Source organism: Magallana gigas, chromosome 10 (genome assembly GCF_963853765.1).
Source record: "Magallana gigas chromosome 10, xbMagGiga1.1, whole genome shotgun sequence".
In the NCBI taxonomy this organism is placed as follows: Eukaryota; Metazoa; Mollusca; class Bivalvia; order Ostreida; family Ostreidae; genus Magallana; species Magallana gigas.
The window spans coordinates 89149-214025 of record NC_088862.1 but is presented as its reverse complement, the minus strand read 5'-3'; the positions used below and the strand labels follow the sequence as shown (position 1 = coordinate 214025).

Here is a 124877-nt window from a genome sequence, read left to right as displayed (position 1 = left end):
CTGAAGATATATTTGCTTTAATTCAACCCTACCTTCATTTCTATTACATACCGTTTAGTCTGTATTACCGTTTAAGTCCTATAAGCTTTATATTTCGATGTGTTCACATGATCCTGTAATATCCCCTATTTATTTCGATTTCACCGCCATGTTGTCATTCTTCCCGAACGTATTATATTACCTGCAATTTCGTTGTTCGAGAATCTCAGCTTATAGGATTATAGAATTATTTATAGAGTTTTTATTGGTCCGCTAGGTATATATATAGGGCCACCCGGCAGATTTGAGTTCACTCTGCTAGGGTAAAGAACTTAGGTTCGTTTCCTTTCTCTCTCTTCACAAGAACTTCGTGTTCGTTTCCTATAGTATAGGGCATTCTTTAACAATGTTATTATTTGATACTGTAGCCTTGGTAGATTTACTTCGTTGATTCAGGGTCGAATTAGATATCCCTTACATATAGATAATCTGATCCAATGTTGTCTGTCGTATAGTTCAGTACGTGTTACTTTTTTTATGCTTGGTAATCCCCGTGCTCATTATTGACATTTTTCCTTCTCTGAAAAGTATGGCCAACCACTAGTGCAATAAATGCATATTTTTATTCCTCCCTCATAACTTATTTCTGTTATTAAATTTTTGCAATATAATTTTTTTTTCATATTTCTAGTAATTTATTTTGGGAATATTTACACTCCTCCTGTTATATCTTTTATATACTTGTTATTTGATTTCAATTATTTAAAGTCACATTTACTTTTGTTAAAATAAATTATTGAAACTTTTCAAATCTTTTAATTTATATAACGAGGTGTTGAACATCAATACAGAACCTAGGAGAACCTTTAAACAGTAAAAGTTTGGGCGTTATTATTTTTTTTTTTAATAAGAATTATTGAAAACTGAATCAGTTGGTAAAATTTGAACTTAGGAGAATAGTTTTTTACAGTCCCAGAATCCTCTGTTTCTGGTTACATTTTTGGTGCCGTGACCAGGAGTTCCAGACAGAAACCATGTCTTCACCATTACCTTTCTTTTATGCTTCCACGCCAACAGATAGTGGTGCTAGGCCGAAAACTAATGTCAAAGGTGACCATAACCAAACAGTAGATGACAATTTTGTTGCCCTTAAGAAGGAGCAAGATAGTGTGAATGAAAGAGAAATTGACAGAGAGTTTCAAGATCTAAATGCATGTTTTGAGAGAGTGAAGAGTGAATATGAAAAGAGACAGCAAGTCAGAAAAAGTGTGATAATTCAGTTGATGTTTCTGTTGATCAAGGTGCTAAGGTTGACAAGACGGTCAGTTTTATGGACCCGACTCAAAGTACTCCTGTAGGTGTAGGTGTATTCCCACATGAGAGGGAAACTGATTTAGAGGATTAAGGAGTTAGAGAAACAAGAATTGGAGTTGTCAATAGCACCACAAAGATCACAGACACATACAAGCACTTGACCAATACACCTACTCAAATAGGTACATCACAGACTGCTAAGACCATTCCTACAGGGTTAGGTACACAAAATACTCTTCAATCTGAAAAGTCTGATAGATCAATAGACACATCTCGGGTAAATAGTTCAAACAATAGTCACCCTATCAAAAAAGAAAAATAACCAGATAAGTTTGATGAAAGATCTGTAGAGTGGAAAGATTTTATAGTACATTTTGAACAAGTCTCTTCATGGAATAGGTGGACTTATGATGAACAAGGTCAACAACTGGTTATACGTTTGAGAGGAGAGGCTCAGTAGTTGTTAGGTGATCTTGCAATTGAGCAGAGATCTGATTATGAATCACTTACATCTTCTGACAAAAAGGTTCAATCAACAAGAGTTAGTGATAGCTCATAGGTGTGAGTTTAGGTCAAGTAGAAGGAAGTCTGGCGAGAGTCCTTCAGACTATGGCTATTCTCTAAGGAGACTAGGGTGTTTGGCATTTCCAGACATGACATATAAGGATAGAAAGAGCAATGTCCTCGAACAGTTTATCAATGGGATAGGCAACTCTGCTATTCATGACAGTATTATTTTCCATCATCCACAGTCATTAGATGCTGCTATATCATTAACTACTGAATTTGAGGCAGTTAAGGTTCTCAGTTACACGGCCAAAACCTGTTAGAGTATAAGATGTAAATTTGGTTCAATCTAAGTCAGAATGTGGTTCTAAAAATGCAGATTCCTTACATGTTGAACACCAACAAGAATCTACTTGAGCGTCGACGAGTTTGAGTGAACTGTTTAAGACATTAGAATCTTGTGTAGATAAATTGTCCAAATCAATTAACAAAGTAAATAGAGGAGGAAAAAGACATTCTGGAAAAATGTCACCTGTAGAATTTTACAATTGTCATCAGTTTGGACACAAAGCTAAAGGTTGATCTCAACCATGTCAAAGGGATTCAAGTTATTCTAGAAATACAAAGAAAGACAAGCAGACAAACCAGGAAAACATTTCGGGGTTATGTTAAAACACCGTAGTTGACCATAAGACGAAATATCTATAATTTAGAACAGTACATTTTGTCTTTCAATTTAATCTAACTTCAGATTTAGAGATAATTATTCATTGATAGAAACTATGGTATGGTATAGAAACATGGTGTTTGTGGTTCAGTAGATGAACATATTATGAATTATCTTTTCTGACTTAGATCTTCATATAATAAATTAGATATTTTGTTGATGTTTAATGAGCAAGAGATTAAAAACTGTCCATATCTAAATCTCAGTATATAGAGACTATCAGTTTAGATTAACGGTAGTCATGGAGTTAAAATCACAAATATCTTTAAGCAGTTTAATAAATTAATAACTTGTAGCATATGGAGTTAAAGGAAATGCATATTTTATGAATAAACAATTTATTTAATTTTTGTCTTTTAAATTATTTTGGTATTTATCAGCCATGAGGGACATTTTAGATCTTGAAGTCCCAGAGAAAGAAATGGAATTTATTGATGAGGAGGAGGGTGATAAGTTCCCGAAAGAAGGGATGGTTTGTTCCGCTCCGGGCTGTATCAACGGAAAACACCTCTTTTAAGAAGTACAATAATTACATTGCGCACTTCGACAGATTCCATAAGAGGAATATTTTCATTTATAGCTGTCCCATCTGCAAGGTGAAGGAGGCTAGGAAGTCCGAAATAATCAGACATTTCAAACGTATCCACCCTACACATGGAACACCTTCTTTAATCGGGAAGTTGACAGGAAACAACAAATTTATAGACCCGGGAACTATTAAGAAGCCCAGGAAGAGGATTCACCGAGAAGAGCGTGAACGAGCTCAGCTTCTTAGGAGACAAAGGGAACAGCACTGTAGCACACTGTACGCCAATGTACAGTCCTACTTACTCCACAGTAAACCACTGTACGCCACTGTGCAGTCACTGACCAGCATTATAACCAACTGTACGCTACTGTACCATTTATTTTAAGAAAAAAAATTAGGTTTTAAAAGTATATTATTTTCTTCAATATCTAATTGTTTTTGCTGTATATAGAATTAACATTATATATACAGATAACTGGACAGAAGAATGCAACAGGTCGATAAATTCATTTAATATGTCTGATTTATTTCCGTCATTTGTTACTGAATGTTACGATCACAAAATAATGATATGTTCTTTATGACATTTCCCTAGCTATAAGATGGAAGTTATGAATTTTACATGTTGAATCTGATTATTTAAACTGTGCATTCTGTCAGTCATTAGAAAATACCCCCCCCCCCCACCATGGTTGCATAAACATTTCTTATTGATGATATGACATGCCCTCGTTTAAATAATTACAATCAGGTTGTTAATTCTCTGTATCTCATGAGCTGTGTGTTAGCCACTAAACGAGTAAATGAACACAGAATCCACAAAAAAATATTCATGCTTGATCTTTGCGTACACATGTCTTAAACATGTCATATGTGGATTTCTTTTGATTTAAATATTTAAAAATAAATTGCAAAGGGTTTAGAATTTTATAAAAAAAAAAAAAAAAACACCTGATGCAAAATACATTATAAATTATTAATATAATTAGTGACCTATCAAGAGGTAAATTGTAATAAAGAAAGGATTTAAATCACGAAAGGTTGTTAGCTGTAAAGTTTTTTAAAAATATTGTTAATTCATTGATTTATATTTCAATGTTTTAGAAATAAGATATATAAAATGTCCTATGCTACACGAGAGAGAGAGTACATGTATAACTTTCCGACTATTATTGGTTCATTGTTGCCATTTGTAGTTGTAGAAAAGTTCACGGAAAAGTCTATGTGAACTGGCAGTTGTGATGCCGTAAGGGGATTTCAACGTGCTTACAATGTATACCTTTCTGACTCGGGGCCTCAAGTTTTAGCACTAGAAAATTCATGAGAGAGAGAGGGAGAGAGCGAGAAAGGGAGGAGAGAGATGAGAGAGAGATATATAATTATTTAAATGTAACTATATCAGGGCAACATTCTTAGCTGTGGGGTTATAAATATTTAATATCCGACTTGATTTTAAAAAAAAAATGCATTTAAAATTATGAATATGAAGATTATTTCATTAATTCATACATGTATTTTTTTTATTAACATATATTTCAACTGGAATTAAAAATCTAAAGACCTCAAATACCTATATAAGGGAATTACATAATATCTTGAAATATCTTAAACAAGGTGAGGACTGACATTTTACAAGGTTAAATATTGCGACATTCACACCTTTTTATCTACTGAAAGTATGTGTACTATACACATATACTGCTTTGCTGATCTCCCTATGAAGTAAAACTGTAAAGTGCAGACCAGTTATCTTTCTCTTTTGAAAAAAATCAATATGTTGAGCAATAAAGCGGATTTTTTTATTGATGAAAAAATTGTTCTTCCTCCACATTTATGTTACATTAAAGTTTTAAAATTCAGAGAATTTAAAACTATATATAAATTGTTACAGAGAGTTTTAAGTTCTCTGAATTTTAAACATTTAATGTAACATATATACTAATATTCATTTGTCAATATTGATAAAATTAAATTCATTGTACAAAAAATAAATATTTAGTCCCTAAAAAATTTATACTACTATATTTTCGGGCTTTTATACCGATAAATCAGAAGAGTGCTGTTTATATATATATAGATATATATATATATATTAAACATCATTGGTACTTTAAGATTACCAATTTGTTCTTATTTGTTCTCAATCAGCTTCGCTAATTAATATTTAACGAAAATTCCTCAAAAAATTCCGGATTTGTTCTGGATTTTCACAATAAATCACAATAGTCCACAATAGTCTATGTTTCCACAATATCTTTTTTGGATTAACTCAGAAACGATAATTCAAATACGTGTAGATTTTAACTATAATTATTCTGTTCATAAAAAAATACGGGAGATAACTCGATCACAATGCATTAACTAGGAAAAATCCCGAAAGTTCTAAACGTAAACATGGTGTGTAAATTCGAAGCGAGTAAGAAACTTTGGTGAAAAAGTGTTGAGTTCTTCAATAATATGAATTATTTTTTTTTTTGTGATGAAAGGTATTGCAAGCCTCAGAATGGTTTGTTATGAATAACTTGACTTTTTTTTTTAACTTCATTAATTTTCTCTAAGATCGTTTAGGGGCGATTTTGCAATTTTCTGCTACATTGCGGGTATATGGGAGGCATTTTAACTGTGGTGAAGGCCTGTCCCGAGACACAATACGATTTTATAAGCAATGTCAACCTGTGCACGCACGGGTCAAAGTCTATTTGATATTGATATATATATATAAATATTTCCCCCTTTTAATTGAATAAGTTGTTATAATTTGTATGCTAATTGGATTTTGATGTTTTAATACATGTGCGGATCGGGGGATGGGGGGGGGGGGGGGTAGGTCGGAGGAAAATTCATTTTTTAAAACTTTCATAGTACAACACTGATAAATAGGTCTTAGCTCCCCCAGAAAAACAATGATATCCCTGCTTTGTCTCTGGAAAAAAATCTGACCGCTCATGTACAAGTAATTATATACAAGCAAAATGAAAAAGAAATTCTCAAAATCAGGGAAATTCTAATCCGGGTGAGGAATGGTGAGTGCGTAGTATGCATTTAGCTCTTTAACTGCTCAATGGTATCTTTATTATCACATTTATTACATCCTCCCGGGGGTGGGGGATGGTCCAAAACCGGTTTTTTTTCATATGATCAGCAATTTTTTTTTATACGTAAATTATATTATTTTTTAAACGGGGGGGGGGGGGGGGGGGGGGCATTATGATAAGTCAATTGTTTATATGTAAGTCTACGAAAAATGTCTGCTGCAAGAAAAGAGAAAATAAACTGCAATAAACACTATGTTAAAATCTTTATTATTCAACAACTGATCTGAGATAAAGTATATTTAAATAAATAAACAATCTTATAAATTATGAATAATGAAAAGTTTCTAGAAAAAATAGGCATGTTTATATTTTATTTTGCATTAAAATTTATTTACGTTACGTTGATACTTTTATTTTTATTGATTTATCATAATTCATTATTTGATCACATGCTGGCTGCTGCGCTCGCCCCAACGGTCGCACCGTAAAACATATTATACATGTATGAACTTATAGTGATAGAAGCCCATTTTCTCTCTTGTAACCAATTGAAAAGAATCAAAACAAATCCAGATTTTGGTCTCAAATATGCATTTTAAAGGAAGTGTATATTCAATTCATTGTTTAAACATAATAACTTATAAAAACATAGGTACAGTGGGTTACAGTGTTTGTCAGTGTCCTGTACAGTCCTGTCCAGTGGAGTACATGTAGAGTGGAATACAGTGTCTCTGTACAGCGGGATACAGTGTGGTAGATCTAGAGTAGCTCTGTACAGTAGGAGCACAGTGGACTTGCAGTAGGGTACAGTGAATAAACAGTGGATATCAGACAACGTCAGTCAATGTTTGGGAATATCAATGGATTTTGAATTTAGTAGTGAGTAAATCTGGCAAATGATTTTTTTTCAAAACTATATTTTTGGTGATTTGAAAAACAAAGGCCACATTAACTTGACCTTGTCTCCATTTAACTGTGATTTTCATCATTCTTATCTTTGATATTCATAGGATAAGTGCATTGCTCACTAATAACACCAGCTGAAATGAAATCATCATCATATTTATCAGTAAGATTAACATGCAATCAAAATGATAGAGTTATTAAGATCTACCACAGTGTTTCGCAATAGTGGGAGGAGTTAAGGAGAGAACTTACTATACTTTTCTAGAGTTTGTTAAATGCACTACCGTAGTTTCCGAGGCATTCAAAGCCTTGATAACAGAGCTAGTCCAATACAAGCTAGACAGTGTTATCTATGATACAAGTTATTTATAGAATAGTTACTTGTGATAACTTGATTTATCTAATATCCCCTTTCAACGAGAGTCGTTGCTGCGCAATTCTTCGCACCCCAATGGCTATGGAAGATAAATACAGCTATGACTCGTAAACTGTTCTCTAAATATCACTTTAAATACACAAAGGTTTTATTATCTTTTTTCAGTATTGAAATGCAAAGAAAGCAAGTTGTATTTGGACCTTAAGAAATATAAAGAAATATGCTCATATATAACTTGACAAATTTATACACGTACATACATATATATATGTAAAGATATGAAAAGGTTTATCAAACACACTAAAAGAAAGTACATCAAATAAACAAAAGATTCGAAAGTTGTAGTCTGATATAGAATTTTTAAAATTAACAGAAAGAGTCAGCGTATATTTACTATATTGTCAATTTTCATAATCTAATTATTGTTGCAAATCTAGTCAAAAAATTGTAAAGCTAACGTCCTTTTTGTTACTATTTTGGAGATGATGACTCTCCATAATTTGCAACCGGTGCATATCGAAAGGACAAACACAGAATTAAAGATTTGGAAATTCCTCGTGACTTTACTTTTGCTTTGTCAGATCACGTAATGGAACTACATGCAGGATTATGTTTTGTTTTACTAGGAATATTACTTTTTTCAAATAGTTTTTACTCCAGTGCTGTAAGTATTAGAAATTATCATTGGCGCTTTTAAATCCCTACAAATGCATATCACAAACACAATAGGCACAAAATGACTCGATAAAAGGTCGCTGAGATAAATGCACAGATAAAGATCTGGATTTCTAAACCCCGGCAACTTTAACGTTGACTTTCAAAGTCAATTCATACATGTATGGCAAAAAAAAAAATCATGAAAGAAAGATTTTTACCTCTATTCTGTTAATCAAAACATCATCCAGTCTTAGAAAAATACGTCGATTTGCACATTGTTGTTTCATTAACAATCGTCTGTTTGCTGGATGAATTTGCTTTTGCATTTTTAAAGTATATTGTTATTGTCAATTGAATGTTCATTTTAAAGGTTTTATTATCCTGATTGATTTAAGAAAAAACATCAACAAATTTGCTTCATCTGGCGTATAGTAAAAACTCGTTTTCAAATTTTTAAAAACCAGTTTTATCAATAATGTCAAATACGTTGCATAATTAATTACCTAGTTACCATGGTTACAAAATCATCACAACAATTTTCAAAATTAGGTTTTGTTATTGATAAATCGTTTTAATCAATATTTCCCGCTGTCCTTAATTATTCATTTAACGCCATTTACTTTAAATATTCTAACTAGTTAATACAGACAACCTGTAATCGATATCGTGGCATTTACTATGCTGTATAAATCAAATATAAAAGAAACACATACCTTAATTATAATCTCTTCATTTTGCAAATACAATTTAAATCCCATGAACATATACAGACATGGTAACGGAGAACGTTTGTAGAGCGTAGTTAGAAAATATTAAACTTTAAATGGTATTTCCAAATACCTGTTCCTTTTTATTACCTCAGGAAAGTTTTATAATGTAAACGAGAAGCGAGTGGGACGATGTTTGCGTTATTTGAAGTAAAAATAAAGTGAAGTGAAGTGCTACTGTTTTTTTAAACAAGGAACATTCAACTACATTGAATCGAACACTTGGATAAATTAAAAATGTGAGCAACCTTAACCATGTAATATAGGAAGTAATTAGATATACGTGTTATGTGTTGTAAAGGATTATTTACAGGGAATTCAAATAGTTTCCTCCTATTTATATCATTTTCACTGGGAATATTTTAAGATGTTTCCAAGAAGACGTTTAAACTGTCCTTTTAACATTGATAAAATGTACATTAAAAAATAAATGGCAAAAAATTTCATCAATGCATATGTGCAATCCTGAAGTTGATATAGACCTTCGGGACAATTTTGTTATTGCTGTTTCATTTGTTAAATTCATTGTTGCATGTTTGGGTTTGCTTTGTTCTTTTTTTTAATGATCTTTCTTTTTTTCAAAATAAGCTTCGCATATTGCAATTCATAACTTATCGTCCGTCTATTTTTATTTTTTATTTTTAAGTTGTATGGTGTTTGTTGTTTGGTCAAAACATCTGCTTTGTTGTTATAGCTGTGCATTTTGAAAGGTGGTTTAAGCATCGATAGTTTGATTAGATGGGTCCACCTTCTGTAATAGGACCAATGACAAATCTTTTTTTACTGCTTGAATTAGAACTGTACAAAAATATTATGTCAGGGGTTAAATTTCATAAGGTGCACTCACGCTGACTAATATTCCAAAGTGATACATAAAAAAGTTCCTTCTCACGAATGCAGGACAATTAAAGCCCCATTATGCTTTCAAAGAGCATTAAAACGATATCGTTTTGTCTAAGCGTTGTTTTTTCTGCAAAATGATTGTTGATAATATATGTTTAACTGAGTAAATGGGCGGTGAATAAAGAAAGCGGGAATTCTCATGCCACGCTTTATTGGTACTCTGACACAGATAAGAACCAGGTTACAACAATATTTAGGATTTCAAATATAAGATTGCAAAGTTACAAAACAAAATCATCAACAATGATTTGTTTATTACTACATTTGTTGTGATTTGCAAAAACATAGGTCACCTTAACTTGACCATGTCTTCATTTGCACCCATGTCCATAAAGAATCCCCATATAGAGTAATCATTTTGCTTTTTTTAGATAGTACAATATGAATCAGTTACACATGAAACCAGCTGACCACCCCTACAAATTTTATTGTTATTTAAATGTAGACCACGTAGTTTTATTTGACCCTTTCAGTTTCGCAGTAAAAATCGTGACTCTTATTTATAGTCTATTTCTTAGATCTTGATACTTTTAGTCAAATATAAAATTTAGACGAGTTTTGATGTTTACCTTTATCTTTATTAAATGAATGTGGATGAACAAATGACAATGACAAACCATCAACCATCTCCAAAATCCATAAAACGAAATACAATTCAAAGCAGAGCAACATGGACCTAAAAAAAAGATAGAGGTAGGATCTGGTGGCTAGAAGGGGAGTGAGCATCCTCGCCGTGTGCTCTTTGTCGTAATCGGTAAAAAAAACCGGAAAAGTTCGTAGACAATTAGGTGAATAATTATGGTCTAACAATTAATATGAAAAACGTCAGTCAGCATGCGTCAAATGAGTTCTGGAAATAAATATGACAATAGAAAATGCAGTGTTTTTTCTGCTGTTGCAACCATTTACAAGCTTAGAAGCAATCCCTCCATAAGTATTCATTTTTGATCCGCGCCTGACCGAGTAATAGCATCGATAGTGAAAAAGACTATACTTTTTTAAGCAGAATGTTCCTTAAAATGACTCGATATACTTAGATGTTATACAAAACCGACCCATTCTCTTTTTAAAAGCACAATAACAATAACTCTTTTCTGTATATCATCGTTTAGTTAAAATATCCGATAGATGATGAGGTCCGTGTTGCTCTGCTATGAATTTGTATTTCCTTTTATGGATTTTTGAGATGATTGACGGTTTGTTTTTGTCATTTTGTCATGATAAAAGATAAGTACTTACGTATTTAGAAAATGTCATTCGAACACTTATACGTCCGCTCGAAACACAGGAACCGAACAAATCTCGGGGAAGTCTCGTGAACTTTCATTCGAGCACCTGGATTTATTACATACTTAGTCTTTGTGAGCTTCTTCCTGTTATATTGGCACTTTGTTTTTATGGTTTTGTAATGTTCCCAGTCATTTGAATTTTTCTTATTCTTTAGCTCTGCTGTAAGCTTTTCGTTTATACCTGGAGAGTTCATATAATAGGATAGGATTGTAAAAGATTTGAAAAAAAGAAAACATCAATCAACCAAACTTGTTGTTAATTTATTAAGACCCGACACTCTAGACCACATATTGAGTACATATTATACACTTCGGCGGGTTTTATTAGAGTTATCGTTTCGCTGATATTCTTGTGTTAACTGTTGGTGATTATAGGTTCCTTGATAAATAGTTCTTAGCATAGTTCATCGATTTGAAGGACATTCCAGTATTTCAGGATGCCCTTTTTGAGACTCTTCAAGTGTGGGTTGCACTAGGCTATCATGATATTTGGTTGCCGTTGTTTGCATTTTAGATCTTTTTTAACCAAGTACGTTTTTGTATTTGTTTTCCATTGAACGAATAATGGGATCAATTTCCTTATCAGAGTGACCTCTCTTTGATAAATGTGTCTTGAAATCCGTAAGAATTGTAAAAAGAATTCAAGGATCACTGGTATTCCGTGTATGTCTGATGCATTCACTTTTTATAAACCCTTTAAAGAGGTTCGATCCTCTGATTTGGGTAGCCATTTTGTGTCACTTCTAGACTGGAAATTCTGTGTCATATATGAATTCTACTTGTAAATTCCTTTTTTACAATGCCAAATAAACTCTATTGAATAAAATAGTAAACAAAAATTCCATATTTAGAGAGTGTAGTAAGGGACTATATTTTGTGGCGGAAGGCTTTTAAGAAGAAAATGAACATTTTTCATAACTTAGTTGTTTTAGAGTACCGTAATTTTAGCTTTCTTATTTTCCGTGCAGACCAAATTTTCAGATAGTTTATGCATTGGGATAACTTCGTATTTTTTCAAAAAACATATTTCTACAATATTTCAATATTTCTATTTACATATATTGGCATGTTTAAGTGATATTTCATAAAAGTAAAGAAAAAATCAACTCCAATTTTCCCTTAAAATTATTTCATGCCATATCTCAAAATTTACATTATAGACCCATACTTTTGGTTTTATTTTCTGAATATTGAAGTTTCTTTTGACAAGTCTGTTATAATTTGAGAAAAAGTTTGAGACTTTTAAATTATTTAATTGCATGTTGAATCATTTATGAATAAAAATAGTATTTTTTCAGTGCAAAAAGGTCAAAATATCAATAAGGTGAAGAAATTGCAAACTTTTTCATTATGATAATTTTATTTTTATTAATTCTAAATAATGTAAATTTGTATTTGATACCATGGTTCATTTTGATAAAAAATTATAGAGGGAAAAGTGATTTATGTGCAATTTGCACTTTCAGTGCAGAAAGGTCATCTTAAATACACCGTAGCACCGAAAGGAGCATATAGACCCCAACATTTTGTTTTGAATTTTGGTTTAGATATGTGTGTAGATATTTCAAAAATACTTTAGAAAAAAACTTAGAGACCTTTGATCGAAGGATCCAACGTCCTTAAAGACAGCAGGGCTGTGGGTGCTTTTTTGTGTCAATATTGAAAATTGTTGGTTGGTTTTACATATGACTTAATATCAAGTATGTTATTTGTCTGAAACCGCACGCCTTTGTATATAGTAGTGTCCAGAAAATTTACGCCCTTTTCTGAGATTTCATAGTTGAATTTCAGGTGTTCGTGACATGTATTGCCGATGTCAAACAATTCTAGAATTTCATTTTGTGTGCCATTGAAGGCCATAAAACCATCGTCCCGTGGTAAAGAACTTGATCGGCGAATTTGAATTTTGACATTATATAGTTGGTGATTTGATACATTCATTTATCTGAAATTTCTGAAGATAGTATTGCACCCATACTGCACCCTATGATTTGTTTAAAACTTTTTCTATTGAACTCAAAGTAATTGTTTTCTAGGACGCATTTTAATAAAGAAGACTGGTAAACTAATTGTTCTCGAGCAATTAAAGGTCTTTCCACCTTAATATTTTAAACAATTACTAGATTCCTCAAAACCTAACAATAGAAGAGCGTGTTTTAAAGGCTACCTATCTTTGTTCAATATGAATGGGTTGACTGTAAAAACAAGTTCCACTTGAGTAACCACATGACTTGATGTGATACCTGGCTGACCCAATTGAATATCTTATTGCGCAATCCAGCATTCGATTTATTATCATCTAAACTTGATACGCTTTATTCTATTTAGTAAAAATCACTTCCGGTTCGGACTTATCCGCCATTTTGTCATTTTTTAAAAAGTTCTTGTCCACACATTTTCTCAAAAACGAGCAAAGATAGGAAGCTGAAATTTTCAGGAATGATAGATAACATAAACATCTAGCCTCACGAGGAAAATCATTGTCCGGAAATTCCGAAAACGGAAGCTAGCTGGGGTCAAAATATAGGACACATTTTTGACGAATACTCCTTGTCCACACATTTCCTCAAAAACGAGCAAAGATAGGAAGCCGAAATTTTCAGGAATGATAGATAACATGAACATCTAGCCTCACGAGGAAAATCATTGTCCGGAAACTCCGAGTAGGGAAGCTACCTGGGGTCAAAATATAGGACACATTTTTGACGAATACTCCTTGTCCACACATTTCCTCAAAAACGAGAAAAGAAAGGAAGCTGACATTTTCAGAAATGATAGATGACATGAACATCTAGCCTCACGAGGAAAATTATTGTCCGGAAATTCCGAGTACGGAAGCTAGCTGGGGTCAAAATATAGAACACGTTTTTTACGAATTCTCCTTGTCCACGCATTTCCTCAAAAACAAGCAAAGATAAGAAGCTGATATTTTCATAAATGATAGATGACATGAACATCTAGCCTTACGAGGAAAATCATTGTCCGGAAATTCCGAGTACGGAAGCTAAATTTTAAAACTCAATGGATGTGTAATAATGACCTCAGACTAATTTTAAAACATATTATCTAAGTTGCACTTTAATTCTGCGTCTAATAAAATCGTTTTTCAAAATGATGGGATGAAATTTAATTTTTTTGAAAATTTTAAATTTAATTAAATCGTAATAAAATGACCTCAGACTAATTTTAAAACATAATATCTAAGTTACGCTTACAATTTTGTGTCCAATGAAGTCTTTCTCGAATAAATAAGATGAAATTTAATTTTTTTAAAAATTTTAAACTCATTTAAATCGCGTTAAAATGACCTCAGACTAATTTTAAAACATGATATCTAAGTTGTGCTTAGAATTCTGCGTCTAATGACATCCTTCTCGAATTGATTGGGTGAATTTAAAAATTTTCAAAAATTTTAATTTTATTTAAATCGCGTTAAAATGACCTCAGACTAGTTTTGAAACATGATTACTAAGTTGCGCTTACAATTCTGCGTCTAATGACATCTTTGTTGAATTGATTGGATGATTTTTAAATTTTTTGAAAAATTTAAATTTAATTAAATCGTGTTTAAATTACCTCTGACTAATTTTTAAACATAATATCTAAGTTGCGCTTAGAATTCGGCGTCTAATGACATCTTTGTCGAATTGATTGGATGATTTTTTAATTTTTTGAAAATTTTTAATTTAATTAAATCGTGTTTAAATGACATCAGACTAATTTTTAAACATAATATCTAAGTTGCGCTTTGAATTCTGCGTCTAATGACATCTTTCTCGAAATGATTGGATGAATTTTAAATTTTTAAATAAATTTAAATTTAATTAAATCGTGTTTAAATGACAGCAGAATAATTTTTAAACATAATATCTAAGTTGCGCTTAGAATTCTGCGTCTAACGACATCTTTCTCGAAATGATTGGATGAATTTTAAATTTTTTGAAAATTTAAAAAAAATTTAAATCCTGTGAAAATAAATTATTGAACGGAAGACCCACTCGTTGCTCGCAACGAGATCGAATCTAGTTATTATTCTTTTTTTTTCTTACGCATTATTGTGCACGCGAGTTCTCGGGAACGGCTTGGCTGATTTTAATGAAACTTTCCGAACTAACAGATGTTGATCTGAACCTTATTGGAAATTTTTTACATTGATGACGTCATTTCCGTTTTAGAGATATTGACGTTTTTACGATTTTTAGAGGGTCGGCTTGTCCGGTGTTTTTCTCCTAAACGAAAACAGATATTTGATTCAAATTTTCAGGGTTTGTAGACCTATGTTTGTGGATATGACAGAAGCATTTTCATTGTTCTGTGATGAAAAACACCGAGGCTCGTCTGCGCTTACAAATTGAGATAACAAGCGTTATGATTTTTTTTGTGGTTTTCTTTGAATATCTTTTTTCTCAAAAGTATTTTGTTAAGACTTATAGAACAAAAAAACTTTAAAAAGTCAAGAACTTTCATTTGACATTAGGGAAAAGGGGCTAGCCCTTTAAATTAAGGGCTGAAAGGGCTCTAAAGTATTCTAATTATATCTTTTTAATGTGAAATATTTTGTTATACTTTATAGAAGCAATTATGTTCATCGTAACGTTATGTACCTATACATGACAGTTGTTTACTCCTTTGTAACGTATTTAGGGATTTTAAGGGGCCAGCAGTCCGAAATTTTGATCTTATATATCTGAAAATGGAGAGAAATTTTGAAAAGCAATGTTGAACAAAAGATGCTCCAAATAATGTCGTTAACAATTTGCAACCATTCTTTTTTTGTTATCCGGTCCCTAAAAGGAGTTATAGGGTCGGCCCTTAAAACGATCTCTTCCAGACATCTCGAGAACGGTACATAATTTCTGCATACTTGTTGAACAAAATGTGTTTAAAATGACAAGAGCTTTCTTTTTATATCACGAAAAAGGGACTGGCTATTCAAATTAGGAGCCGATAGAGTTCTAAAGTCTTTTAATCATAACCTTTAATTGTGAAATATTTTGTAATACATTACGGAAGCAATTATGTTAATCGAAATGTTATGTACCTATACATGAAAATTGTTTACTCCTATGTTATGTAATAAGGGATTTTAAGGGGTCAAAAGTCCGAACTTATCATCAACGTCCCAAAATTAAAAAAAAGGAATTTTAAGGAGCAATATTGAACAAAATACGCTAAAAAATGTAATTAACAATCTGCAACCAAAACTTGTTTGTTATCAGTTCCCACGATCTCTTCCAGATAAATCAAGAACGGTTACAAAGAATTTTTTACACAAAATGTATCGAAATCAAGAGACCTCTTAATTGATATGAAATAAAATGTGGCTGGTCCCTAAATTGGGGATCCAACGGGGTGTATAATCCTTCATCCATCGCTCTTTTAGATCACATCTACATTTCCTGATATGTTTCGTTGATGAAAAAAAAGGCAAAGTCATTTCCTCTTCTAAAAATCGGACGGAAGACCTCCTCGTTGCTCGCAACGAGATCGTGTCTAGTTAATTTACTTATTAAAGAATTTAAACACTGTTCGTTATTGAGACATTTTAGTAGAAAAATTTTATCATCAAAATGTTAAATGTATTTTGAACATCAAACAGTACAAAAGAAAATAAAATATCTGTAAAAAAATAAATAAAAAATAAACAACGTCACTGACATTCAGGATTTTCTTACTGTGCAAAAGGAGATATGTGGTTAAAAATAAGAAAACTAATAGGAACTAACTTATGTTTTTTGAACATCTGTGAACAATATAGATGTAAAGTGATATAGTGACTATTTAGATTGTATGTTGTAAAGCACAAAAGACTCGGGGTGATATAAAGAGAGGATATTTTTATTAACTGTGCTTGCGTTATCTTGACGTTTTGTTTTTAACGTTATCCTGCGCCGTGGTGACAAAACATTTTGATTTTAAAATCGGGTACCAAAGATATCTTTTCATCATATGGAAAAAAAAACTTCATATATCAATAAAATAAGTTTTGCTGCATAAATTAATTTGTTAGTTATGACTTTATTGAAAAATATATGAATTATATATATAAATTTGTTAGTTATGACTTTAATGAAAAATATATGAATTATATATATAAATTTTATTTTTATTAACCCTCGTACCGAGAACAATTTAGAGAGTTTGAATTTTCTGGGTTTTATGGTGAAAACAACAACATTGCTCTTTTAAACGTTTTCATGAGTGTTGAATTCGATTTAAAGATTTTATAATTAAAATGAGTGCAATGAAATTTGAGCTTAAAGATAACAGAAAAAGAACAATGAGAATTTCAAAATATGCCTGTCATTCATTTCATTGATTTACCTGCAACGAGTCATAATCGTGTTCACGATACGTTATATATAATTGTTTGAAAACGTTATTCAGTTGAGATCTTTTTTTAATATTTTCATACTATTATCACACAAAGTTAGTATTTGTTTTGATCAGCTAACATACAATCACCAATATTTTTGTCAAACTTCTCAAAATTATTTATTTTCAGATATAAGTGAATTTTAAAGTACTGGAATTAGCCAATTCGAGAACTTCAATTTAGCACGTGAGTACATTTGAAAAAATGTAGGTGTCCTTTTTGATCTGTGCAAAGGTACGTGACGTTCAGTTCAGATTAACCACGGGGTCATTCTCAGGCACAGCGAGGTTCTCCTCAAGCAGCCTGCCATTTACCCGCTTCGACGCTCCGACCTGAAATGTTTTACTATCGCCGCCGGTCAGTTCCACATGAACATTGACGACGTGTTTCAGGGAGATATTCCGGAAAGCTTAGTAGTCGGTCTGGTTTCTTCCAGAGCCTACAGCGGGGACTACACCCTCAACCCTTATAATTTTCAACATTTTAATTGTTATTTCGCCGCTTTCTACGTGGATGGAAAATCGGTACCGACAAACCCGATAGAGCCCAATTACAGCAAAGGTACTTACATTTCAGCCTACCTGTCTCTGTTTTCCGGAAAAGGTACAAATACTACTGCGCATCCATTTTCTCTCAGTCGCGAAGACTACGCGAGGGGGTACTGTTTATACATGTTCGATGTCAATAGTACATATAATAGTGAAAATAATCTACCCCTTCTAAGGAAGTGACACATTAGATTACAATTCAAATTCGATACCGCTTTGCAAGAGGCAGTAACATGTATATGTTACGCGTATTTTCCATCAGTATTAAAGATTAATGCCGCGCGCAACGTTGAAGCGAAATAATGGAAGATAGACACTTACAGAAAGCGATGCTTCAGGACCCATTTGTTAAAGCCGGAGGAGTATTTCCGGCTGACGGCCTTTTACGCATTAGTAGTCCGCGAGGATTTTATATTTTGAACACCGATGAAACGGGCCAGCCTGGCAGTCACTGGTGTGTTTTTTATTTCAACGAGGAACATTCAGAATTCTTTGATTCTTTAGGTCAACCCCCCGAGTCTTATCATGCTTACTTTAGATACTACCTTATAGCTAGGGGTAAACCAATTGTTTACAATAAACAAAGAATTCAAAGTCGAGATTCGAGTGACTGCGGCCAAAATTGTCTCTATTACTGTTTTTTTCGAGCAAGAGGACTAAGCATGCGTGATGTTTTAACTAATTTCGACCCAGATTCCCTGCTTCAAAATGATAAGTTTGTTCACGACTTTACAGAAAGGATATTTCAATTATAAAACCCGGTTACTTATCCTCTCCTTACTTCATTTGTTATCAAACATGGAGACTGAAAGGTTCGTCGATTCCAGCTGTTCGCTCAAGAAAAAGTTCAACTCTTTCAAATTAAAAGGAATTCTCAGTCAACTGTCAATTACATGCATGGCTATAGTGATCGGGATGACAACCATATCTTCGTTACCCTCGCATAAGACAGAGAAAGAAACGAATATCACCACCGTGAATATGAATAATACTCTTTGTGACTTTATACAGTCTTTTTCGATTTCTGGGAATGTTCACGTGTCCATTTGTCTATACCAAGAAACTTTCAGAATTGATTTGAGATTTTTCATCAACAAGAAAGCTACAATTAAAGGTTTACACCTAACTACTGAACAGTGGAAAAGACTTATCAAGATAATTCCTATCATAAATAATGTACTCTCTAGACTTTCATATAAACAATAATGCTTGAGTTTGTAGATATTTTTTTATAAAATGTAGATATTTATTTCAATAAACATTTAAAAAAAAAAACATGATGCGTTTATGTTTGATATGTACGAAAGGTGGTTTTTGTACAGATTTAGATTCATGCAGGCCTTGAAATGGCACGGACTTTGGCGTATTACCTCCAGGCTGCCGTCTTCTCTTAGTTTGAATATGTTGACATTTATTTCAAAACACTCTTCAAGTCGATGCATGTCCTCCATTTCTAATCCCGGTTAGTCTTCAATCTGAATACTTGCATTCCCGATGTGTTGCATGAATGTCCTAAAGTTGGTTTTGGTGGTTTTTTCCATTTCTTTCCCCCCATTTAAATACATGCTTAGACACCTAAACGCGCATAAGTTGTCTCTGTAATAATTCCCCTTTGTGTTTTGGTCAGAGCTCTTATATTTTGATTGGCTAAAATGTAATCCGGTAGCCGAGTTTCAGCGGCTCCTAATAAATAAGACGTCTTAAAGACGGAAATCCGTAAATTCGTTAAATAAAACAGCCTCCATTTAGTGTTATCCCGTTGACCATGTAAAAAATCCTGCAAGGAAGTATCTTCCAACTTTTTCTTTAAACGACGAATGCTGGTCATGTTCTTGATTAAAAAGGGCCGTTCTAACAGAGTTAAATTTCGAGCGGGAATAAATTATCTAAATTCTCCGGTTTCGATGTGCCGAAGGATAAAGCCAAAAGAAAACTGTATTTTAAATGCTGTTTGTTGTTTGTTGAAAATCTGTTCTGCTTGGTTAACGATCTCCTGAATAGACACATCATTTTGAAGCGGAATATTGATGGTAGATTGTACATCATCCTCCGCGTTGTCTTCAAAAATAAATTTGCTATTGGTTTTAAATACATTTTGAAGTTTCTGATCGGTAATATTCGGAGGAATAAGACTCTTTCCATGTCCCGTTTGTCCGTGTTCGATATTTCTATGAATATAAAGTTCCCTTCGCGTCGGAAAGAGATTTTGACATATCTTACATCGGTATAACGAGGGGCCTGGGGAACTCGGGCTAGGACTTCTAACCTCCAATGACTACAATTTAAAAAAAAGAAAACCAAAATAATTAAATATCGGAAAGAGTTAAATTGAAAATTTAAAAAACTAACATTAATTATAATATTACCTTTTCCGGTGTTTTGTGATGATGTTTGGCATGGTCATTGATTTCTTTTTTCCCCTTCAGGATTATCTCACAATGCCTACACTTAATACCTTTATTTCTTTCTTCCTTCTTCTAAAACAAAACATATAATACAAACTGTAAAGTCTCTGAAGATTCAAAAGGGGGGGGGGGGGGGTTACTTGTAATTAAGAATCCAAATATCATACATCCGGCAGTTTCTCCGCTTTTTGAGTAGCAGGTGCCCGTTAACAATCCTTTTCATGCCTGATTTTATTTGATTGATAGGCAAAATTCTTCAAACATTTTGAACAGGAATAGGTTATTCTTTGATGAATGCTCTTTCCGTGTCTATTGAGTCCAAATTTTGTCTTGAATGTTTTTGAGCATTCACTACATCGATATGTCGAGTTGTTTATTACCTCCTCTCCATTCGTATTTCTGAATAATTAATTATACTGCATTACAAAGACATCATTTTATTCATTTATTTTCCCATCATATTTTTATTATATATATTTTAAATCTTGTAGCTTTTATAATAACTTACTGTATGTCTTCCCGCAGTTCAGTTGAACGAGCTATTACTTCTCTGTGAGTCTGAAGATTTAATCTATTAGCCCATATTTTCAACGCCTTGGTTTCAACAAGATTTGCTATTTCTTTCCGTATAACCTCTTCTTCAGCGTTAAATAAGAGCTGGTCTATATTCATCTTCGTATCACCGTTAAGTGACACTGGATCTAGCTATGTATATATATATACACCATTTATCAATCTCTTACGTGGTATATTTACATACTTTGTTAACCAATTTTCTCAGTGGACCACTCGTATAAATTACATGAAATTACATGTGTCGGTGTAAACGAACATCAAGACAATTCCTGTCTGTTTAATCATTTAACAGTTCTCCCGTGCTTATTCTTAGTTTCATTTATTATATAATAATTGTTGGTATACTTTAACCCCATTCATTAAGCGGGAGTGTTTTTATATAACTCGCAGACTAGTATTAATACATAAGATCTTCAAGACATGAAATTACATGTGAACGAACATCAAGACAATTCCTGCCTGTTTATTCTCCAGTGTTTATTCCTAATGTCATCTATTATGTAATAATTGTTCGTATACTTTAAGTCCATACATTTTGCGAGAGTGTTCTTATTTAACCCGTATACTAGTATTTACACATTTTTAATTGTTATATAATTATTAGCAAAGTTTAAAAGGTTTCAGACTTTTAATTGTTATATCATTATTAGCAAAGTTTTAAAGGTCATAGGGCTACTCATCGGGTCTATTTTTAGCTTGCTCATCATCTCATCATTTTAGGGTAGAACGGTTTGCTATACTATATACTACTGTTTCGTTGGTTTTCAGAAAATAATAACAACTAGAGCAAAGCTCGTTGCAAAGCAACGAGTGGGTCTTCCGTTAATGTCGGATGTAAAGCTGGAAGTTCCTGTAAGAAGCAGAGCAACGAGTGGGTCTTCCGTTAATGTTAGAAGTAAAGCTGGAAGTTCCTGTAAGAAGCAGAGCTCTTAAACCAATAACAAGAGTAACTAAAATAAAAAGATGAAAAAAATCGAATATTCCTGGTACGACTTAACAAAATACGAATGATTTTAAGTACGACTGAACAAAAACCTTTCCAATTTGAAGAACGACTGAACAAAAAAATTCCGAATGTGTTCAGGAACGACTTAACAATTATTTTTGGTACGAGTTAAATTTACTTTGAACATTACGCTATTTTTTAAACCAAGGATGCGGAATCGAAATTTCCGAAAAAAATCATTTTTTAAACCCCGATATCTCTGTAATGCATCGTCCGATTTTCAAACGAATTTCAGTTTCGTATTCAGCATAACCAATTCTACAAACCTCATACTATATACTACTGTTTCGTTGGTTTTCAGAAAATAATAACAACTAGAGCAAAGCTCGTTGCAAAGCAACGAGTGGGTCTTCCGTTAATGTCGGATGTAAAGCTGGAAGTTCCTGTAAGAAGCAGAGCTATTAAACCAATAACAAGAGTAACAAAAATAAAAAGATGAAAAAAAAATCAAATTATTCCTGGAACGACATAACAAAATCCGAATGATTTTAAGTACGACTTAACAAAATCCTTCCTGATTTCAAGAACGACTTAACAAAAAAATCAGAATGTGTTCAAGTACGACCTAACAATTATTTTTGGTAGGAATTAACTTTACTTTGAACATTACGCTACTTTTTAAACCAAGGACGCGGAATCAAAATTTCCGGAAAAATCAATTTTTAAACCCCGATATCTCTGTAATGCATCGTCCGATTTAAAAACGGATTTCAGTTTTGAACTCAGCATGAAAATTACTGTAAGATAGGTATGTGAAATTTTTAAAATTGAAAAACATGAAAAAACAAAAAAATTGGTTTTGCTTCCGGTTTTAACCGGAAGTGTCCGAATTGAGTTTCCAGTCTTATGTCATAAGTACAACGGTAGTTCTACCTATTCTGTAAATCTCATAGCTTTATCTTAAATCAAAAATGAGAAAAGCTCCGGACAAAATCACTTTTTAAAACTTGAAAAACGTCAATATCTGACGAATTTGATGACGTCATCAAATAATTTTTTCATATCATAGAGATCTTTGAAATACACATTAAAGCTGTAAATTTCAAAACAATCGATGCAAGCGTTTTTGAAATATTTGAGTTGGAAAAAAAATAAAAAGAATAATAATAATAAGAACTAGAGCAAAGCTCGTTGCAAAGCAACGAGTGGGTCTCCCGTTAATGTCGGAAGTAAATCTGGAAGTTCCTGTAAGAAGCAGAGCTCTTGAACCAATAAGAAGAGTAACTAAAATAAAAAGATGAAAAAATCGAATATTCCTGGTACGACTTCACAAAATACGAATGATTTTAGGTACGACTTAACAAAAACCTTTCCGATTTTAAGAACGACTGAACAAAATAAAATCCGAATGCGTTCAAGTACGACTGAGCAATTATTTTTGGTACGAGTTATTTTTACTTTGAACATTACGCTATTTTTTAAACCAAGGACGCGGAATCAAAGTTTCCGGAAAAATCAATTTTTAAACCCCGATATCTCTGTAATGCATCGTCCGATTTTCAAACGGATTTCAGTTTCGTATTCAGCATGACCAACTCTACAAATCGCATTAACATTTGAAATTAAAACGAAAAATTCGAAAATTCGAAAATTTTAAAACACTTCCGACTTGGACCGGAAGTGACAGAAATTAAAATCCAGCCTTATGTCCAAATAAAAACAATCAATACTTCAACACAGAAAATTTCAAGTCTCTATCTTCAAGCGTTATCTAAAAACGCCCTGGACAAAATCACTTTTTTAAAATTTAAAAATTGACGTAACGTCAAAACGGAAGTGACGTTGTACTTGCAAATTTAATATCATTGAGGGACATTGATGCTACATAATCCCTGAAAGTTTCATGTAAATCCGTTGAAAACTTTTTGAGATTTTGAGCTTTAAAAAAGTCAGAAAAATAAAGAAAAAGAATAATAACTAGAGCAAAGCTCGTTGCAAAGCAACGAGTGGGTTTTCCGCTAATGTCGAAAGCAACGCTAGAAGTACGTCTAAGAAGCAGAGTTCTTTATCTTAGATAAAAAAAAAAAATCAAATGATTCTTGGTACAACTTAACATAATCCGAATGTTTTTAAGTACGACTTAACCAAAAACCCTTAACCATTTCAAGAACGACTTAAAAAAAAAACAATATGTTTGAGTACGACTTAACAAATTTGACTTCATTTTAGGTACAAGTTTACTTTACCTTGAACTAACATCTTTTTTCTTAACCCAGAATGCAAAATTAAAATTTACGTAAAAAATCAATTTTGTTTAAAACATAATTCTGAGCAACTTTTTCTCTTCACTGCTTTTCAAAGGGTTGACCTTTCGTACTGTGTGCTCGTTGCGTCATTAATTGTCAGAAACTTATCGATGTAAAGTTTACTTTACTGTACCTCTGTGAATATTTTGTATTGTAAAATTACTATGAACCAGACAACATTGAAATGGTGAACATTTCAAAGGGCCCCGCTTATGTTATTTCAGAGAATTCTGCTTTGACCTTGACCTATAACTTGAAATTTTTCCAGCTGGCATAGAACTTTTAATTCAATTTCATTCCCCCTAACATACATGCATTTTTGTTCAATCTGACCAAGATTAAGCATATTTGGAAAATAATCTACTGTCTAAAACTAATTTTAAAAAGATCTGCTATGACCTTCCAGGGCTCTACATTAACTTTTTTTCCTACTTGTCCATTCGGACAAGTGACCAAAACATTTACTTGTCCGAAAATTTTTCAATATCAAAGATCGAATATTGTCAACTTGAAAACTACAGTACTCTATTACTAAAATAAAATCATTTATTGATTAATACTCTAGCTATAATTAATAACCTGACTTTTTAAATGGAAACTTAAAGTGTCTTTCCTAAAGTGTCTTTCCTATAATTATGTACATGTATTTGTTCTATATAACATTAAACATGATTTGTCAGCTGTAACTCAATTGCATTGCAATTTGATGTCGGGATCGAAATTCAAAATAACTAATCGATAAACTTATAACGAGACTATGGATAAACTTATCACAAAACTTTCTTTTCTTTTTTAAATGTTGGAGACTTCTTAATATAAAAAATGCACTTGTCCAGTCGGACAAGTGGCCAGCAATATTCACTTGTCCGCATATTTTTTTAACTGGTACCGGACAAGCGGACAAGCGTTAATGTCGAGCCCTGCCTTCACATTGACAGACTTGGTTCAAGGTCACTGCACGCCATTAACCAATAAACTCTGTAAAGGTAAAATATTAGCCAAATAGGGGCTAAAAGGAGAGTATATCTATGCTCTTAAAATATGGATTTTTGTGTGATCTGATATGACCTTGACTCTTCATCTACAAATATCATTCGAGGTCATTGCATATATTTTGATCAAAGGCATCATGTGGGTGAAGTATGAGGCTGAATGGAGCAAAGGGAGAGAAGATATGCTCCGGACAAGGATTTTTAAAAATATAATTCTGCTATGACCTTCACAGTTTCTTTTCACTGAAAATAGGTTCAAGGTCACTACACACCCTTTCACCCTTTACTCAAATGCTCTGCTTATGTGAAGTCTGAGCCAAATAGGGGTTAGTAGAAATTATATATGCTCTCAAAAAAGGATTTTTGCATGATCCGATATTATATTCACCCGTTACCTAGAAATTTCATGCAAGGTCACTGCACATCGTTTAACCATTGAGACACTCTGTGAGTATTAGCCAGATTGGACCAAAGGGGAAAAAGATATGCTCCAGACAAGGATTTTATATATATAATTCTGCTATGACCTTAACCTTATACCTAAAAACACGGTTCAAGGTCACTGCACATCCTTCAACCAAAGGAACCCTGTGGATGAGGTATGAGCCAGATTGGGCCAAGGGGAGAGAAGCTATGCTCCTGTCAAGCCATCTCGGATGGACAGACGGACAAATTGATCACTAGAAGGCGCCCGCATAAACATGCCTTTTTATCTAATTTAAAATAGTATCCATGCTATCTGCCCATGGTGAATAGTCATCAAAACCATTCATCAGCAAAATTTGATTTCCCTCCTGTTTAAGGTAGTATGGGACATCTGTCGATATTAATGTGGATTAAAGTACTATATAATTGAAAACTTTTCACCGGTTTAGAATTTTCAAATTTTACAATATTTAACCAAAAAATAGCTTTTAAAAATATTTGAAAAGGTAGAAATTGTAAAAACCCCAGCGGGATTCGAACTCATGACTTACAGGTTCCTAGTAACCCTCTAACCCACTGTGCTAAGGAGTTAGGTGACCATTTTTGAAAAGAAACTACATGTACTTATATAATTACACTTTATTTTATTGTTTATTTCGATAAACAATACGTCACAACATGGAAGTGTCCCATATCACCTTAAACTCGGAACACCTCTGACCTAATAAGATTACCGAATTAAATACAAAGTTTGATTTAACTCTAATTTGTTTATCATCAAGAAATTGTGCATCGCTGACAAATAAAGTTTTCTTCTGTATAATGAAATACCAATTAACTGACTATTCGGACAATAGCAAGTTTATTGTCCCACTCCACAGCAACTATTTCCCTTGGCTTTGCCTCATTAAATAGTTGCTGTCTTTGGGGACGATAAACTTGCTATTGTCCTCATACCCAGTAAATACTAAATAGGCATATAATATCCCATCCACCTACATTTCATGTTATATAACCTCCCGTTTGTAACCTTCAATTTCACTGTAAAGTCAACATATCTGTCATAGCCGCAAGTTTCACAATTTATTTCTGCTTCTCATGTACTTAAAATTAGGGGCCTTAATATTGCTTACCAATTCCAACAAGAGACATCCCTCTAACTATTGATAATCATTAAAATTCATTTCATGAATCTACCCAACAATGATAAACCTTCAAGTACAGTCACCCTCAATTTTACAAAAATATTGACGGTACTTTATCCGAAACTGTTCCTTGTACCTTTAACTTAGTACACTAACATTTTTATGAAAAGACTAAGAAAGCTAATGCAATTCTGAGAAAAAGAATACCGCATATTGCCAATTCCATTGAGGTTTAATAAAAATATGGCCATTTAAGTGAACCCACCATTTCCAAGTTCCTTTAGTAAACACAGATTTACAGGGTTCTCCATAGTATAACATCTTTACCTGACCTTTTAGAGGTCAACTTTTGTTCAACCACCTTTAAAAAGAAACCTTATTCAATACAACATACGCCTACATGATATAATCATGATAAAAGCTTCACATCACTTAGAAATACCCTTACATGTATACCCCGCACCCCCCAATCTTTTGATTTTCATAAAAAGTCATGGTTTGAAATGTTTTACCTAATTTTATGAAACGTGTGGCAATTTCCTTGAGTAATTTCTCACACATATTTGAAAACAATCATCAATGATTCTAAAATTTGATCTTTATTTGTTTATTGTATGATTTGTACCATTTTAATTAACAAATAGACAGCTGTCCTGCTTGTGATTTCTTGTTTTCATGAAAAAAGTAAGCTAACAATCATATTTAGTGAATATCTAATCTATTCTGATTTCTAGTCTCCTTCTAACCATGCTAAAACAGTAAGTTACAACCTACAAGTTAGACATCTGCCTTAAGGTAGCTCCATACTCGTAAAATTCTCTGAGGAAAGTTGAAAAACTGAACTGATTTCGACTTAATAGACTTAAATGTCATCAATTGTTAGAAAAAATATACATGTCATCACACTTTTTGAGATGCCAGATAAACATAAACTAAAGCATATCTTAGCATTAGAAAAAAGTTTTTTTTTTCTGTTAGAAGTAAAATCTTGTAGGCAGAAATTTGTTTTTCTTGTTTAATTTTAATGTCAACTTTATCAGAAAACTAAAATTACAAAAATATTTTAAAATTAATCGTTGGAATAAGAAAAACTATAGTATTTAGACATACAACTGAGAGAAAAGTCAGAAAAAGAGTTATTTCCCCTTTGCATAGATAAAATATATAAAAATTTGGAAATTTAGTATAAAATTAAGTGCGAAAATATCTTTAACCTACCAATAATTCTAATTACATCCATGTGATTATATTCACATAAAATAAATAAAACTATCTTGCACAATTTTTATAGAATTCAAAGTTTTACAAAAATGTGTGACGTCACAGAACACTGGATCTACTTTAAATTAAAATTAAATTCAAACAAACCCAGGTAGCTGGAGACAGATCGAGTTGATTTCCATGAAAAATTTTCAAATTTGACATGTTTTTCTACTTTTTTTATGCATATATACCTTAGAAAGGTAGAAATAGGTTGTTTCTTGTTCATTTCAAAAGTAATTATCATAGCAGATGTTCTTTCAAAGTCAAATGTACATTTACATATCCTACATGTAATCTTAATGCAGACAATTAAATGGGGGGGGGGGGGATTTTTCAATTATGTAAACACATCTAAATATCTTTATGAAATAAAAAATAAAGGAAACATAATTGCATACTTTTATTGAAAAACAAATTTTCACAGCAATTATGAATTTCTTTATAAACAGCCTTAATTTTGTTTTCATAATTTCTTATCAAACACAAACCACAACATGGCATGATGCTTTCTTCAAGTTCCATTATTGTTCATGCATTATCGGATTTAATTTGAATTACCGGTAAATAGTCTGTAGAACACAAGGAATATGCATGTGGATAGAGGTGACAGGTTAATCTCAGGAGCTGACCCACAAGAATCAACAGGTACCGGTAAAAGCCATGTGGTAACAAGAGTCTGTTTTGAGCTGAAATAAAAAAAAAATAATTAGCTGTGTTTACATACATGTACTAGTAATAGCTGTGTTTACATTAACATATGCATAGTATTTCTGGAAAAAATACACTGACCATGCAGTGTAATAGGTATGACATATCCCAATACATAACATAACATTTAGGCAGCACAAGATCAAAAATTTGCATATCAAGTCATAATATAATTTTAAAAAATGTTCATAGGTATAAACACTTATCAAATTGAGAGAGAGAGAGAGAGAGAGTTTGAGAGAGAGAGAGTTTATTACCGTACTTGTAGTGCAACAGTCAATATTTCAATTCGTAAATTACAAACGAATATTACCCACCGAACAGCGTCAAAGTACATGTACTGGTATTAGCTTCTGGTATACCATTTTTTATCAGTTCTACTGTGTTTTTTTTTTTTGGCAAATAAATTTAGCGAGGGTTTTTGCTTATTTTCTTATAAATTACATGTTTTAAAAACAATACTATGTGTAATAAACATAAAACATGTATGAGTAAACTTAATGAAGAATTTTTAATAGATTATTTTTCACAGAATGTGGTACATTACATGTATGTCAATCTTTATAAAACTAGCGTATATTTTGTGCGCCATAAATTGCAAGTTTTTTGTAAATATCATTTACTTGCATGATAGGTATATATGGTCTAACCAAAATTTTCTTCATAAAGCTACAGCTGTATGTACCACATATATGTTTTGTCACAAGTATACATTTAAAAAAAAAAAACCCAAATTCCAACAGTTGAAATAAACTCAACTCATTCTCTGATAAGTTCATTGTGTTTTGTGCGTGCATATCTTATTTGTCTGCTGCAACAGCAGCCAATCAGCGGTAAGCTGAATCCACAAAAAGAAAGTTTGTGTTTTAGGAGCGTGTAAATTGTTTATGCGACACTGTCAAGAAAACCACACCAAATAATTACAAGAAACATAAATATTAACTTATATGTATTGTGTTGTAAAGTAAAGGTTTTTAACACTTATTGCATCTTGCAAAACATGTGATGACCCTTAATCATCTGTCATATATCTGATATACATGTATATGTAAAAGATGGGAGAAATAACGACGGAACAATTGGGATTCGAACCTGGCCCTCTGAATCTCTAGTCAAGTGCTCTACCAACTGAGCTACATGTATCTGGCACCGGTATTCAAACCAGTCTGACCGTCACATTCCTTCCCCCTTAAATGATCTTCGCCCTCGAAGATCACCCCTGGCAGGAGTTAACCTGTTAGTTCCAGGGGTTGGTCACAACACCAATATTGTAATAGGATGGGAGAAATAATGAAGGACCAAACCGGGATTTGAACCTGGGCCCCCTGAATCTCTAGTCAGGTGCTCTACCAACTGAGCTATCTGGCACTGGTATTCAAACCGGTCTGATCATCACATATATAAAGAATTATTTTAAACAATGTTGTTCAATAAAAAATAACACGCGCAACCTTCAGTTTTTGTCTGTAATTAATTAATATTGGCGTGCGATCAGTTCTCGCCGAGTACCATTTCTCACCAGTGCATTGTTACGTCATTTTATCAACACATAAAATTATATACGAAAATATGATGTAACAGTGCACCAGCGAGAAATGGTCCTCGGCGAGAACTGCTCGCAGGCCAGTACTGCCAGTAGTCAGATTAAAAAAAGAGAATAAAAAATTACATTTAAAACATTAACAAGGACAATTTAAGTACACATCATAACTGCTAAACAAGAAAAATTATGTGAACTGGTAGAATAGTACGCATAGTTCTAACTTGTAACCTACATGTACAAGTACATGTACCGGGTACCCGTTGGTCTGCTAAACCTTTCTAATGATACAATGATTGGCATCATAAAGATATTAAAGTCATGTTTTAACTCTGAAGTCTGAAGTATACAATTTTATTTACTTGAAGTTATGTCTACAGGATATTCATGACTACATTTGGAGTCTTCTGCACAAGAATATATGATATGTTTCTAATTAGACCCTGCTTTGAATTTTGAGTTGAAAATTCACAATCTGTTATTTTTTTAAATAGATAAATTCAGGTACCCTTTCCAGTCCCCCATGAACCTCGAGCGAGTCTAAACATCCATGAAACATGTAAAAATTACACGTTAGTAAACAAACACCCACACCATAACAAAAACAAACAGTGTGCACGTACTTACATGTACATCTATACTATATACTAAATTTTAACTTTAACTTTTTTAAACTTTAAAAGGAGTAAAAGCCTCACCTTCTTCAGTAACATCCACATAAATCACACACTTTAATGTCCATCTTTTCTCATTTATTACTCGTAGCTTATCAACGGCTGATCGTCGACAGAAGTGTGGCTGTCAGAATTTCCTCGTAAACGATTCACACGAGAAAAATATCCTCCTTAAACAAATATGTAGTATTGTTCCCTGTGCATGTTCATATGTTTCACAGTAAATTGAAAATGCATTTGTACATCGAAAGAATACACAACTTCTCTTCTGCATTACGGCTCTCTCTTTTCTACAATGCCGTTCGATACTGTTTACATTCGGCGCGCGCGCGGGGGTTACAAACAGGGGCGCCCCGACAAATAGTTGCACATAGAACGTTAAAATAATTAAGAAATGAAGATAATAATTTTTCTATTGATCGACGTATCAAAGAAAAAATTGACCGGAAAACTTTTTCATCAATGCGCGTAGCGCATTGATGAAAAAGTTTTCCGGTCAATTTTTTCTTTGATACGTCGATCAATAGAAAAATTATTATCTTCATTTCTTATCATTTAATAAAACATTTTCAAATAAAAAAATGTGATGTGTCATTGATCAAAAATGTAAATAATGTAAATGAAGCGGCGCGTATGAATACAAAACAACAACAGCAACAATAGATTCAAAATGGATGCGCCTCCAGCTGATGCAGAGCTATTGAGCTGAATTTAATGGATTAAACACAAATAATGAGTTAAAATCTGAACCGGCCGAATTGAAAACGATAGGAAAATACATGCGATAGCTTGTGATATTATTCACTGTGCAGAAAAACTCGTAATAAAACTAGTTTTCATGTGAGATCGCTGGAATATGCAACTGGACATAACCATCCAAGGAGAGGCGATCGTGGACGAAAATAGTTGATATGTCGACAAAGAATAGTATGTATAAGCGACTTTTGTAAACGTTGTGGTAACTAGAAAGCCAGTGATGTACTTAAATGGTATATCTGCCGCTTGGGATGCGCCGAAGGAGTTGATGCATTGCCCATAGCTTTTCTTTACGATGCTTATTCTAATGACCGATCATGTAACGTTACGTGTTTAAATTACAAATTATCGTTACCAAATTTGAACAGCAGTGTTACCGTGAAAGTGTAGCCTATAGGCCTATATGTTCGTTATAATATTCCTGGAAAAGGAACTGCCAGCCTCGCTGTAAATATTGATTGATCTCAAGCAGACGAAATCGTGAGAAGACGCTTAATTTTCTATTTCGTGAATCAAATAGTGTTTTGTTTATTTTTGAAGGTTAAACATTCAAGTTTTTATGTTTATAAAGTTGTATTTTGTTTGCTGACAATAAAACAGACACAACTTTACATTTTGTTGACAGTGTTTATCTTGGAAATTCCCGTTCTATAAATAGTGTTAGATCAAAACAGTTGAGAAAAGTAGATCCGGCAAAAATTTTATTGATGCAGGTATCAAAGAAAATTTTCGACCAATCAGAAGCGCCGATATCTCATCAAACGAATAAATATTAAATGATTGTGTGTTCATTGAATTCATAAATGATATAGATGAAAAAAATGAAATTGAATCACAACTATTTATCTAAGACGCAACACAACGTAATGCAGTAAATGCCTGGGCCTTAAAATGACATTTGTTCGCTTGTGTGTCTATGTAGACAAATTAACTCGTTCATGTAACGTTACGATTCACACATATTTGTTTTATGAAATTTGAAAAAAATAGGGCACAGAACTTTTTAAATTTGATACCAAATGACATTATTTAATATATTAACAATAACTGAATTAATTTTTTTTCATAAAATGATAACGATTTTTGCTAGTAGAAAAATACGTGTATGAGCTGCTGACCCCTAATTACAGGGGCCAGCCCTTTTTTCTTAATTTTAAATGAAAGCTCTCGTTATTCTAAACAACTTTTGTTCTATATGTATTAACAAATTATTTTTAGTTTTAAGGTTATTATACAAAAAGCAACAAAATTTCAGACCCCCCAAAACCTTAAACTTTACCGGCAAATAGCTTAAAAACTAAAACACATTTTGCCAAAATTTTCATGCCAGCAAAACTATAAAATGTTACCAACAATCCTGCTAAATTTCATGCAACTATCTTTTGTAGTTCCCGAGATCAACTCTGGACAAAAGACCCCCAAATTTTCAATTAAAGGGCAATAACTCATAATCGGAAGTAAATTTTAAAAATTTGAAAAAAACGTCTCGAGATATTAACATTGTCTACATACCCTGAAAGTTTCATAACAATCAGACAACAAATGTACGAGAAATGGCCTACACAAAATTTGCGGATAAAAAAAAAAAATAATAATAAGAAACAGTAGAATAACAGAAGGGTTTTCCGTTGAAAAACGGAAAACCCTAATTAGAGCAAAGCTCGTTGCAAAGCAACGAGTGGGTCTTCCGTTAATGTTAGAAGTAAAGCTGGAAGTTCCTGTAAGAAGCAGAGCTCTTAAACCAATAACAAGAGTAACTAAAATAAAAAGATGAAAAAAATCGAATATTCCTGGTACGACTTAACAAAATACGAATGATTTTAAGTACGACTTAACAAAAACCTTTCCAATTTGAAGAACGACTGAACAAAAAAATTCCGAATGTGTTCAGGAACGACTTAACAATTATTTTTGGTACGAGTTAAATTTACTTTGAACATTACGCTATTTTTTAAACCAAGGATGCGGAATCGAAATTTCCGAAAAAAATCATTTTTTAAACCCCGATATCTCTGTAATGCATCGTCCGATTTTCAAACGAATTTCAGTTTCGTATTCAGCATAACCAATTCTACAAACCTCATAAACATTTGAAATTGAAACGAAAAATTCGAAAATTCAAAATTTTTAAAACGCTTCCGGTTTGGACCGGAAGTGACGGAAACTAAATTCCAGCCTTATGTCCAAATAAAAACGATCAATGCTTCAACACAGAAAATTCCTAGTCTCTATCTTATAGCGTTTTTGAAAAACGCCCTGGACAAAATCACTTTTTTAAAATTTAAAAATTGACGTAACGTAAAAACGGATATGACGTCGTAAGTAAAAATTTAACATCTTTGAGGCACAATATTGCTACATAATCCCTGAAAGTTTCATGTAAATCTGTTAAAAACTTTTTGAGATATTAAGCTTTAAAAAAGTCAGAAAAATAAAGAAAAAGAAAAAAAATAATAATAAAAAGAAACAATAGAATAACAAGAGGGTCTTCCGTTGGAAACGGAAGACCCTAATAATAATAATAAAAAGAAACCGAAGAATAACAAGAGGGTCTTCCGTTGGAAACGGAAGACCCTAATAAACTACATGTATGTGTTGTTATAAGCCTAAATATGATATTATCTGACTAAACAATAAGTGAACACTGAACGAACGGTGAGCGCAAGGCGAACGCTTTGTGAACGCACGGTGGACGCTTTGTGAACGATGAGCGGGAATGAAGGGGAGCGCAAGTGAACGCACAGTGAGCGCACATGAGCGTACGGTGAGCCCACGGGAAAATGGGAAAATAAAACGTTTCAAAGAACTGAATCCTGGCATCTAACTGCTGTAAAGCGCCAGGATTGGGTGAAAATATTGAAGCCTTGAAACAAGTAAAATAATCATGAAAATAATGTACACAGACTGTAATGCATCAAAATTTGAAATTACATATATCTCTATCAATTTCAATTACCGTATATCTGTCATATTTATATATTTATTTTTAATAACAATGATTTATCCTCAGCTGTACACTGCGCATTATCAGTATTACTTCATGCAGTTTCAAATTGCAGAAAAAAGAACTTTCAAGACACCGACATATTTAAATGTACTGCCGTTATATTGACCTTCAGCACTGGTCCCTATAATTTAAACTTTATTGTAAATAAGCTTGTCATGGTATTTTCATCAATAAAGAGGTATGTTATTTTCCCATTATTTCGCCTACACCTGTGTTTGGGCGGAAAGTACATGTTACTAAAACTAGCTTCAGGTACCTAGCTGTCGCAATATGATTTTCGAAACCTGGATACACTGTACTGATTTTATAATGGTGTCTGTAACAACTGATTTGTCATAGAAAGTAGTTGATATTCTATACCGTGATAAGTTCAAGCAAAATGCAACGGATCTAAGTGTAAATAGAGTACATGTATAGTGTTAATGAAGATATCAATATATGTTGGGTGTGCTCATACTTAGTCTGAATTAAACAAGATAATTAAAAAAAAAACCAGAGGAATAGATACATGTAACTTAACCTCTCTATTCTGTTCATGTTTCAATTTAGGTGAAAAAAAAATTACTACTTAGTGGATTCGATCCAGCGACAACAAAATAAAAAAGACCTCCGCGTTACCACTAGGCCACGCATTCTAACATTTTCAGCGGATGCATTTTTAATGTATATGGCTGTATACATGATTGTAATAGAAAAGACACTAATTGAAATATTTGTCAAATTGTCAGTACGAGGACCACGTTAAACCAAAACTAATTCAATTAAAACGTGTACTACAATACCTGTGGAACACACATTTAATCTGATGTTTTTGTTTTAGAGTGGTTCAAATAGTCAAATACCCAATTTTTATCGTAAACTAACTACTTTTCTATATATCCCACCAAAACCTGAATATTTTTAGGTTGTCGTGTAAGATAATTAAGATTCTTAGAGCATGGTGAATGTGTAATTTGCGTTTCTTTTAATATATTTAAACTAAATAATGAATGATATTGAAAATTTCCGATGTTTACAAAAGGCTATATTTGAGGCCAAATCGTATATTAAGTGCGCTATACCTCTTTATTTACATAAATTAATTATGATGTCTACAAGATAATTTTATTTTGTTTTTGTTTATTTTATTACATTCAAGTTTTACTTAGTTTTATCATTTAATGACGTTACTTAACAAAAATGACGTCTTTCTACATTTTTTTCATCAAAACAATGTCATATTGTAATCTCTGTTTATAAAAAAAGTATGATGGATATCGAAAAAAGAAAAATAGTAATGAAAAGCTAAGATTCTACCCTATGATGCATGTATTATGGCATCTCATAAACCGCTTTTTTCTCGCCATTTTTTCTGGATAATTCATGGCACTATATTAATACCAATTCTTTTTAAAAATAAATATATTTAAAAAAGGGGGACAAGCAAATCATAATTACATCTTAAAATTAAAAATCGACTTTTCTGTATAGACAATGGTAATTTTCCCACCATTACAATTTTAATACGCAAAGCAATACTTGCATGTCACAAACACCTTTTAAGATAATCACATAAAGGTTAAAATATCTCTATCAATTCAAAACATAATTCCTCCAGAAAACCTTGGCTAAATTAAAGAACCATTATTTAATATTTCAGAATCAGGCAGGTCTTTTAAGGAAGGGTCCTGTAAAGGAAACACGATGAAACTTCAACCAACCTTGTATATTTTAACTGCAACGGTCCTCGTTTTTTGTTTCATTCCTTACGAGTGCGTAAGTATCAATTTTTAATAATTACGTATGAGATTTTACAAATCAACTATTAAAATAATGATATTCATTGAACATATTGTTAAGACCGTAAAGACTTAAGCTATTTTTTCTTTTTTTAATAATCGAACATCAAGTTCATTAATTATAATATACTACTTTTAAAAGTAGTATTATTCTGCAATTAATATTTAACAGCACAATGATGAAAATGTTTTAAGTATTTACTAAAATGAAATATGTGTCAAAAGTAAATTTTTAACAACATCCATGATGCAAACTGAACAAAAATAATTACAATGTCGTAAAAATCTTATTCTTAGATGACATTGTGCTTACATTTCCCAAGTGTGAGACATGCTCTTATCCAAAACCCATTCGTTCAATTATTTTATCAAACAATCAACTGTGCATATTGATAATTTTAGAGAAAGTTAGACGGCTATGATTTTCCCGTTTATTCAACAAAATTCTGTCCTAGAAATCAGACAGAGTGGAACAATAGGTCGTCTGCCATCAACTGTACTGATGATAATGGATACATGTGTTTACCGAACGATGATTTCACAGAACTGTTAGAGTTTTGCTATAAATCTCCTTTTGTTTTGATACAGGAAGGTAAACACCATTACTACAGTAGTTATGACTTTTTTTTTGTTTTTTCATTCCAAATATAAAAAGAGTTAATAATTATGTTTCGGTTTTTTAAAAGAATGACACAGTTTTGATATTTAGTTAATATGTAACAAGCATTTGTTTTTACATGGATGAACAGCAGTTATTACTTCAGACACCCTTAAGCAGAGAAACGTGCCCGGTATATTCATATATGTTGATAGTTTCATTTTTTGGGAAGAAAAAAAATTGCAAAAAGTTTCCAAAATAACTATGGAACTATTGATAACCCAAAATGATCCATTTATACAAATAATTTATGTTAAAACGTTCTATTTGATTTATCCAAATGTCAAGTGAAAATATTATGCGAAACAATTTTTTTTTAATTTCAGGTATTTGTTTATTTTTATTCAAACAGTACTCATTAGTGGATTCATACAACTGCAGCCATTTTGAGTCTGGATGTCCTAATACGTCTTTTGTCTCTTATAAACTGTTTGAGCGTAAGTCGTGCAGGTCTGAAAACACCATTCTTTTCGAATATATCTGAGACAAAATAATTCCCAGATTCCCCTTCGTTTTAGGGGCTTTCTGTCAGCGACAGGTTCTTTATTCTTTATGAAATGAAAAAAATGCCTGATTTGTCCACTTTTATAAAAATACCAGCTCACTTGAATTTTTGATCTCAGCTTTTGAGGAAGGGGATTGATTTTCAAGCACTTGTGTAACGTTTTTGTAAACAAACGCTCGTGCCTAAAGCACTTCTCCCAAGCCAAAAAGAATTAACATCAAACATCCAAGAAAAATGCATTATTTTCAACGTAGAAAATATACGTAAAACAAGACATAAAAGCTCAAAATTGAAAACCACAACGCGTCGGTCATAAGTTTTAGGTGTGCAATCGGCTGTAATGATATCAAAGAGTTTATATATCTGTGTGAAGGTGCCTATTTTTGTACTTTGATCAGCTTAAACCAACTATTAGCAACTTGTTAGATAAATGGATAAATAAACTTATGGAATGTATATTTTTAATCCAAACCGTAGCAAAAAAGACATATTGACCATCGTACCAGATCTACTTATGTGCATCAGTATATTTAATTCAAATTAGACACGAGATAATGTACAGTATATCCCAAATGGGGTACGAAAGTTCACTTGAACGAAGATAGTATAGAAACCAATATCTCGGGTCGGTAATTCCCGGAGGGTTTGTTTTGAAATTTTTCTAGTAAATGAGTAGCAAGTGAACCTTTTATTTGTCATTTATTCCATGAAAAAGTCATGTAAATTCATACCATATAGAGACCTTCGCTTTTAAATTAATTGAATGCATTAAATTAAAAACAAAACATGTCTCTCGATATGGGTTTATGTAAACATTTATACATTTGTTTTACAAAAGTATATTAAGCATTTATGTAACTTTTTAAAATTGTATTATACAACCTTATACAATCATACTTTTTGTACAGATGCGAGCTGTACCTCTATTGAAAATGGATGCTTTCTTGCTGAGCAGCATTGTAGAAGGTAACCATCCAATAATAAACATTATTTGATAAACTTAAAAAATGATTTTCACTCTATCACATTGGTTTGCTGTCAGGATACGTAATGCACGATTATTTGCATAGACATCTCAATGGTATACCGGTATATTCAAGTTTATCAAGTTTCTGAAATTGATTTAGAGCAGCGCTGAATGTCTTCATATTTTAATCTGTTGGATTCAAGTGAAATAAATTCTAGCCAGAAACTTACTACATTTCAACATGCAGTGTAGAGACATTTAAAATGTTCCCAGTTTATCGCAAATCTAAGATAAAAAAATTCCTGGGGCCATCGGGCGCCATCAACTTCGTTGGTATATGAATTTATTTTACAGGTTCAATTGCAGCAGCAGCTTTTATTATAGATAGAACGTTCCCTTAATTTACATTCAAAATATCATTATGTTCTGCTAAGTCTTAAGAAGTGGATTTATATGGGTATAGTCCACTAATGCATTTCCATAGGCGGTAATGTTAACGTGAGGGTTCATAGCTCCATTCCTAATTTCCTTTTAGCAACGAGGGACCTCTTGAATGAAAGCTCATTAAATTGTCTCTTTCCTGTGAAAATTTCGTGGTTTGAAGTCAGATTCGTTTTCCGGCAAAATGCATCTGTATTTAAAACTGAAAATAAAAGTAGGGATTTCTCAGTTTTGGAAAGGGTGTACATCAAACAGTTTCAATTCTTTTCTTCAAATGATAATTCAATTTTGACACTTGCTTTTTAAAATTGCAAATCCTCTTTTCTGACATGTGTCAAGCATTCTAATTTAAAATGTCCCAATAAATGTACATACAATCTGCAAGTATAGGGATTTTTTTGCTTAAAGGCACTACCGATTCTAAAAATAGTGAAAGGTATAAACCCATATCGATTCTAAACATAGTTAGACGTATAAACCCATATACTAGATAGGCATCCCAATGTCAAACATATCGAGTTTGTACTTAAAACACTCTAAAAACATTGTACATGCTGTAAAAATTGATTACCCACGGGTCAAAATAACCATAATAATAAGATTTAAAGGTATAATAATTGTTTGCAGAATGTGCTACGTTTATCAATGAAATGCAGATTACCATGATCGATCCACCTCCCCTATTCATTAAATGTGTTAAATTTAAGAGAATGACATTAAATCGACAAGTGCATCGCGATCAGTCAGTTAATTATATTTCACTTTCTCTGACTTTTGTTATTACAATGTTGCGCGCAGAGATAATTTTGATGTAGTGTAATGTGTTCATACAGATAACAATCGCGAATTACTTTATTTGTAAGCATTATTGATGACTTATTTTTGTTGATGTCATATTAAAGATTTCCCGTATTTTCTGGTCGTCATTGTTCTTGTATTATTATCCATTGGTATGTTATTAATCATAATCAATGTAAATCTAAAGGAATATGGCTTTAAAAAGGCTTTAAATGATGGATTTGGAATTGAGGTTTTTTCTTTTGTTCTTTGTTTTCTAAGCAGAAAGATAAAAAATGGCAGATTTCCAAATCATCCTGTAACAACAACAAATAAATGGCATGACTGGATCTTACCTGTGACGCTTCTTGGAGTACTTATCATCATAATGTATATTTCCTGTCTTCTACTTATCGTGCGCAAAAGAGGTAAAAGCGTTTATGGGTATTTGAATTTTGTTTTTCAACAAAAAGCAGTTTTGTGTTCACGTTTATATTAATCACTCCCAAAAGTGATTTAAAGTGATATGGGACACCAATCAATATTAATGTTGTAATAAATTAAATCAATTAAACTCATCACTTGCAGATTTTTGCAGGTCTTTTTATCGAAAGTACTTCATAATATGAAAGTGTCCCATACTACCTTAATTGTGCTATGATGTAGACGTTGTCCATGTCAACAAACCTTCTCAAATTGGGGAATGAAATAAAGGTGCGCTTAAGCTGTTAAATATATAACAAGACCATTTCTTTTCAAATGCAAAAAATACATTTTTAGTATCTTGAAATAATATAACCCTGTTAATTAACACATTACGATGAATAATCATGAAAATAAGAATTTAATCATTTTTTTTCACACAACTGCAAAGTAAAATGAAAATATCAAGGATAAATGTAAATAATATTAAGAAATTTATAAACAGATGACTGTCTATAGAAAACCCTCTGCTTCTGAAAAAATGTAATTATCATTTGTTTGATTCCTATTGGAAAGATATATTCCACCGTTTGGAAAATTCATCACCATCTATATTCTCTACTTAATATTCCTGTCTCTTATTGTTTTTGTTTTTTTTTTAATTTTCCTTTTTTTTCTAAAAGGAAAACCATTCTAACCAGCACCACTACTTGTCCAAATTACAATGTAACTCTTCTGAAGAGTAATATGTATATGTATATATATACTTTATATCTAAATATTGGATGTAAGTATCAAACAAATATTATAAATGTAGTAATGTACATGTGTACATTGCAACCGGTCAGCAAAGGATGCTCACTCCTCCTAGGCACCTGATCCTACTTTTATCTTTTAAGAGGTCCGTGTTGCTCTGCTTTGAATGTTTATTTCGTTTTATGGATATTTTAGATGGTTCAAAGTTTGTTATTGTCATTTTTTCATCTATGTGTATCCGTAATTTTTATACTTTGGTATGTGAATATGTAAAAGTTTTACAATAAAAAAATACTAATAACTAGATCTGTTTTCAACAAAAAGTGAGAGCTTTTCGACAGCCCCATATTTCCTCTTTTATTTAAAATGTAACAAAATTCATCTCTCATCTATTTCCAAAGTTTTTGAACGCCTTGGTATATTCAGTTGCTTAAATAGGAACTTATGAGTAGTGCAATGTCAAAAGAAAGATAACTCCAGAACTTTGCATGTAGCTATACTTTTATTTTCCAGAAAAATATTTTTTTAAATCATTTTAAATACCTCGGACACAAAACTTCGTATGCCAACAGTATATATGCTCTCTTTTCTTTATGCAAAGCTAGATAACTCTTTTTTAATAAAATTTTGAAATATAAACAAATTTTCATTTTTAGGCCTTTCAAACCCCTATAAGGAGTCATAATTTTAAGATTGTACTCTTTATTCTTAACAATAAACTGAAAAAGTCTTAAAAATCGGAAGAAAAATAAAAATATACAGCTAAAGGGCTGTTTTGAACGTTGGCCCTTAACGGTAAGCAAGATATTGTGTTTCATTCAATTTTCTTGTAAAAACCGAAAGAAACGAAACCGGAAGTCCAAAACCTTACATACGCGTGTCATCAACAATTGCTCGATGACAGTTGCATAATTATTTCAATATTCTTTTCCGTTTTCAAAAAATCGCTGACACAAATCCTGTTGACAATAATAATAAAAAAAGACGAAAACAATAGGTCTTTTCGACCTAAAGTAGAAAAGCCCTAATAATAATTTATTTTTATTTTTTGAAAACTCAATGCTCAGCTTATGATATATGAAGAAAAAAATATAAATAATTTTAAACAAGATAGTCTACTATATTGTTTAGATATTTTGTATTTAATACTCTAAAGATGGGTTAAACCTTTAAGCTCACCGAGACGGGGGAAGGGGGGGGGGGGCTTATGCTATACCCCCCGGCGTCAGTGTCGGCATCCGAACCTGGTTAAGGTTGTTATCGCATGTCCTGTATCTAAGTTAATACTTGTCCTATCTTCATCAAACTTACATGAATGATGCATCTGGACTTACTTATGGACTTGAGAGACTTGAATGCTATTTTTAGGCCATGAATTTCATCTGCTGGAGTAGGTTTTTGAGCAGGTTAAAGATACTGGTGCTGGTGCCTTTTGAATGCCGTTTCTAAGTTAATGATGGTCCTAACATCACCAAACTTGCATGGATGGTGCGTCCTATGATACCGATACACTTGACAGGCTTCAATGCTGAATCTGAGTCATAGGTTTCAGATGTTGGAGGAGGTTAAAGTTTTAATAGCTGGTTAAAGTCTGAAACAAGTGCCCTCTGATGATTATATCGTAGTTATAACTGGTCTGAACTTCACCAAACTTGCATGGGTGATGCATCTAATGATGCTGATGCACTCCACAGACAAGATGATGAAGTTCTGCTGTAACATGCTACATGTTTAATAGATAATAGTACTATTTCAAATTTGCATTGTAGATTTACTTATATTATAAAGGAATTGCAGAGGTAGCATAGATACAGAGCCTTATTTCCATTATAAACGATGATTAAAAACTCCTTCCTAACTCAAACTTGCTTGATAGATGCGTTTGTTGTTAAATGATAAAACATGTTTTTATAATACAGTATTGTATGATATGATACACTATTGTATGATATGAAACAGTATTATATCATATGATATTATATTGTAAAAACATGATACAATGTGATATTGTATCAAACTTTTTGTATATTATGATGTTGTATCATAATATTATCATATATAATATAAACTTAATTACTCGCTATGAGGATGACAGCAAGTTTATTGTCCCCTAAGACTGCAACTTTTTCACGACTCGAAATCTGAGGGAAATAGTTGTTGTCAAGAGGGAGATAAAAACTTGCTATCGTCTGAACAAAATAAAGTCAAACTTTGAATTTAAGGTAGCGATCGGATTACGTAAGAGGTGTTCCAAGTTTAAACAGGAGAGAATTCGAATGTAGCCGGGGAATAGTTTCGATGACTTTTAACCATGGGAAATAGCACGGGAACATTTTTAACGAGAAAGAATAAACAATTTATTAACTGTAATTAAAGATAAAAAAAAAGATTCAAAAAGATATAATAATATTGTATATTATGATACGATATTGTATAATGGAATGTTGTATATATGATGTTGTATAATATTGAGTATTGAGTAATATATGAGTATTGTATCACATTATGTTCTTATATAGTATTGTATCATATGATACAAGGGTTGTTCCAAAAGTAATGTCACACTATGCATTGTGCTTTTTACTGGCGTTGTATTGTATAAAATGATACATCAAAATTTTCCTTATCAACATTCTAATTCGAATTAAAATTTTGATTGAATTTCGTTGAACACTGAACAAGATATTGATGTTTATATCATGATATATACGTGCCATCGCCGCGTCATGAACATACGTCTTTTTTAAGGTTTGTATTTTTAAAAAAAAATTACAAGCTTCAAAATTTAAAAAAAAGGTCCAAACAACAAAATGTTTTGAAACAGATATAAAATAGACTTTTTTCAAACTGTTTTAAAAAAATAGGGAACCCTACCGTGCATTTCAGATATCTACGCACTGCCTTTTTCTTTAGATCAAGGAATAAAAAAGCTGGACATGCGAATAGTGATACGATGCATTTTTTGCTTTGATGGACAGAAATCACAAAAATGTGCTGGAATTGACATATCAACCTAATATTGAGAGCTAGTGAACAGAGTACCTATAGCGTGGTTCCAACATCTAATAAGAGCATGTGTTATTTTAATATATAAATTATATAGAAAGAAGACATACACTCTGAAGGAAAGTTAAGGATATGTTCTTGCATAATGAGCTATTATACATATATTACATGGCTTCGAGGGCGACATACCAGAATATTTGCCCCGAGGTGACAGGAAAGCCCTGGAGTGTTATGTCGCCCGATGCCGAAGGCAGAGGGCGACATAACACTCCAGGGCTTTTCTGTCACCGAGGGACAAATATTCTGGTAGTGTCGCCCGAGAAGACATGTAATATATGTTATATAACATTTTTAAACAAATCAAACTCGGGTTATCAACATATTTATTTAATTCACAAGGCAGAGGCAAATGTTTTTAAAACACTCACGCTTGAGTTTATCACTTTTGTCGTATTTGCCGAATTTTTTCATTAATTTAACTACCGAGTTCATCTGAATTTAGATGAACAAACCGCAGACGTGTTGGAAATTCGCGGATCTGATTACGTTTGCATAGCAACTGGCTCATTGAATCTTGCACGCGATGGTGATATTACAGTTTCGGGAGGGCAATATAACTATTTCATGTGAAACAAACTGTTTCCGGGAGGGCAATATAATTGTTTCCGGTGTGATTCAGCAATTTTCAGGGCATAGTAATAAAATTATCTCATTTGTGACATAACGAGAAAACTTTTCAAAAATGGTATATATTACACTGTACATATAAAGCTACATTATGACTTCTTGAAGAGACCTCGACAAAGTGATCGCACATTAAATAATCCAATATACTATTTCATCGATTACAAAAACAGTAATTAGTTACATAATTAAAACAATGATAAAGAAAATGTGTTTAGAGCATCGTGGCCAATTTGTATAGAGTACTTAATTATGAAATTCTACCAGAAGGTCAATGATCTAGAATTGACGTCGCTAGCGTGCGGCGACTATCCTCGCCTCACGCTCTACACAAAATATTATCTTCAGAAATAATTATCACAATGCATTAAAAATTTTAGATTTGAATTGAAATAGGTAGACATCTTAAAGCACAAATTTTTATCACTTTACGCCGATCTTTCTCGATTTTATCGCATCTGTGACATTACTTTTGGATCAACCCTCGTAATATTGTATTAAATTATATTGTATCATATGACTCAATATCTTAGGTTTCAAATATCAAACAATATTATAAAAAAAATATCAGATGATACAAAATCAGGTTTTATATCATGAAATCATATCATGCAATAAAATATCATATGTTACAATATTGCGATGTATTGTGTGATATAATATTTGTATCATATGATACTTCTGTGGAATCATTAATTTTCGTTGGGGCCAATTTTAGTGGATTGCTGAAATTTTACAGGTTTGTGGGGACGTAATTTCGTGTATTCTCTGAAACCTACAGAGGAAATATGTCTTTATTACACTGATTTATTAATTCGTGGGGGATTTTAATTGATGGATGAGAGGTACCCACGAATTCCGCGAAAATTGAGCCACCTCGAAATCCAATGATTCCACAGTATTTATATTTTTATCATGATTTTTAGGTCACCTGAGTCAATTCAGGTGACCTATTGCTATCCGTTTTCGTCCGTCGTCGGGCGTCGTACGTTAACAATTTTACATTTTTAACTTCTTGAAAACTACAAGGCCAATTGTTACTATTTTTGGTGTGAGGCATTTTTATGGTAAGTGAAAATCTGAATTGTGAAATTCGTGGTTCTACCACCCCCGGGGCACCATAAGTAGGGCAAAATATGCAAAAAAGTATTAAATCTTAGAAATTCTTCTTCTCTACTGCCATATATATTTGTTATAAACTAAATGCATGATTATAATGTCAATAAAGCCCTCTACCAAAATTGCAAAATTTATTGCCCTTTGGTCAGGGGTTCAGGTTCTCGGGTGGGGCCAAGATGGCCATATAGTAAAAATGTATCAAATCTTTAAAAACTTCCTCTCTACTCCCATATATATATATATATATATATATATATATATATATATATATATATATATATATATATATATATATATATATATATATTGTTATAAACTGAATGCTTGATGATTATGATGTTCATGAAGCCCTCTACCAAAATTGTGAAAGTTATGGCCCCTGGGTCAAGGGTTCAGGCTCTAGGGTTGGGGCAATATGGCCATATAGTAAAAATGTATTAAATCGTAGAAAATCTTCTTCTCTACTCCCATATATATTTGTTAAAAACTAAATGCATGATTATGATGTTCATGAAGCCCTCTACCTAAATTGTGAAATTCATGACCCATGTGTTAGGTTCAGGCTCTAGGGTTGGGCCAATATCGCAATATAGTAAATATGTATTAAATCGTAAAATATCTTCTTTACTTCCAAACATGTGGGTGTTGCAAAAAACTGAATACATAGTTATGATGTCCACTAACTCCTCTACCTTAATTATGAAATTCATGGCCCCTGTGGTACAGGACAATGGGGGGGGGGGGAGGGCAATATGGCAATATAGTGTTAATGCATAGAATGTTTCAAAATCTTCTTCTCTATTCTCACACATCTTTATGAGTAAATGACTTCATAATTATGTTTACCAGGTAGTCCTCTACTAAAATTTTAAATTTCATGTCCCCTTGATATGGGTTTTAGGGCAGGGCCAAAATGGATGTTCAGGTGTTAATGCATATCATGTTGAAAAATTATCTGCTTTACTACCACACACCTGAAAGGAAAACTGAATTCATGATTTTGTAGACCAGATCTTTAAGTTTTTCGCCAAAATTTAAGGTTTCATAGTTCTTTTTGAAAGATTTTAGGCAGGGAGGTGGTCGTCATAACATATTTATAATTTTTCTACTCCAGAATGAAACCCAGTTTAATGCATATATGAGACTCCTCGACAAGTTTGTGTATTTATTAAGATGCTACTCAGGTGACCGTTAAGGCCTATCGGCCTCTTGTTGATTGTGTGATAGGATACAAAGTATATAACATGACACAGTACCATATTATTTTTTTTTATTATATAATATCATACTTTGATATAATGTTATATGTAGCAATAACATATTGTTGTATTATATATTACAGGATTATTTTTGTATCACATGATATATAATATCACACAATATTGTATAGTCTGAAAGGATGCAATATTGTATTTTATGTTACAATAATGATTAGAAGTGTATATTATAATTACGTATGAAATAAACGTTTGATTATCAAACATTTTTTAACATATGATTTATGATATTGTGTCAAACCACACTACAGTATCCATGAATATCCAAGAACGTTAACTATGATTTTCATATAATACGATTGAGGTGGTCTTATAAACGTGATGCCCCGCCTTGATGAGTTTTGTAATCAGTGATTTACTATGTTTTGATTAGTTAACTCCAAAAAAAAATTTCTTGTGCATCATACAATGCCTTGATTTTAACTGAAATACCAAATTATATAGTATATGTACACGTTTTTACTTTTTTCTAGGAATTCAAACCTGCAAAAGAAATCAATATAGTATTAGTCATATTGAAGGTGAAACTGCACCATTCGTTAACAATAGACTACAGGATACACAGAAACTGGTCCAAATAGGTAAGGGAATGAACTGAACGTATCAATATCGATATTTATGTCCCTTAATGAATTGTAAATATACAGGGCTAAGCTTTTATATATATATATATATATATATATATATATATATATATATATATATATATATATATATATATATATATATATATATATATATATATTGTTGCAATCCAAAATTTATTAATTATCATTTTTATTTAAAGTTCTTGTATTTCATTATCTAATCCAAACTAATAGTTATGATAAGAGTAGAAGCTTTATCTTAAGTTTAACCACTTTATAATAATAAGCGATTTGAAATATACTTATATGTGAAAATTATGATTAAATAGTGTTAATTATAAATCACAATTTAGATATTTCATTCAATGATCACGAACATGACCTTTCACCGGAAGGACAACATGATAGAGTGGATTCAATAAAGACAGGTACATTGTGTTTGATTTGATTACATATACAATAATTCAGCCATTGTATATACATATTAACATGGACATTATTCGTGTGTTAAATATTATGAAGTTTAAATATTGCAAATAGGTTATAATTATAATTTTCTTATTTTATAAGTTTGGATGATTTTTTTTTTATGATTGGGTGAAATAATATTAATAATGGCCCATTAATCAAAACATGTAAGACAAATAAGCTTAGTCTTAACTAAAAGAGTTCTGAAGTTATAAAAAGGATTAGGTGCTGTTGCATCTTTCAACGGTGTGGATAAAGACAAGATTTCTCTCTGTTTTATTTTTCCAAGTTATTTAGTAAATGTTTACTTTCTATTGCTCTTCTTGTCATCTATTTTTTATACTGGCCTCACCTTGGCATTAATACAACGAAATGCAGATCTTTGGCTTTACATGATTTAGAAATAATACTATATTTACGTATATGTTTCTTATAACGCTTTTACCTGATGCATTTACTTTCATATATTTATATATTGGATTCATCATGTGTTTACAAACAATGAAATTACAATAAATGATTACAGTGTATAAGTAGTAGACTTGATTTAATTTATAAAACAAAACATATGTTTTACTAAAGTCCAATATTCTTTATAAGAAATTAATTCAAAAGTTTCATTAAACAAAAAATAATCAGGCCGTTTCTGTTTGATGTACTCCGACCTACGTTTATCAATTAATCTGTGTATGTAGTTTTTAGTTGTTTCAAAAAATCAAAAACATACTGATTTGTTGTTTAACTGACTAAATTTGATTTCCGCCATGTCTCCGGCCTTATGTTTATATCTCATTAAGTAAGATAAACATTGCAAAGGTCACTTAAAATGCGTTTCCCTCAAACAAGGACATCAGTGTTATTTTTCAACACTTGAGTCAAGTACGAGGGTTGTTAGAAAAGTTCGCGGACAAGTTCGATTGTGAGTGGACTATTCCCATGAAACCAGCAAAACTTTTTATATTTAATCTTGACGTATTTTCTAACAAATACATAGAGATTTGTTTATTTTAAATGCACCATAAAAATATACAGATTAATTATTTTGATAAGATATGCTTCACGGAGCATGTCAGTTTTTAATTGTTTTATGTTTTGTACGCATTTTTTCTGAATATGAAAATGTACAGTTTAAGCAGATATAAATTAACGCTATTTAATATGAATTGAATAATTTCTGACCGTTTTATCGCCAAATATGGACGACCAATGCTAGAAAAATCAGTCAAAAACGTTATCGTGAATGGATACCTTGGAGCACCGGACGGTCATTAAATTTTGTGTGCACGCAGAAAAATCTCCGATGGAGACCAAAAGGTTCTTAGATGCTGCTATTTTTATAGGAGAAAGGTTTACAATTGGAATCACAATTGAAATTGAAGGTTTGAAAATGGAAAATCTGATATCTTGATTTCTTGCAGCACCTACCGTACAGCCCGGATCTTGCACCTATGAATTTCGCTTTATTTGCTTATCTTAAATCGAAACTGTGTTGACAGAGATTTTCGGACCTAAATGATCTACGAAATAACACAAAAGACATTATACAAAAATTTGACAAATAATGATGGCATATGCGATTTATAAATGGGTTAATGGCTTAAAAGTGTGTGAACTAAAAGATTTTTACTTTGAAAAAGAGTGACAGATTTAAATTGTCTTTCAGTAGTTTGACGTCACCTGACGTCGTGGAAATATGAAATGGTGCTCCATAAATCCAATTGCTGTATCTTTTGAAAACAACTTTAAAATCATATGATTTTTGCAAACTTATTTTCACATGATAGTAATTTAATAAAACATATGTAATCCTATAAAGTACACAATAGTTTTGCCGTAAATCACTTTGTCCACGGACTTTTCTAACAACCCTCGTATAGCTCCAAATGGTACATTGATCAAATTGATTACATTAAAATTTCTCCCTTGTTTTTTTTAGCTCACCTGAGCTGAAAGCTCAAGTGAGCTATTCTGATCACATTTTGTCCGTCGTCCGTCTGTCCGTCTGTCCGTCCGTCCGTCCGTCTGTCCGTCTGTCTGTCTGTCCGTCTGTAAACTTTTTACATTTTGAACTTCTTCTCTAAAACTGCTTATCCAATTTCAACCAAATTTGGCACAAAGCATCCTTATGGGATGGCAAATATAAATTGCAAAAATAAAAGTCCGATCTGTATTCAAAGCGGAGAAAACCTTGAAACTGTAGAAAAAGGGGGGTGCATTTTTAAAAATCTTCTTCTCAAGAACTACCGAGGCAAATTCAACGTAGTTTAGCATAAATTATCCTTATGGGAAGGAAAATATAAATTGCAAAAATTAAGGGGTAATTTTGTTTCAAATCTAAGTTATTACGAAAATAATAATAAAGGAAAGGCGTGTTTCAATCAGTTTAATAGCATCGGGCTCGGCATCCGATAAAATGGGTAGGCAAGACTTGGCCTGGGCAAAACAAAAGATTGGCAGTTATGAATCTGCCAATCTCATTAAAATTTCAGGATATTTGATGGACTAGTATATTTGTATTCGCTGTAGATATTGCTGCAAAATAATGCGTATTTGGAATTGACGATTGCCGATCTGCCCCGGCATTTATTTTGCCACGGCCCGGGTTTGCATACCGATTTTACCAAGACTCGTATTCCATACTTCTAAAACGAGGTTCTTTGTTTAAAGCAGCCATGACATTATACGAAAAAGGGTCGATCTGACTATGATGAATTTGCTTGTTGTGCAACAGTTCGCGTATGAAGGGAAATTTTGAAACATGAACAATATATTGGTGCCGATTTTGTGAAGTAAATTGAGGCTAAATATTTCAATGCGTTGACAGTTTTCACACATGACGTTGGTGTTAGCTTGTTCTGATTTTCGTTTCGTTTTCATTATTTATGCTTTGTAACCTGGAAACTATCGTCTGTATTTCGTGATTTTTACGTATCAAATCAAACAGAGACTTCGGTAAATCAAACAGTAACGTTAACTGTTTACCTGCGCAAATTAAGCAAAATCTGATGTAGGGGTACTGAAATACAATTCATTCTATCGGTAATTCGGCATTATCTTTTGCGTAATGGTAGATTAATGCAATAGGTTTTGTTGAGATGCTCGACATTTTCTCTAGTTTATTCAGTTTATATAGAGTTTGATATCGCTTACGGAAATATGTAGGTATATACATGTATATATTTAATTCATTATACATGTAGTGCATGTCTCTTGTGTTTAATTGTTTACAATTTCTATTTACTAACCATATTTGAGTGTTAAGCTTCGAATTATAAGCAAGATACAGAGATTAGCTCACAATTCTATGTTTGTACACACATCTTAAAAGCTAAAGATTAAAAAAGTAACAAAAAATTGTCAATATTTATTACGAAAATTTTCAAAATCTGTTCTTCCAGAAACCAACTTATTGAATTGTAAACTTAACCTTTTTAGCTCACCTGAGGATGGGGCCACAATGGGGGGGGGGGTCGAAGTTTAACAAGTGAATATATAGATTAAATCTTTAGAAATCTTCTCAGAAACTAATCGGCCAGAAAGCTGAAACTTGTGTGGAAGCATCCTCAGGTAGTGTAGATTCAAAGATGTGAAAAACATGACCCCTGGGGGTAGGGTGGGGCCACAATGGAGGGTCGAAGTTTAACATATGAATATAAAAAGTAAATCTTTAAAAATTTTCTTCTCAGAAACTAATCGGCCAGGAAAGCTGACACTTGTGTGGATGCATCCTTAGGTAGTGAAGATTCAAATTTGTGAAAATCATTACCCCAGGGGTAGGGCGGGGCCACGATGGGGGATCGACGTTTTACATAGGAATCCACAGTAAATCTTTAAAAATCTTCTTCTCAGAAACTATTCAGCCAGGAAAGCTGACACTTGTGTGGATGTATCCTCAGGTAGTGTAAATTCAAAGTTGTGAAAATCATGACCCGCGGGGGTAGGGTGGGGCCACAATGGGGGGTCGAAGTTTAACATATGATTATATACAGTAAATCTTTAAAAATCTTCTTCTCAGAAACTAATTAGCCAGGAAAGCTGACACTTGTGTGGAAGCATCCTCAGGTAGTGTTGATTCAAATTTGTGAAAAACATGACCCCTGGGGGTAAGTTTGGGCCACAATGGGAGGTCGATGTTTTACATTGGAATAAACAGAGTTATTCTTTAAAAATCTTCTTCTCAGAAACTAATCTGCCAGGAAAGCTGAAACTTGTGTGAAAGCATCCTCAGGTAGTGTAGATTCAAAGTTGTGAAAATAATGATCCCCAGGGGTAGGGTGGGGCGTCAATGGGGGGGGGTGTCAAAGTTTAACAAAGGAATATATAGGGCAAATCTTTAAAAACTGATCAGCCAGATGATTCTTTATAATTGTTAAGACTTTGGCCCCAGGACAATTCTTTGGCCTCACGAGAAGGTTCAGAGTTTGATGTACGTTTATATCCCATATATAAACTATTGTTACGGATCTTTTTTAGAACTGCAATACTCAACATATGATATGGCTATAAAATCATCCTGTTAGAAAAGGGACTAAAGATTATAAACATAAGAATATCCAGGGGAAAATGGATTTTATTTATACAGGATTTACATGAATTATTGTACATTGTCCAGATAGTTTGTATTATGACTCCATTGAGCTGATTTTATCATACCTATTGTTCCTCAGGTGAGCGATGTGGCCCATGGGCCTCTTGTTTTACATTTCGCATAAACAGGAGAACATAACTGTAAAAAATTAATTTCATAAAACAACATGTGTGATTGTTTATATTTTCTGTAACACCTACAGTGATTTTAAATGATGAAAGTTTATTTTCTTTCAATGATTATTCTGATTCAGAACATTGATAATTTCACGACATTTTCAGCAAAAAAGGATTCAAGATATTTAGTTTAAATGTAGTATTTTGATTTCCTGATAATGATTCTGCCTCAGCAAATAAAAAATATACACGATGTTAAAAAAAGAACAGTATCTGGCATTAAGCAGTTCACATTGTAATGACGTGGATTCAATTTATTCAGGCTTGGATAATAGTATGAAATATGCATAGTTCTCCATGCTATAAACGATATCACATAATCAGTACAGTTGTTGCAAAGTAAGGTAAACCATATCATGAGCTTCCTTTCTCGGTACGTCAAACATTAAGTCTGTCTTAGGATCTAAATGGCTAGGAATTTTATTTATCTATTTGTTAAAAATATTTGTTCTTTTAAAATGCATTGCTTTATATTAGAGGTTATTTCGAAGGAAAATTTCATAGGACTAGGAAAAAAAGTAAGGTTCAATACAAATTGACATTATAAGACAATTTGTTTAATGAATAAAAAAAAAAATACATATGTAAATATTTGCTTGCTTTGTTCATTGTTTTAAAAATGTTGTAAAAACTATGAATTAGATTTGGTTTATGATTCAATATGAATCTACATGTACATGTTTTACACTTTTCCTGTTTTAAAATAGTGAGTGTATTAACGGAGATAAACATTGACCAGGAAAACACAGCTAACGGATCAGCGCAAGGCAAGTTAACAATACCAAATTTTCTTATATTTATAATGAAAGATTATTTAAAATGTAAGTTTTAAGATAAAATGGATTTGAATAGTTAATGACATCCCGGGAAAACCATTTTGATATTTGATTCTTGATATTCAGTTTGCTTTAATGTCATTAAAAACATTCTTCATGTTTAAAATCAGTGGGCAGTGGTTTATGCAAAACACATAATTAGGCACAACTTTTATTAATTTATTTCTTTCAGAGACAACACTTGTTCGATGCATATTTGAACAATGGCAACAGGACAACAATATGTTTATATCAACAAAAGCGTGCAAGAAAGTAGAACAACTCATAAATAATCAGAACCTAGTCATTGTGGCGGGTCACTCAGGATCAGGAAAGTCAGCTATCATTCAGCATATTGCACTTAAATACAGATCGCAAGGATGGATTGTAAGACCAATCTATGAAGTGAGTGAACTTATCAAAGACAGTTTGTCAATATCAAATAAAACACTTTTTGTACTCAATGATCCAATCGGAAAAGAGACAGTTGATGACATATCACATGACGCATGGAGACAAAACGAAGAAAAAATAAAAGGTCTTTTAAAAAAAGTCAAAGTTTTGATGTCATGTAGAAAATATATTCTCAGTGATGCTAGAATAGCCGGAGTTTTTGCAAACAAATCATACATAGTAGACATAAATAATAGCCTACTAAAGCTGAACGATGATGAGAAAGAAACAATGTTTAAAAAACATTCATTTGTGAATAAATTCTCCAAAGAAGAATTTGCAGCAATTATGAAAATCGATGCGTATTTCCCATTGCTGTGCAAATTATATTTTAGCAATGCCACTTATCAAAATGACGGATTAAAGTTTTTCAAAAAGCCAGATGTTGTTTTAGAAGAGGAAATTAGAAATTTCCGAAAGGCATCCAAAGAAAAATATTGTGCCCTAGTTCTTCTTGTTCTGTTTAACAATGCTCTTTGTGTCAACGATCTTCTTCAAAAAGAAACCTCTAAAAGGAAATATAAACATGCGTTACAACTTTGCGGAATGAGTGAAAACACCGCACCATATACAATTGGTGACATCCTTGAATCTATGGAAGGTTTTTTCGTTAAGAAAATTGGCGATAACTTTCATTTTTACCATGACTTTGTGATGGAAATAACCACTTACGTGTTCGGATCAGATTATCCTCAAGAAACAATTGAATATGCTGAGGTTAGCTTTCTAAGAAGAAGGGTGAAGTTAGAAGATTGTAAAGATGAAAATGATAAGTTTTGTATAGTCTTAAGTGACAAATACATTGCCAATCTTGGGAAGAGATTGTTCATGGAAGTATTTGGAGAACATCTATTAGACGTTGTCCTTAATCCTTGTATGAGGAACGAAAAGGTTCGGAACATAATAATAGAAGAATTGAACCGAAATCCAGAAAAATATAAAATGCTACTTGAGAAAAAAGTACTTCAAATTGAAAAAGATGAACAGTATAAAGAAACAAAAGACCTTTTCCTTTCAAAACTGTCCTTTCTGAATCAAAGAAATGGAATATCGCCAATTTTTGCTATGATTGTATTTTGTCATACACAATTGTCGTTATATTGCTTAAAAGCTCTTAAACAATTGAAAACAGATATTGAAGACATTTCGCTGTTTTCTGCGGTATGCTGCAATGGATCTTTAGACTTGCTTGATTTTTTTTCAAATGACTGCATTCAATTATTTTTAAAAGACACATATGCATGTATTCATCCTATACATCTTGTGTCTGCGTTTTATAATTTTGAAATGATGCGACAGCTAATAAAGTTTGGCGTTGATGTGAATTTGCGACAGTTTGGCAACAATTCTAATAAAGATGGATGTACTCCCTTAATATACGCAGCAACTGCAAATGAGAATAATAAAGAGGACACCTCGTGTGAAACAAGGCGCAATAAAACAATAAAGCTCTTACTAAGCAGTGGAGCAAACGTTAATGAGTGTAAACAGAACGGATCAACTCCTCTTCATACCGCTTGTTTTTACGGACTTAATAGCGCTGTACAACTATTACTAAGCAATGGAGCAAACATACATTTATGTCGGAAAGATGGAGTAACTCCTCTTTATCTAGCATGCCTAAACGGACATGATAACACTGTGAGTATTTTAATAAACAATGGAGCAGACACCAATTTATATGAAAAAGACGGATCAAGTCCTCTTTCAGCTGCTTGTCGAAGCGGACATGATAGCATTGTTGAACTTTTATTGAGCAATGGAGCAAAAATCAATGTATGCAACGAACAACAAGAAGATACACCTTTAATTGATGCTTGTTTACATGGACACGATAGCACTGTAAAACTTTTACTAGGCAATGGTGCAGACATTAATCTATGTTCAGATAACGGTAGTAGTCCTCTCTATGCAGCTTGTCAAGAAGGGCATGATAACACAGTACAGCTGTTATTGAGTAACGGTGCAAACGTTAATTTATTTAGGAATAAGGACAGATCAAGTCCTCTCTTTAAAGCTTGTCAAAACGGACATGATAGCATAGTACAACTGTTACTGACTAATGGCGCAGATTTTGATATATGTTTTAAAAACGAAACCAGTCCTCTCTTTGTAGCTAGTCAAAACGGACACAGTGCAATAGTTCAACATTTGCTGAATGCCGGAGCTGATTTAAATGTATGTAGTAAAGAAAAAATCAGTCCTCTCTTAATGGCATGCTATAAAGGACATGATGACACGGTGCAACTTTTACTCAGCAATGGCGCAGACATTAATTTATGTCATCAAGACGGAAGAAGTCCTCTATTTATGGCTTGTGATAGAGGTCACGATACTATTGTACAACTTTTACTAAGTTATGGATCTGACATTAATTTATATGCAAACAACAAAGCCACTCCTCTTTATATAGCTTGCTATAGCAAACACGAGAGTACAGTAGAAATTTTAGCAGGGAATGGAGCAGATATCGATTTATGTTATGAAGACGGATCAAGTCCCTTACACATTGCTTGTCAAAACGAACTTAATCGCACTGTGCAGCTCTTACTGCGCAAAGGTGCTAATGGTAACTTGTGCAAAACAAATGGAGTTGGTCCACTCTTTTCAGCTTGTCAAGAAGGAAAAGAAAGCATTGTACAACTATTACTTCATAATGGAGCGGATATAAATTTGTGTCGAAATGACGGAACAAGTTGTCTCCATGAGGCATGCAAAAACGGATATTATGGCACTGTGAAACTCTTACTTAACAGCGGGGCAACCATAAATTCATGTGACAAAAATGGAGCTAGTCCGTTAGCTTTAGCCTGTAAAGAGGGGCATGAAAGCGTAGTTCAGCTTTTACTTGACAAATGTTAACCTATATCTTACAAACAAAGTTAGACCATTCCTTTTCGCTCGTGAAAACGGAAATGATAACATCGTACAATTGTTACTAAGTAATGGAGCGGATGCCAATTTGTGTTTGCAAGACAGACATGATAACAATACTGTTTCTGGTTGCATGTTGATGTAATGCTCGTGTGTTTTATATTGTGTACCATATATTATTAATTGTGCTTTAAACAAAGGTATCAGCGATTTTTTTTAGCTCACCTGAACCTTAGATTTATGAAAGGTTTTCTGACCGTTTGTTGTCCGTTGTCCGTCCATCTGTATACTTTTCAAAGGATGACGCATGTATAATTGCATTAACAGTACTAAATACTTCAAGAAATAAACTAACCATATTTGTTTTGCTCAGTTCAATAACATTTTCGATAGAATTACATCCCGTGTTGCATTCATTTTAAAACTAATTTACTTAGTGATTATTTTTTACACAACAAAAATTTTATGTTTTCAGTCTCTCCGTGTTTGTTAAATGACATGGTTTTTTAATGTTAATTTTAATATTTATTACCATTCTCGAAACGTTGTGTCATTATCATTTCAATACTTAATATTTAGTAAATAAATATGCATGCATATTGTATATTATGTTATTATAGCATTTTGTTAAATAATGTAAATATTTCATTTGGAGTTTGCCTAATTATAATTAGACTGCAATAGTCTTCTTTTAAAGAATAACAATATAGGACATTACCAAAATTTAAAAAAAACTATATGATTTTTTACTAAATGATAATAAATAGCTTAAGAATTATATCTGAAATTTCGGGACGAAATTATCAAATTGTAAGAAAAAATTTGAAGCCAAAAAAAAAAAAAATAAAAAAACCAATGCATCATTTACAAACAGAAAATACACTTAAAACTATGAAAAAACTCTCAAAGGACAACGTAGGGCATATTATACGTCAACCATAGGTTGTGCAATTGGATGTTTCTACATCGAAGGGTTTATACATGTACATGTGTACCTGGTGATGTGTCCTTTTCATGGCTCGTGATCAGCATGTAATTCTATCTCATAGTCCGTGAATCTTATCTTTTCGTTTATCGTGTACAAAATAATATTTTGGAAGTTCTAATCTTAAAACACAAGTTCTTACCTTTTAGAGCAGGATTTATGTTAAAAAAATAACGTTTTAAAAATCATTATGCTAAAGATAATGTCAATTATCAATAAAATGAGAGTCTAATATGAGTAACGTTACATATGTAATATGTGAAAATTATATTACTTTATGCAAAGAAATTAAAATGCTTTACAGATGTAACTTGTGTTTAATGATTCATTGACTACTATTGAATTTTTAAAATAACATTTGTTATTAAATACCGTTAAAATTTTATTATTAATTTTTACATTTGTAAATATGGTGTTCGGTGAATTTTCGTTAAAAAAAAGTATTACAAGAATTTAATATTGCTTGATAATCATTGATTTATACAATTCTTTCAAATAAAACATAATTTTACATTCCCATTGTTAATCTTGTCCATGTGTTATTGTTTTCGAAATTATTTGGTCTAGATTTCTTGTCTTAGCATCTTTTTTTTTTTTTTTTTTTAGAATTGAACGAATTGAAAATCAATTATGTTTGATTAAATAACATCAGCATTCGTGGTGTCCCGAAGCATTTATCATGAATTAAAATGATGATTCCGTGTGCCTTGATTTCTGTTGTTGTGTTGGTACATGTAATGTTTAACTATTGATAGTGTTTGATAAAGTTAACACCTATTTTTTGGTTTAAAAATTATTTGCTTTCTTTATCTACGTACGAAAATGGCTATCTTAAGGTATCATACCGGTAATCGACCAATCAAAATCAATTAAGTTTATTGTACATCATGTAGTTTCATATATATTTCAGAATTCTTTTTTTTTCATTGAATTTTTACATTTTCCTTTATTCGGATTTTAAAACAAATTAGCACTGAGAAGGACATTTTATGTATTTTGTTAGATGATGACCATTTTTCATAGGGACTACTTTTTTCAAGCAGCTTCCTGGTAAGTGTGCAGTGTGTTTACATACAAACGGAAAACCACGTGGTTTTAAGGGTAGACCTGTTTGGAGCCAGATATTTTGAGAAAATGCCGTTTCTTGTGCTTTTTTTGGTGTGAGCTGATAGGATGGGTAACAAATAACATTTCCTCCGAATAGTTTGTCATGAGAAATACAAACTGATTTTATAAAAATGTTTCCCTCTATAATGTTATTTAGTGAAAACAATTACCGGTGTGATACCTTAATCCTCCTATCGTTTGTGTATCTGTTTTAGAGACAATCAATCATTTTCCTATATCTTTTGCTGTTATTTCTTTGACCGAAAAAAGGTTTTCTCGGACAGAAAAAAATAGCAAATGACTGTGGAAAAAATTTATCGAATATGTTTACATCGAGAATGATCAAACTATCAAAATGAAATCATTTTCAATGATAGCTGATTCTGCAAAGACCAGATGATGTACAATACATTCTGCCAGTGAGGCCATTCTTCATTTTAAAAATACATACTAAAGAAAGGCGAAGAAAATGCTGATAAGGTTTTATCCAACGTTGCTTCATGCTTCATGCTTCATTTCAGAGAGAGAGAGAGAGAGAGAGAGAGAGAGAGAGAGAGAGAGAGAGAGAGAGAGAAATAGAGACAATGAGGGTCGGTGTCATTTATGTTAAATTGCATTTATCATATCATTCAAAAAGAATATTAGTCCAAATTCTGAGCCTTCATAACGGTATTTACGAAGTCTTCAAAGGCTCTTGTTTGCTCGGTTACATCTCTTTTACCCAAGAAAGCAAACATTGGAAGTAGTTTGGCAAACAGTGCCCCAATGGCCAATCCTTCACCAACGGCGGTTCCTGCTTTGATGACATACTTAACTGTTTCTGGGTCAACAGGAATGAGAGGCCCATGGTGATCAAGAACTCCGGTATCAACATGGGTTTTGTGTGTAACTACTGACGGCTCGGTGACGGGAACCTTCACTACAGCCGTCGGTGGAACGGTGCCTAGAGTGAAATCAAGGGATATACATAAAAAAATTCATCAATAAAGACGACTCGCGAACTCAGTCTCAAAGTCGAGTCTTGAATCATTATTCATTCCAATTGGATAGCTGAGAACAAATACAATTAAGTTCTGTTAAATAAACCTAAGAAAAAAGATCGGATAATACATTGTCCTTTACAGAAATTTAGATTCTTGGGAATTAAAATCATACTAATTAAGATCGCAACTATAGAGTTAAATCGAGTTGTAAGAACGCTGTGGACAAAACCATGAAATTATATAGATCATCTAAAATTAACACCTACAATTATGTTTAGCGCAGGTGGTGTTTTTAATTAACCTCTCGTTGCAGTCCTTTGCTAGAGGGGTGCCTGGTTTTACGATGGCAAATGTTCTCACTTGAACTTTCAGGCCTAGGCCGCAGACCGCTGTGCAAGGAGTCAGGTCTTCCCACGGACTATATAGACACTTCAAGTCTACAATACAACACAGTGCAATATAATAGATTGAAAAAATCAATAACATTTTTGATTTTAATTTCTAGTTTACATATGAAAAAAATGAGAGAAGGTCACATAATAGACTTATGATTAAGATCTACATATTTTGTATTGAAATTCGGTTCTGATATTAGAAATAGGTGTAGAATGCAGAAACTGCTGTTTTATTACCATGTCCACAAAATCCACAATATTGCTCGCAGTTTTCCTTTGCCTATGATATATAAGGTGACTGACACACTTGTTTTCCATACTCATGACAATCACTCCTTTTATTATGGCATTCCGTATCTGTATGAAATTTTATTTGGAAAAACTTTAAAAACTTTCTGAAATTATGTGATATATCGAATAACAATTGTTGAAATTCAATTCAATCCTTTAAATCATAACAGTTTCTGGTCAAGATGTAATATTCATTTTACAATTTTTGTAATGCCACATGATTACGTAATCAAACACCTGTCCTCAAATAAACTACGTACTAAAACATATATATTAGATATATTAAATATATTAGATGCTCAAACAGTGATCAAGAGAGACCCTTTTCCACACCATTTCTAGTTCCTGGATAGGTAAGGATTTTGTTACGAACATGTATTTACGTTATTGCCATGGAAAAGAATAAAAAAGAAAAGAAATGTAATTAAAACATATGTAAACAAAGAGGATTACAGGTTCAAAAGTAAAAGTTTTACTCCCCGCGGTTATACAAGTACATGTAACACTAATATTTATTTCAAATTGGTTCTATTCTAACGTATTTTATTTAATAAACTGATTGGAAAACACACAGTGACTGTAAATATGTCATATCTTTATATGAGAAAGTCAAGTTATATACAAATCGGAGTATATCATATAACATGTATACAGCCTATATCTCAATTCCTCGTATAAGCAGGTCACATTACAGATATATGTACTTGATGAATATAGATAAGAACATTTAAATGTAGTTGGTCATGTACACATGTATTATGTAATTGATGAAAGACTTGCATGATAAGAGTATGAGTGAATTGTGAAGTTCAGCAATAAGTATTTTTATAAGTAAATTTGAAGAAGTTGAAAAGAAGCAAATGTTCATCGACTTTGGGCACCCTCTATAACGAATGCTACATTAATCACTTAGGCTGAAAAAAAGGCATTTATACGTACGACAGAATCCACACTACGCTTTGCAATTGCTATAAGCCCAGTTCACATATGGAGCCGTGCACGAACTTTTTGTGTATTAAGCACAGTCCGGAAGTGTATCTACGCATGCGTCGCTTTGACAGATTGTTACACATCCTTCGTAAACAAAATATAAGACAGCTTCTTGAATCATCGTATTACCTGAATATCCTATAACTGATAAAAGTCATTCGCTGGAGACCCATTTTTGATTTCTATCCAATGATGTTGCAAAGCAATGCGTCTATAATACAATAATTGGTTTTAGAAACAGTTTCTTTTAGTAATAAACATACCTGCAGCCAAGACTGTTAATCTTACAATGATATTCATAATCGTCACGTGGGTTAGTATAAAACTTCTCCGTTATATATATATCTTATATACTTACTAGTTAGATAAAAACCTTCTTTATTTTCATCAGTAACACGGTCAAGGGTCGTTCATTTTCAATTGCTATATTTGATTGGGTAAGAAACTGTCCAATGACGAATGCATTTTGCTTAACACGAGGAAATTATTCGTTGTCGCTGATAAGGATCTAAAGTCAGAGGACACTAGTAAAAATGTAAGGTGAAATTGTGTCTGTCCAAAACTAGTCTACCTGGAGAAATATTAGTTCATTTTTCGATAGATCTTAAACATTCTTTTATCTAACAGACAATAGTGCTTTAAACTTGATATAAAACGACAGGTCGTTTATATTAATCTTTTTTGTGAGGATTGAATCCGTAGCTATTAATTTTTTGAATTACGTTAAAATTAAAATCATGACAATATGTAAACAGTACAGAAATTTAAAAGCATCTTATTATGACTAGCATCTTAAAGAAAATGAAGTCACATAACTGCAACGTTAGATGAAAACAGAGGGATACTGACTTGTGTTCATCTTTTTATTATGCACATACCATTGCAGATTTGAAACATCATTTAAGAAATTATGATTTAAAACCAAAATGAAGCTTTTTGGCATATTAGCATTTACTTTGCATTTTGACAGCAATATACACCCCTATCAGCCTGATATAAAATGAGAAAAATGTTCTAAATTTGTTAATTAACAGACCCAATTTAGCAAAACAGAAAATATTGATTTATATCCAAAAAAATATACACAATATTCTACCATTTATGTTTGCACATCTAAGGAGAGGAACATTAGTACGGCGCAACTTATCTAAAAACCGACTAGAAAAAAATTTTCTGATATTTTTGTACTACTGATGAATGTATAAACTTTCAGAAAATTTCAAATTCTCCATGAAATAAATCTAATCATTACATTAAAATTAATAATTACGTATAACCTATCACATATTTACATCGCAACGTGCTACGAGGGTCTGCATTCTACACTATTACGCATGCGTATTTACTGTAAACAAAACACATGCAAGGCTCGCGAAAATTCTCCTGGACATGTTTTTTTTTAATAAGTCTTTTCTACTTCTCCCAGGTAATAATTGTTCAAAAGTTTTTAAAAAAACCCAGAATGATTATTTTGTAAGCATGTATTTTTCGTGTTTATCAAAGGAGTTCTACAACATAAATTCATTTTTGTAAATGAGGTCCCTTGAGCGGTTATTTGATATATTCATGTGTGTTCATTTTAAAATGAACCGAAATTGGTAAATCATTCAGTAATTATCTAGTAAGTGAGGATGTGTACCGTTTAAAGAGTCCCTTTAACCTCGTACATGTATACCGTGATGACTAGTCGGACGAAGATCTTATAGTTTTCAGCACGTGTCAATTACTGTCAATCAAAGTCCACGTGGTACAAATAAACGATTTAAGATTATTTGTACGACCCTTAAATTTCCGGAAGCTCAGAATTACGTAAATGAAAGGGATTTTTATTTATTTCAACCATTACAATCACTGTTATTTCTTATTTCCTAATGATACAATAGGTAAATCGTAACTTATTCACACATATGTTTTCAGCTATATTATCTGATTAAGAGAGCAGCAAGTTTGATATTTTAAAAAGGAGGGGGGGGGGGTGTCAGCAAAAACAATGCTTTTGAGCAGTTTCTTTGATGTGAGGCAAGTTACAGAAACAAAATATTGATTCAAAATGGGCTATTAATCCCAAAAAAGACTATTACATGTACGATACTAAGAGCGAACTTTTAGATATAAAACAATTAGGAAGACTTGAAAAGATATTCGCAATTTGTTATGAAACAAAATAAGTTACGCCGGTATAGCACTTTTATTTAAACAAAGTAAAAATCACTGGGCATCTGAGGTGCTAGTCTCTTCTAACTGAAGGTGCGTTTAGTCACGTGTAACAGGAGCAACTGATATTTATCTGACATAGAACACAAATAAACGGATCTAAAACAAGTACAAAGTCCATTTAACAAATTAAGCGTTATATTGACGCCGAATACACAGAAACACCTGATTTTCCCCGGTAACAGCATATTCGCTAGCCAAGGGTTTTCGGTCCACTTTGCTCCCCATAAACCCTTGGCGGATTTCATTACGAAAACTCGGTGACAAGCCCCGTTTTATGATTGGCTGCAGCTGCGAGTAGCTGATCCAATCGCGGTGCTTGTAAATATAAACGTTAAATGAAAACACGTGTGATCTTTGGTAACACATTCGGTGCTTTTAACAAATTGAGACCCACGTTCTCTAGTACAGTGCCTCCCCAACGATGGTAAAACCAGATCGCTTTAAAACCCTGTATATTTTACTGGCATTAAACATTGTTCTACAAACTTCTCAAGGCTCGCGTGATAGCATGGGAAGTAAACATGACAAATGTAGAAGCTGCCCATCCCGTTAGTATATATACGTTCCTGCTTATGGTTATTACTTTTAAAGATTCAATGAACTGCGTTTTATTTTATTTCTTTGTTCTGCAATATTTACGACAAAGGTACCTGGTTTTATGGCATGCAACCTTTCATATGAATCGGCGACTCTTTCACTCCCGGTACGGGTCCTTACAAAATATTATGAATAAATCATCCTGTACCTTCCCTTGGTTTTTGCTTTATTGTTTTCAAGTTGTATTTATGCCATGATGTGTATGTAACCCGTTGTTTAATTCGATTAAAATCTAAATATGTAAGGGGCTCAAGTTGCTCGCTAGATAGCACCAAGTTTTCGTAATGAAATCCGCCAAGGGTTTATGGGGAGCAAAGTGGACCGAAAACCCTTGGATAGCGAAGATGTTGTAACAGAAAAGTCACCAAAATTTTCAAATCCCTCAACTCAGAATTCAATAAGAATCCTTAAAAATAGTGCATAACTTGAGATAAAATCTCAGACTTGAGGAAAGTTGGTGACAGTGGGGCCAGCTCAATTAAATTGAAAATTCCCGATAGAAATCGTAAAACATTCAAACTAAATATTTACATTTACAAGTTATAATGCTCTCTTTTATGAGCCTACATTTGTAAGGGTTAGTAAAAATGTTAAATTCTGTATCAACTTTTTTTCATAACATCACAAGAATTACCACACGCGCTTTTTGCTCGAGGGTTGCAATATTGTGAACGTAAAATCACCCTAACAAAAATAATTCTGAACGATTTGCCATTCTCAAACGTAAATATAAGTACATTGTTATACTAGTAAACAGCCAATACTGGGATATGATCGTGGCTGGTACGTGATGAAATCTTCCAAGAAGTCCGTCGGGCTTCACATGATTTGATCACATTCCAACCAATTTAATATACCAGTGAACTTATAAAATTGCTGTTTATTTTTTAAGTAAACTTTTTTATGACCACATCATGATTATCTCATGCGCTTATCGTTTGACGGCAGAAAATAAACTCTATGTCTACCTTAGTTATACGGGTATAACCTGGGTTGTGGCAGTTTACGCTTTATAATCCGCGTAACTGATTATCAAAAAAGCGTTAATTGCCCCAATCCAAGTTATACGAGAATAACTTATGTTATACGAGAGGATCTTGGTTAGATACTGAGTTCATTCCTTATACAGCGTAATTATAATTGAGTGCATTTTTACTTTTTAAAGTGATATTGATGTTTAAAATTCGAACGTAATGTCAAGCGGATTTGTGCTTTTTTGACGTTGTTGCATTGTGACCTGCTACCAAGGTTACACAAATTTAACTATTTAATTCTCTCCAATCAATTGTCGCGTTACAACCAGAATGATATTATAATATAAGTAATAAACATTAAAAAAAGGTTCACATGGATATATTTACATTCCGAAGATTTTTGCTTGAAAAGTGTGTTGAAAGCTACGGCAGTTATAACACTGTAACACACACAGGATACTCAGAGGATGAAATGTTCAAATAAAAACTGATGGAATTGGTAAATCAAGACAAATTTTAATAGAAATGCAAGTGTGGTATATGAATGTTCCAAATTTATAACACAGTCATTTTATGTAATGTTTTAATTAAACATGCGATAAGTCCGTAACATCTTGTCGGCGAGGGAGGAGGGTCAACAGCCGTCGCTAGAATTGGACCTAAAATAGACAAAGAATCAACAAATTTTGAAATGCAAAATTAAAAGAAAAGACAACAAGAGGCAAAACCGCTCGCCTAAGGACACCCCTGCGAACGTGTTCGGAATGTTTTCTTTATCGTTGCTAAGTAAGTAATAAATCCAATGGTGCTTGAATGAAAGTTCACGAGACTTCACTGAGATTTGTTCAGTTCCTGTGAAATTTCGAGCAGAAGTATAAGTGTTCGGATAATATTCTCAAAATACGTAAGTACTGGTCGTTTTTCATATCATAGCCTACTTTGATTTATGTTAAAACGGGAAAAGCTTTTAAATGCATGTCTTATTTCACCATCTAGCAGTTATTTATATTAAACGATAATATTCAGAACAGAGTTATCGTTCGCGTTCAACCACGTGTAAGGTGGTTGGTAACATAAACATTGAGTTGCTTAATAAAATCATAGCCATGTTTGATGCTTGTGGTGTGCAATAGCATATTTTAAAAAAAAATAATGGGTGTCTGTTTTGCATTAAAACTTAGTATATCGAGCCATTTTCAAGGAACATTCTGCATAAAATAGTCTGTTTCACTATTGATGTTATTACTAGGTCAGGCGCGGATCGAAAATTAATCATCAGGAGGGATCTCTTTTTAGCATGTAAGTTGTTGCAACAGCAGACAAAAACTAATTTTTGTATAGTCACATTTATTTCTAGAACACATTTTATTCACCAATTAATGAAGATAAAGTTTAAAATCAATAAACCTCTAGATTTTATATTTGACTACAAGAACCTTGATACTGTAAAATAGACTTTATACACGAGGTACAATTTTCACTGCGAAACTGAAAGGGTCAAATAAAACCACGTGGTCTAAAATTTGAATGACAATAACATTCGCAGGGGTGAAGGAGCAATCGCCATATTTCTGGTCAAATCAGATGTTGTCAGGAAAAAAAGGGCAAGAAAAGTTCTTTATTTTTTGCTAATAAAATTTATCAGCCGGGGGTATTTTCATGAAGCGGGAGGCAATTCCAAAGAAAAAAAAATTCTTTTTGGCCTTATTTAAAAATTAACCAATACAAATCTTGTTTAGCAAGATTTTTAAAATTTTCTCTATAAAAAGTGTTTATTATAAGAATTTTTCTTTTATTTATTTGTGTGTGAACATTTACCAAACTACCAATCCCCAATGTTGTCCCAACTTACTCTCGTGGATCACGATCAAAACAAACCTCAATCTAACTACATGTGGATTCTTCAACACAAGTAACAGCGTTTCTGAATGAATGGTTTTGGAGAGAAAGATTTTTTAAAAGATTAATTAACATATTCCAATGACAGAATTTAACTCCCAATTGTTGTCCAACCCTAACCCCCTGGGAATATGATTGAAAAAAAAATATAAATGAATCAACACTACCTAAGGATGCCTATGCTTCCATACATTTTAGCTTTTACTTATTTGGACTAATGATTATAATTCAATTCTATTAGTGTAAGGCATGCAGGACTTAAATGAACTTAAATTGGCATTCATTAAGTTAATACAATATACTTTCTTGCACCATCAATTATCTCTAATGAAACAGCTTTTGTGTTCAGAGAGAGAGAGAGAGAGAGAGAGAGAGAGAGAGATTCTGGAAAATACTAATGCCAAGTTATTGTAAGAATATGGCTTACCCGACAGTAAGTAATTCCACTTCAAACTCTTCAGCTCCGCTTCAATATAAAGTTAAATAGTTAAAATATGTATACAATAGACACATATTAACATGAGTATCCCACTGTTTCGTTATGTAGACATTAAATCATAAAAATGTATTGAGTGATTCTCCTAATCTTTTTTATTGAAAAGTAAACATCCTGCAAAAGATGCGTAATTTTACTATTTTTGCCATTGAAAAAAAATATAACATAATACCCCCCCCCCTCTCTCTCTCTATCTCCTTTATATAGTTTTTTTCATCTATGTCATTAATCTTAACCTTGTATAAGCAATGCTTTTCACTGATTGGCTGATGGGACATTGGTGGCTATGACAAAATTATCTATGGTATTGATAAGTATAAACATAAAACAAGTGTTTTTATATATCCACATCTAAACACTCTGGTCCTATGTATATTTAAGCCATCCACGAAAATTGGCCCCCATGAAATTTAATGATTCCACAGTACCCACATCTAAACACTCTGCTCCTATTTCTATTTTTCATTATACTCATGTTTCAATACCATAACAAGTAGAGTGGATGACATTAGGCCGTCTAGTTCTCACAATGAAATCTGTATCCTTACAATACTATCAGGGGCATGTCTAAGGCGTAGCACAGCTGTGTCACATTTCTCTGTCACAACAATAAGTAAATTGATATATTTTTCCAAACAATAAAAAGGTTTAACTTTAAACTCAGCAAAAACTCACCTTTTCCTTGGAATTACTAGCTTCCTCTTTCCCCCTTGTTTCATTCCTGGACAAAAATAAATACCCTGATGTAATTAGAATTATCTATCATAATAAATAATTTGTTAATAGAATGAAAGCTTCTTTTTTATTTTCATTAAATTATTATCAAATGACAATATCCTGTTACATACAATGCATGGGTTACTTAAAATATCAACTTCTCATTGTATTAATGGTACAGACTCTCATTTCTAATATAACAATTACTTCACCTCTTACATTTGTTTAACTAAAACAACAACTCTTACTTCTTCTATGTTGATAATGAAAAACAGCCCAACACCTCTTTCAACTGACTGTAACTAATGACAACTACACCTTAACTCTTACATCTGTGTAACTAATGACAACTACACCTCAACTCTTACATCTGTGTAACTAATGACAATAACATATCAACTCTTACATCTGTGTAACTAATGACAACTACACATCATCTCTTACATCTGTGTAACTAATGATAACTACACATCATCTCTTACATCTGTGTAACTAATTATAACTACACATCATCTCTTATATCTGTGTAACTAATGACAACTACACCTCAACTCATATATCTGTGTAACTAATGACAACTACACCTCAACTCATATATCTGTGTAACTAATGACAACAACACCTCAACTCTTACATCTATGTATCTAATGACAACAACACCTCAACTCTTACATCTGTGTAACTAATAACAACTACACCTTAACTCTTACATCTGTGTAACTAATGACAACTACACCTCAACTCTTACATCTGTGTAACTAATGACAACTATCCTCAACTATTACATCTGTGCAACTAATGACAACTACACCTCAACTCTTACATATGTGTAACTAATGACAACTATACCTCAACTATTACATCTGTGTAACTAATGACAACTACACCTCAACTCTTACATCTGTGTAAATAATGACAACTACACCTCAACTCTTACATCTGGGTAACTAATAACAACTACATCGAACTAACATCTGTGTAACTAATAACAACTATACCTCAACTCTTCCATCTGTGTAACTAATGACAACTACATCTCAACTATTACATCTGTGTAAGTAATAACAACAACACCTCAACTCTTACATCTATGTATCTAATGACAACAACACCTCAACTCTAACATCTGTGAAACTAATGACAACTAAACATCAACTCTTGCATCTGTGTAACTAATGACAACTACCCATCAACTATTACATCTGTGTAAGTAATAACAACAACACCTCAACTCTTACATATATGTATCTAATGACAACAACACCTCAACTTTAACATCTGTATAACTAATGACAACTACACATCAACTCTTACATCTGTGTAACTAATGACAACTACACCTCAACTCTTACATCTGTGTAACTAATGACAACTACACATCAACTCTTACATCTGTGTAACTAATGACAACTACACCTCAACTCTAACACCTGTGTAACTAATGACAACTACACCTCAACTCATATATCTGTGTAACTAATGACAACTACCCATCAACTATTACATCTGTGTAATTAATAACAACACCTCAACTTTTACATCTATGTAACTAATGACAACACCTCAACTCTTACATCTATGTAACTAATGACAACTACACCTCAACTCTTACATCTGTGTAACTAATGATAACTACACATCATCTCTTACATCTGTGTAACTAATAATAACTACACATCATCTCTTACATCTGTGTAACTAATGGCAACTACACCTCAACTCATATATCTGTGTAACTAATGACAACTACCAATCAACTATAACATCTGTGTTAGTAATAACAACAACACCTCAACTCTTACATCTATGTATCTAATGACAAAAACACCTCAACTCTTACATCTGTGTAACTAATGACAACTACACCTCAACTCTTACATATGTGTAACTAAAGATAACTACACCTCAACTCTTACATCTTTGTAACTAATGACAACTACACATCAACACTTTCATATGTGTAACTAATGACAACTACACCTCAACTTTTACATCTGTGTAACTAATGACAACAACACATCAACATTTACATCTGTGTAACTAATGACAACTAAACATCAACTCTTACATCTGTGTAACTAATGACAACTACACATCAACTCTTACATATGTGTAACTAATGACAACTACACCTCAACTCTTACATCTATGTAACTAATGACAACTACACCTCAACTCTTACATCTGTGTAACTAATAACAACTACACCGAACTTACATCTGTGTAACTAATAACAAATATACCTCAACTCTTCCATCTGTGTAACTAAGGACAACAACACCTCAACTTTCACATATATGTATCTAAAGACAACTACAACTCATTTCTTACATCTATGTATCTAATGACAACTACACCTCAACTCTTACATCTATGTATCTAATGACAACTAAACATCAACTCTTGCATCTGTGTAACTAATGACAACTACACCTTAACTCTTGCATCTGTGTAACTTATGACAATTACACATCAACTCTTTCATATGTGTAACTAATGACAACTACACCTCAACTCTTACATCTGTGTAAATAATGACAACTACACCTCAACTCTTACATCTGTGTAACTAATGACAACTTCATCTCAACTTTAAAATATATGTATCTAATGACAACTACACCTCAACTCTTACATATGTGTAACTAATGAAAACTACACCTCAACTCTTACATCTGTGTATCTAATGACAACTACACCTCAACCTTTACATCTGTGTAACTAATGACAACTACACATCAACTCTTACATATGTGTAACTAATGACAACTACACCTCAACTCTTACATCTGTGTAACTAATGACAACTACACCTCAACTCTTACATCTGTGTAACTAATGACAACTACACCTCAACTCTTACATCCGTGTAACTAATGACAACTACACCTCAACTCTTACATCTGTATAACAAATGACAATTACACCTCATCTCATATATCTGTGTAACTAATGACAACTACCCATCAACTTTTACATCTGTGTAAGGAATAACAACAACAGCTCAACTTCTACATCTATGTAACTAATGACAACAACACCTCAACTCTTACATCTATGTATCTAATGACAACAACACCTCAACTCTAACATCTGTGTTTCTAATGACAACTAAACATCAACTCTTACATCTGTGTAACTAATGACAACTACACCTTAACTCTTGTATCTGTGTAACTAATGACAACTACATATCAACTCTTTCATATGTGTAACTAATGACAAATACATCTCAACTCTTACATCTGTGTAACTAATGACAACTACACATCAACTCTTTCATATGTGTAACTAATAACAACTACACCTCAACTCTTACATGTGTGTAACTAATGACAACTACACCTCAACTCTTACATCTGTGTAAATAATGACAACTACACCTCAACTCTTACATGTGTAACTAATGATAACTACACCTCAACTCTTTCATCTGTGTAACTAATGACAACTACACCTCAACTCTTACATCGTGTAACTAATGACAACTACACCTCAACTCTTACATATGTGTAACTAATGATAACTACACCTCAACTCTTACATCTGTGTAAATAATGACAACTACACCTCAACTCTTACATGTGTAACTAATGATAACTACACCTCGACTCTTTCATCTGTGTAACTAATAACAACTACATCGAACTAACATCTGTGTAACTAATAACAACTATACCTCAACTCTTACATCTGTGTTTCTAATGACAACTATACTTTAACTCTTACATCTGTGTAACCAATGACAAATACACCTCAACTCTTGCATCTGTGTAACTTATGACAATTACACATCAACTCTTTCATATGTGTAACTAATGACAACTACACCTCAACTCTTACATCTGTGTAAATAATGACAACTACACCTCAACTCTTACATCTGTGTAAATAATGACAACTACACCTCAACTCTTACATCTGTGTAACTAATGACAACTTCATCTCAACTTTAAAATATATGTATCTAATGACAACTACACCTCAACTCTTACATATGTGTAACTAATGAAAACTACACCTCAACTCTTACATCTGTGTATCTAATGACAACTACACCTCAACCTTTACATCTGTGTAACTAATGACAACTACACCTCAACTCTTACATCTGTGTAACTAATGACAACTATACCTCAACTCTTACATATGTGTAACTAATGACAACTACACATCAACTCTTACATATGTGTAACTAATGACAACTACACCTCAACTCTTACATCTGTGTAACTAATGACAACTATACCTCAACTCTTACATCTGTGTAACTAATGACAACTACACCTCAACTCTTACATCTTTGTAGCTAATGACAACTATACATCAACTTTTTCACCTTAGAAACTAATGAGATCAACCCCTCAATCTCAGATCTGTGTAAATAATGTCAACAATTTGTCCGCTTTTATTTGTTGGTATGAAACCATTGTCTTAATTACACTTCACTGATTACAATTTTTCACATGTGTCAGCAATTCTGATTATCTCTTACGTTTCAAATCTGTTTTAAGTTGAAGGGCATTTTCTTACCTTTAACTCCGCTTTCCATCTTTCTACACACTTCCCTTTTTCCAATAATGAAGCTGATTTTTTCTATTTTGATTATCCTTCTAAAACTTTTCTTTTCTCCTGTCTGACGCAGTGTCTTTTTGCAGATGCATACCTATTACATATAATATGATTTAAAATTAATAAATAAAAATACTGATATACCTGCTTTTTAAAGGAAATGTGTCTGAAAGTGATCTAAAGAATGGCTAAATACATAAAGGTATGAACTGGAAACTTATGTCACAGGTGATAGAACTTAACTCAACTCAACATTACATTGTTCACTGTGTACAAAGAGTATTATATTACATTGTTCACAGTAAGTATTACATATTACACCACTGTGTACAATGAATGTTACATTACCTTGTCTCCCTCCTCTGCCTTTGACCCGTACCCCGGGCGGAGGTCTTCAATCAACACCCCTCCTGGGAGGACACGCCTATTGATTTCTGGGGGTTTTCGCTTCTTTGCGGCTGACATTTCCATGACTGTTGTCAATTTTTGCCTCCAATTGGCATTCTACAAATAATACAATTCACACCTCAGATAATGCTGGTTATGTACTTGTTCTGCAATGTCACCCCCTTTATATTCCTAACGATTCACCAAAGAAAGCTATACATTGTTTAAATATTTAGAGTCAGTAATTTTATTTCCCCTTATGTTTGCAATGGAAATCAGCAACCTTCAGTTTCCTGTAAATTTTTAACACACATAGCCTTATCACGGTGCACAAGCACAAATCTTATACAGTGATCACGCTATTTTAATATATTTATTATTGTTAGACTAAATGAAATGTTCAATTTAATATGTACTGTCTAAATAGCATGTAGTCAATGATAAATAAGGCTGTTATGTGATATTACTGTTTCATATCCCTGCATGACTAAGAGCGTAGATGATGCCTTTACGGCAAACATTGCAATACAAAATTAACATCAATATGAATATGATAAGAGAGGTTTGTAAAACACTTATGCCCCCATCCTTTTGAAACATCTGTGAAGAAAATGAATAGAAACTGCAAATAATTGAAACATCTGCAAAGAAAATGAGCAAAAAAACTGCAAATTAATTGGTTTTTTACATCCAAGAGGCAAAACTCTGGTGAAAATTGCTCAATCGTACCTACAATAAACCTGGCCTAGATATTATATTGAAAAACATGTATAGCAAATTTCATCTCAATATGTGCATCCTCTGCAATGCAAATGACCAGAAACTGCAAATAATTGGAATTTTTTCTATGTCCAAGGGGCATTACTCTGTCGGAAAATGCTTAATGATACCCAATATCTTATTTGACCTAGATATTATCATGATAAACCTGTATATTAAGTTTCATTTAAATATATCCATCCTTTGAAGAAGATGAACAGAAACTGTTGGTGGAGCGATCGACCGACATTCCAACCGACGCAGAGACAGCTAGACAGCAGAAAAGCAATATGGCCTCTCTTCTTCAAAGGGGACATAATTAACAAGCACAATATTTTTTTTTCTGCAAACCCTGGTTTGTAAAAGGAATAACAACATCTGAGAAGAAGTATTTAAAGCTTAATTATGAGATAAAAGAGAAAAATAGAGATAGAAAAAGACTTGAAGAAAGAGAGTATTCTAGTTATGTTGGGTAAGTAATAGGGGTCAAAGTAATCTTTTAAATTGTAATTTGAAAGAAAAATTCTTTGAGAAGCTTTACTGTAGTAAAAACCCCGTTTCTTTAGATTAATTCAACTACTGTCAACACCAAATGTAAAAGAATTCATCACGTTAGGTGAATTAATATATCAGGAATGCATGCTCTGGTTATCTTTTTTTGTGTCCAAGTGACCCGTTATATGTATACAGGTATAAACAGGTGTATCAATTGTCTTGTATGTGTCTGTGAGCTGTACAGCTGTTGACCAATTAACAATTATAGAATATATTTTACATTTCAGTGTTCAGGATGCTTATAATTATGATAATTTCTAATCGAAACAAAAAGTTGTTTTAAAGTGGTCATCTGTACTCAGATGCATCATCAATTTAGCAGATATAAGCTTTAAAATCAAAAACGATATTTGTTCAGATTTACCATTTTCTGGCCTAATTTTTAATGTTTAATTGATAATTCTGAATTTGATAGAAGCAGTCAAGTGCAAATAATGTCAACAAGTTTATAAAGGTTTTGATCTTATTGAGTCAAAAAGTTGGAAATCGTGAATTTTAGTACGTTTGTGTCTATATATGCAGAGGAAAGGTACTGTTTATTAAAAAAATTAATTTGTACTCAATACATGTAGTTTTGAAAGAAGAATTTTAGGGTTTATCAAAGCAAAGAAATAAAATGCTGTTTTCTGATGTATTTTTAATTTTTTTAGCTGCATTTGATAAGGGGGTATATGTGTTCTAAAGGTCGTAGAAAAAAAGAAGCATGTGAAGTCCTATATTTTTTTTTGCTTTTTAGTTGCAGTAGACATAAATCTAATATTTTAAAGTTTAAAAAATGGTATTTTGACCATAGAATTTTTCATTAGATTTTTGTAACATTTCATTTCAAAATTCAATTTTAATCAATCAAATAATGATAATCACACTTGTTATTACTTTCTTACATATTTAATGATTAATTAAAACATTTAAATCTTTGTTTTGCTTTGATAGTTTTTTAATATGAGCCAAAAAATGATTTTGGTTGAAATCATGTAATCGAAGAAGGGGGTATGCATCTTCTGGAGACTCTAGTGGTAAAAGTAAATAGTTAAGGCCTGTATTATTGGAGCTTTTTTATTACGTAAAGTATTATTCTACTGAAAAACATCATTACTTCAACCACAAAAATCCTGAGTAGGGGCCTACATGTACCTTAAAGCTGTATTTGAACTTGTGCAAAATTTAATGCAAATTAAATTTAAACAGATTGAAATATTGATCAAGATACAATAAATTTCATTGTCAAATTGTAGTTCTGAAGATAACTCGATCTACGTTAATAGACTTTTATTTCAATTACATTAGTTAAACTCGCTGAAAAAAGCATTTTCTATGGCAAACCGTACGCGCATAATTTATGTGCATGTAGCAATTCGTTGTGTTACCCGTTGCTAAGTATGTTGCTAACGCTGAGGGTAATGGAAGTGATTATCAACTGCCTCTAAACCAATCAGATTTCAGCATTTAACATGAAAGTATAATAAAAAACATTATGCTCTATGTAAAACTGATCAGATCAGATTAATTAATTGTACATGCAGTTGAAAATAAAAACCATGGATTTCTGATGAGAGGCAGTCCTTGGAATATCGCTCGAAACACAGACTCAACATAATGTTCTAATGAAGCATGTCTGAAGAGAGAGAAAGAGAGAGAGAGAGAGAGAGAGAGAGAGAGAGAATGAGAATTAGAATCACAGAGATGAATATATGTCTCAAATTTTATGTACATCATATAATACAAAAAAATAAGGAAAAAAACATTAACCATATTATATTTGTTCAAACAAAATGGCCTCTTCAATCACATGTACTTGTGTAGCTCAAATACATGTGTATACTTGGAATGTCATACTTTCTATATTGTTTTCAAAATTTCCCTCTTTTGTTCTATTCTTATTATTATAAATTCATTTAATGTGTCATCCTGCAGATGACTAAACATACTGTTACTTTTCTCTATTATGTTGAAGCTGAGTCAGTCACCACCCCCCCCCCCCCAAAAAAAAAAAAATTTAAAAAAAAATCACATTTCCCCTTGGTTCACCCTTGATCCACAGACGGTGCACGTTGGTCGAACGATGCCGAGAGACTGCAGAAGCATGCGCAGTTCATGCAATGTTTGCCGGGGTTACTTCTCTGTTCGAAGTGTCCTTTATTTGATTCAATATACAACATAAATATGGCGTTCAAATTGAACACTTGCGCTGATCAAGATATTTTAAACCGGGGGCAGGGATGGGAGGGGCGATTAAAAAATCATTTACCAGGCCTTGGGATGTCCGAAACCTTTTTCTGGTATCTAACCTATACTTTGCCGAAACTTCTCTTGATCCGCACATGGAACGCAGTTTTAAGTACTAGTATTTATCTTCCTCATTTGGCGAAACCTTTACGTAATAATTATTTTCAAGAAATCCCACAAAAATTAAATCAAATATGTCTTACCATCTTTGATCCTTGTGTGATTTCTCCACGTCCAATCGCGATCTGATGACCTGTGACTACTAACCGCCACTGCAGTCACGTGGTGTCCGTTGTGACGACACCAGGTATGGTATTTTCCAGAAAAAAAATTAAGAGGGGGTCGCAAAAAGTTAATTATTTATGCACAAGCGGAGATCTAGAACTCATGGAAAGGACAGACCCCTCCCCATAAAACTGTTAGTACTAAAATGCCCACAGAAGCCTCCGACCCAGCTGAAAAACAGAGAGAGAGAGAGAGAGAGAGAGAGAGAGAGAGAGAGAGAGAGAGAGAGAGAGAGACAGACAGACAGACAGACAGACAGAGAGAGGGAGAGAGAGACAGACAGAGAGAGACAGAGAGAGGGAGAGAGAGAAACAGAGGTATGGAGAAATTGGGCACGGACAAACAAAAAGTACACAAAGGAGGGGGGGGGGGTTAGAACGAACCAACTAAGAGAAACCATTACACGAAAACTGCCGTTTTTAAATTAAGTTTCCTTCGGGGATTTTGTAAAACCAATTTTTAAAGCCGGTATCGGCTTCTAATCATCTTAATATGATTTTTTCTGTATATTTTAAAAGAGACATAAAACATCGTTTTAGCTGTACATGTACATACATGTACAATGTACGATTGTAAACAAATGCTTCCCTGGGAAAACGAGGAGCAGGGGGAAAATCTAGTTGTGATTACCGATGGATTGGTTGGAGTGGGTTGTTTCCCTTGACCAGTGGAGGCCAGTTGCCTGTTTTCTTGTTAATATATATTGGCTGTTGTTGTTCGTAGATAATGATGTTATATTCCTTTTAACTCACCTGACCTAAAAGCTGAAGTAAGCTTTTCTGATTTATTTTGCCCGGCGTCTGTGTGTCTTTCGGTCTGTCAGCCTGTCTGTCTGTAAACATTTTAGATTTTTAATCTGATCTCTATAACCCTTGAGACAATTTCATCAAAGCTTGGCACAAATCATCCTCAGTTGGAGTGAATTAGATCCTGTTAACATGAAGGGCCACGCCCTATTCCAAAGAGTGATGATTAAGAATTATTGAGATTGGGTTGGAATTTTTAAAAATTCCATTTCTCAAATTTAGGCGATCCTACAGCGACAAATGAGGATGTTGTTGCGATGTTGCGGCGCTGTACGATACGTTACTCTGTGTAACTTGGCGTGTTATTTTTTAAAGGTCGCAGCTCTATAGCCTTCAGGACGCAGCCTCTGTGTTTTAGGTTTACGGTGAAGACATTCTGCTCCAAGGGGAGCAACTCATATATTTTCAAAGATATCTTATCAGCATTCGCGTACATATAAGATATAAAATAAACATAGTTATTTTATAAAAGTATATATTTCAATGATAATATTGTTATCCAGAATATACTTTTAACCTTTCAAATCACCATTATCATAATTTAGTGTATATGGGTGTTTTTTCTGTTGATCAATTACTGCAATTTTAATTCTAACTATTTAAACTAGTACGCTAAACTACAATGAATGTTGACGGCCTAACCAGGCACGTAGCATGGGGGGGGGGCCTACCCCCTCCCCCTTTTTCTCGCAGCAGCAATTTTTTTTAAAATTTAGATATAAAAAATTGAATTATCATGGAGTTGCCCCCCCCCCCCCTACTTTTTTGGGAGTATGTAAAAAATTGATATGAAAATAAGGAAGGGAGGAGTGAAAGAATTGAAGTTATATACTACCCCCCCCCCCCCCCCCCCCCACGGATTAGGATTTTGGAATTTTGAAGATTTTAGGAAAGTTTAAATTTCCCTTTTTTTTTTTGCTTGTCAAGATTTTTTGGATGAGTCTGCCCCCCCCCCCCCCTTCCACTTTCAAAAACGATGCTACGTGCCTGCTAACTGAAGCTGTCATGAAATAACATTAATTTGTCTGCATAAATCGGGACGGTACTGGGGTATTTTCTGTAAACTTCAATGGACATTCGTCGTGTACACGAGATGAGGGAATGTAGGCGTAGAGGTAACGGTTCGGTGAGGCGCGCTCATGGCCATAATCTACGTGTAGGTGTGCAGCATAGGCGTCGGAACTGGGGGGGGGGGCTTTTTTTGGGCAAAGTTAGACCTAACCATTAGGCACATAGCATAATAGGGGCTTCAGCCTTGGATTAGGAATTTCATGATTTGGGGGAAAAAAATTGGTTGGTAAGAAATTTATTTTGAACTGTAGGTATACCCCCCCCCCCCCCCCCATGGATTACGGATTAGGATTTTCATGATTTTGGGAATTGGGTTTTGTCAAGATTTCTGAGGATTAGTCTAGCCCCCCCCCCCCCCCCCACTTTCAATTTGCTTCCGACGCCACTGTGCAGTATTAATTTCAGTGAACAAATACTATTTAATTTGACGAATCTCAACTATGTACGTTTACATTAATTAACGTACATACATGTTACAAAGAAGACTGATGTTGACGGTATAGTAATTTCCGACCTCTTGGTGGGGTGGACGTGATCGAGGCTAGCTGTAGTACTCGTAAACTAAATACTTAATTAAACTCGATTACTATTCGTTGTCCGGGACTTGAAAAACTGATAATTGAACAATGCTGTTTAAAGAGATTACCAGTGCACTCCCAGTAAATGAGATATAACATCATATTTCTTCTTCAAAATTATCTTATCGCACAAGCGTTTTGTGTGAAGTTGTGTTTGTCCTATAGCATGTTGAGTTGACTTGTGTTTTGCGCGATAGCGCATTATTTGAACTCGTGTTACCGCAACGGCCAGTTGTGTAAATGTGTAAGCGCGATGTCGGGTTGTGTAACGTTGAATAAGTGCTACGGAAAATTGTTTGATCAGCGCGATAGCGTGATGTTTAAAGTAGTATGAGCGTGTTGTGTAACAGTTCGACCGCCAGCGTGCGTGATAGCGCGCCAGCGTTAGTCTTGATAGCCCAATGCCGATATTTGTAGCAGCGGCGTTAATGTGTATACATGTTTACTAGTGGTGGCTATGCCTAATCATTATATACTCCACATAAAATGTAATGTCCACCATAATGTATACATATGCACTTCCAGACTCGTGTCACTTACCAGCTGTCTGTTTATCGTGGATCAAACACAGTAACATTCGAATTTCATTATGCGACACTCCTTGATCATGTATGGATCTAGAGGGGGAGAGGGGGTCCGCCCCCCGCCCCCCGGAAAATTCAATATTAATAACTTCACATATGTAGTAAAGGGGGAGAAAGGGTCCGGATCCCATCCCCCCGGGAAATATAATTTTATTAACTATATAAAATAAAATCTCCAAAATATGTCTCAGACCACCCCCCCCTCCCCGACAAATATAATTATCCATCGACCACCCTCCCCCCCCCCCGGAAAAGTTATGGATCTGCGCAGGCTGTTGAAAATAAATTCTAAAAATTCATCGTCTGCCTCAGATGTCCTTTTTTACAGGTCAAATTGTCTTTAAACGATAGAGAGCTCCACAATTATAAAAAGGCGAAGGCGAAAGCGCGAAGGTGCGAAGGCGAGAGTGGAAAGTTGCGATGGCGAAGGAGCGATAGTAGTATCGCTTCTTCGTCTTCGCAACTTCTCACTTTCGCCTTTGCATCTTCGCGCTTCGCCGTCGCATCTTCGCACTATCTCTCCTTCGCCGTCGCACCTTCGCACTTTCGACCTAAATGCGAAGTGCGATGGTCGATGTGGCCCCATCGGAACATGTGCAATACAATATCCCATTTTTATGCAATGTTTTCTGATCTCACATGTACATTCATCAGGTTTGCAATGTATAGTTAACATCATATTGTAGAAATGGAATACAAAATAAAATTATAAGAAAAATTCAATGGAAAAAATATAGGATTTGTTCCTGTTTTTTGTCGGTCATCATTAGATCTATAGTATCTGGCCAACATAGATATAGAAAGATAAAATATCTCTTCAGGACGTGATTTATAAGACTTGAGTTTCTTAACGAACAATTATTAGAGCCAAAATACTGTCTGATGAAAATCCAAACAAGCATCTTTGCCTATGTCTGTCTGTCTGTGTATTTGTCTGTCTGTGTATTTGTCTGTCTGTGTATTTGTCTGTCTGTGTATTTGTCTGTCTGTGTATTTGTCTGTCTGTGTATTTGTCTGTCTGTGTATTTGTCTGTCTGTGTATGTGTCTGTCTGTGTATTTGTCTGTCTGTGTATTTATCTTTCTGTCTGCATATCTTTCTCTCTCCCTCTCTCATAAGGCTGATATTTCGGTAAATGTTGTTTATTCCCGGTTATTTTGCCGTCGAAGCAGTGTCAATTGTTACTTCTGTGGTGCAAGAGAGATAACTCTTATGTATTCATCAATTTTCCCGTGTACTAGACCGGTATATCCATGTATTTTGTGATGCTTACGAAATTTTGTTTGATTTATTTCTTTTAATGAATAACAATTGTGACCGCCAGAATTAAATTTAACATTAAAAATAACACGAACATTAAGTTGACCAATGAGCTCCATGCGATTTTTTAAAATTATTAATTTACCAAGAAAAATTAAAAATGTGAAAAAAAAACCGCACTCTATACAAAATCCACTTGGAACCGTCCATAGTTCTTGAAGACGGAACATCCAGAACAAGTGAATTATATCTGTGAATCTCCACGGTGGAACTCAATACACACACACGACGTGCATATATGACTTTTCATGTAACACAATAAACTCTTATATTTACACAGTTCAGTATCTTTTTCTGTGATATCACTACAAATCGATTTTGTAATGTTTTGTCCAATGTATTTTATCAGTGAATATCTTAATATCTAATCCTACAATTGCTTGAAAAAAAAATGAAGTTACAAGGAATCAATCTTTGAATATTATGAGCTGATCAAATACGACCGGACGCAATCAAATCAATTTGTAATTTGTAGAAATCAGAGGTCACTTGAATTTTCGGTGCCTGTATTGTGGAAGAAGGTGAGATTTTACTGTACATCGGATACGCCAACACCATGACAAAACAGGGTTACGGGTCAGTGGCGTCGGAAGCAAAGGACTGAGAACGATAGCATTGTCTAGCCGCCTAACTTAACCCTCTGGCTGCGGGAGGGACATATATGTCCTTTTTAACGTCAATTTGTTTATGGTGTTATATGGGCGTTATATGGCGTAATTTTGTGCAATTTTGAAATAATAGCAATGTCTGGTTCTGAAATATATATTTTTTAAATGTTCTCAATGTATTTTATATGTAAAAGTGTTGAGTTTTTAAGGTACATGTGTGTTTATTCGTAATATAAAATAAATCCAAAAATAAAAAAAAATATATACATCGCCGCTAGACTTCAATTACGAAAAACAAAGTTATTCTTTTTGTGATATATTTGTATATTAAATGGAAAACAAAGCCGACATATCAATTATGTAATCAAATTATAAAGCAAACACATTTAAAATAATTTAATATGACGAATAAAATCATTTCTAAATTATATGAAATCATCAAAACTGCAATGCATGCAATAATTTAACGTACTAAAAACATTTCTTTTGAATGTTATTAAATTGATTTTAACGAACAAAAGAGGCATTAAGATTTACTCAGAATTTCAAAAAATTACGTCATTTCAACGGCGTTTTTGGAGAAACATTGATTCCGCTTCGGAAAACGAATCCGATTTTTAAGTAGTTTTTGACGAATCTGAAACTGATGATGATGATGATGATGATGATGATGGCGTTCCAGTTGTTGACCGATGATGGACAAATGTACGGTATGTTGAAAACTTTGAATACCCACATGAAATTAATCCCTTCTCTCGCCATATGGGTCCTGTGAACCCTCCGGTGAATGATGCTCCCCTGTGGATTATTTCCACAAACTTATAGCTCCAGACGAAGGCAGGAATCTTATTGAATTTCTTGTTGAGTAAACAGATATATATGCAAATCAGTTTTTGTCAAATCAGCAGTACAACCCTAAGCCATTTTCAAGAACTCTAAAATGGCACGACACAAATGTTGCAGAGATGTCCGCCTACCTAGGCTTGTATCTATCAATGGGAATTGTACGAAAGCCTAGCATTGAGGCATATTGGCAGGAATCTGAGCAATCATATCTTTTTCGTACTCCTGGATTTGCAGAAGTCATGACGCGGGACATATTTCAAATTCTAACCAAATTTCTTCACTGCAATAATAATTTAACACAAATGCCTCGTGGAGATGAGAATTACGATCCATCACACAAATTTCGACCAATTCTTGATCTTTTAAATGAAACCTTTCCAAAGGCCTTTGACTTGGCTCGGGATTTAACCATTGATAAAAGCATGGTCGGATTTAAGGTTTACACTCACATTAACAACATACCGGTATATCAATGGCAAAATATACATGCAAAATTTACAAAGAATACGATTTGAATTAGATATTCTATCTACATGCTTTAGATGTAATGTAAATGTTTCTTTATTAATCTTTAAAGGTTATAAAATTCAGTAATATAATGAAACACTTCATTAACATATAGTCAAACGAATTACGATTCAACAATAAACACATGAAATGTTTTTGAATTTATAAAGGGTAGAAACGACATTGTGCAGTATGTGCCGGCGAAAAAATCACATCAGTGGGGTGCGAAGTTGTTTGTTTTAGCAGAGTCGGACACAGGCTACAATGCTGCAATGCAGTTATATGCAGGTTACTGAATATTCAAAGTATTCAATCAACAATTTATTAAAAACATCTCTAATTCCATTTTCAACATTTTTAACGAATTTATAACCATGAAAAAAAGTTTATTTTACATGTTGAGAATATTTTTTTATAGTTTTAACTTGTTGGTAAATTGACTCTTCTTGTTTCTTATGGAATTCCTCCTGACTTTGATGTGATAGAATGTGAAATAAAGTGTATATCGAACCTCTTAACTGTAACAAAGAAATATAACATCAAAGTAATCAAATGTGGCTTTAGCAATCTAATTGTTATTAGATGTTAAATCATATTGCATACTAGCGAGTAAGCGGGCGGATCTAACATCTGATTTTAATAAGATTGAAGCCGTAGGAAATTATTCTTAAAATAATCGAAAGTGATGATTGAAGACCAATGGCGTCCATTTACATGCATACTGGTCAATAATAGAATAATGTGATTACTTAACAATAAACAGATTAGCGCATGGGAATAAATGAGAGTTTACTTCAGCGGTGGCCAGTTTAGGTATATAGAAATAGTTTCTGTGTTGATTCCTTTTATGGGTGTTTTAATATTATAGTTTCGCCTTTTTTAATGCTCAAAAGTTAAGAAAATTTACGTTTTCCCCCTCTTGTTTTACATCTTCTCAACAAAACTGGTTATCAACTTGGATCTGTTATATACGTTAGAGATATAGTTGCGTTTAGCTTGCTTTCCTGTCTGTATTAATTGCTACGGAACACTGGTATACTTTACATACGCTAAATCTTTTATATCATACAATGCTAATGAAACCAACAAACAGAGTTTGTTGTCAAATCGCAAAAATGACACCCCCCCCCCTTAATGTATTTTCTGTAAATAATTTGTCAATAGGTAGACAGGGTGGTGCAGCTAGGAGTGTCCACGGTGTGGGGTATGAGGTGGTGATGCAACTGATGGAACCATATTTGTACAGATATCACCACCTCGTGTGTGACAACTATTTCAAGAGCCCGGCTCTCTGCTCTACCCTCTTTGATAAAGACACCTACATGACTTGCACTGTCAGGGTCTACAGAAAAGAGATGCCCAAGTCTTTAAAGAATTTAAAGTTGCAGCGTGGAGTGTCACTGGTAAAGCAAAGCGGACCCATTATGGCACTTTCTTATGGTGACCGGAAAACCGTAACATTTATGTACACGCTATCCCAGCCCAAGTAAATTTATACTATAAATCATTAGATGATTATGGTGATTTTAAAGAGTAAAATATATATATCCTTCACGACGTCATAAACGTATAGTCACTTCTCCCTTTTATTTCCTATGAATTTCATATCATCTTTACTCGATTTTTACTATATAGATTGATTTTAAATTTTTAGAAATGTAATAGTATGAGATTTATTATTTATTACATTGATAAATCTGATTACAGTATTGATATTAATAAGTTAAGATATAATATATTTTAGCAATACATGTAGTTTTATATTAAATCACCCAGGTAGAACACCTAGGTTTACCTGGCTTAAGTTAATTAATGCCCTTAGGATATATGGTCCTTATATGGTCAATCAAAAGGTGTGGTTTTACAGAGAGAATCTATTGGTTTTTAAGTTTGTATAGTTGGGTTTCATTGGTCTTTGGATTTCCCTCAAGAAATTCTTTGTGTTTTAAGACATTCTTCATATTAAAGCTAAGGAGACAAGACTTGATGTTTACGACTTAGAAAGACCTTTTATACATATATAGACTTTACTTCATCTCGTATAGGTAAGCTAACATTAATTATTTCTAACCATAACAGAAGCGCTAATATTTAATTAATGGTACATATCCTGTAATTTAGCAAATCTAATTATCCTTTTGCACTTTCTTAGTAAGAGTGATTTTTGAGTGAAAGAATATTTATTAAAGTATATTAAGCTTCAAGAACTAGAGGTAATACTAGTGAAAACCTTATTTTAAAGAATCTGTATTTTAGTATTACTTATGGAAATATATATGTAATTTGTAGTGTCTGTCTCTGCTGTGTAAGCTATAAAAGCAAAGTGCACACTCATAGGGCGTGGGACTGCCCATTCCAATATGAATGGTATGGATTATGTTTTATCATTATTATTATAACGAATGTCAAATTTTAAGACATCTAATATATAACTCATATATAGCTGTAAAGCATTTTCATGACCTGTATGGATAAAATGTGTAATTACATGTATAATTACATATAAGAGTTATTGGCATTTAATAAGAGTAAAATATAACTGTGTCCATAATGTATTTTATACATATCACTTAGTATTGTTATATTTCATTTCAGAGCACGGGTCAAAATGCATGATAGAAGCTATGTACAGTGTAATTGGAAACTTTCATTTTATATCAATATGTAGTATTACCTATTATAACAAATGAGAGTATAGCACAACTGCCACAAGCAATACATGTCCTTAACCGGCACCTCCCTCCCCATAAAAAAAATGAAACAATTGTCGTTTTATTTGCTAAAATGTGTGTGGTTCAAGATTTTTCTAAAGGACATACCCGATTAGAATTGAAAAAGAGTCGTACGTTTAAAACTAATTTTGTCAAATTTTTTAGATTCATTTGGTTATATTTTGGTCCATTTGGGTAAATAGATGCACCAGCGCAGCTCTTATTTATATATAATCAGGCCATAAATTCAAAATATTTGCAAAAATTAATAGCTATAAATCCAGTGGATGAAAAAAAGGAAAGCAAGTCGAACTCGATGAGTGCTAATACCTGTGTTTAATGAATGGTACAGTAGGATATGCGCAAAAAAGTCCCGTCTACTCTTTCCTACCCTTTATTTATTGGAATATTAAATCCGATTATAAGAGTCAAATTAAAAATCAAGTACGGATATGTACCTGTTTATCAAAAGTAAAACTACTCATAAATTTATCTACAGTGCATCGTTATGGAACTACACAGAAAGTTTTATATGACAGAATAACTGGCAAACTAATTAGGACTATATAGCCCCCCACCCCCCCCCCCCCCCCCCCCTCTTGAAATGTATATACTGAAAACAGATTATTGGAGTACAACATCCGCACACAATTTAAAGAAAATTTCATGTTTTTTTTTATCATTTTCGCTAGCTAATGTAAGACATCACAAATACCCAAAACCCCCTCACGGAAAAGGAAATGCTAGGTGATGAGAGAGAGAGAGAGAGAGAGAGAGAGAGAGAGAGAGAGAAAGAGTCGATGTAAATCACGGGTGCGCTAACACCGTTAAAATTAAAGCTTGCTAGTTGGTCTGCCCTACCCTAGCTACCTCCTCTCTTTTCTCCTTTTAGAGGCTTAATTATTGTCTATATATGCTTGTAACAAATTAAATCAATTTCAAATTCTAAATCAAAACTGAATTTAACACTACAACACTCTCTCTGTGTGTGTCTGTGTGTCTGTGTGTCTGTCTGTCTGTCTCTCTCTCTCTCTCTCTCTCTCATATCGACAATGGCATTGCCATACCCTACAATACACTATTCTTATCTTGATTTTTGTCTTTGAGGTTGTAAATCATTATATCGTCAATGGTTTAAAACTTTATCATAACCTATATTTTGACATGTCGATTATTTCATTGAGGTTCGTTTCATAGCTAAAACATTTAGATTGATCAGATCTTTCTTCGCGAGCCGATTTTTACACAGTTGGGGCGAATACACTTCGGGTTAAAATTGTTCGGGGGGAAATACATACAGGGCAAACAAAACCACTTAGATTCGCAGAGCCAACAGTGTTATTTCTAATTTAATTGTTTATACTTCGTGGGGTTAATTCATCAATGTTAATTTAACCATTTTATAACCACTATATAAGAGCTATTAAGACATTTATTTGTAGGAAAGAGCATGTACGAATGATCTTTATTTAGAACAGTTTAATGTTGCTAGGATACAGGTTTCAGATCCATGATTTGATTGGTTAATTTAGATATTGAATCTCGAATTTCGAATCTCGAATCTCGTATTTCGAATCTCGTATTTTGAATCTCGAATCTCGAATGATCCTTCTCGGCTTTCGTAGCTCATTACAAAATGAAGATATTATACATTTATTTATTGGCTGTAATGAACTACATGAATTTATAAACAAATTTGTTGTATATCATTTAGAAACATTATTCAAAGATGTAGATGTAAATATTTTCAATACTTTAAGATTTGATGAGATGTTTTTCTCATCATTGTCAACGGGTATAAAAAATGTAAATACATTTTTTGTTAATTTCTTTTTATCAATATGTAGATTATATGTATATACAAACGACGACAACTGTTTATCAAAAGTCAACAGAAGATGGATGTTACTAAAGTTTGTAAATACATGTTAAGACAATTTATTTCATATAATCATTACCAATTGTGTATCAAGGAAAACAGAAGAATTATTTTCTCCAATTTATTTTTGAATAGAAATCCTCTAGTTAAAGAAACGGAGGGTGTGTTGATATTTATTTTTTAATACTTGTCCTTTTGTATAAATTCATTTGTTTATTAGACATTGCTGTTTTTTTAAGAATTGATCTGTACCGTGTGTATTATGTTGAATATCAATCAAAGAAAAAAAAGTGTTGGGCTTGTGATCCGTACATACCGAGTTCGAATCCCGCAGGGGCTTTTGTTGTTACTTACTGAATTTATTTTTTAAGATATTCTTTTTTTGTCCCCAATTTGCAAATTTTCCCCTAATTTGACATATGTATAGTTTATTCATCATTATATCTTTCATAATCAAAACATTTAAAGTTAATTCGAATGACTTTTTTAAGGTGTGTTATTCAACCTTAAAGGTCATATGAAACGATTTTTAATGAAAATTTGTTTTATGCGGAAATGTGTCAAAAAAGGTATCATAAACAAGAAATTAATTATTCAATAAAAAAATAAAGAAAGATTAAAGCGTTGCAGGTGATCAAAGGTACTCGATCCCAAAAATGATTTCCGATATACGCGGCTTATCTCCCTTTGTGTGTGACGTCAAAAAGACCCACTGAGTGTAAACAAGTATTGTGCGTAACGATAGTATATAGCACAATTTTGCTGCATTTCTTTGAAAATGCCTCAATGTGCTGCATTTAACTGCAACATTCGGTCACAGAAGGGTGTGGCAATGTATCTTTTCCCAAAAGATCCAAAATTTAGACGAATTTGGGTACATAATCTTCGACGAGATGGGTTTGTAGCTACGAAGACTTCAAGGTTATGTGCGAGACATTTCACCGATGACCAGTTTTCAATACACCATCTGTGGCCAAAAAATGTGGATACAAAATAATTGACCTGAAGCCAGACGCTGTGCCAACGATCTTTGACTTCCCAAAGACTGAAACCAAGACGAAGATGCGAAGAAAATCCACGGCTTCCTTCAAGCGAAATGCTTTGGAAGTATGTACAGTACATGTAATGCGGAAATATAGGCTTAGTAACAGATAAATAAAACACTGTATAGAATTTTGCACTTCATTACACGCGAATTTTGAAGACATGTATCTAATGAAAATGGTTATATCACATAATCATTAAGACCACCGAACATTAACTGGCAAATTTCGAAATATACACCTGTTACGGCAAAACATTTGAAATGGGTGTGGACAAATTGACGCGGACGTCTGAGAAAACATTAGATTGGAGCTTATTACGTATACAGCAAGTTAGAAACGCTAAGATAGATTCAAAATGCACTTCCTATAACTACAGTTTCAATCCAATGTTTTCTCAGACGTCCGCGTCAGTTTCCATAGCCATAGCACTGAAATAAAAATGTAATCAATGCACATTCCGTAACAAGAATCTTTTTACTAAACATACAAAATACAAACAAACGATACAAAAAAACCCACATACAACCCCCCCCCCCAAAAAAAATAAAATAATAATTGATATATATATATATATATATATATATATATATATATATATATATATATATATATATATATATATATATTTCTGCATATTTATAGAATTTGGTTTTATTGAAAATTGATGAAACATTTAATAAAAACGTGAACATCAAACATTATAATTTTGTGAATTTCAGATTTGTAATGCAATAGACAAATCGCCTACACAATTTCCAAAACCAAGTGCTATGGGGAAATCACAGACTTCTGTCATGGGTGCTAGTCTTGTCTTGCAGATCCATGCCTGTCAAACGAACACGATTTCAGCATGAGAGGTACAATGGAAAGGGGAATTGTTGCATCAAATATATGTGTTTTTCGTGTAAACTACATATTTTTGTCGCCGAATTTTCTATTTTTATAAATTTTCTGATAGAGTCTGCGGCAACACTGAACCGCGATTCAAATGTCACCCAAACGTTCCATGCATTCACCGAAACTTCTAACGTAAGTTTTTTTTAAATTAAATATTCATTTCTTATAAATATATTGATTAAAAACAAATGTACTATCAACTAAACTGAAGCAGTCATGCATAGGACCAACTCTATTTCTATTATTTAATTTGAATATCGATATGCAGGAGAGCCAAAACATCAGTATTCAGGCATCTCTCCAAACACGAGAAATTGGGATACAAGTAGATATAAATGGCAGTGATAGGGACACAGTAGAAACAGAAGAAGAACCGGATGACAATTTGGTGGAATTTGATTCCAAAATGGACGACTCGGACATAGAGTGGAGCCTGCCGAATGAGGGAGATGATGAAGAGATGAAGCCAAAGAATGTAAGCAGTATAAGTGGTGACACCAAATTCATTGTATATAAAAGCAGCCTGGAGCAGCTCCTTCCCTCCAATGCTTGCTCTGTGGAAACCCCAAGCAGGACACTGACTTTGAATGGCGTGTGTTGGGCACTGTTGTGCACATCCAGTCCACATGCAACAGATGCGATTGCCTATGGGAATGGGCCATTCAGCCATTTACAGGAATGATGCCATGGGGTAATTTGGTTTTTGCTGCCGCAATCCTGTTTAGTGGCGCAAGTCCACTCAAAGCCATAAACACATTAAAGTTTGCTGGAATTCAGTGTTTCAGTAACAGGACATATTTTTCCCTGCAGCAACTCTACCTAGTCCCAGCTGTTGAAATGGTGAGTTGAAATGTTTATTTAAAAAAAAGGACAGAAAAAATACGGTATGAAATTCTTATTTTTACGAGTACTTAATTCCGCGAGTCCGTTGTTTTATATTAAATCGCAAGAATATAAAATCGCAATAACCAATGTTGGTTATAATTTCCTATAGTTCAAAACTATCAGAAAAATAAAATTAAGCGAGACTTTAAAATCTGCGAGAGTTTCTTCTTACGATTTTACGCGGAAATTGATTTTACAGTATATGCATCAAAATTGTTTCATTGAAATTAATGAAAATGCATTTAAGAATATAACAGGGAATTTCTATTAAACATATGAAATGTCGAGTATCGAAGAAATTCAATCCATCATAGTTTCATGGTTTAATTATGCATTTTATTCACAGGTATGGCAGAAAAATCAGCAGGAAATGTTCGATTCTCTTAGAGAAAAAGCGCTTCCGGTAAAGATAGGGGTAGACGCAAGATGCTGTTCACCGGGCCATACAGCGAAGTTTGGGTCGTACTCCCTCATGAACCTGGACACATCAAAAGTTCTAGATGTTCAGCTGGTCCAGGTATTTTCTTTGTCGTTAAAAGCCGCTATCATGTTTTATATCAAACATTAACAAGTAATAATGTATGATTAATTAAACAGTTTTACTTGTAACGGGATGAGCGGAGGCTACTCCAAACAACAACAAGACATCTTAAATTTAACAAAATTTAATAACAAAAAAAATAAGAGAAAGAAAGAAAAGATAGAAATATAAACACTAAACCACACAAACACTCACACACCTTTCACTCAACAAGAAAAAATATGATGTTTATACAAATGACCAAAAATAAATTAGAAGAGTGTCCGAATCTCCGGGGCTGTAGTCCTGGACCAACTACGGACAACCACAACTAGAGTAGTTTCGTCACCACAATCATCATCATCACCATCGCCATCATAATCATCGACACTATCGTCAACATCATCGCCTACAACACCATAATCATCACCGACGTCACCATGAACGACATCATCTACATCATCATCATCGACATGACCATCATCATCATCGTAGTCATCGACATCATAACATCATCGTCGTCATCAACATGAACATCGCATCGTCATCGACTTCACCATGAACAATATGACACTACAATAAGTGTACAAGTGACACCATAACACCATAATAAAAACAATATTGTATAATACATCATATAAGTATCTCACTGATAGTATCAAACTATGATAATGTATAAATAGTATTATATTAAAGGCAACATCTCAAAATATTGTAAGTATATGGTAACTAAGTTATTTGTTTACAGTAAACAATATGGCGTCTGAGACTTCCGGTGACGCACTTCCGCCCAAGTAGTTAAGTGGAAAAAGTGACCATAAATTGTAAAATAAAATAACGCATAGAAAATAGCCCTTTAAATCACCGTTTCTTTATACAGCAATAGCAAAAACTGTACTATAGAAAAAGACGAATTCCATTTAAACACTCTCGCTTAAGTCACACATCAGTGAACACACAGGTAACTCTACAGTGAACAATGGTCAAGGTGACTTTATAGGACGACTGCGTAATACTAATAAAAAGGCAAAAATTTACAAATAAACTACACCAAACTAAATAAATACTTACCACGGTCAGCTATCCGTGTCCGCGTCAAATGCTGAACTTGTGAAACTAAAACATGCCACACAGGCTTCTAACACGATACCCCCTTCACACACTAAGCACGTCTTAATTGCTGGACAGCTCGGCCGGGTATATCTTAGCGCCTATTGTTAGGGTCGGCCAAGCACGTTGCAAAGAATTATGGGAAAAATAAAATCGGGTGTGTTCGATATGAACAGTGATTGTCACACACCTCCCCCCTTAAAAAATTGTCCTGCAATTTCAAATAAACAATCACTGAATTTTGAAAATTCTCACGTATTTACAATAAAACCTATATACATACCTGTACTGTCTACTATACATCTCACTGACGACTCAGGTAATCCGCACCCACATTGTCGCTTCCTTTGATTGCAATGATCCTAAAGCGGTATGGCTGAAGCTGCAAAGCCCAACGCATCAGTCTGGAGTTCTCTGTCTTTGCTTTGTTAAGGTAGGTCAGGGGTTGGTGATCAGTTTCAAGTAGAAACTCGCGTCCATAAAGGTACTGGTGGAACTTCTGTATTCCCCACACTACCGCCAAACACTCCTTCTCGATAACAGCGTATGCCTTTTCTCTTGGTTGAAGTTTCCTACTGGCGTACGCTACGGGTAGTTTCTCGTCATCCTCCATCTGTAACAGCACAGCACCTATCTCATCATCTGCAGCGTCCGTGCGTAAAATGAAGGTTTCATTAAATTCTGGCAACTTCAATATTGGCCTTTCTGATAACATGTGTTTCAATGTATCAAAAGCTCGTTGCTGACTTTCAGTCCAAATAACTTTATTTGGTTGGCCCTTCTTCGTAAGATCAGAAAGTGGAATGGCTATCGCAGAGAAATTCGGAATAAACTTTCTGTAGAATCCTGCTAAGCCTAGGAAGGCACGAACCTGTTTCTTGGTTTGTGGTATTGGCGCATTTCTGACTGCATCAATCTTGTCCTGTTCTGGTTCTAGACACTTGTTGCCCACCATATGTCCCAAACAGTCAATCTTGTCAAATCCGATGAAACATTTTGTCGGTCTGGCCGCAAGTCCCGCATCTCTGAGTCGTTCGAACACAGTCTTCAGTATGTGTAGATGTTCTTCAAAGGTATCTGTAAAAACAATGACATCATCGATAAAGTTTTCTACGCCGTTCATACCTTGAAGTAGTTTTCTCATCATACGACTAAATGTTGCCGGCGCGTTTACAAGACCAAACGGCATTGTCCTGAATTGGTACAATCCGGATGGTGTGGAAAAGGCTGTAAGCGGCTTACTCTCGTCAGCCATCGGTACTTGCCAGTATCCTTTGCTTAAGTCTATCTTTGACACAAACTTCTTTCCGGTCATTTTGGAAAATATGCTTTCTGGACTGGGCATTGGTTCTGCATCAAATACCGTAGCACAGTTCAGTCGTCTATAATCAATGCAAAATCGATTCGTTCCATCTTTCTTCCGAGCTATGACAACTGGAGCTGAATAAGGGGAAGATGATGGCTCAATCACATTCAACTGTAGCATTTTCTGAACTTCTTCTGTAATTGTTTTCTCTGTACTGAACGGAATTGGATATGGTTTCACACGCACAGGTTCAGCCGATGTCACAACAATCTTATGCTCCACTAAGTTCGTCATTCCAGGTATATCCGTAAATACATCTGAGAACGAATCACACAGTGATTTAGCAGTTTCCAACTGATCTGGTGTTAGTCTGTCTGCAAACTTTATGTCCTTTGCTGTTTCGGTTCGAGTAACAGGTGGCATAAGAATAGAGTCCTGTTGTTCATCATCATCTAGGTCACTAAAGTCTATGAGTGAAATTGCACATGTTGACAAAACACCACAGTTCAATGTATCTCGTTCAACATACTTCTTAAGAAGATTTGCGTGGAAAGTTTTCAGCTTGCCTCCCATATCGATCTTGTAGTCCATATGTCCTATCTTCTGTATTACACTATAAGGTCCCTTCCATTGCATGAGGAGTTTGTTTGACTTTGTCGGTAGAAGAACCAGTACTGTGTCTCCCTCTTTCATCTGACGACCTTGCGTTTTCCTGTTGTAGTACTTGCGCTGACGTTTTGAAGCTTTCTCCAAGTTTTGGCGAGCTATGTCACATGTTTCTTCCAATCGTGTGCGTAAGTCAAGTACGTATTGATACGTTGTCTTAACGTCCTCGTCAGGAATTTCCTTTGTCCAAAGTTCTTTAAGAATTGTCATCGGACCACGAACAGTACGTCCATAGAGAAGATCAAACGGCGAAAAACCAAGGCTCTCCTGTGGTACTTCACGGTATGCAAAGAGTAATGGGTTGATGTACTTATCCCAGTCTCTTGGTCGCTCAGCACACATCCTCTTTAGCATCTGTTTCAACGTACCATTGAACTTCTCGACGAGTCCATTACACATGGGGTGATACGGAGTAGTAGTAATCCGTTTAAATGACAACAGACGGCTCACTTCTTTCATTACGTCCGATGTGAATTGCGATCCTTGATCTGTTAGCATCTCGATCGGAACTCCTAATCTACTAAAGATGTCTACCAGTGCCTCCGCTACTCGCTCTGTCTCAATTCCAGGAAGTGGAATAGCCTCGGGATAACGGGTTGCGTAATCGACAAGCGTCAGAATGTAACGATTCCCTTTGTCGGTAACTGGTTGCAGAGGGCCTATAAGATCAACTGCTACTCGTTGAAACGCTTCTGTAATTAGCGGCATTTGTCCTAACGGTACTGCAGGTACTTTTCCTTTTGGAATAGTCCGCTGACACACGTCACATGATCTGCAAAACCGTCTAATGTCTGACTGAATTCCTGGCCAGTAAAATTCGGACACTACTCTGTCGGTTGTTTTCTTTGATCCCAGATGACCACCCATCAGCGTTTCATGTGCTATCTTCATAACGATAGTTCTGTATTTCCGAGGAACGATTAACTGTCGGAAAAGTTTTCCACTGGACACTTTGGGACTGCAAAATTCTCTGAACAACATTTGCTTCCGTTCACACATTTTTGAAAATCCGCCGTCACTGAAATGTTTAAGCTGTCCACTCTCAGCTAAGCTCCATAACTTTTTCAGTGTCTCGTCGTTTCGTTGTTCTTGTAAGATATCCTCCGGCGATACATCCCGTATTGCTTCCGGTACTTTCAATGGTTTGTATGGAGACTGTTTCTTTTTCAGTTGCGCACGCGTTTCAACAGCTGCTATGTTTTCAACGGAATGAATCCAGGCTGGATTTGGTTCATGTGGTTTCCTTACTCCACGAATATTACCAAGAATAAGATCGTACGAAGGCGAATCAAAGCACCAAGCATCAACACTTCCGGTAAAGTAAGGAGTATCGACATCAATTCTAGCCACATCTGAATCAATAATACGACCGTCTGCTAACTTGCATCGTTGAGATGTCCCTGTTAGTTGATCATCGTTTACCAGTTCTCTACGAATAACGGCACCACTACAACCTGTGTCTCTTAGCACAGTCACTAGTCTATTGCCAACACATCCCTTCACAACTGGCATTTCCGTTTCACAGAAAGCAACCGAATCACAAACACACGGTAAGTTTCCATGTTTCTCGACGACACTCGCGGCTCCTTGGCGACCTCTACCGCGTCCTGGATATCCATGGTTCCCATTATTGTACGACCCACGTTGAAAATCACTAGGGTAAGTATGTTTCGGTGTTGTTTCTTGTTTCTCGCTCGAATTAAACGGCCTGTTATTCGGACTTTTGCGGAAGTTGCAGTTAAAGGCTTTATGTCCTTGTCGTCCGCACTCATAACACTTCACTGCATTTCCAGATTGGTTTTGTTGCACGGAATCTTTGTACGGCGGTTGTCTATCGGACTGCTGTCGTCTGTCAAAGAGCGGTTTTTGCGTAAGTGAAGAAGATGTCACTGTTCTGGCCTCAGCAAACTGGTCCGCGTATCGCGCCATGTCTTGGATCGAAGTAGGAATCCTCTCCTTTAGGAATAAGGCAAGTTCTTTCGAGCAACACAATAAAAACTGTTCACGTAAGAACAAGTCCTTCAATTCATCGAATGTCTTGTTAGTCTTAGACAGCTGAATCCACCGCTCAAGGTAACTGTCCAGTCTGGTAGAAAATTGCATAAAAGTTTCACTTCCGTCTGGTTTTGAAAATCGGAACTTCTTGCGGAAACCGTCCTCCGTCATGTCAAATCGTTTCAACAGGGCGTTCTTCAACTCGTTGAAATCAAGTGCTGTTTCGGGTGAGAGTCTTGCGAACACATCCAGTGCCTTTCCTTTGAGTAATGCGCTAAGATGAGTCCCCCACGTGTCTTTATTCCATTTCTGCGTTGTTGCGTATATCTCAAATCTTTGAATGTACGCGTCAATGTTGTCTTTCGAATCCTCAAACGGAGGAAGTTTTGGTCCTTTTACTGTGGAATCATTAAAATTCGTGGTGACTCAATTTTCGTGGTATTCGTGGGCATCCCTTTCCCACGAATTTCAATCATCAACGAAAACAGTTTTAGAAAAATTTATCTTTGTTTCTGAAACAGTAACCGACGCATCCACGAAATTACATTCCCGCGAATGAAGAAAAAAGTCACAATCAACGAAAATTGGCCCCCACGAATTTAAATGATTCCACAGTATCACTTGAGAAGTTTCTTTCTCCTCTTTAGTCACAACACTCGGCTTCATGTGAGATCTCTCGAGTTGCAGTTTGTGATCAAGTTCCAGTTCTTCTAGTTTTTGCTGATGTCTCTTTTCTTCTATCAATCGGGCGTGCTCTCGCTCATCATGTTCTCTCAATCGGGCGTGCTCTCGCTCATCATGTTCTCTTGCGGCGCGCTCTTTCTCCATCTGTAGTTTGAAGTCGCGGTCTCTCTCCTCCTGTCTCTCGACTCTATGTTTCTCACGTTCGTCCCGCATTCTGGCCTGTTCGTCCTTCACGAATTGTTGAAGGTCTTCATCCTTCATCCCCATCTTGGTCCCCACTTCAAGTAGCTCCAGCATTTCCTTGACAGTAGACATGGTGCATTGACTGACAGACCAACTTACCTCAAAATTATCTCATAAAGGGACTAACTTCTCAACTTTTAACAAAACAATCTGCCTAACGTAATGTACTCACCAAGGGAAAAGGAAACAACGACCTACACTTGCTCTTACATGTACTACAAAAAAGATCAAAAAATGAAAAATAAAATAAACCTTGGCAACTGTTCACTTATAAAGATATCTTGTAGTATCTGGAGGAGTCAACTCATCCCACCGCTGCCACCAATTGTAACGGGATGAGCGGAGGCTACTCCAAACAACAACAAGACATCTTAAATTTAACAAAATTTAATAACAAAAAAAATAAGAGAAAGAAAGAAAAGATAGAAATATAAACACTAAACCACACAAACACTCACACACCTTTCACTCAACAAGAAAAAATATGATGTTTATACAAATGACCAAAAATAAATTAGAAGAGTGTCCGAATCTCCGGGGCTGTAGTCCTGGACCAACTACGGACAACCACAACTAGAGTAGTTTCGTCACCACAATCATCATCATCACCATCGCCATCATAATCATCGACACTATCGTCAACATCATCGCCTACAACACCATAATCATCACCGACGTCACCATGAACGACATCATCTACATCATCATCATCGACATGACCATCATCATCATCGTAGTCATCGACATCATAACATCATCGTCGTCATCAACATGAACATCGCATCGTCATCGACTTCACCATGAACAATATGACACTACAATAAGTGTACAAGTGACACCATAACACCATAATAAAAACAATATTGTATAATACATCATATAAGTATCTCACTGATAGTATCAAACTATGATAATGTATAAATAGTATTATATTAAAGGCAACATCTCAAAATATTGTAAGTATATGGTAACTAAGTTATTTGTTTACAGTAAACAATATGGCGTCTGAGACTTCCGGTGACGCACTTCCGCCCAAGTAGTTAAGTGGAAAAAGTGACCATAAATTGTAAAATAAAATAACGCATAGAAAATAGCCCTTTAAATCACCGTTTCTTTATACAGCAATAGCAAAAACTGTACTATAGAAAAAGACGAATTCCATTTAAACACTCTCGCTTAAGTCACACATCAGTGAACACACAGGTAACTCTACAGTGAACAATGGTCAAGGTGACTTTATAGGACGACTGCGTAATACTAATAAAAAGGCAAAAATTTACAAATAAACTACACCAAACTAAATAAATACTTACCACGGTCAGCTATCCGTGTCCGCGTCAAATGCTGAACTTGTGAAACTAAAACATGCCACACAGGCTTCTAACACGATACCCCCTTCACACACTAAGCACGTCTTAATTGCTGGACAGCTCGGCCGGGTATATCTTAGCGCCTATTGTTAGGGTCGGCCAAGCACGTTGCAAAGAATTATGGGGAAAATAAAATCGGGTGTGTTCGATATGAACAGTGATTGTCACATACTGCATTGTGTAGTATTTGTTAGATTTGTACTTCTGTAGTTAGATAATTAAAATTGTTGATTGTATTTACTCAGAGCAATGAAGTACACAGTTCTTATCATATGGAACTGGAGGGGTTGAAGAGAAGTTTGGCACGACTGGAGGAGGAAGACATCGACATCTCACATCTTGTGACTGCTCGACACAGTCAAGTGAAATGCTATATGAAAAGAGATCAGCCGCATATCGTCCACCTGTTTGATGTTTGGCATGTTGCGAAAGGTATTACAGTCGTAAATTTATTTTCATTTAATGTCGTATTATATATAAATATGTATTTCATTCTGTAACATTTTTAATTTTTTTTATTTCTAAGGTGTGTACAGGAAGCTACACGCAATATCAAAAAAACGCGTATGCGATGTAGTTGGTGAATGGTCTCACTCCATCAGCAACCATTTATACTGGTGTGCTGCATCCAGCAACGGTAATGGTGATCTGATATCACAGAAATGGCTTTCCATTCTTAACCACGTCATAGATGTTCACGATGGACATGGCGACCTTTATCCCAGATGTTTACATGGACCTCTAGATGATAGGGATTGGATAAAGCAAGGTACCTCTCAGAATATAACTAAGGTTGCATATTGCAACCGCTATGATCTATATTTGCACATACGGTTTAACGTTTACTATGTTTGTTTTATTTTAAATAGGTTCCAAAGCATATGTGGAATTGGAGGCGGTTGTTAAGGGGAAACTATTAGTTAACGACATTCAAAAACTCTCCCATATTGGCCAGCCATCCAGCCTGGAATCCTTTCATAAAGTAGTTTGCGCTTTTGCACCTAAAGCTGTGCATTTCTTCTTCAAACAGATGCAGGCTAGGTAAATATACAATAAAATATAACGATAAAATAGAAAAAGCTATATTTCTCAGATACAAATTAAAAAAACACATCTATCCCAATTATTTATTTTTAACATCCGATTTAATATTTTAAAAAAAAATGTTTCAGATTATTCCTTGCAGCTATGCATTTTAACGAAAATAGCTCAAGACAGCTGAGCATGACAAAGGATGGGAATAAGCAATACGCCGTTTCATATCCCAAAGGAAGAGGTGGAGAAGGTGTAGCCAAAGAAGTGAAAGTTGATCAAACCTTCAGTAAGTTTTAACAAAAAGTAAATAATTTTCAAATATTTATTTTTTTACAATTTAACGCAATCCTTCTGCATATTTTAGATTACATTGCTGATCTTATGGACGCTGTGGTGGAATTGCGGAAGCTAAACGACAGCTACGCTAAAGCAAGGGATGCCATTGACCGCCATGTGCAAGTCCCTCCCCCATTTGCACAGAGAACCCCGAAACCACCGAAGGACGTTACAATTCAGAGACACACAACACGTTTTAATTAAAACTTAAGGCTAAAGCAATTTATTTTCATATCGTGTTATTTTTATAATGTACAACATTCTTAGTAATAATTTTAAATAAGTCGCCGAATATTATACGTTAGCGAGGTTCCCCGGGATACCGAAATCCGCAATATTGTTGGCTTGGAAATTTCTGTCTTATAGCTGTCACTACACAAGCTGGCAGTATGCGTCGGTTGTGTCTTCCTAAGCGCCGCCAAATAAATCTTGCAAACCGACGATATGCTAAATGTCGATACAGCCTAAAAACAAAGTCATTAACTGGTATTGGTCTATGTTATGAAACAAACCATTTTTTTTCAATTTCATAGAGCATTGTTTTTGAAAGGAGAAACAGACCTACAACAACATCATGACACTGAGAAAAAGAAAACAAACAGAAAACAAGTTAATATAATTACTATATGTTTCTTTCATAGGGCAAATGGATTTTAATAAACTTCAATTAAATATTTTATACAGATCCCCCAAAAGTGGATGACCAGCTCGCTTGATAATTGAAATTTTAATGTAACCACCCCCCCCCTCCCCCGGGCCCCTCCCTTTCATCGTTGCTACAATGTGTGCAGGTTGTAAAAAATGCTTTTGTGAATATTGTAATTTCGTTACTAACACTGGCTTATTTCACGGTACCAGTTTTTTTATATTCTTTGGATCAGTTTACTTTAGTATGTTGTAAATCTTACTCATGGATTGGCTCATCGTTTCCCAGGGTTCCATTGTTTTGGATATATTCATAGTAGGAGACATCTAGGACGTAGTGATTCAGGCAAGTCACTGCAAAGCTAGGATGCTGGATAATACTGTTACATGCTATTTCTTCCATGCGACTGCATACTTCAGCGATGTCGTGACAGCATTTACATTCTCTAGCTGTGTCCATAATCACACAGTTGCCACATTTACACCTATGATATACATTGATTAATTAATTATTATTAATTATTTATGTTTATTTGTATTGGAAAGTGCAAACATAACAACAGTGGGTCTTGATATTTTATTTGCGTTATACTTAACCAGTTACTATCTGTGGGCAAAGGAATTTGACCCATAGGCTGTCCAAGATCATCTTCTTCATCTTCCGATGAAGAACCAAAGTCATCCGTGTGTTGGGCGTTATTTCTGACTGGTTCGAACTGATGCGGCTGTACCACGAAATCGGGTAGATCGTCAGCAAATAAAGATTCTTTAATGTCAATGGTATTGAGCAGATTTTGATAAATAAAATAGCGTAAAATCACTCTATTTTCATAACATTGTTTACATCAGTGGGTCTTTGTGACGTCATAATCAAGAACGATAAGCGAGTAACAATTTTTTTAATTGAACAAGTTTACACCATTATTACATACTAAAGCGACTGAAAAAAAATTTTCTTTACGTATTTTAGTTTAAATGTGAATCAATCTTTATGTTTTTGAAGTAAAATACCACTGTTAAAAATCGTTTCATATGACATTTAAGGCAATGGGGGTTGGAAGTAGATTTAAATTTAAAAAAAAAATTGTACTGGGTACAAGAATGCGATTGAAATTATTCCCGGTATTTATTCAGTTGAACTCCTTCTCCTTTTGGTCACCCTCTTGTTATAGGGACTTTAAAAAGTTGAATGGTTAAACGACATGTTATGTTGATCATCTATTGTATGGCCTTTGTCGGATTTTTTCTGCAAAGATGTATCACTGTTGACCAGTTCACCCATTTCCTCTAAAAAAAGAAATTAGGCACTCAGGGCCATTATTTAATTAATTTATGTCTTTTTAATTGTTGGATCTCACAAGATATTCATACAAGTACAGGCACGTAGCGTCGTAATTGAAAATCGGGGCAGACTCATCCATTCATTTTAACAAGCAAAAAGAATACAGAATATATACATGCATTTCCAGTCAAATTCGGTTTAACCCCCCCCCCCCCCCCCAACAAAAAAAAAAAATTACCGCCCGTGTATAAATACATGTACCTTCCGACGCCCCTGGGTAATTGAACGGGAAACGATTATAAAATACTAAATCAATACTGATGAGTATAAAAATAGGTAATGGGATTTTAAAATCTGCTAGTTAAAAAAAATCCCAACAACATTCAATTTTTCAATAATCAGTTAATGGTCCTTTATGATATCATTCAAATGTCTAATTACATATGCCAAAATAAAGAGTGCTGTAGCGCATATGGTAGCGCGTGCGCCTACGAACCCAAGAGTCGTTTGGTTCTCATTGCCGGCGTTGATTTTTCTCCAAATTTTCCTTCTGTAAAATGCCACAAAAATCAGAATGATATCAGTCCAGTAACGGCTCGATACAAATTTGACAAATAAATTCAAAAAAGAATGCATTGAAATATTTAGTATATACAGCCTTCCATTGATATATATATACACATGAGGGTTGTTAGTTCGCAGACCGGTTCGATTGTGAGCGGGCTATTTGTGATATCAGGTCCCTTAATCTAAATCATGCAAAGTAAAAATCGCTTTATCTTTTGGAAAAAAAATCAAATTCGTATGATTTTTTGCAGACCTTTTTTTTCATTTGGTGGTCATTTAATAAAACATATGTCATCCTGCAAAGTACACAGTAATTTTGCCGTAAATTACTTTGTCCACGAACTTCTCTAACAACCCTCGTAGATAAAAAACGTGTTGAAATTAAATTGTCACACGCCTCGGATCGACTTTGTTTTTTGCTTCACCTCTGTATATAAGTAATTTTTTTCAGCCATGATATCTTTTTTTTCATTTCAAACATTTTATATTCAAAGTAATCTATTTATAATAGTTTCTGAGCATTCTATTATCTATTTTCACATCGTAACACTCTAATGAAAAATCCATCAAGTAATTGAGTACCCTGCCCCCCCCCCCCCCCCACACACACACACTCCCTTCCCCCGATAATTCAACATATTTATACCGATATTTATACCTTAATTGCCGCGGACGCCATGTACCAACCTCCTGCTAAAGTTAATTAGAACTAAATATTGGTTTTACTATAAAGATATATGTAGCATTGCACACTCTGGTACTGCATGAAACGTTACAATGCTATTTTAAAGCACCCCCCCCCCCCGATCTACCCTAATCCATCGTGTTTATAATTATAGATGTAAAATTGATAATATTACGGTGTTCATATGGACAAAGAAAGCAACTCTTCAGATTTTCAAGTTTTTTGAACGGCATTATTCTTATAGTACACCACAGATCGGCTGTTCTAACCGAAACGTTTGTGCCCCGATTTGTCTGTAACAATAAATTATTACATCCGGTTTTCAACTGAGGCAAACTTGTGTTGCTAAGTGTGTATTTCTGTCCAGTTTTAAAGGTAATTCAACTGATTGCAACTCAGTTGCACTTTAAATCTAAAATGCATCTTTTTGTTCTTTATTGATTGCTAAATGAAAAATAGGTACTTATAGTAAAAAAAAGCGAGATTTATTTGTGGTCCGAATTTTCTCGAATTACAGTGTCAGAGAGCTGTCTAATAGATTTAATGTGTAATCTCAAGTTTATGATCGCATGTAGATCTATCGTAATTTTATGTCTTATTTAATAGGATTATATAATGTTGGTATATACAAACAATACTTTTGTTATAAACAGTTAATTATTTGTCAATTTTATATACAACCTGTCAGTTTTTGAAGAGTTGTGCACTAAGCCGGACAATAATCGTGTTTAATTCAGATAGGACTTCTTAATATGATTTACCTATATAATTTCTATAATATTTTAGGCACACTTAAGAGACATGGATTACCTTTTTGTGCTGACTGCCACACGTCATTGGAAAAAGAGAGGTTTTTAGCTCACCTGAGCTGAAAGCTCAAGTGAGCTTTTCTGATCACCCGTTGTCCGTCGTCCGTCTGTCCGTCCGTCTGTCCGTCTGTAAACTTTTTACATTTTGATCTTCTTCTCTAAAACCACTTAGCCAAATTTAACCAAATTTGGAAACAAATCATCCTTATAAGAAGGTGAATATAAATTGCGAAAATAAAAGGCCAGATTGTATTCAAAGCGGAGAAAACCTCGAAACTGTAAAAAAGGGGGGTGCATTTTAAAAAATCTTCTTCTCAAGAACTACTGAGTTAATCTTAACGTAATTTAGCATGAATCATCCTTAGGGAAAGGAAAATATAAATTGCAAAAATTAAGGTCTAATAATGTTCCAAATTTGAGCTAATTGCGAAAATACTAATAACGCGGGCTCGTTATTCCATATATCGTAGACTGGCAATTCATTGCGATAGACTGGGCTGCATTTTACAAAAGAACTTACGACAAAGTCGTAAATATTTACAGTCTCGTAAAATGGTTTAAGAGAACAAAATTGACATAAAACCATTTGTTAACAAATATTTCAATTCCCATAATTATATTTTCCAGCCATAAGAATCAATCATTGATTATTTGGTGATTAATTAGCAATCATTAATTTTGTCGTAAGTCGTAAGTCCTTTTGTAAAACACTGCCCTGGTCTTATTACATGCATCGCCAGTCTACCGCATCTCGAAAACCAGGTTCTTTGTTTGAAGCTGGCAGTTTGTTGTGCAACAGTTCACGTGCGAATATAATCAATGAAACATGGAAATAACATTGGTGCCGATTATTGTGAAGTAAATTGAGGTTAAATATTTCAACGCGTTGTCATTTTCACTTGTGAGGGTGGTTTTAGCTTGTTTTGATTTTCGTTTCATTTTGCTTTTTAACTTCACTAACTTGGGAAACAATCGCCATGTATTTGGAACATAGACTTCGGTAAATAGGCAGTTGATTGTTTACCTGCGAAAATGATAAAATCTGATGCATTAACAACATACTAAAGTGCATTTCCCTCTGTTTTTATTGTTTATTAATTTCTAATTGTGTCAACAAGGATCAAACGCCGGAATTTCCTCCGAAAGAGAATTTGAAGTAGCCATGTATTCTGAGTTCATAATCGTGTAAATAAAATCCAAAGACAATAAAATGATGTTTATGAATTTGTAAAGATGTTTTCACAGCCTCAGTTAAACCCTGTTGTGATTAATCACCCGCGACTGTCTTATCTTTAGAGGTTATAAATACGGGTGATGCAAACACATATACCATGCATTTAAAATTACAATCGATAATCATTACATTTCTTGTTGATACGACAATTAGAAGGTAACTTGTAATTATTTAATAACTCTGCCAAATTAATGCAAAACTGTTTGGTTACAGTTAAAACTGTTGTAATTGGGTCATAGGGTAGGACTAATTTCTCCAAAATACACAGTGCATAAACTGGCTAACTCAATTACAAACCATTTTATCTATATAATGTATGAATGCATTAAAAAAATGAAATTAAACAAATTGGATAAGTTTTTAGCTCACCTGAGCTGAAAGCTCAAGTGAGCTATTCTGATCACATTTTGTCTGTCGTCCGTCTGTCCGTAAACTTTTCACATTTTCAACATCTTCTCAAGAACTACTGGGCCAATTTCAACCAAACTTGGCACAAATCATCCTTAGGCAAAGGGAATTCACAGTTGTGAAAATTAAGGGGTCACACCCGTTTTCAAGGGGAGATAATAAGAAATTAATGAAAAATTTCGAGAATTTTTTAAAAATCTTCTTCTCAAGAACCAGAAAGCCAGGAAAGCTGAAACTTGTGTGGAAGCATCTTCAGGTAGTGTAGATTCAAAGTTGTGAAAATCATGATCCCTGGGGGTAGGGTGGGGCAACAATGGGGGGGGTCGAAGTTTTACATAGGAATATAAAGAGTAAATCTTTAAAAATCTTCTTCTCAGAAACTAATCAGCCAGAAAGGTTGAAACTTGTGTGGAAGCATCCTCAGGTAGTGTAGATTCAAGGTTGTGAAAATCATGACCCTCAGGGTTAGGGTGAGGCCACATTGGGGGGTCGAAGTTTTACATTGGAATATATAGAGTAAATCTTTAAAAATCTTCTTCTCAGAAACTAATCAGCCAGGAAAGCTGAAACTAGTGTGGAAGCATCCTCAGGTAGTGTAGTTCAAGGTTGTGAAAATCATGACTCCCGGGGTTAGGGTGAGGCCACATTGGGGGGTCGAAGTTTTACATAGGAATATATAGAGTTAATCTTTAAAAATCTTCTTCTCAGAAACTAATCAGCCAGAAAGGTTGAAACTTGTGTGGAAGCATCCTCAGGTAGTGTAGATTCAAAATTGTGAAATTCATGACCCCGGGGTAGGGTGGGGCCACAATGGGGGGTTTGAAGATTTACATAGGAATTTATATATAGAGTAAATCTTTAAAAATCTTCTTCTCAGAAACTAATCAGCCAGGAAAGTTGAAACTGTGTGGAAGCATCCTCAGGTAGTGTACATTCAAAGTTGTGGAAATCATGACCGCTGGGGGTAGGGTGGGGCACAATGGAGGGTCGAAGTTTTACATAGGAGTATATAGAGTAAATATTAAAAAATCTTCTTCTCAGAAACTAATCAGCCAGGAAAGCTGAAACTTGTGTAGAAGTATCATCAGGTAGTGTAGATTCAAAGTTGTGAAAATCATGATTCTTGGGGGTAGGGTGAGGCCACATTGGGGGGGGGGGGGGTTGTTAAGGTTTTACATAGGAATATATAGAGTAAAGCTTTAAAAATCTTCTTCTCAGAAACTAATCAGCCAGATGATTCTTTATAATTGTTAAGACTTTGGCTCCAGGACAATTCGTCGGCCTCATAAGAAAGTCCAGAGTTTGATGCAGTTTTATATCCCATATATAAACAATTGTGAAGGATCTTTTTGAGAACTGCAATATTCAACATGTGATACGATTATAAAATCAAACCGTTAGAAAAGGGACTAATGATTACTGTAAATTCCTTTTTTTACGCGAGTACTTAACACCGCGATTCAACGGATTTCCGTCAAATAAAATTGCGAATGCCGAAATTTTACCATAGTTTCATGTAGTTTATATATGTCCAACAATTAAAAACGTAACTTTAAAATTCGCGAGACTGGCTTTTCGCGATTTTACGCGGATATTAATTCCTCGCGTTTAAATAGGAATATACAGTATAAACATAAGAATATGCAGGGGGGGAAATGGATTTTATTTATACAGGATCTACATGTATTACTGTATATTTGTCCAGATAGTTTGTATTATGACTACATTAAGCTGATTTTATCATACTTATTGTTCCTCAGGTGAGCAATGTGGCCCATTGGCCTCTTGTTGGAATACAATGCCACCATCAATGCATTATTCTTCAATGCAGGTTTCAAACATTTATAAGTCACTCTCGAGTAACTTATCATTGAGAATCTGATTTATGTGCTTGAATTAGTTTGGTTAACACCACCTTAAATTGTCAGCATTGTGAGTATTTTAATTGAAAGGCAAAATATTAATAAGTTTTCCTTTAAACAAATGGTGTTATTACCCTATATCATTATAAATCCCATGGCATCGTCTTTATAAAAAAAAAATAATTGCCACATCAAAATGAAATTTGGAAATAATATATTTGTTGAAGATTTTTGTGAATTATAGAGGCTCATAATTATATCTTGAAGAGTAAAACAGCCTTACAAATATATCAATAACTAGAGCAGAGCTCGTGGCAAAGCCACGAGTTGGTCTTCCGTTGTTGCTGCGAGTTGAAAATGTATGTGATAAGATGTCAATAAATTATAATTACTAAACTTTCAGTTCTCCTTTTGTTATAAAAATGTGTTGTGATTGAAAGCCTGTATATAAAACATGTTTTGAAAAAGAAAGAAAGAAAATGTTTTAGGAAAACTATCTATCGAACACAGTTTATGCAATCGTTTCAAACATTCTTTAAAAAATGAGATGTTTAATGGCTTGTAAATTTTCAGAGGGTAGCAAGCATTGTTACATGTACTCATGATTCATGTCAGGAATTGTGTTTTTTGGGAGTTGATTTTAATTAACTCTCCTATGCAGTTACTGTAGCAAACCGAAACTGACACTGTATTTGCACCTAAGCACAAATCATCGCCGCTGACAAGACTTAGTTCTTGAAAATAATTGAAATATTCGATGTTATGTACGCAGAAGCATTTTTTTTAAAGGAAACTTATAAATACCTTGGAAATAGTCAGATTTTAAATGGTACGAACAATTAGAAGTTTTTTGTAGTTGTGTGCATTCTTACGTCAGAGTTCAATATATAGTCTCGTTTAACCATCGGCTGTCTCCTTACATCTCCGGCAAGTAGAGAGTCAGTCTATATTTAGAGGTCGCATCATCAATCTATCATGTGACCTGGTATCTCTTACTTGTCGGAGATTAACGGAGACAGTCGAGCATCTGGTAGAACGAGACTAGAGTTCATTATTGGTTGGATGATCTAACTTGGATCCATACAATTTTTGAAATATTTGGAATACCAAAACATAGTTTGATGAAATCAATTCTATTTTAAAATATTGCACAATATGATTCATTAGTGGTTTTCTTAGATTATAAACTACTTTCTCCATTCGGAAGTACTCGGGATACCTCGCGCAATTTTTTAACGTTATCATCCGGGCTTATTAATGGCTGATGCAATGCAAAATCCCCGTAGACTTTCAATATTGGGATGTGTATTGAAACCTGAAGCGGTAGAGGGGGCGTTTCAACAAATATAATCTGGACATTTTTCATATAAGGGTATATCAGCAACGAGGGACCTCTTGAATGAAAGCTCATCAAATTGTCTCTTCCCTGTTAAAATTTCGTGGTGTGAAGTCAGATTCGTTTTCCGGCAAAATGCGTCTGTATTGAAAAACTCTGAAAATGAAAGTAAAAGTAGGGAATTTCTCAGTTTTGGAAAGGGTGTACATCAAACAATTTCAATTCTTTTCTTCAAATGATAATTCAATTTTGACACTTGTTTTTGAAATTTCAAATCCTCTTTTCTGACACGTGTCAAGCATTCTGATTTAATATAGCCCAATAAATGTATATACACTTTGCAAGTATAGGGACTATTTTGCTCAAAGGCACTACTTTGTTGTCCTACCGATTCTAAAAATAGTTAGAGGGATATACCCAATATGTGGATTAACTTAGTTTGAGCACAAAGGTAATTACTATTATTGAAATATCAAGCAAAAAGTGGTGGAAGAAAAAACTCGGGACATAGTGTAGTATATCTAATAAATTTATGAAACTTTGAAGTGTTTTGAAATTCTTTAACCACGGAACAACAATGTCTATATCTAGATCAGTAATAGGATAAGGTAATGTCAAACATCGAAGACTGTACGAATATTTAAGAAACTGTTTTTATTACAAGTGTAACCGTTAATAATCAAATCAAAGTTTGCCGAATCTTCCTGGAATTAAACATAGGTTGTAAATTTACTTTGTATAAAAACTTTCTTCATGGTTACTCAGTGTGAAACATTCTTTACCTTAGACGTTTTACTTTTCCACTAAGCATCCGCCTTCGTTGCCTTTCCTTAACACTACATCTAAATTCATCATGTTCATAAGTGATCATTCGTTCGCATTTCAAAATACTTAATGTCCGTATTCTCGGACTCCATGCTAGGAAATTTAGTTGGATATAAGCTACGTCATTCTTATCCATGTGCATGTTGTCGACGGCATGCGGCTAAAGAAATTTTCACAATCGTTTTTAAAACGCTTTAAAGTTATACTATATAGGATATACATGTAATTTTTATATACAGACCTTAATTAATTTGTTTGCAAGTTTGTAACTAATGATTATTTCTTTATCGGCACCACTTATAATTTACTCAATTCACTCCCTCTCTCTCTCATTTCTTTCTCTCATTCAAGTCATGAGCGGCAATGTCTTAACTCCGCCCAGCTACGATCTGATTGGACAAAGGTCGGTCAAAACATTTGGTAGAAACTTTTCTGGAGTAAACCCCTATTAAACGCTTCAATGTACTTCGCTGTAACTTAAACGATCATGTTTTGATAAGCATATATATATTTTTTTAATTTATTTATATCGATAACTCTTACTGAGACCATTCGACTTTGTACAAGCAGCACACATAACCTCGGACATCGGGTGTCTCCTGCACCTGGCTGAACCTGTCAATCAAACTCTGTGTATTTGTTGGATGGTCAAGCGTCTCTTTTTTTGTCAATAATGACGAGGCATTTGGCTATTGAATGGGAAAAGGCGAAGCCTTTTCGTTTCGTGTTTAACCCCACGTGGGCTTCAATCACCTGCACGTCTACAATCTCCAACTAGGCCAGCCATGGGGCAATTAAAAGTTTAAAAGCGACGACCTTACCGACAGGTCAGCCTTACCAACAGGCGCGTCATACCAACAGACGTGTCGCTAAATTGCCACCACCCAGTTAGTTTAAAATCCGTGCATAAAAACCTTTGTAAGTGTAAAAGCCATGTAAACATAAAACATATTTACACCGCACACAGTGCGGTTAGGCTGGACCGAGGTCCAGGGGTGGCTGCTACCCACCTCTCCCCTGCACTGCGACTATCCATCCATGAATAGTCGTGCCATGTTCATGGTGCCTTTCAGTGCTAGTCGGCAAAGGTGGCTCATAAATCCTTTATCCTCTATGCCTACTGTCTTTAGGGTCTTGGTGTTCTGCTCGCACCAGCCCCCTCGCGCTCCTATGGCGAGTCCTAGCACTTCTACATCAGTGACATTAAACATTTTCCTTATCTCCTGGCCAATGTGAGCGTATTTGCAGTACTTCGTTAAGTTCGCTCTTTGTAGTGATGGGCCAGCTTCCCATATCACTGTGGGGTCTAAAACGACCGCCTTTTTGTCTTTGACCAGGACGAGGTCCGGTTTCCATACCTTGTTCTGACTGTCAACTATTTTGGGCTCAAAGCAGACCGTCCAGCCCTCACCCTTGCACTTTTCCGCCACACAGTTGACTAGAACATTGTGCCGACGAATCCTATAGTCTTTGACTTTCGGGCAGGCACCCGAGATGTGTCCCATTGTCTCAACTGTTTGATGACAATGTCTGCAGCTGACGTCGCCAACTGCTTTCGTGCGGGCCAGTGTAGCTCTACACGGGTACGTATCGGCTCTTAGACTCACGCCTGTGATATAGTCAGCTTCATTGAAGTAGTTGGCGTGCGGGTTCAGCCAGGTGTTGCTCACCGGGTATCGGAAGGTCTTAGCTGCCTTACCGATCTTGAGCTTTTGGGTAGCTTTGCTAACAAGCTTTCTCCACCGTACCTTCCCCTTGGGGGCATCAGGAATCTTAAGCCCAGCTTTGTCAGCCATGTTTTCGACCAAGGCCCGGGTCTGTATGACTTCCGTCATTCGCCGGATCTTGGAATCACTAGACCGACATATACCGCGAAGCATGTTAATGCGTTGCGCAGGTATACTTTTGCTGAACTCCGGAAACCCCATACCTCCTTCTCCTCTGCTTAAGTAGAACAGAGTTGTAGGAGAGCAGTCCGGTAGTTTTGCCCACCTTCTTATTGCCGCTCGGACTATCAAATCTAGCTTTCTTAACACGCACATCGGGTAGGCATCCTGCGTAAGGGCGTACGTCAATCTCACCAAGGCGTAGTGATTCAGAAGAACCAGTTTTTGCCTCGGCTTCAAATGGGCACCCCCGATACTTTCAACCATACCCTCTAGCTGGGCAACTATATCCTTACGGATTTTAATGACTTCAATGTAATCAGAATCAGTATTTGATGAAGCATACAATTTGAATGACAAAAAATTTATTAATTATCTGAAAATTATTTAAACCACTGTTAACGGAAAACCAAGAGTCTTAGAAGTAATTAACACACATGGATTTGCCTACAAAGTACACAGTCATGCAATTACTAGTAATTATTATGGGAATCTATACGCATAATTCGAACAGATTATAATAATCTATACACTGTACGCCGTTACACATGTACGAAGCGCCGGTAATATATACGAATATTGAGTCAAAAATTAAATCATTTTTATTTCTTGTTTTTTTTCAATACAATGTGAAATTACTTTCAGAAAAAAAATTCCGAAATACTAATTACAAATTTCTTTTTTGTGTAATCATTTGAATTGTTTCTGAGGTACATGTATATATATATGTACAAAACATACTTATTTACGCGCGAATGATACGACATAGGAAAAAATAATAATCGGTTGTTCGTAGAATTTAATTGAATTTAATTTTAAGTATTTTTGAACATTATGAATGTAAATAATATCAGGTGTATTTACTGTTTGTGTTTTTACATCGTAATCTCTGAAACCAATAAAAATACTAATGTAAGCAGAACAATCAAATCCCGCCGAATACTGAAAAACCGATTTCAGTTTGCAATCATACGTATTTTATTTTTGGTATTGACTATTGAGTTACGGTAACATTTTTTTCTGGATGATTTTTTTAATTTATTATTTTATGTAAAAGCACCATTCCAACTGTTACTCAATAATATAACAATTGATGACCTGGGGCTATATATGTTCCGAGCTGTGTGCGCTGAAGCGACACAAGATTCTCGGTCGCACGTGGCGATTGAATTTACACAGACTGGCCGAATAAACAAACGGGTGGGAAAGTGAAACAAAATGTTACGCATGAGAAGATGCCACCAAAAATGATTTTCGATAGATCTTGATATCGTTTTGACAATTAAAAAATTCCAGCGCGAGCTCCTGTCAGCGGGGCGGGATTGGGGGGGGGGGGGGGGGGGCAGCAATGAGTTCGCTTCTACAAAGAAACGAACGACCATGTAGAAAAACTACAGAAGTGATAAATATGTGACCGATAGAATCTAATCTAAAGTTGATTAAAATTCATGTGAAATTATTTTTAAAAAATCATCGAATGCCTCAATTTAGGACATTTTTTATCGTGCTAGCACCTATCGCAAACATGTTACATGGAACTTTGATTATAATTTGATTTTTAAACTACCTTGTACGCTATCTATAAATCAATGCTTAATCAACTGTACAAGTTTAATGAATTTATCTTTTCATCTTAAACGAATATAATAGTTGAAAACATAATAAAATATAGTTGTGTCCGTGCAAAATATGAAACATGAACGCGTGATAAGGTATATGTAGAAGAACACGAACCGACCGCGGATTACTTGTCCACTCGCGCCGGTTCTCCTCAGCCATGTGCGAGGGACAATCATCATTTTGTGTGTGTGTGGGGGGGGGGGGGTTAATACATTATTTGTGCAGTTTTTAAAATATTTTACAGAAACAAACTAACCATTAATTTATGTCTTACGATGTTTACGATTGGAGTAATATCGCTCATTAATATTCATTTACACTCAAATGTTCAATTGAATTAATACAAGATGGACAAACTTTTATAGCATTAAATTAAAACAGTTCCTGTTTTTACGGCTATATTAACTCAAACACGTTCATATGCATGTAAGTGTGCGTTGCGGTGTGAGAATCTTGTGTATTAAATAACCGCTTAATTACCGCTAGGTAGTACAGCCGTGGCTGATCTCATCGGCCGTGGGCGAAGGATATATTACGTAAAGGTGCATGTACAACGCACAGACAGGCACAGCTCAGAACCCAGGAAGATTTGAAAAGTTTGCAGTATAATGACCATACTCTATCAAATAGAAGTTATTTATTTTAAACTTAAAACCCACAATTGATCTGTGTCTATTATTGCTTTAGATTGAGAATGACATTGCTTTTATCAATTAACTGAACGATTTCTTAATTGACACCCAATCGTTTAATCCATAAAAAAATTTTGTGTAATCAAAACGAAACCAATTCTTGAGTTCGCGGCTATATAAACTCATACATGTATATGAGAGACACAGCTCTCGTGTATTAGATAACCGCTGACCGCTAGGTAGTCCAGCCGCGAGCATGGTGACCGATTTTCTCGGCCGCGGGCGAGGGAGAGCTTACGTAATGGTACACACACACACAGCTCTGATTCAAGGTAGATTTTAAATGCATGGAGTTAATAAATAAAATGTAATGCATAGAGTTTTTTAATTCCATAGTTTGTGGTTTAATAGAAAAGAAAAAGAATGTTTTGTTTTCCAATTGCCGTTTTAAATGATTGTGCACTATAAGAACTTAACAACAATGACTTAAACTCCTAAAAAAAAGCATGTACTCCAACAAAAAAAAATTCTTATAAATTAATGCCTCCTGTATAAACCAGCATACGTTCTGCGGCAACTTTATGCTAGTTGGACGCACAAAGACTTTCGTTAACTTGTCAAATGAAAACAGGTACATGTCAACATGTAAAGCTTTTTACACTCATACTACACACATCACTTACAAAATAATATTGTTACGACCTTTATGAGATCCCAACAAACAACTTTTCCAGCGACAGCCATATCAAAATCCTAACCGTTTTTGAGTTATTAAGCAAAAACTTTAGGAGCTATTGGCCCTTAATTTAAGGGGCCAGCCCTTTTTTATTGGTGTCAAATGAAAGCCCTTGATATTCTGCACAACGTTTATTCTACATGTCTTAACAAAATATTTTTTGTTAAAAAGATATAAAGGAAAATATGTCGAAATTTTTGCACTTTTTTTAATCCTGTTTTTTGACCCCCCACCTTTTCCTAAATAAAAAACGTAATCTAAAAACAAAAACCGATGTGCGCCACTACAATGTCTCTGCTAGTCAAATTTGTTGGATTCTCATTCCCTACTATCATAGTCTCGGAGCCTTCGTCTGGAAACCAAAGGCCCTAAAAAAATTTAAAAGGGGAATAACTCGTTAACGGAAAGGGAATTTTGACTTTTATGAATTGATGAAGATAGTGTTTTGTAAAGTCCATTAGCCCTGAAAATTTGAGCAAAAACCGTTCAGAAATGAGCACGATATGAAGCCTCAAAGTTCGCGTCTAGGAAGAAAAAAATAATAAGAACTAGAGCAAAGCTCGTTGCAAAGCAACGAGTGGGTCTTCCGTTAATGTCGGAAGTAAAGTCGGAAATTCCTGTAAGAAGCAGAGCTCTTAAACCAACAACAAGAGTAACTAAAATAAAAAGATGAAAAAATCGAATTATTCATGGTATGACTTAACAAAATCCGAATGATTTTAAGTACGACTTAACAAAAACCTTTCTGATTTCAAGAACGCCTTGACAAAAAAAATCCGAATGTGTTCAAGCACGACTTAACAATTATTTTTTGTACGAAATAATTTTACTTTGAACATAACGCTATGTTTTAAACCAAGGACGCGGAATCAAAATTTCCGGAAAAATCAATTTTTAAACCCTAATATCTGTAATGCAGCGTCCAATTTTATAACGGCTTTCAGTGTTAGATTCAGCTAGATAAGCTCTACGAAACAGATATTCATTTTTGATTTGATCAAAAAATTCAATTTTTCGAAAAATTTGATTCACTTCCGGTTTTGACCGGAAGTGACAGATTTTCATTTTCATTTATAAATGACGTAACGTAAAAACGGAAAGGACGTTTTCAAAGAAACTTTAGGATCTTGGAGGCATAATAATTGCACATAATCTCTCAAAGTTTCATCTCAATCGGTTATAAACTTTTTGAGTTATAAAGCCGAAAAGGAGTCAGATACAAAAGATGTCACCTTTGACCTTCCAAACTGTGTGCTTGTTGCACCATCAAATGTCAGAAACTTAGCAATGTAAAGTTTATTATATTTCTGTGAATATTTCGTATGTAAAATTACAATGAATAAACATGCTATTCCATCTAACTGTGAAATAGTTTCTATGCTATCTGTCCATGGTGAATAGTCAACGAAAGTATTCACCGGCAGCATACGATTTCCCTCTTTTTTAAACTCGGAACACCTCTGGTATAATCCGATCACAGCATTAAATTCAAAGTCCGATAATTCTAATTTGTTTATCATCAAGAAATTCTGCATCGCCAACAAATAAAGTTTTCTTCAGGATAATAATTAAGATACCTATAGCTATTTACTGACAGAAAGACAGACTAAGACTGTTGTGTTGTGTGATGATGACAGAAAGTTTATTGTCCCCCTCAACAGCAACTATTTCACTTGGCTTCGCCCCATGAAATAGTGGCTGTCTTGGAGGACAATAAACTTGCTATCATCCTCATACCCAGTGAATAGGTATATAATGTCCCATCCACATCAATTTCGAGTTATATAACCTCCCATTTGTAACCTGCAATTTCACAGTGTAAAGTCAACACAACAGTCTTTGCCGCAAGTTTCACCATTCAATTCTCATGTACTTATTAAACATTAGGGGTCTTCATATTGCATACCAATTCCAACAAGGGAGATCCCTCTAATGATGATCATTAAAATTCATTTTATGAATCTTAGCAACACTCATAAGCCTTCAAGTACAGCATCTCTTAAGGTGGTTCAAAACACCTTGAAATATTTTCTCAAATCAGCAGAAAATTACTTGATTATGATAGATTTCATAATTGATAAGAAGTGTTTAAGTCAAATAGGCAAAAAATGTGCAAATTTGGATGAACAATTACATTTTCAAAAATTTAATTCAATAAACAGTAACAAAATTAAGCTCCAGGTGGACTCGAACTCAAACGGTTTAGAAACCCAATACTTAAACCATTGAGCTATGACGGTATACAACCCAATCGAACGATATCAAGAGTTCAACAAAACATTTAAATCGCCATCTTGTGAAGTAGTGTCTTAAAAAGTATAAGTCTAGGTGTAGTGATGTACCTTAATTTTACAAAAACATTAACGGGTACTTTATCCGAATCGTCCCTTGCTACCTTTAACTTAGTACATTTTATGAACAGATGTCTTTGTCTTAGAATAAGAAAGCTAATGCAATTCTGAGAAAAAAGTATACCACATATTGACAATTCCATTAAGGTTTAATAAACATATGGCCATTTAAGTGAACCCACCATTTCCAATTTCTTTTACTCAACACAGATTTACAGGGTTCTCCATTGTAAAACATCTTTACCTGACCTTTTAGAGGTCAATTGTTGTTCAACCACCTTTAATAAGAAACCTTATTCAATACAACATACATCTACATGATATTATCTTGATAAAAGCATCACATAACTTAGAAATGCCCTTACATGTATACCCACCCCCTATCTTTTGATTTTCATAAAAAGTCATGATTTGAAATCTTTTACCTAATTTTCTGAAACTTGTGGCAAGTTCTATGAGTCATTTCTCACACATATTTGAAAACAATCATCAATGATACTAAAATTTGATCTTTTTATGTTTCTTGAATGATTTGTAGCATTTTAATAATTAAATAGACAAGTATTCCTGCATGTGATTTCTTTTTTCCATGAAAAAAAGTAAGCTAACAATCATATTTATTAAATATCTAATCTATTCTGGTTTCTTGTCTCTTTTTAACCATGCTAAAACAGTAAGATCAACAAGTTCAACATCTGCCTCAATTAAAATTAAATTCAAACACACCCGGGTAGCTGGAGGCGGAGGAGAATTCCATTAAAAATGTTCAAATTTGACATGTTTTTCTCTACTTTTTTATGCATATATACCTTAAAAGGGTGAAAATAGATTGTTTCTTGCTCATTTCAAAAGTAATTATCATTGCTCATGCTATTCAAAAGTCAAATGTACATTTACATATCCTACATGTAATCTTAATGGATACAATTGGAAAGAGTTGGGTGATTTTTCAACTATGTAAACACATCTAAATATCTTTATAAAATAAAAAAATGAAGGAAACATAATTGCATACTTTTATTGAAAAACAAATTTTCACAACAATTATTTTTCTTTAAACAGCCTTAATTTTGTTTTTCATAATTTCTTATCAAACCACAATAACAAACCACAATAGGGCATGATGCTTTCTTAAAGTTCCATTATTGTTCATGCATTATCCGATTTAATTTGAATTACCGGTAGATAGTCTGTAGAACACAAGGAATATGCATGTGGGTAGAGGTGACAGGTTAACCTCAAGAGCTGAAACCACAAGAATCAACAGGTAAAAGCCATGTGGTAACAAGAGTCTGCTTTAAGCTGAAATAAAAAAAAAAATAAATTAGCTGTGTTAACATATATGTACTCGTAATAGCTGTGTTTACATTAACATAAACATAATATTTTTGGAAAAAATACACTGACCATGCAGTGTTATAAGTATGACATATCCAAATACATACTATTAACATTTAGGCAGTACAAAAACAAAAATGTGCATATCAAGTCATACTAGTAGGCTAATTGTTCGAGAACAATTAGAGGTCTTTCCACCTAATATTTTAATGAATTGATAGATTGCTCTATAAGATTTACAAAACATTACTATACCTATGATATATGTTGTACTATAAAATGGGAAAACCACATGGCCATTAATTGATAAATGGTTTTAAAAGAGATTTTTTATTTTTATTATTATCAAGCCATTTTTTTTTAAAAATTCCATGTTGTATATATCGGTAAAGATTTATCTAATTACTTTTCTGAATTTTTTTCCACTTACTATGAACAAAACTGAGCCAAGTGAATATTCTTTACACAATCGTATAAACAGTAAAGCTAACAATAGAAGAGAGTGTTGTACAGGCTAGCTGTCTTTGTACAAAATGAATAACAAGTTCCACTTGAGTAGCCACAGGACTTGATGTGATACCTGGCTGACCCAATTGAATACCTTATTGCGCAATCCAGCAAGCTATTGAAACCCTTACTATAATTCTGTATTTCAAATGATATGAAAATTCATTAATTAAAAGACTTCTAAATGACGTTGACCTTTGACCTTTATGTCATTTTGTTTGGCCAAGGTAGACGCTTCTATTCCAAGTGGTCCGAAGTCTGTACGACAAATAATAAAAAAGTTGGAAATGGTTTTATAGAAAATTAAAAACTTTCAGGGGGAATAACTACTAGAAGAGGGCCTCAGATCCTTTCGGTATGAATAGATTGAAGAACCCTCCAAGTATACTGAATACATTGGTAAAAGTTCCAAGTCTTTATCTCTTATAGTTTCAGAGGAGTAGCGATAACAAGCATTTCGTACGATAGGGGCTATAACTCTGTAATTATTTAAAGGTATGAGCCAAGGGGCTATATTTTAAAATGTCTTAAGATGTCCTACTACATCCATCAAAATGTTTTTCTCTACCACCCTAAACAAAAGAGATATAAAAACTCGTTAATTAACAGCTTCTCAAATGACCTTGACCTTTGACCTATATGTCATTTTGTTCGGCCAAGGTAGACTCTTCCATCCCAAGTGGTCCGAAGTCTCTATGATAAATAATAAAAAAGTTGGAAGTGATTTTATGAAAATTTAAATACTATCAGGGGCAATAACTACTATAAGGGGGCCTCAAATCCTTTTGGTATGAATAGATTGAAGAAACATCTAAGTGTAATGAAGACATTGGTAAAAGTTCCAAATCCGTATCTCTTATGGTTTCAGAGGAGTAGCGATAACAAGCATTTTCTTCTCAAAGGGCAATAACTCTGTAAGTTCTGGGAGTTCTTTGACACAGGGTCAATTGGTACCATAACTTTTAATGAGCAATTACTTAAAGTTTAAATTGTTTGGATAACTCTAATAATAAAAAAGTCACCCCGAGCTAAATAGAAAAAAAGAAGAAGAAGAAACTAGTAGACTAATTGTTCGCGAACAATTAGAGGTCTTTCCACCTCATTGTTTTTTATGTTTGAAATAAGATTGCTTCAATAAAGTATTTTTTTCTGCGTTATTTCATAAAAAAGTGTCAAACGATTAAGTTTGCAATTTTTTATTGCTTGACCTTGACCTTTGACCTTTATGTCATTTTGATCTGACAAAGTAGACGCTTCAATACCAAGTTGTCCGATGCATCTATGATTTTTGAGTCAAAAATTGTTTGTGTTTTAATTAAATGTTCGAAACTTTCAGGGCAATAACTCATAGAAAGGGACTTTGGACCCTTTCGGTATGAATAAATTAAAGGAGCGTCTAAGTGTACTGAATACATTAGTAAACGTTTCAAGTCTCTATCTCTAACGGTTAATGAGGAGTAGCGATAAGAAGCATTTTGTACAATAGGGGCAATAACTCTATAATTGTTACACGGTAAGGGTCAATGAGTTACATTTTGAAATGTCTCATGATGTCCTACTACATCCATGAAAAAGTTTTTCTCTGCCACCCTAAATAAAAGAGATCTAAAAACTCATTAATTAGGAGATTTCCAAATGACCTTGACCTTTGACCTTTATGTCATTTTGTTCGGCCAAGGTAGACGCTTTCATCCCAAGTAGTCCAAAGTCTTTATGATAAGTAATAAAAAAGTTTGGAGTGATTTTATGGAAATTTAAATACTTCCAGGGACAATAACAACTAGATGGGGGCCTCAGATCCTTTCGGTATGAATAGATTGAAGAACCCTCTATGTGTACTGAAGACATTGGTAAAAGTTTCAAGTCTCTATCTCTTATGGTTTCAGCGGAGTAGCGATAACAAATATTTCGTACAATAGGGGCAATAACTCTGTAATTATTCAAAGGTATGAGCCGAGGGGCTATATTTTAAAATGTCTTAAGATGTCCTACTAAATCCATGAAAAAGTTTTTCTCTACCACCCTTAACAAAAGAGATCTAAAACTGATTAATTAACATATTTCTAAATGACCTTGACCTTTGACTTTTATGTTATTTTGTTCGGCCAAGGTAGACGCTTTCATCCCAAGTGGTCCGAAGTCTCTATGATAAGTAATAAAAAAGTTGAAAGTGGTTTTATGGAAATTCAAATACTTTCAGGGGCAATAACTGATAGAAGGGGGTCTCGGATCCATTCGGTATTAGTAGATTGAAGAACCCTCTAAGTGTACTGAAGACATTGGTAAAAGTTTTAAGTATCTATCTCTTATGGTTTCAGAGGAGTAGCGATAACAAGCATTTCGTAAACAAGGGCAATAACTTTGTAAGTTCTGGGGGTTATCAGGATCAGGGTCATTTGGTATTATAACTTTAAACGGTCAATTACATGAAGAAAAAATTGTTTCAATATGTCTTATAATAAAAAAGGTGTCCCTTGGAAAATAGAAAAGAAAAATAATAAGAATAAAAAACATAAAGAAAACAAAAGGTCTTTCACCTGAAAGGTGGAAAGACCTAAAAACATAAAGAAAACAAGAGGTCTTTCACCTGAAAGGTGGAAAGACCTAAATATCATAACATTAAAATAATTTCTTAGGTATAGACATATCAGATTGAGAGAGAGAGCGAGAGCAGGAGTGAGAGAGAAAGTTTGTTTTACTTGAAGTGCGACAGCAATATTTCAATTCATAAACTACAAAGGAATATTACCAATCCAAACAGTGTCAAAGTATAAGCTTCTGCTACGTGTATACCATATTTTGTCAATTCTACTGGGTTTTTTTGCGAATAAATTTAGCGAGGGTTTTTTTTTCTTACGAATTACATGTTTTAAAAACAATACTATTGATAATGCGCAAAAAAATGAGGGATTAATAATACATGCTCATTTTAAAATTCAATGCACTTTGGATTTCTTTTACAAGATCGAGATATTTTTGTCACAAAATTAAGTTGCCCTCTGACAGTTTCAGTCTTTGCCAAGATTAAAAGTGTGAGAGAGAGAGAGAGAGAGAGAGAGAGAGAGAGAGAGAGAGAGAGAGAGAGAGAGATCTGAGGCACATGCAGTAAAAATTATTTAAATACTATGTAGATGTGATATGCATGTAAAGCTTACCTAAAATGAATCAATATGTATAAAAGATAAACTAATCTTTCAAATTACAATGATTCTGTGAAATACTTATATCTTGAGAAGACTGTTTAATAGATATCATGGAACATTGATCTAAATTCTGAGCTTGATATAACATGAAATTTGAGACTTTTCATCTCGCACTCTGTTTTACATGCCTGTTACACAAGCAATAACCATATATAACAGAGAGCGAGACAAAAGGTCTAATTTTAATGAGATTGAATATTTACTTTGTCAAATATATTTATTTAATTAAACACAAGCCTGAGTTTTTTGATTTATAAATTAAGTGAAGGCGATATGGTAAAGATATGCTATATTTAAATATTTAGGGTAAAGTTATCATCATGCAAACATGCACTCTAATTACAACATTCTATTCTTGTGTACCTTAGGACTCCCACCGCTTTTAATTTTAAATTCTTCATGCAATTTACTGCTGACATCCTCTCTTCACTTGCCTCGGATAGTCTTTTAAACACCATCACCAGTCCCGTAAATTCATGTGGTCCACTTTGTTTACATGTAAAAATGGCGACTCTCGATCTCGATGTAAATTCAACATACTTGATTTTCCGAGGTCGGTAGCGTGTTTCGGAGAAAGTCTGAAGCAAATAAAGAGGCGATATCAGTAGTAAATTGCATGAAGAGTTTAATGGTACTAATTGTTTTCACAGAATTTGCGTATAAATAAGGTAAATCAGTCCAAAACTAGCGCCCGTTTTTCTGCGCAATAAATATACATGTACAATTTTTTCAATGGGTGGTCTGTCAATATTTTTTCCCCGGAGAGCTACAGTTCTGCAGCTACCGTGAAAATACACTGGACAGATAATATTCCGAGATTCCTCTGACTCTAACGCCCGCTTTTATATTGTGACGTACTTCAAAAGCAGAGGTTAGAGTCAGAGGAATCTCGGATTAGATTGAAAAGTGCAAATACTTTGAAAAGAAGAAGTCAATACGACATATCCTGTATTGAAACATACCTTTATAATCTGTCATACGTTATTTGAGCTGAAATTTCCACTATCGACGTCTTGCAGGCCATGCTTCTTTTAAAAATGTAGACACACCGCTATCAGCTGTTTGTTCGCAGTCAAAACATGGCGAGTTGAAAAGTGGGAATCGTACGATAATTATTTTGATTAAAACTAATCAGACTAATAAAAACTAACAACGTAATTATCGATCAAAATAACGAAATTGTATCGATAAACACTTTAATTAACTATTAAAAAAAACAGAGTCCGGTTTTAGGACCTGCTCGAATTGTTTACAGCAGGAATTACTTTCAGTGTGAATTTTACACTATTTTTTAAACCAAGAACACGGATTCAAAATTTCCGGAAAAATCAATATTTAAACCCCGATATCTCTGCAATGCATCATCCAATTTGAAAACGAATTTAAGTTTTTTGTTAAGTTTTGCAAACTCTACAATATGCATATAATTTTGTGTTTTATATATAGTTTAATGATCAGAACGAATTGTTTTCAGTAGAAATTACTTTCAGTGTGAAATTTGCACTATTTTTTAAACCAAAAACACAGAATCAAAATTTCCGGAAATATCAATTTTTAAACCCCGATAGCTCTGAAATGCATTATCCGATTTGAACACGAATTTCAGCTTTGCATTTAGCTTTGCAAACTCTACAACATGCATATAATTGTTTTATTCGCTCAAAAAAAATGAAAATTCCGAAAAATTAGAATCACTTCCGGTTTTAAATTTTTAAAAAAATTAAATTTCATCCTATTTATTCGAGAAAGATTTCATTGGACACAAAATTGTAAGCGCAACTTAGATATTATGTTTTAAAATTAGTCTGAGGTCATTTTATTACGATTTGATTAAATCTAAAATTTTCAAAAAATTTGAATTTCATCTCATCAATTTGAAAAAGATTTTTTTAGATAATAATAGATCGATGCTGAAAATTTGACAAAAATCGGACCACCCATCTCGGAGAAATCTTCTGCACAAAAATTGTAAAGAAAAAAAAAAGAATAACTAGAATCGATCTCGTTGCGAGCAACGAGTGGGTCTTCCGTCCGATTTTTGAGTAGGTAAAACGATTTTTAGGATGAAATTGTTAATTTACACAAACAAATAGGGAAAGAAAACTGGGCACTTGGGGCTTGATCCCGGGTCGCTTGGGATCTTTTCCATGATTTAACGACTGAGCTTCTCGGACTCTCGCTTCTAGCAGTAATTATCCTTTGAATTTCATTGATTTCACAAACACATTCGAAATAAACCCTCCCCCTTTTTTATGTGTGCTCTTAGACCTTGACCTTGGTCGTTTGATCTTGACCTCTTAGAACTGATGTGTTATAAGTATCTGCAAGATATATATCAGATTCATTTATATAAACAATTAGCTCTTTCGACCCCCTTTCTCCCTATTTTTAGGTTTGACCTTGACCTTTGACCTCTAAGAACTGGTGTATTATAAGTATATGCAACATATATATCAAATTCAGTTATATGTACAATTAGCACCCCCCCCCCCCAAATCTACCCCT

The 124877-nt window shown here is 33.9% G+C and overlaps 4 protein-coding genes and 3 long non-coding RNA genes across 8 annotated transcripts; 2 read left to right on the top strand and 5 right to left on the bottom strand.

Annotated features, from left to right (window-relative positions):
* Positions 1-7731: 7731 nt before the first annotated feature.
* Positions 7732-57596, top strand: LOC105328308 (uncharacterized). 2 transcript variants are annotated; one of them, XM_066073013.1, is made up of 11 exons: positions 7732-8037; positions 17495-17551; positions 36297-36412; positions 36838-37027; positions 37420-37530; positions 38507-38564; positions 40069-40211; positions 47522-47629; positions 47989-48063; positions 53575-53634; positions 53876-57596. In XM_066073013.1, the coding sequence occupies exons 3-11, from the start codon at positions 36341-36343 to the stop codon at positions 56995-56997; spliced, it is 3939 nt and encodes a 1312-aa protein (XP_065929085.1). In that variant the 5' UTR covers positions 7732-8037; positions 17495-17551; positions 36297-36340; the 3' UTR covers positions 56998-57596. The 2 variants fall into 2 exon arrangements, with proteins under 2 accessions (XP_065929085.1, XP_065929084.1); XM_066073012.1 differs by having other exon boundaries at positions 7733-8037; positions 40066-40211.
* On the bottom strand, positions 19007-21642 carry LOC109618882 (uncharacterized). Its single transcript, XR_004597583.2, has 4 exons — positions 20827-21642; positions 20486-20717; positions 20280-20390; positions 19007-20188 (listed from the first exon to the last, which is right to left on the bottom strand). It is a non-coding gene; the product is annotated as an uncharacterized lncRNA (long non-coding RNA).
* Positions 28358-31235, bottom strand: LOC136272453 (uncharacterized). The gene is made up of 2 exons (XR_010710461.1): positions 30919-31235; positions 28358-28658 (listed from the first exon to the last, which is right to left on the bottom strand). It is a non-coding gene; the product is annotated as an uncharacterized lncRNA (long non-coding RNA).
* A 2770-nt stretch (positions 57597-60366) lies between the features above and the next one.
* Positions 60367-62137, bottom strand: LOC136272030 (uncharacterized). The gene is made up of 4 exons (XR_010709901.1): positions 62024-62137; positions 61710-61844; positions 60717-60836; positions 60367-60521 (listed from the first exon to the last, which is right to left on the bottom strand). It is a non-coding gene; the product is annotated as an uncharacterized lncRNA (long non-coding RNA).
* Positions 62138-66079: 3942 nt separating this feature from the next.
* Positions 66080-77497, bottom strand: LOC105328306 (FK506-binding protein). Its single transcript, XM_066073915.1, has 6 exons — positions 77363-77497; positions 73581-73736; positions 73194-73326; positions 68619-68664; positions 67875-67913; positions 66080-66207 (listed from the first exon to the last, which is right to left on the bottom strand). Exons 1-6 carry the CDS (start codon positions 77363-77365, stop codon positions 66183-66185), a joined length of 402 nt encoding a protein of 133 aa, XP_065929987.1. The 5' UTR covers positions 77366-77497; the 3' UTR covers positions 66080-66182.
* A 13061-nt stretch (positions 77498-90558) lies between these two features.
* On the top strand, positions 90559-100650 carry LOC117683644 (uncharacterized). Its single transcript, XM_066073455.1, has 8 exons — positions 90559-90771; positions 91107-91136; positions 91528-91698; positions 99321-99507; positions 99602-99844; positions 99945-100116; positions 100248-100396; positions 100475-100650. The coding sequence occupies exons 1-8, from the start codon at positions 90559-90561 to the stop codon at positions 100648-100650; spliced, it is 1341 nt and encodes a 446-aa protein (XP_065929527.1).
* LOC117684367 (uncharacterized) lies at positions 92644-97170 on the bottom strand. Its single transcript, XM_066073014.1, has one exon. The coding sequence runs from the start codon at positions 96947-96949 to the stop codon at positions 93116-93118; it is 3834 nt and encodes a 1277-aa protein (XP_065929086.1). The 5' UTR covers positions 96950-97170; the 3' UTR covers positions 92644-93115.
* Positions 100651-124877: the final 24227 nt, after the last annotated feature.

Coding starts and splice junctions, on each gene's coding strand:
- LOC105328308 (XM_066073012.1), top strand. CDS start 36,341: ATGAAACTTCAACCAACCTTGTATATTTTAACTGCAACGGTCCTCGTT. Junction 37,028..37,419: donor TTTTGTTTTGATACAGGAAG/GTAAACACCATT, acceptor TTTTAATTTCAG/GTATTTGTTTATTTTTATTC. Junction 40,212..47,521: donor ACTTATCGTGCGCAAAAGAG/GTAAAAGCGTTT, acceptor ACTTTTTTCTAG/GAATTCAAACCTGCAAAAGA.
- LOC117684367 (XM_066073014.1), bottom strand. CDS start 96,949: ATGACGGAGGACGGTTTCCGCAAGAAGTTCCGATTTTCAAAACCAGAC.
- LOC117683644 (XM_066073455.1), top strand. CDS start 90,559: ATGCAGGAGAGCCAAAACATCAGTATTCAGGCATCTCTCCAAACACGA. Junction 90,772..91,106: donor AAGAGATGAAGCCAAAGAAT/GTAAGCAGTATA, acceptor TTTTCCCTGCAG/CAACTCTACCTAGTCCCAGC. Junction 91,699..99,320: donor TAGATGTTCAGCTGGTCCAG/GTATTTTCTTTG, acceptor GTATTTACTCAG/AGCAATGAAGTACACAGTTC.
- LOC105328306 (XM_066073915.1), bottom strand. Junction 73,327..73,580: donor AGGCAGAGGAGGGAGACAAG/GTAATGTAACAT, acceptor TATATGTAATAG/GTATGCATCTGCAAAAAGAC. Junction 67,914..68,618: donor CTAGTAATTCCAAGGAAAAG/GTGAGTTTTTGC, acceptor TTTATATTGAAG/CGGAGCTGAAGAGTTTGAAG.